This window comes from Neofelis nebulosa, chromosome 14 (genome assembly GCF_028018385.1).
Source record: "Neofelis nebulosa isolate mNeoNeb1 chromosome 14, mNeoNeb1.pri, whole genome shotgun sequence".
In the NCBI taxonomy this organism is placed as follows: domain Eukaryota; kingdom Metazoa; phylum Chordata; class Mammalia; order Carnivora; family Felidae; genus Neofelis; species Neofelis nebulosa.
Genome location: NC_080795.1, coordinates 17,054,857 through 17,160,702, shown reverse-complemented (window position 1 = coordinate 17,160,702; position 105,846 = coordinate 17,054,857). Strand labels below are relative to the sequence as shown.

The window sequence follows — 105,846 nt, the reverse complement described above, 5'->3', positions numbered from 1 at the left end:
ATGCACAAGTGGGGTAGGGGCAGAGAGAAAATTCCAAGCAGGCTCCGCACTGTCAGTGCAGAGTCCAGTGCGGAACTCGAACTCACAAATTGTGAGATCATGACCTGAGCAGAAATCAAGAGCCAGATGCTTAATAGACGGAGCCACCCAGGCACCCCTGTACTTTTTTAAATGAAAGTTTAAAATTTTCAAATCAAAAGTTCTCACAAGATACCCACAAAATTTAAATTGGGGGTGGAGTTATAGTTATAACTCTAGACCTTCCAGACCTGTGAAAAATCTATGATGGTCATCACAAACTGCACAAATGATCTTTTACAAATGAAGTTAAAGTCTGTTTCATTTGCCATTGTGGTTTTAGCAAACTCTCTGACAAGAATGAAACACCTTTGAGCTCCCCAAAAACCCCCATTTGCTAAAGTTGCTGTGAATGGGATCCCTCCTTCCTCTCTTGATCTCCTGTAGTCATTTCTACCTTCTGGCTAGAGTTACATTTAAAATCATAAATCTAGTCACCTCATTCTCTGCTTAAAACCCTTCAATGGATTCCAGTTTCTGGAATAAAATCAAAAACTCTAACGTGGCTCATACAGCCTTATGTGAGCTAGCCTGTGTCTCTCCTAAGACCTCTGGGCTACTCACTGATCCCTCCTCACTGGCTTCTTTCAGCTCTTCACTACCAAGTTCTGTTCTGCCCCACGACCTTCCCAGACCCAGTCACCCCTCTTGGAACATCCTCCCCCAACACATCTTCACAGGACACGCCCCCATCATTTTCTCTCTTCTAGAAACAGTTCTTTTCTCCTTTAGCATTTTTCACAATTTATTTGGTTTTATTTATTTCATGTCTGTTTTCCCACTCTTCATGTGTATTCTGTTTATCATAATACAGCCAACAATATTCAATTTTTAGTGAATCAGTTAACAAACATTTCTTCCCAAGCTTCTAGTCCCAGAACTACAGGAATATGGAAATTTAGTTTTGAAATATTAGCGAGAGGGAATTTGGTGAATATTATCCAAAAAAATTGGCTTAAACTTCAGAGGAATTATGGTTGAGGGACTGGGGGAGGGGATGGGGTAGGGTGGGAATGGTGGTGGGCATTAGAAAGGAGAAATATCAGAGTGTAGCAAGTATCAGAGTGTAGCAAATGATGATCAGGCTGCAGAGCAGCCTTACAAAAGGGAAATGTCAAGGTCACTGTGATTTTTGATGGGTTTGGATTCATAAACTTCCATTTCCCTGTGATGCTTTTTCTGTTCAGTCAGGGCCCTGATTTCCATCCCAGTTCTCTGCGGTGAAACACTAACAAGGGTGGGATTAGAGGTGGGATGAAGACAACTGACCAGGGTCTCACTCCTATGCCAGGGAGCGAAAGTTGGTGGAATACACACAAACATGTACAGATCCACAATCACAAGATTTTAGCAAATTTCTTTAAAAATTGAGAGCTCAAGGGGGTACCTGGGTGGCTCAGTTAAGCATCTTGATTTTGATTTTGACTCTTGATTTTGGCTGAGGTCATGACCTCATGATTTGTGAGTTCCAGCCCCATATCAGGCTCCATGCTGACATTGAGGAGCCTGCTTGGGATTCTCTCTCTCTCCCTCTCTCTGTGCCCCTCCCCCACTCATGCTCACTCTCTCTCTCAAAATAAATAAGTAAAAACAAAATTTTTAAACAAAAATTGAGAGTTCAAGCATACAAAATTTGAATAAGACAGTTAACAAATTTGAGCCAGTGGACTTCTATGATTATTTAAAAAATGTTAACACTATTTAGTGCTGATAATGTGTCAGGCACGATTGCAAGGGGTTTACAGCTATTGGCTCATTTAAAAAGTACATATTCTTTCTCAGGTTCTATGGAAAAGTTGTAAAAGTGATCATGTACTGATCACAAAGCAAGCCTCAACAAATAATGAAAATTCAAGATCTTTACATCTAATCATATGTAGTAAAAGCACAGAAACATGTAAGACAGCAGGTTCCCTGACAAGGGTAAGGAGAGGCAGAGAGGGAGAGAAGGGGATGGGTGAAGCAGGGAAATATTAGCTCTAATGTTTTATTTGAGACGAAGAAAGGAAAGAAGGAAGGAGGGAAAGAAGAAATGATTGAAGGAAGAGGAAGGGAAATTTCTCTTAAGTGGTCCAAAAATAATCTGCATATGTAATACAGAGAGACAAGGATATGCAAGTGTGGCAAAATATTGACATCTGATAAACGGTGAAAGGTGTGTGGGAACACTTTGTAGTATTTTTTCTATTTTTCTAAAAGTCTGAAATTAAGTTATAATTTCAAAGATTTTATAACAATTATAGTAATGTCAATTTATGGGTAAAGGAGTATCACATTATCTTTTTTTAAGTTTATTTATTCATTTTGAGAGTGAGAGAGAGCGAGAGAGCAAGTGGGGAGGGGCAGAGAGAGAAAGAGAATCCTAAGCAGGCTCCGCACTGTCAGCACAGAGTCCTACATGGGGCTCAAGCCCACGAAACCACGAGATCATGACCTGAGCCAAAACCAAGAGTTGGACATTTAACCAACTGAGCCACCCAGGCATCCCCATGGAAAGACATTTTGATTAAATGTGATAGATGTTAGAAAATATTAGGCAGAGGGATGAAGTGGTAAATTGTACTTTTATAGAATCACTCCACTTTGGTTATTCTATGGAGAATAGAAACTAGTGGGGTGCCCGGGTGGCTCAGTTGCTTGGGCGTCTGACTTCGGCTCAGGTCATGATCTCATGGTTCATAGGTTCAGGCCCCACATCAGGCTCTCTGCTACCAGCACAGAGCCTGCTTGGGATCCTGTCACCCTCTCTCTCTCTCTCAAAATAAATAAATAAACTTGAAAAAAAATAGAAAATAGAGAACTAAATAAAAGCAGGAAAACCAATTAGGAGGCTATTGCAGTATTCCAGATAACAAATAATAATAATGGTAATGTGGTGAGAGCATTTGGGATTTTTTTGTTTTTGTTTTTGTTTTTTTTTAGAGAGAGAGTGAGTGGGGAGGGACAGAGAGAGGGAGAGACAGAATCCCAAGAAGACTGTGCACGGTCAGCGCAGAGCCTGACTCAGGGCTTGAACTCACGAACCGTGAGTGACCTGAGCTGAAATCAAGAGTTGGAGGCGTAACCGACTGAGCCACCCAGGTGCCCCACATTATCTTTTTTTACCTTTTAAGTATTTAATAATTAAAAGAGAAAAAGAAAACAATTAAAATCAAGCATAGCAAATTGTCTGTAAGAGGAACCCCTGATGTCAGAAGAGACAAGTCTGTCGTTCCCCCACAGAACACTGCCTTTGAGTGACCTGAAATAAGGAGTTGTCAGGGGGCTCTGCGAGCAGAAGGGGCTGAGGGCTTGGTCCCCACTCTCCTCTGCAGCTGCTGGCCCTATGCAGGGAACGACCTGCCTGACTCTTCAGCCCTGGCTCCACATCCTGTTTATCTACATCTGGCAGTTTTTTTCTATGACAGGATAAATAGATTAATAAACATTAAGACACACCTAAACTTGTTGACCCATCATTCAATTTCTGTGCATGTATGCCAATGATGTTGTTACTATTTATAGGATGCTCACTGTAAACAAAGCACGGCCCTGGATATAGTAGAAAAGTATAAAAATAAATACAAGAAGTAGCCAAATGCTCACTCCAAACCCACAACGTGACAGAGAAAGGAAAGGCATGGGTGCCTACATGTGCCAGAGGTTATACCTTCATTTTTGCTGCCTCATTTAATTTCCATACCAATTCCGTGAAATAGATTTTATTATTCCTATTTTATGCATAAGAAAGTTGAGAGAAGTCATTAAATAGCCCAAATTACACAAGCACTAAGTAACAAAGTTTAGGCCTGTCCGATTCCAAAGTCCATGCTCTTTCCACATCACCATGTTTATAAAAGTCACAGAAACATACATACTGTAAAATTTCACTTACTCAACAGTCTTGGGGATGAGTCATGCTGGACGGATGAGTAAGTAAAAGGCCATTCTCTAGGCAACACTGTTCAAAGCCTTCTAAGGTTAGAGCAGAGAACACTGTAGAAGCCTCTGGGGAAGAGGATTTTCTTCCTTGCATTTCTTTTCTGTCTTGGGCTTCTGGCATTTGAAGCCCAGGACACCTGGTGTCTGACATGTAGCTCCTGCAGAAGATGCCCGAAAATTCTTTTTTCCTTTTTGCTCTCTCAAAGTACAAATGAGACAGACTGGCAATTCAGAAATAATTTTAGTATGTACAACAGGAGAACAAAACAAGAAATATTTACAGAAAATACAACTAGTGTAAAAACAGTTGAATTTCCAAAGCACAGTTTTCTGATACAGATTGGGTTGGGCACCCACTCAGTCCTGAAAATTACAACACTGTCCCTTGGTCCCGAAGGGTGGTGTGGCTCTACAGGTCTGTTTCTCATCTCCTTTCTCAGCGTTTTGCTATCTCCTGGTCAGGCACCTTTCAGTATTTATCTTGTCCTTAGTCCTAGAAATGGGTCTAATAATTCATTCTATTCCTTCCATATATAACCACCCTGAATTTTAAGTTCCTCACCTTTATAATAAAAGGGAATACAAATAAATATCTGAGATCAAATAGAGAGATCATGTAGGTATGTGGTACATAATGAGCACTCCTAAGTTATTTTTCTTCTCTTCCCCATCTCTGCACATGTGCATCATCATCATCATCCTGACAATAATAGCTGATGGTTGAGCATTTACTATGTCACAGGCACTGTTCTAAGCATTTTTCATGTCAATTAGTTTAATCCTCACCACAATCTTTTTTTTTTTTTTTTTTTTTTTAATCCTCACCACAATCTTATGAGGTAGCTACAATGACCACTTCATTTTAATGAAAACACTTTCATTGAAAAGCTGGGACTCAGTCTAACCAGTTGAGTTCCAGAACTAGTGCTTCTAACTACCGCACTACACCACACACACAAGGGACTCCTGTGTTGAAAGTTAGCCATATGGACCTTCAGATCCCTCCCCTCACTTTGCCTACAAGTTGATGCCAGAGCAAGAAGAAATAGAATACAGGGAACATAAAAAAGAGCCTACAAGTGTATCCACTCATATATAGTGATATAATTTACGATTAAAGGTGCAGCAACTTTATAATAAATATATAAATATAATGTTTGAATTCTTAGACCAGGCATTTAGGACTTCCAAAATCAACTTAAAAAACATGTGTAAAGGTAGATTCATTTGGGGAGAAACATTACCAAGCATAAGTAACTTTGGAAAGGAAGGAATTTCATGTAGGAGGAAGTTGTGTTTTTGTTTTTTTTTTTTAAGTTTTTATTTATTTATTTTGAGAGAGACAGAGAAAGAGTGAGTGGAGGAGGGGCAGAGAGAAAAGGAGAGAGAATCCCAAGCAGGCTCTGCCCTGTCAGCCCAGAGCCCAACACAGGGTTTGAATTCACAAACCATGAGATCATGACCCTACCCGAAATCAAGAGTCAAGCGTCCAACCGACTGAGTCATCTAGGCACGCCAGGCGGAAGTTTTCTGCTTGTTGTTTATTTTAATGTCAGTTAAACTACATTAAAACAATTGCTTATCAGTAAATAGTGAATATTTTCCCGTATCATTAGGATAGTGATTAAGAATAAGGGTTAAGAGCAGACATGGGTTGAATTCCAACAATACTTCACTAGCTGTTTGAGCTGTTTTCTCTTCTATGAATGGGAGTGATACCTATCACCTAGGGATATTGTGAGACTTAAGACAATACAATTAAGGTGACTGGTACAGTGCCAGATTTGTAACAAGTACTCAATAAGGTAGTTTTCTTTTTATAACATCACTATAATGGCTAATGAGTATTCCATCTTATGGCTGTGCCAGGGTCCATTTAACCAGTGCCACACTGTTAAAAATCTGGAACATCTTCAATACTATTAATAAACAACAGCAAAACTTTCCCATACATTTCTGGTTATTTCTTTAGGGTTAAATCTTACAAGTGATTTAGTCAATCAAAGAATATCCACATTTTAAACTTGTGACACACATTATCATATTATCAACCAGTATATAGTTTTACCAAGTTATTCAGAAATAATTTTAGTTCAGGGGCGCCTGGGTGGCTCAGTCGGTTAAGCGACCGACTTCAGCTCAGGTCACGATCTCGCGGTCCGTGAGTTCGAGCCCCGCGTCGGGCTCTGGGCTGATGGCTCAGAGCCTGGAGCCTGCTTCCGATTCTGTGTCTCCCTCTCTCTCTGCCCCTCCCTCGTTCATGCTCTGTCTCTCTCTCTCTCAAAAATAAATAAATGTTAAAAAAAAATTTTAAAGAAATAATTTTAGTTCAAATATATATTGAAGGGACTTAATCAACTCTTGCCAACAACAGACATTTAAAAGAAATATCCTAATTTTATGGGTCTCCCCAAATCTCATGTTGTTATTTATTAGATGTTTCAATTTCTTTTGTTAAATTATAAAGGTCCTAGGCTCCATAAATTAAAGTATGAGACTGGCAGAAAAATAACTGAGATAGGCAAACGTTTTAATGTAGCATGTTACAGATGGGGTATTTCAAGCCATTCATGAGGGGGTGAGTTTTTCCAATGGTTTTCAAAGTACACCCTTTGGGGAGGGTGGAAAAGGGGGTAAGTACTGCTGGCAAGTTGGAATAATTCTCATTCATTCCCATTTCAATCACATTGGTCTGTTTTACATATTGAACTTATTGGTAAATTGATCTGGAGGATTCTGGACCTGAAAACAAAACCAAAAACATATTTAATGCAAGGTTTTGGGACAACCGGTATTTTGCAATATAAAATAAGTAAATAAAATCATTTGAATCTTACCCTCACATCCTATGCAAAAATACATGTCAGCTGGATTAAAACACTAAATGGAAAACACCTCCATAATTACCAGAGAATATGGGAGAGCATTAACTCCTTTTTAAGCATACTGATGAAAGTGGAGGCCATAATGAGAGGCACTATTTCTCTGTGTTGGTTTTTCCTAAAAATATGTGCCTCTGACAGATTCAAATGTTTTTGTGGCTAACAAAGTACAGAAATGCTACATATCAATAATACTGCCAGGGTGGCTTAGGGTATTAACATCCCTGTTATCTCTATCAGCACACCCAGATTACCCCAAAATGTACACTGTAAACAAAATAATGTCCAAAATGAAAAATGTAATACATTCTAGTATCTTAAGCTGCTAGCAGACTCTTGCCATTAAACCCTTCCTCTCCCTAGACATTTTGGAGGCATCACTGCTTTTTCTCTGGAGTCACAGTGTCATCAGCATAGAAAGGCTCTGAAAGTCCTCAGTAGAAAAACTAACTTTATTTACTCATTGTTTACTAAACTTACTTCACTGTAGAACCCTCCCCTCAACATGATACCTATTAATATCCATAGAATTTGTGGACACACTTAGCAAATGCCAGGCTGAAAATTAATATATGAATGGGAAAATGCTAGGCAAGAGGGGTCATGAAAGACACTCTGTCCATTTATTGCTATTTTACCAATGTCCAAATTGAGGCACTCTCCAATATTGTGATCTGCTGACACCTAGTGCTGATGCTTTAATTTAGTACATGCATACATAATTTTCAATACTTTCCTGTCCACCTAAATAAAAACCCCTGCTTGCAGACTGCCTTGGATTTATATTCTCGTACATCATAATTATAACACACTTATATATTGGAATATTATGCAAGGATTTATGTAAATAATCTAAAGGACTAAGAAAGTATGTCACCTTGTATTTTTGCTCTTCTCTTACCCATTCACATATGTCTTATGAGACTATACATATAAAAAAATGTAATGCTTATTCTGACTCTTTATTTCATACCCACAAAAGGAACTGAATTAGACTGTGTTTAGGAGATAGAGCCAGAAAGTTCAGACAGAGAGATCAGGCCATTCCACAAAAACTCAAGATTGTTACCGGGATGAGGATAAAGTGTTTCTTTCAGTAAACCCTTCAACTTTACTTTCTTTTACCCCCAAAGTACCCTTTGAGTTCTAAGTAAAGGGAAAATAAAAGGAAGAAGGAAAAGTAATAAAACTGCAGTGATAAGTATTCTCCTGCTCCACAGACATTGGTTATTTGGTCCAGCCATTTAAAATTAATGTTAGTTTGAATTGCAAGCTGTTAGGCTTACGAAGATTAAGATGCAACTTCTGATCTATATTAAATGTGTCTCTGTATGTTTACTTTAATAATGTCAATGCAAATGACACCTGTTTGTACAAATACACTGTATTAATATCTTCCAGGTTTCCTGATGCTAGTTTGAGAAGATTAGATCACATATTTCAATAAAAATTCTAGTGCTACAAAATCCTGGAATGCCAATTTTGAGGATCACCTGATAACTGTAAAGTGGTCACTCATAAGATAGGGTTAGTATTTTTGAGTATTTGACATTCTTTTTTTTAAGTAAGCTCTATACCCAACAAGGGGTGTGAACTCAGGACCTCAAGATCAAGAGTCACATGCTCTACCAGCTGAGCCAATCAGGCATCCCCCCTTTAATATGACATCTTAGTTAAGTAGTATCAAATCTGAGTATTGCTGGAAACCATAAAGCAATTCCTTACTGTGAGAGGGGCGCCTGGGTGGCTCAATTGGTTGGGTGTCCGACTTTGGCTTAGGTCAAGATCTCGCAGTCCATGGGGTTGAGCTCCATGTCATGGAGCTGTTAGCTCAGAGCCTGGAGAGCTGTTAGTCTGAGCTGTTAGCTCAGAGCCTGGAGCCTGCTTCAGATTGTCTCCCTCTCTCTCTGCCCCTCCCCCACTCTCACTCTGTCTCTCTCTCTCTCAAAAATAAAATAAAAACATAAAAAAAATTCCTTACAGTGTATTTACTAGTTCACTTATAACTACTAAGTTCAGAATATATGAGAGTGTGTGTGTTTGTGTGTGCACACATGCATGCATGCTTTGTGCAATTTCTGTTTCTAACTGAATGTAGCACTGGCAGTGAAAGGCCTAGTTTTTTTGAGTTTGGCAAGTCTAGGCTACTGTGTGACATGTGATGACCTAACTCTATCAAAATTACCGTGAAATCTTTATCTATACATTTTGTCATGATGTTCTTTGGTTTTTACCTGATACAAACAAAATCCTAAACTCTACGTGAATTCAGGCATTCAAAACTTCATGTTTTAAGGTGCTCATTTAGGAAATCATAAATACTGTTTTAGATTAGTATCAAAATTACAACACAAAAATTTTAAAAAGTTTTTAGAGAATTTGTGGATTTTCAATGAATGCATGCTTCGATCTCAGGCTGAGAAACACTATCATAGATGACAGCCATTCATTCATTCAACAATATTTATTGAGGCTACTGTGTGCCTGGCACAGGGAATCTAACAATCAACAAACTGCCTGCCCTTATGAACAGCCTTACAGTCTAATGGGGAAGAAGGACAATAGACAAGTAATTATATAATTTCAGATAGTGATAAGTGCTATAAAGTGAGCAGGATAAGGAAATGGAGAGTGAAAAGGACAGAGGTTGGCAGGAATGGCATCTTGCTGGAGCTGACATTTGAGCAGACACCTAAAATGATTACCTGGGAAAAATTTTCCAATCAGACGAAGAGCAAGTGCAAAGGCCCTGAGACAGGAATGTATTGGAGTGTTTGAGGACTAACAAGGTGGTCAGTGTGCCAAAGCATCCAGCCAAGGAAATGTCTGAAGTAGCCAGGCGCCAGATCACAAAGGGTCCTATGATGTTGTAGTAATGACTTTGGTGGTTCCTAAGGAAAAAATGGGATTGCAGAAGGCATGCTTTAGATAGACTAGAGGTGGAACTTCTGTCCCTGGAACTCAGCCCTTTTTTTTTCTTTTACTTTTTAAAATCAACTTTATTGAGGTATAATTTACACATACAAATGCACCCTTTTTAAGAATTCAGTTGGATGAGTTTTGGCAAATGTATATACCCATATCCTCATCACCATAATCAAAATAAAGAATATTTCCATCATCCTAAAAAAGCTCCCTTGTTCCCTTTTTCAGTCTGCATCCCTTGACCCAGCACCAGAACCAGGAACTCCCTGGAATCTGGGGAATCATTATTTTTAATGAAGACTTAGAGCTGTAAGGACCTAGATCTGTGCTGACAATTGACAGCCACTGGCCACATGTGGCTACTTAAATTTAATTAAAATTAAATAAAGTTAACAATTCAGTTTCTGGGCGCCTGGGTGGCTCAGTCATTAAGCATCTGACTTCAGCTCAGGTCATCATCTCATGGTTCGTGAGCACAAGCCCCACATCTGGTGAGCATGTGCCCACGCTGCAGGTGAGCTTGAGCCCTACTTTGGGTGAGCCCAAGTTCTCTCTCTCTCTCTCTCTCTCTCTCTCTCTCTCTCTCCCCCCCCCCCCCCCGGGATTTTCTCTTTCTCTGCCCCTTGCTCACTTGTGCACGCTCTCTCTCTCAAAAACAAAACAAAACAACAACAACAACAAAAACCCAATTCAGTTCCCAAGTTGTACTAGCCACATTTCAAGGGCTATGCTAGTGGCTGCCATATTGGACAGGACAGGCATAGGACTTTTCCATCACTGCAGATAGTTCTATTTGGCAACGCACAGTTGTTACCCAGGTGGAATTTGACCTTTGCCACATGAAAGTAGGCTAAGCAGCCTGAAAACTGAGTAAACATACAAGTCACATTACCTAGTTTTATGTTACTATCTGTGTTTAATACCTTTATCACCAAATAATTTTAAAAGCCCATGTATGGGCCAGAGTGTTGAAGGAGGAGTGTTCACTGGGATGGCATGATAACAACAGTAATTACGGGGTTGTTTACTACATAGAAATTCTTCCTCCTTTATAAGTTTAAAGGATGTCCTATTTTTTTTTTTACGTTTATTTATTTATTTTGAGAGAGAGAGAGCAAGCGAGGTAGGGCAGAGAGAGAGGGGAGAGAAAGAATCTAAACCAGGCTCTGAGCCATCACCACAGATCCATGGGCTCAGATCATGGCCCGAGCTGAAACCAAGCGTCAGACACTTAACCGACTGAGCTACCCAGGCACCCCAGGATCCTATTTTTATTAAGGGAAAGGGTGATTTCTTTTATAACTCATAAGGCACCATTTTAAGTAAAATTAAATCTTAAAATCATGGTCTTACTAAATTACATATTTTTTTTTCTTTTTTGAAAGGGGGGGGTTCAAAGCAAATATGCTGAAATATTAACATATGTTCAACCTGGTAGTCGGTGCATGAGTATTTTTATATAATGTTTCTGTACACTTAAAATGTTTGAAATATTTTAAAAGAAAAAAATGTAGGCTTTCATTTTAAATGTTGGACAAGAATATTTAATGTTATCAAAATTGTTCATGATTTAACAATTCAGGTTAAAAGTAGTTTAGCACACTAGTACAACATAATGGTCAGTATGACAGAAGACTCATTATAGTAAACATAATGATTAAGCATACAGGCTCTGGAGCCAGACTGCTTGGGTTTTAATCCTAAGTATGCCACTTACTAGCAATGAAACACTGAACAAATTAAATAACCCCTCTGTGCCTCAGTCCTCATCTGTAAAATAAAAATAATAATAATAGTACCTGACTCAAAAAATATTATAAGGATTAAATAAATATATGTAAAGACCATGGCACATAATAGATTCCTAATTAGTGTTAATTTAATAGCTACTATTATGGTGATGATAATGATGATACAATTTTGGTTTCCTAATACTTTTAGAAAAAAGGAAATTGAACAGTCCATTAAAAATGGTAATTGTAACCTTCTAATTGATAAGACTAATTTTAATTTTTTTACTTATTTTCTGAACATTCTATGTAAATTCCTGTTGTACTTAAAACAACAGAAACCAAAGTCTGGGTTTTAAGTCCTTCCCCAGATATGACCCACAGTCTGATAAACACTAATTTCCCATGTGTGATCCTTGGACCAGCAGTATCAGCAATACCAAAGAACTTGGTAGAAATGCAAATTCTCAGGCTCCATCCCAAATGCACTCATTCTGGGGTGGAGCCCAGCAACCCACTGTTACATTCGATTCTGATGATCACTAAAGTTTGAAAACTATGGTGCTAAGGCATAACCTATAACTCTACTTGACCTCTTTCACCTTTAAATAATAAGAAATACTGCCAATCATTCTTCTTCAAATACTCTCTGCAACTCTTGTTCACAAAGTCCTTCTTCCACCCTTTGAAATACCTTTCATGAGCCTTTTGAGAATATCTCCTCTCTGTCGCCAGTTACTGCCTGACACAGAAAACGCAAATGCTTTCTGGAGCCAAGCAGGTAATATGTCTCAAGGGACCTGGTATATGACCTTAGAGAGAGAACTGCTGGCCACTGCACAAAGATGTTCACATTAAAAAAAAAAAAAAAAAAAAAAGTTAAACTGCTGCTGGCCAAACAAAAACACATGTAAGCCAAGTTTGGCCACTGGCCACCAGTTTGCACTCACTTCTTGGCTAATTCTCTCTCAAATCACTAAGCAGCTGTGATGTAGTGGAAAGAGTGAGTACTAAACATGGAAGAAAACCTTGATTTGAAGCCCAGCTCTGCTACTTGCTAGCTGGGTGGTAATAATGATGATGATAATGTTAACCTTCCAGAGTTAAACCTATCTCACAGGACTGTTTTAAAGACTAGGGGCGCCTGGGTGGCTTGGTCGGTTAAGCGTCCGACTTCGGCTCAGGTCATGATCTCACGGTCCGTGAGTTCGAGCCCCGCGTCGGGCTCTGTGCTGACAGCTCAGAGCCTGGAGCCTGTTTCAGATTCTGTGTCTCCCTTTCTCTGTGACCCTCCCCCATTCATGCTCTGTCTCTCTCTGTCTCAAAAATAAATAAACGTTAAAAAAAAATTAAAAAAAAAAAAAGACTAAGATAATATTCTGAAAAACACTCCCCCTACAACAAGCCCTCAATTTTTCATAGCATTTGTGATATTTATTTTCTTATACTGTTTTGATTGATTACATACTTTATTCTACCTATATTTAGGAACAATTTAGTTTAGCCTATTTCTACTATTAGACTTGGAGTTCCTCGGCATCAGGGATGGCATTCTGCATCCTTTCAAGTTCTCACGATACCTACTTCAGTAATTAAGTCCCTCACATATCCACCCTCAGCTTCAACAAAAGCTGATGACTCAAAGTCTGATTATCTGGAGTAGAGATCTGGAGGAACACAGTCAACTCTTAGTACAGGTGTATATTTCATATAAGAAAGTATGTGGCTGACTTATAACAATCCCCAAAGTTATGATTCCCTTCCTTTTCCGATATAAAAGAAAAACAATAATGGTTATGCTCTTGTTAAGTGGATGCCTCTTGCTTTTACATTTACTAGGTTTATTAAAAGCAATATAGGAATTTTAGGGGCGCCTGGGTGGCTCAGTTGGTTAAGTGTCCAACGTTGGCTCAGGTCACGATCTCACGGTTTGTGAGTTCAAGCCCCGCATCAGGCTCTCTTGTCAGTGCAGGGCCCACTTTGAATCCTGTCTTCCTCTCTCTCCACCTCTCCTTCTCAAAAATAAATACACATTGAAAAAAAAAAAAAAGCAAGACAGGAATTTTAGAAGTGCCATACTAGAAATTTATGGGGAAAAAGAGGGTTTCAGTTTTAACTGCATTTTGTCAATTCAGATAGAGGTGATGCTGGGGTAATGGTGATAGAAGAGGTATATATCAGAGCAGCTAACATTAGGGGCTCAGCTCATTTTCCCATAGGGAATACTGAGATGAGAATAAGAACTATTAGTGGGGCTCCTGGGTGGCTCAGTCGGTTAAGCATCTGACTTTGGCTCAGGTCATGATCTCACGGTGTATGAGTTTGAGCCCTGCATCAGGCTCTCTGCTGTCTGCTTCAGATTTTGTCTCCCTCTCCCTCTGCCCCTCCCCTGCCACATTCTCTCTCTATCAAAAATAAATAAACTTTAAAAAAAGAAAAACTATTAGAAATCTCATCAAGATCTTTTAAAAGTTATTAGGCAATTAAGATCATGGATTTGGGGAAGAAGAGGAAGGAAGCATGTATATCTCACATAAGCAAGTTAGAAGCTTTCTGCACTCCTATGGCCTTATAAGAAACAGCATGTCATATTTTGTCCTAACAAAACGTTCTTACTTTACAGGTACCCATGCCTTCTAAATGCCTGTAAAAAAATAATACACATATTGAACGTGGCATGGTTAATGCCCCTTTGTTAGCCTTCTTACTTTCTGAACTTTGCATCTACAGACTCATTAAGTGACTTGAAGGTTAAATGACCCAATTTAATTCTAGAATTGATCGAAAACTTAACTCCTTTCCCTCCTCCTATGAACTGTGCTTTATATCAGGGTATTTTATTTTTTTTCCTTTGAAAAGTATCAGTCTTAAAATTAGAACTATAGTAACAAATGGGTTTAAATGTCAGATTTAGTTTTGGAGGAGTATTTCTAACTAATCAAAGTTCCACATGGGGAAATGAACATTGGATGAGTCAAATGGATTGTGCTTGACAAACCAGCAAAAGGCTACCCATTTTTTCAGTAAGGTGGGAAGTGGTTATTTTGTCAAGTGTGATTTAGAATGACATATTCAAATGCGATTTAAAAAATCTATTTCACTATTCATATGTATTATCAGTAAAGAAAATTTAGCTTGGTGATGTCAAAACATAAAAGTGCATGCCCATGTGCACACTGCTGTCATTTTTCATGTGTTTTGAGGCTTCCATAATTCAATTCTTTGGATTCTGTATGATGAAAATAAAATTTCACTGAAGGTGTAACTTCTCAGTAACAGTAGACAACAATTTCCACCTACTAGGCATATTCAATTTCTCAACTTAAAAACACTCAATTAAAAACCAGTTCCAAGACCATGTATGTAGTTACCACCAAATTATTGTCAGAATAGAAATAAACAACTTTTCCTGCATGAATTAAGAAAAACTTTATTTAAAAAAATTATTTTTTCAATGTTTATTTAATTTTGAGAGACAGAGAGTGACAGAGTGTGAGTAGGGAAAGGGCAGAGAGAGAGGGAGACACAGAATATCTTGTATTACGGTAACATCATTTGTGCCGTGGGCCAGGAGAATTGGATAAGAGAATAACGTTTAAATAATTTCTCTTTCAAACATGTCATTTCTTTTGAAGAAAACTGTAGACAATAATTAAGGTGGAAGTCAGTACTAATACCTTTTAGGAGTGTCTCACAGATGGTTCATTTCAAAGCATCAAATTCTATTTACCCAAAAAACCTAGTAAGGTAAACAATTCCCTTGGCAGCTACAGAAGACTCAAATGGCCTCATGGACTGCACTGATGTATCTATTTTGTCCCAAACGTTTCAGAAATTTTGAGATAGTTCACTTATCTAAGGTTTCAGAAAGCAAGAATTTCCAGAATAAGTGAAAGGGGCTCACTGTACAATAATAATTAAAACAATACTAGCTTTCAATTAACATATCAATGTGTTGTGCATGAAGAGGCAATTTCCAAGCACACAATAAAATAAAGCTCTGTTGCCTCCTTAAGGGTAAACATCCTTATCACTCCTTCCCCCTAAGAGATCCAGAGACCTAACAAAAGGTGTGAACTTAACAGCTCTTTTCTTTTGTAGAAAATAGTATAAAAAACACTCTCTGGGTCTGAGATACACTGGTGGTTTGACCTTGGACAAGTCACTTAATTCCTAGTCTGTTTCCATAACTGTAAATGGAGTCGACAATACCTGGTATCGTATTACAGGATTGGTGCCAGAATGAAATGATATATGTGAACGTATTATGTAAACTATAAAGCAACAGTAACCGGAAGTTAGTTATTATTTTATGTAATACTGGCCTAAACTTTCCTGCTATGTCCCGTCTGCAATATGGGTACATATCTAGATCTGAATGCCTAACCGTCGCTTGCTGGCTGTGTGAACCTAAGGAAGTCACTTCCTTTTGGGCATGTTTTCTAACAAGGTTTTTATGAAGAGCAAATGATAATGTGTACGTAAAGATTGAGGCAGAAATATATTAAGAACTTAATAAATGATAGCTATTATTAGTTTTGAAGAGAGGATCGTAAGTAAATTATATCTAGTTAAAAGCCTTTGCATGTATATACAACTCTACACGCATCCAAAGTACTGTTATTTGTACTGTAAACTGCAAAGACGTACAGGGAACTAGGAAACAAATGGCGCCTCAGTGACCCTCAATACAGAAGGGGAATAGGGCAGAGAAGGGGACTTAGGCGCCTCAGTAGCTTGGAATAGCGGTAGGAATGAGAGGAGAAGTATGGCAGAAAAAAAGACCTTAAGAAATACTCCGAGAATCAATTCATTGTTTACCCCCCGCCCCCTCCCTTCTCTCTTACGACCTCCGGCCTAGATTAGGCCATTTCATTCAACTTCCCAGCCCGCTATGCCGCTGGACATTTTATTTACTGTACCTTCTTCACTGAGAGCCTTTCAATTCCCCTCCCCTTCTATGAGTCGTGAACTTCAGACCCTCGGCTTCCGACACCCATTCCCTTTAATTCTGTTTTTTACCAAGCTTCCCTGTATCCTTCTCTCCGCCTAAGGGGGATGTGAGGCTGAACGCACCGCAGGGCATCCTAGGAAATGTGGTCTCTCATTCTCTTTTGCTTGAGCCCCAGAGTGAGGAAGACGACAAAGAAGATCCAGTTAAAACTACAACTCCCGGCAAGCAACACGAATGACGATCTCCTTTCTGCCCCCCCTTCCTATTGCCTTCCTCTTCCTCCTCTCCGCGGGTGCTGAACCGCATGGCCTCACGGTATTGTAGTTCTTTGCGGATCCAAAATCCTAGCATTCAATGGCCCGGAGAGAGGCTGCAAGACTCTAATTCCCAGAGGGCAGAGCGGTAGCTGCGCCTGCGCACTCCCAGTGAGGGCGTGTATGTCTGTGTGTCTGAGGGAGAGAGAGAGCGAGAGTGAGTGAGTGTGAGTGCTGGGTAGGGTGGTGGCCGTTACGTTCGGGGCAACGGCTACGGCAGTGGAGAAGTAAGAAGAGAAACAACGTCCGGCGCTTCCGCCTTCGCTTAGGAGGAGGAGGAGCTGGTAGGGAAAGGAAAGTGATTCGTCCTGGGCCTGGACTAGACAGAGTCGGGCCGGTGGGTGTCTGGGCTATGAGCCTTTGAGGGTCGCTTGGGACGCGGAGCGAGACACGAGAGCCGAGAGGTATGTCTCAGCCGCCGCCGCCGCCTCCGCTGCCGCCGCCGCCTCCTCCCCCTGAGGCTCCGCAGACTCCGCCGTCCCTGGCGGCGGCGGCGGCGGCGGCTCCTCCGGGGGGGCTCTCGAAACGGAGAGACCGGAGAATCCTCTCTGGGAGCTGCCCGGATCCGAAGTGCCAGGCGCGTCTGTTCTTCCCGGCCTCCGGTTCTGTCAGCATCGAGTGTACCGAGTGCGGACAGCGGCACGAGCAGCAACAGCTGCTGGGGGTGGAGGAGGTGACCGACCCGGACGTAGTGCTACACAACCTGCTGCGGAACGCGCTGCTCGGGGTGACAGGGGCACCCAAGAAGAACACGGAACTGGTAAAGGTGATGGGCCTTTCTAACTACCACTGCAAATTGTTGTCGCCCATATTAGCTCGCTATGGAATGGATAAACAGACAGGCAGGGCTAAGCTTCTCCGGGACATGAACCAGGGCGAACTGTTCGATTGCGCTTTGCTAGGTGACCGCGCCTTCCTCATCGAACCAGAGCATGTTAACACAGTGGGCTATGGCAAGGACCGCTCCGGAAGCCTCCTGTATTTGCATGACACACTTGAGGACATCAAGCGGGCCAATAAAAGCCAGGAATGCCTCATTCCAGTTCATGTGGACGGGGATGGACACTGCTTGGTGCATGCTGTGTCCCGTGCTCTAGTAGGCCGGGAGCTCTTCTGGCATGCCTTGAGAGAGAATCTTAAACAGCACTTTCAGCAGCACCTGGCCCAGTATCAAGCCCTGTTCCATGACTTCATTGATGCCGCTGAATGGGAGGATATTATCAATGAGTGTGACCCTCTGTTTGTACCACCTGAGGGTGTTCCCTTGGGCCTGAGGAACATCCACATATTTGGCCTTGCCAATGTATTACATCGCCCTATTATTCTGCTAGATTCTCTCAGTGGCATGAGAAGCTCTGGTGATTATTCAGCCACCTTTCTGCCTGGGCTCATCCCTGCAGAGAAGTGCACAGGGAGAGATGGTCATTTGAACAAACCAATCTGTATTGCATGGAGTAGCTCTGGTAGAAACCATTATATCCCCTTGGTAGGCATAAAAGGGGCTGCTTTGCCCAAATTGCCTATGAATTTGTTGCCTAAAGCATGGGGTGTGCCTCAGGACCTTATTAAAAAGTACATTAAACTTGAGGAGGATGGTGGTTGTGTTATTGGAGGAGACAGAAGTTTGCAGGATAAATACTTACTGAGGCTTGTGGCTGCTATGGAAGAAGTCTTTATGGACAAACACGGTATCCATCCAAGTTTGGTTGCTGATGTCCATCAGTATTTCTACAGGAGGACTGGGGTGATAGGAGTTCAGCCTGAAGAAGTTACAGCAGCTGCTAAAAAAGCAGTAATGGATAATCGCCTTCACAAATGTTTGCTCTGTGGTGCCCTTTCTGAACTTCATGTTCCTCCAGAGTGGTTGGCTCCAGGAGGGAAACTGTATAACCTGGCAAAAAGTACTCATGGACAGCTGAGGCCTGACAAAAATTATAGCTTTCCCTTGAACAATTTAGTTTGCTCATATGATTCAGTGAAAGATGTTCTGGTACCAGACTATGGATTGAGTAACCTGACAGCCTGTAATTGGTGCCATGGCACATCTGTGCGAAGGGTCAGAGGAGATGGGTCTATTGTGTATTTGGATGGGGACAGAACTAATTCTAGGTCCACTGGTGGCAAATGTGGTTGTGGATTCAAACATTTTTGGGATGGTAAAGAGTATGACAATCTACCAGAAGCTTTTCCTATTACTTTGGAATGGGGTGGAAGAGTGGTCAGAGAAACAGTATATTGGTTCCAGTATGAAAGTGATTCATCTTTGAATAGTAATGTTTATGATGTTGCAATGAAACTTGTTACCAAGCACTTCCCAGGTGAATTTGGGAGTGAAATCCTAGTTCAGAAAGTTGTCCATACTATACTGCATCAGACTGCCAAAAAGAATCCCGATGATTATACTCCTGTAAATATAGATGGTGCTCACGCCCAAAGAGTTGGAGATGTACAAGGACAAGAGTCAGAGTCTCAGCTCCCAACTAAAATTATTCTTACTGGACAGAAAACAAAAACTTTGCACAAGGAGGAGTTAAACATGAGTAAAACTGAAAGAACTATTCAACAGAATATTACGGAACAGGCTGCTGTAATGCAGAAACGGAAAACAGAGAAGTTAAAACAAGAACAAAAAGGGCAACCCAGGACTGTTTCTCCTAGTACCATTCGTGATGGTCCGTCCTCTGCACCTGCTACCCCTACCAAGGCTCCATATTCACCAACAACTTCAAAGGAAAAGAAGATCCGAATAACAACTAATGATGGACGACAGTCCATGGTTACACTTAAATCTTCAACAACCTTTTTTGAACTTCAGGAAAGCATAGCCAGAGAATTTAACATTCCTCCATATTTACAGTGTATTCGATATGGCTTTCCTCCTAAAGAGTTAATGCCACCCCAGGCAGGAATGGAAAAGGAGCCGGTTCCTTTACAGCATGGTGACAGAATTACAATAGAGATTCTAAAAAGTAAAGCGGAAGGTGGTCAGTCTGCTGCAGCACACTCTGCCCACACTGTGAAACAAGAAGAGATTGCTGTTACTGGTAAACTATCCAAGGAACCTCAGGAGCAAGCTGACAAAGAAATGTACTCCTTGTGTCTTTTAGCAACATTAATGGGTAAGATCATTTTAACTCAGATGGTATTTCTTAATTGTGAATATTTTTCTGTTGTCTTCATGAAAAACAATCTGTGATCATTATAAAAACGATTTGATTATATAAATATTTTAGGAAGAGATTATTTTCTTCCTCCTAAATAGATGGATGTTAGCATGATTCTCCATTGAGTAAACATTAGGACAACTAAGAAAGTGAAAGTAGTCCATTAACTGTAACCAGATTATTTAAATATAACTTATTCTCATATTTTTTTAATAGCTTATAATGTATCTATTTAAAGTCTTTTAAAATATTTTCCCCCCAGGGCTGTATTGAGCCTGGTCACTTTGTCCCTTTTCATTTATTTTAAAATTTTCTTTTCCTGCATGTCATGTGATTTCAGGACTTCCTGTTTGATGAATTGCAGTTTCTGGTGTTTATATTCTCACTGCACTCCCACCTAATAGTCTCTGTCCTCCATTTCCTGTTCTTCCTTTCCTAGTTCATCACATTTTTATTTGTACATAAGGATTTGTGTTTAAGTAATTTCCTTGCTCAGTGACTCTTTGCTTTCAAACATATTGTACTATTATCACTCATGAGAAATACAAGAAACAGAGGTGGATGTTAATGTGTTTCTTAAGAAGCATTTCTTTTTAATAATTCAGCATAAATTAAAAATATCAACCAAATATGTAAACTAAAGCTTTAGATGATTTGGGATATGATCCAATGGTGCACTTTTTACATTATTTTTATTTGCTTACTCTTTGTTTTTAAATCACTGTTAATATGCTTTACTAAGGCTGAAAGTAGAGTTAAAATTTATATTACATATTAGAAGAGCCTTATTTTTGCTGAGATTAGAGTTTTTAACTAGAAAAGTGATATGGGTTTTGATTCTGTTTTCTAAGAGTACTAAGTATCAGTGAGTTGGGCTTTGACCTACCAAAATAAAGATTATTCCTGGCTTGTTAAATTTGGGGGCCTAGAAGTTAATAGGAGATCTAAAAGCCCTGTACACATTAATAACTTGATATTGATATTGTAGATTTTATTTTGGCAGACATAGCCATCAAATCGGGGGATATGTCAAGAAATGTACTAGGCACTTTGTGTATTTCTATCTCTTAGAGTTTTTAGTTTCTTAGAGACTGCATGAAATATAGGAAAGATTGTGTGATCTTTGGAGTCAGAAAGACCTAGAATTTGAATCTTGGCTCCACTACTTATTAGTGATTCAGGCAAGCTGCTTAACTCCCCGATACTTCAGTTGCCTCTTTACAAAATGCCTTTTGTGGTTGATACACAGGGCAACAGTAAAATCCTCCTAGAACTGTGAAAATCAAATAACATCAGCAAAGAATGGATAAAATTAGATACATGCAGAAGGTAGTTTAAAAACTGGCAATCTCCCAGGTCAAAAACAGGAAAAGAAAAGGTCTTCCTCAGTAGAAGATGAACTCTTGAGGATGTGGCTCATTTCTTATCTAACCTTGGATGCTCAGTACCTAGTATAGTGCCCAGCAGGTTGTAGGCACTCTGAATGTTTTTGATTGGATTAAATAGATGACATTAACATGTCTAAAGAAAGGCTATGTCAGCAGAAATGGAATGGATGGTCAGCATTGAACATTGAAAAAGAGTTGAAAAGCAGAATTTGGCACTGTTTATACACTACTGTACAAAGGGAAAAGATACATCATCTGGGGTTCATGAAAATTCTGGTAACTAGAAAGATAATCTCTAGGGGCTGGAATATTTGATCAGTCCTCACCATGGCCTGGCTGAAAGAACTGTATCCGTTTAGGGATTCTGTATTCATCAAGTATTCTGATCATTCATTTAACTTCCTAAGTAGTGATGTACAGGTGAGAGCATACCTGTAGTCTTCACTTAGAAGACTGTGTTCTCCATTGTAGATAAATAAATTGGCAAGGGTGAGATTATGATCAGTACTGTAAAAGTCTGATTAGCATAATAATATATTTTATAATGCAAATTAGTAAAATGTAGTTCTGGTTTATAATTGGTCACTTTTTGAGTTTAGTTTGAGGTTTCTCAACCTGAATATCTCAGTACTAGACTGTTGACTGCAATGAGTTCAGTAAGGTAGTGTCTTCTTGTTATGATCCCTTTCCTCTTTACCTCCAACATTTATGTTGCTTCCCTTCTCAATACACAAATCTCTTTAAATCTTCTATTCCCAACATAAAATTTGAGCATAAAAAGAGTGTTTTGCTAATTTCATAGTGTAGCACTTGAGAGACTTTCTGCTGTAGTGTACTAAGACACTGCGTGGCCTGTATTAGTCCCTGTATTAAACATTAGTTTTTTTACCTCTAATTTTCTTATAACTGTATTTGAATTATGCAGAAGACATTCTTAATAAAAACTGATGTGTTGGTAAAAATGTCAGTTTGGGGATAGTTATATATACACACAACCTTATGTAAAGAGTGCTGGAGAACTATTGATGTTTACTTTGGAGAGGACTGGAAAATGGAAAATGACAGGGCTTATTTATAAAATTGCAAATTTCAAAATGCAGAAATTACTTTGTGAATTACCAGATGTGAACTGAGCTGTTATGAAAATAGTTCATCAAGCATTATGCTGTTTGAATTGTTGGCTTCTTCTCATTTAGGTGTAGGCTTAAATACCACCTTAGAGAGGCTTTCTCCTGACTACCTTTTCTAAGGGTTTGAGAGACCTTTGCTAACCACTCTAAGTAGGCCCCCTCTCTCATGGTACCCAGTTCATTTCTCTTATAGCACCTATTACAGGTTTCCATTATCTTATTTGTTGGTTTACTTATTCATTTGCTTACCCCACCGTATTTATTATAAACTACTCAAAGGCAGAGATAGTAGTCTATACATGAATTTATACTGTCATACTTTGAAGATTAAGTTAAACATTGATTCTCTTCCTTTCTGTGCTTAGCTACTTTGATATTTTTTATTTTCCTTCATATTTTTCAGTTATAAGATAATATTTTTAAAAATTCAAAGAATTTAAGTGTGTGTAAAGTAAAATATGATAGTTGCCTGTAACATTTTTACTCCCCAGAGACTGTGTGTGTGTGTGTGTGTGTGTGTGTGATAAATACATTATTTAATGCTAATGATGCTGCTAAAAGTTGTATGGGCTGGATATACTTTAGGGATTCAGTATAAGGAGAAAAACAGGCATCCCTTTCTTAGAAATGGTTTTGACTACTGATAAAGTAGATACATTTTTAGATGGGAGGATCTGCAAGAAGGGTGGAGTGATGGCAATGGTTCTTTCAGCTAATGAATACCCTTAGGAGTATTTCTAGTAGAAACAGTCCCATGTTCCTAGTTTAAATTTACATTTTGGCCAGTTTATTTTATGGTCATAGATATTGGAGTTCAGAGTTAATGTTTAGTACCTTTGGGCATCTTTAAAAATATAAAGGGGGGGCATTTAAAAATATATTTCATTTCATTACTCAGCCATAAAAAAAGAACGAGATCTTGCCATTTGCAACAATATGGATGGACCTAGAGGGTATTATGCTAAGTAAAATAAGACAGAGTAAGACAAATACCATATGATTTTACATGTATGCGGAATCTAAAAAACAAAACAAAAAAGCAAAAACAGACCCATAAATACAGAAAACAAACTGATGGTCGTGGGGATGGGAGGTGGGCCAAATGGGTGAAGGGGCATGGGAGGTACAGTCTTCCAGTTGCAGAATGAAAAAGTCATGGGGATGAAAGTTAAAGCCTAGGGACTATAGTCAGCGGTATTGTAATAGTGTATGGTGGTAGCTACACTTATGGTGAGTGTAGCATAACCTATAGAGTTGTCAAATCACCGTGTTATACACCTGAAACTAATGTAACATTGTGTGTCAATTATGCCTCAATAAAAACACATAAATAAATTTAATATAGGTGTTAGATTTTAAAATTTGCTCACTTTATAAATTGCAAAGTAGAAACTTCAAATTGCCTTTTTAAAAATCTAGTTAGAAAATTAGAATGACGGGGGTGCCTGTGTGGCTCAGTCTGTTGAGCGTCTGACTCTTTATTTCAACTCAGGTCATGATCCTGGGGTTGTAGGATTGAACCCCACATTGTTTAGTGTGGAGCCTGCTTGGGGTTCTCTCTCTCTGTCCCTCTGCCCCTCCTCCCCAAATAAAAAAAAGATTGGAATGATGAGCTTAAAGCCCACTTTTAACCCCATGATTTTATTAGTAGTAAAAGTTAGAAAAATGAAAATTTTAAAAATGTTTCATTTTAACATGCTTTTTAAAAATTAAATATTGCTTCTTAAAGAGGAAAAAATCAGATAAACCAAAAGAAAAACCATCTGTAATATCACTGCCATATATAACTTAGATAGGAGAACTGAAGATTTTTAGGAGGAAGGATTTGAGGAAGACAAAGTTTGGACAGAGATTATTGATGGTGATACAGACTTTTTTCTACATTTATACATACACACAATATGTTGAATATAAATATTTTACTGTTCACTGTGGAGAAACAAATGAATTATAAAGTAAAATTGGGGCACCTGGGTGGCTCAGTTGGTTAAGCATCCGGCTCTTTGGACTTCAGCTAAAGTCATGATCTCACAGTTTGTGAGTTCGAGCCCCACATTGGGCTCTGCACTGACAGCATGGAGCCTGCTTGGGATTCTCTCTCTGTCCCTCTTTCTCTGCCCCTCCCTTGCTTGTGTGCTCTGTTTCTCTTTCTCTCAAAATAAATACATTTAAAAAAAAAATTTAATAAAATAAAAGTAAAATTAATTGAGGACTAACAAGAATATGAATTAATACAATATTTGTTCAATGTTTTACCAAGCTTTTCCTATTCTCCAAGAGTTTGCTTTCTAATGAAATGGTAGAAAAATAATTCTTTCCCTTTTTTGTAAGATTACTCTTAGTAACTTTCAAATAGACAATACAGTATTAACTATAGTCACCATGCTGTACTTTACATTCCCATGACTTATTTATTTGATAACTGGAAGTTTATACCTAAAAGTCTTTTCCTTTGTTTTTGCTGTGATTTTTTTTTATTAGATTCATTAAGAGGTATAGATGGTTCCACTAGTTATATTTTATCGGTATTGACACTGAGGAACAGTTATCATGGTGCTGCTTCAGTTAAATTTTTCTGAACTTATTTGAGGCACTGTTAAAAGGAAAAACGTCATTTATACTGTTCATTCATGTACATTCATTCAATGAATGTTAAGAATGATACTGTCTACCTAGCACTGTGCCAGGCCCTGGAAATAGAAAGTCAGATAGACCAGTGACCTTTTCCTGACTTTGAAAGGCTAGTTTAGAAGGGGAAACAGAAAAATACACTAAATTACCCTGTAGTGTGATGAGGGCTGTGGTACTCATATGCATAGGAGTAGCAAGGAAGGTACCTACCTATCCACCACTCTGAAGAATGCTAGAGAAAGTGACACCTAAATTGAGTTTTAAAGAATATATAGCAATTATTGGCCATTGGGAACCAGAGAGCATTTTGGTGGTGTTGCTTTGTAAAACTCAAGTTAGAGTATGATGTGAGATGTGGGATAGGAGAGAATGCAAGGATTACTCTTATCTGCCATGAAAAAGGAGCTTGGACTTCACCTTATGTTTTTTGGGGAACCATTAAAGGTGCAACTCTGAAGGTATTATGGAGGAGGGATTTGAGAACAAGATTGGAGGGAAAACCAGTTAAGGAGATGGTGGCAGTAATTCGAATAGGAGACAGGCCTGAACCAGGGCAACTGTAGAATTGATGGAGACAAATGCAGTGGAGAGCCATATGATGCTAATGGGGCTCTTGTGCAGAATGTCACAATCCATTTTTCCTGACCTCTAATTTATTTTTTTGGTTCTATTGCCAACAAATGGAAGTATCTGTATACCAAAGGAAATAATTTGCCTACTTTTTCCTCCTAACCAGCTGTTGATGCCATGGATTTCTGTAAGAAAAGACTGCGGATAGTTCTGTCAAATTTGTAGTAACACAATTTGACCTCTGGTAGAGGTTTAATATCAATGGAAAGGGTAGGTCTAAGCTTTGGAATGATACACAGGATTCAAATCCTGGCTCTGCCACTTACTAGCTGTTTGATCTTGGGAGAATTGCTTAAATTCTGAGCTTGTTTCTTGTTCTGTAAAATAGGACTTAGTTGTGATGAGAAAATGAAACTGTAAAGTTCCAGCTCAAAGCTGGGTAGATAATAGAGGTTTTGATTTATTTATCCTTCCCTTAAGCAACAGAGCATGCATACTCAGTGGGGCCACATATTGCTCTCAAAGGGGGTGAATTTGGTTCTTGGGAGATGGAGAGAGTAAAAAAAAAACTTTAATGAATAAAATTCTGATGTAGTACATAGACAAACAGTATATCTGTATATCTGTAGTATTCAAATGTAATGAAGGAGGCAGCATAGGAATATAGTGTCTTAAAAGGGTCCTTAGGAACAATTTAAAAAAAGAAGGATCCTTAGAGGGACAGAATGAAAACAAGATTAATAACCACGACAATAGAGTTCTAATTGGTTAGAGTTCTGGAATAGTTAAGGAATAGGAATAGTTAAGTTATGTAAAGCACTAAGAAATGTCATTTTTTTTTTTTTTTACTAGTATTTAGTGGTGGTCAATTCTGAAGATTTCCCTAATTTGAGAACTGTTCAGACTTTTACCAAAAAAACTTAAGTGCTACCATTATAATTTTTTATGTTTTCCAAATAAATTGTATTCTGATATTTTATAAAATAGTACAAAGTAATATTGATAAGTAAATGAAAGGTTATCATAGAAATAATTCATCCAAATGAAGTCTAATGATAAATTCAGCAACCAGAACTTCTACTAGAAGTTATTAACATTCTGTATTTGGGGATTTTATTAATATTAAAATTTTAAATTTGTATGCCCACCCTTAAATTTAGCCATTTTCTGGTAATACTGTATCATTAATGAATGAAGTGTTTGTGTGTAAGTAAATGTTCTATTCAACTGAAACTTTAAGTGCCTGACCTTTTAAAATTTGCATACTTTAAACTGATGTACTGAATAACTTTTGCCAACTGCCATGCAAATTCCTATTCTTGTTTATAAATGTGGGAAGGGGTTAGAGCTCTGAGAGATTGCATGTACATAGTGATTAAGCCTCATCATCAGTAACCTCCATTCAAAACTCAGACACAGTATAATTTTCTAGTAGGAAAAATAAAAACCTTTCTTTGTTAAGATTAACTTAAAAAATTCTGATCGTACATGTACATTATCAGATGAGAAAATAGTGAAAGTATAAGGAAACAAAAACAACCATTCCTGTAGTTACCAGAAGTAACTATTACGTTCTTTCCATTCTTTATTACCTTTTTGAACAGTGATTATCATTCTTAACTTTTTATTTGAAACTTCTTATTGAATAGTCACTGTCAAAGGATGTTCTTGAAAAAATATTTTTGTGAAATGGTGATTTGCTTGGGGACATTTTGTGGACTTCTAAAGGTTATTCTAAATCTCTTCAACAAGTCATTTCCCCTCTAAATTTCTATTTAAAAAAGTCAACTTTGGAACAACACAATACAACATCAATTACTTATCTTCAGTCTACCTATAGACTTTTCTCCCTAGCCTCTTCCATCTATTTTTGTTTAGTTTTAACATAAATATAGAATGTTCTGTATTCTACTTGTTAAAAATAAATATCTTCCTATCACTCTCTCTGTTGGTTTAGTTCAGTGTTGAGAAATACTTTCCTTTGAGTTGGATTGAGTCTTCAGGTATATTTTGTTTCATATGCCCAGTATTGACTCATGCAATTTTAAAGACATTTTTGAATTAGTTTCTACATTTAAAAATAGGGAGAATTCACATGAAAAACCTAGCTTTCTGGCTTCTAAAAAGCCAGATGGTCTTAAAACATTGGGCTTACACTCTGCTATGATAGCACTTGGCAGTCAGTGGCTGCCACCTTTAGATAGGTCATGGGTTTTCTAGTTTACCGCAGTCCCATCACTCCATATCATCTCCTTATGTTATACCAAGCTGCATCACTTATTTAGGAGATCTACCTTGCAATCTCTGTTCAAGGTTAATCATTAAGCAACCCTGGGTGGAATTCTTTTGTTTGTTGCTAATACTGTTTGTTTTTATTTTACAGGAGAAGATGTATGGTCTTATGCAAAGGGGCTTCCTCACATGTTCCAGCAGGGTGGAGTGTTCTACAATATTATGAAGAAAACCATGGGTATAGTTAATATATGATTTTATTCTTAGATAATATCTCCATTTAAGCTATTATAAGATTAAGAAAGATCAGATAGTATTCTTCTAAAAGCTATTTCCAGGGCACCTGGGTGGCTCAGTTGGTTGAGCATCCGACTCTTGATTTTGGCTCAGGTCATGATCCCAGGGTCATGGGATCAAGCCTTTTGTTGAGCTATGTGACAGACGCTGAGCCTACTTAAGATTCTCTCTCTTTCTCTCTTCTCTGCCCCTCTCCCCTGCTCATGCTTGCTTTCTCTCTGAAACAAAAAAATTAAATAAAAATAAGGCTATTTCCAACATTTATTTTAGGTATATATTCTTCAGCAGTCTGCCTAATTAAAGTGGATTATTCTCTTGATATGGTCAGCTATATTTTCTGCTATAATATTACAAAAAGTCTCCTATCACTTTCTTGCTCCTATTTTCTCATTAAATTATGTATATGATTCTAAGGACAAATTGTGAAATTAGAAGCAGAATTGATTGTAATGCTAGTGACTTGGAGAACCAGATAATAATACAGTATTTTTGTTGTTGTTGTTGTTGTTGTTGTTGTTGTTGTTGTTGTTGTGTTTTGGCTATTCTTATTATATACCTCAGTGTTTTCTGGATTTTAAGAAATAGTTCATTTTATATATTTAACTTCTCATATTGTGTATGCATTGTTTGTAAAGATATATGCAAGTATGCAACTTCAGAGTTTTAAGGTCTTAAGAGAAATGTTGGCAACGTGTGTGTGTGTGTGTTTGGATCTCACATGTTTTTTCAAAGATTTGATGTGAATAATTTTGGCCCCAGACTTTATCACTCTGGCTTTTCTCATTTTTTCACCTACCGGACCTCTGTAGACATTAAGTGCACAGTCACTATTTATGGATTTTATCTCTTACACACTTTTTTTCCTTCTTACAAAAACATCCCAACTTGGCTGTTGTAGAAATGTTCAAACATATGTAAAAGTAGCAAGAATAATATAATGAACCCCTGTTAACCCACCACTTGTCTTCAGCAATTCTCAGTACATTTCTATTTACATCAACTGGACTATTTTAAAATAAATCCAGACATAATATAATTTCATCTGTAAGAACTTTAGTATGTATCTCTAAAAGTAAGAACTTTCCTTAAAAAAATACAATACCATTATCACATATTAAAAATATGAAAAATAATTTTTAAAACATCACCAAATATCCAGTGAGTGTTTAAATTTCCTTGATTTTTGATTGTCTCCATTTTTTTTTTTCTTTTTTCTTTTATTTTATTTGAATCAGAGACCAAAGAATGGCTGGCTTCCTTCCTTTCTCCCTTGATCTTACTTCTTTCATTCCTTTCTTTCTAAGACAGGATTGTTGAAGCATATTTGCATATAGTAAAATTCACCCTTTGTAGGTATTCAGTGTAATATGAATTTTGACAAACATACACAGTCCAGTAGCCACCACCACAGTCAAGATACAGAACATTTCCATCATTCCAAAAAGTTGTCTTGTGCTCCGTTCTAATGAATCCCTTACCCCTACCCCTAGGCCCTGACAACCACTGATTTTATTTCTGTCTCTTTATGTTTGCTTTTTTCATTATTGCCATATAAATGGATTAATATAATACAACCCTTTGTGTCTGGCTTCTTTGATTTAGCACAGGGGTTGGCAAACTACTGCTTGTGGGCCATATCAGGCCTGCTGCCCGTTGTGTATAAAGTTTTATCAGAACACAGCCAAAAAGAACACAGCCATACTCACATTGTCTAAGGCTGCTTTCGCACTACAATGGCAGAGTTGAATAGTTGTAACAGAGACTATATAGTCTGAAAACATAAAGTATTTTCTGTGTTGTTCCATTACAGGAAAAATTTGCCAATTTCTGTTTTAGCTTAATGCTTTTGAGATTCATCTATCTGGTTGCATATATTAGTAGTTCATTGTTTTTTATGCTGAGTAATACTCCATTGGACATGGATATGTCACATTTTTAAAAATCCATAACCAATTGAAGGACATTTGGATTATTTTCAGTTTTGGTCTACTATGGATAAGGCCACCATAAACATTTGTGAACAGGTCTTTGTGTGTGGACATATGTTTCACTTCCCTTTTGTAAATACCTATGAATGGGATTGCTGAGTCATATGGTAAGTGTATGTTTATCTTTATAAGAAGCTTCCAAACCATTTTCCAAAGTAGCGGGATCATTTTTTATTCCTACTAGCACTGCATTGGAGTTCCAGTTGCTCTGTATCTTTCTTTACCAACACTTGGTAGTATCAGTTTTTGTTTTTAAAACGATTTTAATAGGTTTATAGTACTATCTCATAGTGGTTTTATTTTTTTAATTTTTTTTTTTAACGTTTATTTATTTTTGAGACAGAGAGACACAGAGCATGAACAGGGGGAGGGGCAGAGAGAGAGGGAGACACAGAATCTGAAACTGGCTCCAGGCTCTGAGCGGTCAGCACAGAGCCCGATGCGGGGCTCGAACTCACGGACCGCGAGATCATGACCTGAGCCTAAGTCGGACGCTCAACCGACTGAGCCACCCAGGCGCCCCTCTCATAGTGGTTTTAATTTGCATTTCCCTAATACCCAATGATGTTGACCATCTTCTCATATGCTTATATGCTTCCTACTTCTTCCTTTGCTCATTTGTTTAAAATGTTTTATTTATTTTTGAGAGATTGTGATTAGGGTAGGGGCAGAGAGAGTGGGACAGAGGATCGGAAGTGAGCTCTGCGCTGACACCAGTGGGCCCTATGTGGGGCTCAAACTCATGAAATGTGAGATCATGACCTGAACCAAAGCCGGACGCTCAACTGACAGCCATCCAGGCACCCCATCCTTTGCTCATCTTTAAATTGGCTTGAATCTTTTTTTTAAGTTGAGTTTTGAGAGTTCTTTATATATTCTGGGCACACATCATTTATCAGGTAAGTGTTCTGCAAATATTTTCTCCCAGTTTGTAATTGGTGTTTTCATTCTGTTAACAGTATCTTTTGAAGATCAGAGATTTCAATTTTGATAACCAATTTAACAATTTTTTTTCTTTCATGATTTATACTTTTTGTGCCCTATCCAAACAATCCTTACCTAATCAAAGGTCACAAAATTTTTCTTCTATGTTTTCTTCTAGGGGTTTTTATAGTTTTAGGTTTTATATTTAGGTTTATGATCTATTTCAAGTTGATTTTTTTATGTCACAAGGTATGAGTTGAGGTTCATTTTTTTATGTATGGACATCCAATTGTGCCAGCACTTGTTTGTTGAAAACAGTATGCCTTGTCCATTGAATTACTTTGGTAGCTTCATCAAAAATCAACTGACCATGGGTTATACACTTGAAAAGTGTATATGCAAAATATAGCATCAGTAAAATTATTTTTAAAAATCAATTGACCATGTATATGTGGGTCTGTTTTTAGATACTATTTTCTGATTTGTTGATCTATATGTCTCTCCTTTAACAAATACTGTAGTCTTGATTACAGTATCATTATAGTAATTCTTGAAATCAGTTGGTATGAGTCTTCCATTTTTATTCTTTTTTTTTCTATTTTCTAAAAGTTTTAATTTAAATTCCAGTTGACATACAGTGTAATAATTAGTTTCAGGTATACAATATAGTGATTCAACACTTCCATACAACACTTAGTGCTCATCACAACAAGTGCACTCCTTAATGCCCAAACCTATTTAACTCATCCCCCACCCACCTCCCCTCTGGTAACCATTAGTTTGTTCTCTGTAGTTAAGAGTCTGTTTCTTGATTTGCCTCTCCCTCACCCCCCTTTTTTTCCCTTTGCTCATTTGTTTCTTAAATTCCACATGAATGAAATCACATGGTATTTGTCTTTCTCTGACTTATTTTACTTAGCATAATACTTTTTAGCTCTGTCTATGTCATTGCAAACATCTTTATTCTTTACCAAAAAATTTTTTGGGTATTTTAGGTGCTTTGCTTATCCATATAAATTTTAGAATCAACCTGTCAGTTTCTATAAAAAAAATCTGGGATTTTTACTGTGATTTGTTGACTATATAGATCAAATTGAGGATAATTGATATTTTTACATCGATTCTTCTGATTTCATGAAAACTTTGTATTTCTCCATTTATTTAAGCGTTCTTTAATTTCTGTCATCAAAATTTTGTAATTTTCAGTATACAATTCTTGGAAATCCTAAATATTTCATGTTTTGGGAATGCTTGTAAAAGATGCTTTTTAAAAATTCCAATTTCCTTTTGTTCTTTGCTAGTGCATAGAAAATTGATTTTTATGCATTGACTTTGTATCCTGTGACTTGCTAAATTCACATATTCTAGTAGCTTTTGATCAGATTCTATGGGATTGTCTATGTAGGTTATCATATCTTTTGCAAGTAAAAAAGTTATTTTTTTCCTTTTCAGTTAGTATGCCTTGTATTTCTTTCTCTTGCCTTATTGCACTGGCTATAAGTTCATTGTGGAATAAGAGTGGTGACAGCAGACATCCTTGCCTTGTTCCTGATCTTTGGGGGCAGGCATTAGCATTCAGCCTCTAGGTTTTTCAGGTTGAAGACATTCCTTTCAATTGGTAGTTTACTGAGAATTTATATTTTGAATGGATGTTGAATTTTATTAGGTGCTCTCTTCCTGCATCTATTGAGATGATCTTATGGTTTTTCTCTTTAGTTTATCGATAGGATGAATTATATTGATTTTTGGATGTTGAGTCAACTTTGCGGCTGGATTCAAATCACTTATTTTGTTGAGTGTTTTGTGACTTATGTGGGTATGATGGCATGTAATTTTTTTTAATGTTTATTTATTTTGAGAGAGAGAGAGAAAGAGACAGAGAGAGCATAAGTTGGGGAGAGGCAGAGAGAATGGGAGAGAGATTCCCAAGCAGGCTTCACACTATCAGAGCAGAGCCCAACACAGGGCTTGATCCCATAAACCGAGAGATCGTGACCTGAGCCAAAATCAAGAGAGACATTTGACCAACTGAGCCACCCAGATACCCCAGAATGTAGTTGTCTTATAATGACTGTTTAATAAGGGTAATATTGGCTTCATAAAGTAGAGTTGAGAAGTGTTTGTTTCTCTTTTATTTTCAGGTAGATTTTGTAATAACTGATATTATTTCTTTTTTTTTCCCCTTCAAATTTTTATTTAAATTCTAGTCAGTTTACGTACAGTGCAGTATTGCTTTCAGGAGTAGAATTCGGTGACTTACCACTTATGTACAACACCCAGTGCTTATCATAACAAGTGCCCTCCTTAATACCCATCACCCATCTCTTTCATTCCTCCCCCACCTTCCTCCATCAGCCCTCAGTTCTTTATCATTAGGAGTCTCTTACAGTTTGTTTCCCTCTCTCTTTTTTTCTCTCCCTCCCATCCTTTCATCTCTTTTGTTCCTTAAATTCCATGTATGAGTTAAATCATAATGGTATTTGTCTTTCTCTCCCTGACTTACTTCACACTCTGGCTCCATCCATGTCATTGCAAATGGCAAGATTTCATTCTTTTTTATGACTGGATAATATTCCAGTGTGTGCGTGCGTGTGTGTGTGTGTGTGTGTGTGTGTGTGTGTGTGTTCACCACATTTTCTTCATCCATTCATCAGTTGATGGACATTTGGGCTCTTTCCATAGTTTGGCTGTTGTTGATAATGCTGGTATAAACATTGGGGTGCCTCTACCCCTTTGAGTCTGTTTTTTTGTATCCTATAGATAAATACCTAGTAGTGCAATTACTGGATTGTAGGGTAGTTCTGTTTTTAACTTTTTGAGGAACCTCCATACTGTTTTCTAGAGGATATTATTTCTTTCTTAACTATTTGGTAGAATCCATCCAATGAAGCCATCTGTGCTTGGAGTTTTCTTTGCTGGACATTTTAAACTATGAATTTAATTTCTTTAATAGAGTCCTCTTAAGGTTATGTCTTTTTTCTTGAGTAAGCTTTGTTAGTTTTATTTTTCAATAAATCTATCCATTTCATCCAAGTTATCAATTTTATTGGCATAAAATTATTTATAATCTTCCCTTACTATCTATTTAATATCTGTAAAGTCTCTAGCTCTTTCATTTTGATAAAGGTAAATCTGTGCCTCTCTTGTTTTGCTGGCCAATCCAGCTAATGGTTTATCAGTTTTATTGATCTTTTCAAAGAAACAGGTTTTGGTTTCACAGGTTTTCTCTATTTTTATTTTCTAATAAAGGTAGAATTATTTAAATTTAAAGCTATAAATTTCTCTCTTAACATCCTCCCCTCTTTTTTTAATCCTTTTCTTTTTAACTTTCCATTTTCACTTTATTCTACATCCTGAACTATATTGATACCAGCTAATAGTTTTTTTAAAAGTTAGTATTTAATTAGGATTGATTATGGTGTTTTCAGTAATTAGGGTAAGTATGCAGTGTCTTTCATGCAACTGAAAGTAACTTCCCTCAGTTTTTTGTGTGTGGGAGGGAGGAGGTGGGTGATTGTGGGGATGACTCTTGATTATTTTCTGAATACTTATATGTTTCTGGTTTGAAATTATTTTTAAACTGTTAGCTGTAATGCTAAGACAATTTAATGAAGAAAGAATAATTTTTTCAACGAATGGTGCTGGGATAACTGGATAGTTACACACAAAAGAATGAAATTTGACCTCTACCTCACACCAAATGTATCCACCACCAGAGTATAGGAAGTAAAACTAGAAAACTCTTAGAAAAAAACATAGGCTTAAAACTTTCTGACTTTGGATTTGGCAAAACCTTAGATATGACACCAAAAGTACAAGCAACGAAAGAAAAAAGTAGGAAAATAAAAAGCAAACTTTTGTGCTACAAAGGACACCATCAAGAAAGTGAAAAGACAGCCCACAGAATGGGAGAACATTTTTGCAAATTATGTACCTGATAATAGATTTGCATCTAGAATATAAAGAACTCATCAGTAAAAAAGCAAATAACTCAATTAAAAGATGGGCAAAATCTGAATAGATGTTTCTCCAAAGAAAATATATAAACAGCCAGTAAGTACATGAACTGATGTTCGGGTGCTCAGCATCATTAACCAGAGAAATGCAAATCAAAACCACAACGAGGTAGTACTTCACACTCACTAGTATGGCTATAATTAAAGAGGCAGATAATAAGAACTATTGGCAAGGAGATGTAGAGAAACTGGAACCCTCGTACTGCTGGTAGGAATGTAAAATGGTACAGTGAGTTGGGAAAACAGTCTGACAGTTCCTCAAAAGATTTAACATGGTTACAACCCAGCAATTCTACTCTTAGGTGTATAACCAAGAGAAATGAAACTTGTCCACACAAAACTTGTACACAGATGGTCATAATAGCACTATTCATAACTGTCAAAAGTGGAAACAACCCAGTATTTCCATCAACTGTTGAATGGATAAGTGAGATTTAGTATATTCATACAATGGAATATTATTTAGAAATAAAAAGGAATGAAGTACTGGTATGTACTATATCATGGATGAACCTTGAGAATATTATGTTACATGAAACAAGCCAGTCACAGTAGACCACACATTCTATTATTCCATTTATATGAAATGTCAAGAATAGGCACACCTAGAGAGACAGGAATCAGTGTTGCCTAGGGCTGGGAGTTAGGGAAAGGGGAGAAAATGAGAATGATTGCTAATGGGTTTGGGTTTCTTTTTAGTGTGATGAAAATGTTCTAAAAGTGATTGTGGTAACAGTTGCACAACTCTGTGAATATACAAAAAACCAATTGTACACTTAAAACGGGTGAATTGTATGTGAATTATTTCTCAATAGAGCCGTTATAGTTTTTTAAATGTTACCGGTGTTACTTATCCTTATTAGGAAGTAGTTGAGAGCTCTGAAGTAAGAACATCTGATATCAAATTTTGGTTCTACCATTTACTCCCATTACTACTATTTTAAAAACGTTTTTTTAAACTTTTTTTCTTAACTTTATTTATTAAGAGAGACAGGGAGGGATGGGGGGGAGAGAGAGAGAGAGAGAGAGAGAGAGAGAGAGAGAGAGAGAGAAAGAAAGAAAGAAAGAAAGAAAGAGAAAGAGAGAAAGAGAAAGAGAAAGAGAAAGAGAATGAGAATATCAATCCCAAGCAGGCTTCGCGCTGTCAGTGCATAGGGCTGGAACTCACAAACCGTGAGATCATGATCGGAGCTGAAATCAAGAGTCTGAAACTTAATCTGCCGAGCCACCCAGGTGCCCCTACCTGTGTGACTTCTAAGTCTCAGTTTCTTCATTTGTAAGTGGATATTATAATCTAGAGATTGTTAGGATCAAATGAGATCTTGCACATGAAACAGTTAACAAAGGGCCTGGCACCTAATAAATAATTAGCTAATGTTTGTTATTGTTATTAGAATTTCAGCTGGCATTTGCAGAATAATTAAAATTCTTTTGACTACAACAGCCATTTGAAATGGGTCATTGTCAGAAAATTATTTTACTGTTCAAAATACAATTCTAATATTTGTGGCAAAGTTTTACCTCTTTTTTTTAAAAATTAATTTATTTAAGTTATCTCTACACCCCACATGGGGTTTGAACTCATGATCCTGAGATCAAGAGTCGCATGCTCCTCCAACCAAGCCAGCTAGGTGCCCCTGATCTCTCCTTTTTTTAGGACAGATTTATGTGGCAAATCATTGTTATTATCTGGTGGTCAAAGAATCAAAGTATATCAAGCCCTCCTCACCCCGAAATTTACAATCATATCCTCCAAAGATTGGAACATACTTCTCTTACTTTTTTCAAATTCACTCTAACAAATAGATGGTTATATCTACATTTGAACAGGAATATTTCCCAATTTAATTAACCAGACTGTTAATGTTCCTAGTCTTTATATTTGGATAGATATTTTAAAATTCATTTGTTTAAGGGGTGCCTGGATGGCTCAGTCGGTTGAACATCTGACTCTTGGTTTAAGTTCAGGTCATGATCTCATGGTTCGTGGGTTTGAACTCTCCATTGGGCTCCATGCTGACAGTGAGGAGACTACTTGGGATTCTTCTCTGCCTCTCTCAGCCCCTCCCTCTCTCTCTTTCTCCCTCTCTCAAAATAAATGAATTAAAAAAAAAATTAAAGTTAATTTGCTTAAAGTATAGTAATTTTCCATGCAGGTCTTTATATAGAGATAAATGCAGACATGAACGAAAAATTTAGTTTTAAAACTTGTACAGGTATCTTTATAATGTGTTTGAACTTTGTGAAAATGGACATTGAAAATTGTGCTGTATACATTCTCTGTGATTTGCTTCTTTTATGCAACACTTTTTCAGATTCATTCATGTTGATGGGTTCAACTACATTCATTTTCACTGCCACATAGTATTCTATTGTATCATTTTAATATTATTCATCTACTGTTCTGATGCATTTTGGGTTTTTTGATATAAGGAAGAATGTAGCTATAAACATTAGTATACACATTTTTTGGTGTATCCAGTGTGATGGAATTGTTGATATGTGATATAGGAACTTTAATACACTTTGATTCTTAAAATTCAAAGGACTATATAAGTTATATAAAATGTAAATGATTATGCTTAAAGGAGTCACAACCCTTAACATATTTGCAGTGATTTTTTAATACAATTTAAATTTTTTTAATAATATAAAGGTTTAGAAAATATAGAAATGGGAAACATCACCTATAATTTTTAAATATTTATCTTATACATATATGTTTTGGCCAGATTGTAATTATAGTACTTAGATGTGTTTCCTGCTATTCATGCACATTTAACTATATATATGAAACGTCATAGGTTTCTTATTTATGTCAGTTATTAATAGCTGGATATTACTTCCATTAGGGAGATAGACCATAATTTTCTTAGCCATTCTCTTCTTGTTGAAAGCTTATTTAGATTGTTTCTGGTATTTTGTTATAAAAAATACTGTGATGAACATGTGTGGGACTATGATTCTTTCCAGGGAGGGTCAAGGAAAAGCATCACAATAGCAGCCTGGAAACAATTACAAAACCTTTTTCGATCTAACAGAGGAATTAAAACTATTGACTGACTGATTATTAGGCAGTCTGTGGTATATGCTTTACATGTTTTTTCATTTAATCCTCAAATCAGTGAAATGAGTAGTATGCCCATCATATATTTACCTGATTGTATTATAATGATCTGTTTGTATCTGTCTCCTAAGAATTACATTTTATTTGAATCTTCAGGGTCTGTTTTAGTTCCTGACACATAGTGAGACTCAATAGATGTCATCTACTGAAATGAATGTTTGAAAAGTTTTGCCTAGGGTCATCCCTGGACTTAACCATTCAAAATTCTCTTCTCTGCTACCTTTGTTTCTTGTGCCAAGTTTTACAGATCTTTGAGGGAGGGGATTGGTAATAAACTGACTCCAGGGTTGTGGCCTGAAAGGCACTTTTTAGACCACATCTCTGATTTTAAACTTTGTCTCTTTTTGTCAGTTATCTCTGCCAAAAATGTTCTGTCAAGAGGAAATTCTAGTTGGATTTGTATTAATGGATACTTTACTTCTGCTGAAATGAGTGTTTAAAATTACTATATGTTATTTATTCATTTGCAGTTTCGTTCTTTTCTCTGGTTATTTGGAATATTCAGTGAGATACATTAGAACCACTCTGTAGTTTTTTTTCAGTGGAGGGAGGAAGAACTATATATTTTTTTTAAACAACTTTTTTTTTTTTTTAATGTTTATTGATTTTTGACAGAGAGAGAGAGAGAGAGAGAGAGAGCATGAGCTGGGGAGGGGCAGAGAGAGAGGGAGACACAGAATCCGAAGCAGCTCTAGGCTCCGAGCTGTCAGCACACAGAGCCTGACGCTGGGCTCAAACTCACGGACTGTGAGATCATGACCTGAGCCGAAGTCGGACGCTCAACCGACTGAGCCACCCAGGCGCCCCAGGAAGAACTATTCTTAACAACCTACAAAACTGGAGACTACCTAAATGCCCACTAAGCATTCTTGAATTCATTTACCCTACACCTTTGTGTTTCTACAGCACTTACTAATAGTTTCATTCATTTTAAACTAGTTTGCTTTTGCCTTTATATTTTGCCATAAACATACCATTTTCATCACATGTTGTTGAGAGTTCTGTACTTCATCTTTCTTTTGTTGTTGCTAACATGGAAAATCTTTGGTTTTATACCCCTATTTTTGTATACTTGGAGTATACTCTGAGTAACAAATTTAAAATGTAGGAATATTGGATAGTTTAAAACACACACATATTTCTTACACGTACGCTGGAAAGAATATACAGTTTTGGAATGCCATATAGTGAGGTCAAGATCCTCAACTAGAAAAGAAAGAGAAGCTGCTTTCAAGTTCTTCTGTTGCTGTATTAGTTGACGATCAGAAGTAAATCGCAGGAGCATCTATAAGTCAGGCTTATTTTGGTGATTGTGACTTACCAGAGAAGAATAAGAGAAGTAACATGAAATATAATTCCTTTTTAAAGGAATTGAATTAAGATCTTTTAGCTCTTTTTTAGCTTTCCTGAATGTGCTCTCATAATTACTACTTTAACTAGGGGATATCTTATTTTGAAAGTACATATTTTTTTATATTTGTGAGAAGTATGTACCTTAGGTACCATACTCTCTTAGCTGAGAAAACCACTTTTATTCTGGTATTCTGTAATTCAGTAGAATTACTTACGATTTTTTAATTGTAATTCACAATGTGCAGCTTATTTGTGCAACACTTTGCCCTTGTAAGTATTTTTGCTAAGTTTTAAATTTGAGTTTTAGTAAATAAAAATATATTTTCTAACTGCTTTACTGTAAGCAGTTGTTTTACTAATTTTGCTAGTATTTTCCCATAACTCAGTTGTTTGTTGAAGCCCTTTTCCTAACTTTGTAATAGGTTAATGATGGTCTTTAAAAAAAAGAAAAAAAAAAAAGTCCCCTGGGGAACTACAGTAAGGTCTGTTATATTTCTTTTTGTTTAGTAGTATTAAATTCTATTAATAAATATAATGAGTTATTTTTAAATTAGTTTTGTTTTTCAAAACTGATCTGGCTATTATTGTTGCAGATTCACTATTTCAACTATAATGGTCTTTACTACACTTTTAAAGTAAGATTTTAATATGTTAAACACCTTTTTCCCCCCCTTCTTTAGGTATGGCTGATGGCAAGCATTGTACTTTTCCACATCTGCCTGGCAAAACCTTTGTCTATAATGCTTCTGAAGATAGACTGGAGTTGTGTGTGGATGCTGCAGGACATTTCCCCATCGGTCCTGATGTTGAAGATTTAGTTAAAGAGGCTGTAAGTCAGGTTCGAGCAGAGGCTACTACAAGAAGTAGAGAATCCAGTCCCTCACATGGGCTATTAAAACTAGGTAGTGGTGGAGTAGTGAAAAAGAAATCTGAGCAGCTTCATAACGTAACTGCCTTTCAGGGAAAAGGGCATTCTCTAGGAACTGCATCCAGTAACCCACACCTTGATTCAAGAGCTAGGGAAGCCCCAGTTGTACGGAAGCATAACACAGGGACAGACTTTAGTACTAGTTCCATTAAAATAGAGCCTTCTGTATTCACAGCTGCTCCTAGTAATAGTGAGCTTATTCGAATAGCTCCTGGAGTAGTTACAATGAGAGACAGCAGGCAGCTTGATCCTGATTTGGTTGAGGCCCAGCGAAAAAAATTGCAGGAAATGGTTTCTTCTATCCAGGCTTCAATGGACAAGCACTTGCGGGATCAAAGTACAGAGCAGCCACCATCTGATCTTCCTCAAAGGAAAGCAGAAGTTGTGAGTTCTTCTGTGAAGTCTGGGAGTCTTCAGACTGGCTTACCTGAATCTTTTTCCTTAACTGGTGGCACTGAAAATTTGAATATAGAAACAACTGATAGCTGTGTGGCAGAGGCACTGGGAGCAGCATTTGCCACAAGGTCAAAAGCACAAAAGGGAAATTCAGTGGAGGAACCTGAAGAGATGGATAGCCAAGATGCTGAAATGACAAACACAACTGAGCCAATGGATCACTCTTGATTTATTTAGAGGCTAATAATAAAGGCAGAATGTTTATTGTGAATATGTAACATTTGTTGGCTGGGCCACATAACTCAATTAGTCATAAAAAATCTTGTACGTATATAATTCAAAGATTATATCTTGTTATTCAGTGCATGACAGCAAGTGTGTGATTGGCAATAGCTTTTAATATACTGCTGCCCAGGCTGGCTCTGAATTCCTATAAATTAGTTATTAGATCTGCTGAGATGAGTTTCTTCCATACATGTGGTTCATTGGAAGTTTTTGTAACTTTAATTCCATGAAAGTCTTAATGTTTCAAACATGAAAATTCTCTTGCTAATGTTTGATTTCTGAAAAGGATAGAACTAGGGGAAAATGAGATTTTGCTAATGTTGATGTCATCAAGGTAACCATTCCACATATTTATTAGAGTGTCAAAAGATTTATGTAAACTTGAAGGTTATCTGAACTAAATTGTATCTTAAAATTCATAGAAGGATTTATTAGATACTGGGATCCTGACATTTCCATGAACGTAAACACATTCATAGAGATATGTATTCTTGGTGAAAAATATCTTGAGAATAGAGTGTAATGATATAACATTTTGCTGATTTAAGCAAGGCTGGGGGAAAATATCTATTCTAGAATGATAAAGTCAATGTGATTCAGTAATGTTGCTGTCTGAGCCAACACAGCCAATTGTGTGCTCTGTTGTTGATAATATGTTACCATTATTTTTTTAATCCTGGCCTGGTCAAGTACCACTGAATTTTTTTCTTTAATCTTGCAGAAAAGTTGATTGCAAAGTGTGGTAGAAAATATGAAAATAATGGTAGCAGTAGTTAATCTCTAATTTTCAGAGTTTGTCAGATTCACAAAGAATTTATATATAAGAATTTATCTTTATGAATGAGTTACATTGTTCTACAATTTTGATCAATGGTATTTAAGCTTGTATATGCTAAATGTCTTTGAGCCCCTTTGAACCAAAAATGTTTCCTTTTTTCCCTTAGCATCCATAAAATTTTCTTTATTTGTTGGCTTCACTTGGATTTGGATGCAAATTTTACTGCATCATACCCTGATCAACTGGGCATTTGCTTAAATAGTATATTCATCAAATCTTTAGTGCCAGTTTCCTCAAGAAGCAGCTTTCATGCTTATTATACCTTAAAGACAAAGAATGTTTATCCTGAGATTGGTATTGCACTATTTTATCCTATTCTGCAAAGCTGTATTCTGAAATGTACATTTCAATCCATCTTTTTCCTTTGTTCACTGAAATTAAGTTGAATTTGAATGGATGAAAGACAAAATGTATGTTAATACAATCTCTTATCTAGAGCATTCAAAGCCTGGCTGTCTCTGTTTGCACATGTAACAGATACAGAACTGTGTTTTCAGTCTAAGAAAATGTTCATCAGAAAGTATATTATCAGGTGTTTCAAAATTTCAACCTGTTGATTCATTAAGGAATATATATACAGTACTTTGACTTGTGTTTCCAAAGAAGGGAGGTTTTAGATTTCTTTCTATGAAAGTATTTCTGACTGAATCCACTTACTAAATGAACTACTCCATTTTGAATCAGGAAAGAATGGAGAATCTAGACATTTTGCAAGTGATATCTGAGCAAGATATATATTTGGGTTTTATCACATCACATTTTAAACCATATTTTACCTCTTTTCTTCTAAATTTAGTTTCAATTATCTTAATACCTAAAGAGCAGGAAAATTTAGGACTTTTATATTGTGCACTCGTTTTGCATAAAGAACTGCAGCTACCAAATAATTATTTAGTTAGTATAGGTGGCTTCTGGGTATAAAACTAAAAATTAGAACTACCACTAACCACTATAATTATTTTGGGCTCTTTCACCCACCGAAACTTGCTTTTTCTTATTAGTTTAAATACAGGAAAACTGTTTAGCAAGCAGATGCACTGCTTCCAGGTAAATGATATAATCACCTTTTCTTTAACAAATATTTTCTTCACCTGTGGCTTGGCATGTTTATTAATAACTGAGAAATACACTCTCATAGCATAAAGTAAAAGTGTCAGGAATAAATTTTATCTTCCTATTATATTAAATATTTGCATTTAGTCAAATTAGAATGCACCTGTGAACATTAGAAGAAGGGCTTTAAACTCTGATAACACTATTAATTTCTCTTGCCACAGCAATGCTATTTAGAAGCCACTTAAGTATGAATATTATAATAGTTTGGGTTCTCCCTTGATAAAGAATAAAAGGCTTGATTTTGAGAGTGGTCAGATTTTCTGAAATTATTTTAAATTTGCTGAAATTTGGGTGGAGTAACTAGTAGGTTTTGAGAAGTGGGCCAGGTATCATCTTCACAAGTTTTAGAAAGAATTTAAGTGCTTAATTTTCATCCTTTGTCCTTTCACATGGTTATCATAATCAAATACATGACCACAGACTTCTTATTTTTTAGTACTGCCATTTGTGGTCACCACAACTTTGAGTTCAAGCTAGAGATCATAAATCGTTAAAATATTTTTTTTAGCCCTAGATGTAACATAACCATAACTCAATCTTAAATTCTATTTGCGATGTTTCACTGAAACTTAAAGTAAAATTGTAAATTTTTCTCTTCAGTAATACATTTTATAAGTAGTCATACCAAGTTTGAATTGATGACCAAAAGTCCAAGTAGAGTTGAAGATGGTGTATGTTTAGAATAGTGGTAATGACAAACTGGTTGAAATTGAAGAAAACAAGACACTGCCATATATTATAAGCTAGAATATAATGAACTCCAAGAGAATGTTTACTCAGGAACTGGTTAAAAAGTAAGCCTAAGTTTCCCCTTTCACTATGTTTCAAGTATTTTATTGGAAAATGTTAGAATGAAGACCTGAGAGAAATTTAGCAAATGCTATTGACTGTGAAATTTGCTTTATATCTTCTGATGATTTTTAGTTTGGTTTTCACAATCAAGCCTACTGCTTGCAATTAAGACATCAATCTGAAATGCATCTGTGAATCCCAGCCACAGGTCCCTATTGCCATTCTTTTTAAGTATCTAACTTGATTTGAAATGAACAGACTTTTGTGTATGGTCTCTTACCTCAGGGAAGATCACTTGCTAGCAATTCATATATTACTAATGACAGGTTTTTGAGAATTGTACTGACATCACATGTTAGCTACTAAATGCACAATTTATAACTATTACTTTATGGAGCTGCCTACTAATACTGCTAGTGAACATTTTCTTAAAAATTTAGAACTCGCTAATTACTAATCTTTAGCTATGAAGTAAACTCGTAACTTCTGTCATTAATTATGCTTTGATCAATATAGTGACAATATCTAATACTGTGTTTATTTCAGAATATCAGTACAATTTTGTCTTCATTTTTCAATAGGAATTTCAGTTGGCCCACACTTAAAATACTGCAGAGTAGATATTGAGAGTTTCATGGTTCCCAAAACAAGATCTCCATATTAAGATTTTCCTAGAAGCCTTTGCAAAATTGAATTAAGCTGCATTTGATACGAATTTAAAATGACCTTTATCATAGCAGTAGTGAGATACATACTCTACATAAGTTGGGTAGATATATCCTACAGTTCAAGATTATATAATTTAACAAAATTGTACATTCTCAAGGCTCTTCACAATATAAGAAATTAATTTGCAAAAGAGAACTATTCACTTGAAAACATACCACAGTAGAATGTTTACTTAAGGAATAAAATAACAAAGCGGAGCTATTGTAAGATTTATAGTTAACTGTAAGTTCTGCCATTCTTAATAATTCTTTGAGATACTATGTTTCAATTCATATTTAATGATAATTAAATTGTGGGAATTTTAACGTTTGTTCCAAAATAGCAGAAATTGTAAAAAATTGTGAATTATTGGAGAAAATGCCATTACTTGTATATCTGACATTTAATTTTTTAAATTATGGAGTCTACATGCTTTTGTAGTATAATATTAATACAATGATTATTCTCTTGTAAAAGAAAAGGAAAATTAGTAAAAAAAAAAGTTTTAGTTGATATTATCTGCTTGTGAGTATCAATTACTTAGTATTTAAAATTTGAAGGTATTGCATATTTTTCTTTAGAATGCACAAGTCCCTGAGCCTTTTATGCCTATGATAGGGCAATAAAAGAGTGAAAAGGTTATCAATATTTCAGGTTTATTTGACTTTAAGAATTAGTGCCAAGAGCTGGAGAGTCTACTTTTTGGAGAGAAATACTGTTTAGAATATGTAAAAATAAGTGGTAATGTAAATATTTAGAAAAATCACATAGCTAGTGCTTTAATTGCTCAATTAAATAGTATAAATGTTCTATCATCCCTAAGGCACTGGCTGTTACCCATTATTTTCTGATTTTGTGGTTGCTGTATATATTATATTTGAGTAATAAATAATGGTAATAGTGTATTATAACTATATAGTGTTCTACAGCACACCTCACACTGTACAGTATTTGAAGTTTTCTTTTATATTAATAAAACTATAAGTTAATACATACTGATTTTCCCCTCGACTTCTCCACAGTAGCTTTTTAAAATAATTTTTTATTCTTTAGTTTCCTGGAATTATACTTTAATAATATAATGCATGAAAATATAGTTCAGTTTTATAAAGGAATTCTTACTATAATAAAGTCTTTTCTAAACTTTTAGTGGTACATCATATAGGGACAGAAGTTTCCCCCTTAATGTGATCTCAATGGAAATGAAGTGGACTCAATTAGAAAAGAATGAGCAAAATTTCTTTAGGCATTTTACATAATTGGGTTATGGAACGCTTACTGAATATTTAAAGACAAAACAGACATGTTCCAATAAAGACAGAACTTAGTTTTGTGCTGTTTTTTTAAAAAATACTTGTTAGACATAATGAAGGGAAATAAAGAAAATAGTAACATTTGTATAGCTTAGCAATCAACATGACATATTTACTTTGAAGTTTTAATATGTATGTTTAATATCCAATTTGTTAGACCTGTTTAACTTAGAGCAGAGTCTCAGACACTAGACTTCTAGAACTCAGTCTGGGCACGCTGCTTATGGTATGATCGCTCTATGCTTCATTTTCCTCTCTAGGAGGATGATGAGGATATCTACTCCTGGGGTGGTTGTGAGGATTAAAAGTTAATACTTATCAGATGATTGGAATAGTGCCTGACATAAAGTAAACACTCAAATGTTTACTATTACTGTTATTTACATATCACAGTAATTCAGTAGAGTTCAGTTGCCATTTAAAAGGGATAAATCCTCATATACAGGACACATTATTTAAATAGTTCGTTTTGTTAGGTTAAAACCTGCTTTATTTGTGATATATGGTTAATGGGCTAAAAACTGAATGGTTTGTATGTTCAAATATTTATGCAAGAGCTTTATGACCACATGCAATACTGAAAATCTGGAGAACTGACAGTCTTGTGCTTCTCACTAACTTGTTCTGTGACCTAAGGCAAGTCATGGAGCCTCTCAAGGCCTCCATTTCTACTATAATCTTTTGGTTCTACAGTTGTTACCTTCTTGTTCTGCTGACCATGTCATCATGGGCTCACTTGCTGATGATCTAGTGCTTATGGGACAAGTGACATTGGTGTGGGCTCCAAGTAAACTAAACAATTAGCTTTGCTTTATGCTTTGGCTGGCTACACTTGTCCCAAACTTGGACTTGAGGTCTTGTACATGCATCCCACTGGTCACATACCGTATAGTTTGAAGCTCTCAAAAACTTCAGTGAATAAAATGAGATAAACATCCTACTCATGACAGTTCAATATGGATTTTATTTTTATTGACTGGCTTTTTCAGACCCCAGTAACTGCAATTATGACTGCATAGTTGATTGTTTCTAATCATTAAAAATGTATACAGAAAAATGAAGTAAGTCTTTAATTGATTTCCTAAACTGTATATGGTATATTGAGATGAAAAACTTACAGGTTCTTTAAACCTGTACTCTTTCCTGGGGCACATGGGTGGCTGAGTCGGTTAAGCATCTGACTTCAGCTAAGGTCATGATCTCGTGTTCTGGGAGTTTGAGCCCTGCATCCAGCTCTGTGCTGACAGCTCAGAGCCTGGAGCCTGCTTCAGATTGTGTCTTCTCTCTGTCCCTCCCCTGTTCTCTCTCTCTCTCTCTCTCTCTCAAAATAATAGACATTAAATTTTTTTTTAAACCTGTACTCTTCCCTTGTTGGAACTAAACCTGTTTTTGGTCCATTTGTCAGACCACATAAATCTTCCATCTAAAAACAAACTGTGTGGGAATCTGGGGGGATTATTCCTGTTTGTCAGTTCCATGTATAGAAAGAAACACGTATAGTATGAGGTCTCCCTGTAAAATAATGACTTATTTTTATATTTGATTTATGGAATCAACATTATACTTGAAGCATTCATTCATTTAATCTGTTTAATAAGCACTGATCAAAAGCCAAGCTTCTGTTCTAGGAACTGGGGAAACAATTCTAAATGAGACAAAGCCCATGTAGAAGCTTACATCCCAATGATGGAGACAAGCAATAAACACATTCATAACTATCATTTAGTGACCATTTCCCTATATCCAGACAATAGGTGAACCACAACATGTAAAATTAGTTAAACCCTCAAAACAACTCTTTGTGGTTGGGTAACGCCATTGTCTTCATCTTTCAGGACACAGACTCAAGTAGGTTAGGTAGTTAACCCAAGGTCCTGGACTTAATAGGTGGCCAAGTAAAATTTGGTGGTCACATAGGTCTATAAAAACGTCTATTGTTAAATCTAGCTCGTTTTCAGGTATGCCAACCTGGTTGGAAATTATTTCAATGTGTGTACCACCTGGCTTTAATTTCACTTCCTACAATTTCCCTTCCTGAACCTCAATCCTCTACCCCAAGTTCTTGGATTTTCCTTCTCCAAATTGGGAGGTGCTTTAGAGAAGGATTTCCACATTTCTTAGATAATTGATCTGGGTAAATTTGAGAATCATTGGTTAGATGAAAGTCCAGTTCCCTCATTGTTACTTGCATTTCCCCTAGAAAACATTTCTATGAAATCTATTATGTGCCAGGTACTTTGCTACACATAAGAAATAATAAAATGGTAAGAAAGACCTACTTCCTGCCATCATAATCTTTAGTGAAGGAGTCATTTAAACAAGCTCACTTGTCATCATGGGCATCCCTTGGTGGTGAGGGTTACACTACAGGAGGAACTAACCTGACCTACTAGTGGTTTAGAGAAGGCTTCCTTAGAAGTGATGTCATTCGAGATCAAAATAATTTTAATATGATGTTTAAAAATCAAATTGGCAAGATTCAGTACTACCAAAAATATTTTTTAGGGCAGTGAATCAAACAAAATTAAGTGTCATGTTTATGTTTGCCACCCTTTAGACCCCAAATCCTTCCTGTAAGAGGGTGGTGATCCAGTTGAATGGATAGGGACGAAAAAGTTTGAGAAAGCTCGTGCAAATAGGGTTGCTAAGGAAAAGGAAACACACTGTAACAGAATGAGATTCTAAATTCAGTGCATAAAACCAACTTGAGAATATGAGCCTATCCTTTGAGACTAAAAGGTATCTTTGCTACTGAATATGACCAGTATAAATAAGATGCATGGATGTATAACAAAAATTTTAGCAAAATAGTAAAGAAAGAATCAAATTAGGAGCTAGAAACCCTCAATTATTTGCTTTTTTCTCCAGCATTACCAGGATTATAGGAAGATTAGTTCCATTTCTTCCTCTAGCTTCTCATGGCCCTGTCAATGGTATTTGTCATTTCCTCTGTTTCCATGTAGCAGTAGGACTGCCTAAGTGACTAGTAACCAATGTAAAAGTTGCACTTGGAATATTTTTTTTTTTTTAAGATTTTTAAAAGTGTTTTTTATTTATTTTGAGGGAGAGAGAGAGAGTTGGGGGAAGGGGCAGATAGGGAAGAGCCTGACGCAGGGCTCGAACTCACAAACTGTGAAATCATGACCTGGGCCAAAATCAAGAGTCTGATGCTTAACCAACTTAGCCACCAGGTGCCCCCAAGCTTGCTTTTCAAATTAAGACTATTTCATTTTGTGATCTTATGGCAAGTGATTTGGCTATGTCTTTAGTATAATAAATTTTACAATGTTATTAACTTTATTTTTTGGTACAGTGAAGTAATTAGAGAAATTAAATCAATAGCTGAAAAAGTATTCTGTAAAAGTTTTCATTGAAATGGGCCTTAATTGTATTCCTTTTTAAAAAGTTATTCTCAAAGCAATGAATGTATTTGGCTAAAAAAAAATTCAAAACTAGATAGAAAGACACCCAGTTCCTTCATCTCAATTGCTAAATCAACTATTTCTATTTTGGTGGTTACCTCCATAACAGGTCTAATCTCTTGATTTATCAACATTAGACAGTATTTGATTCTTCCATTATGAAAGATGAATTCCCTTGCCATTTTTAGGTCATCTTCTAACTTCATATAATATACTTAAGTCTTATTGAGCCATCAGTTTTATTTTCATTTTTATTTTATTTTTTTAAAGTTTATTTTGAGAGGAGAAAGAAAGTGGGGGGAGGGGCAGAGAGAGAGAGAGAGAGAGAGAGAGGGAGAGAGAATCTCAGCAGGCTCCACACCATCAGCACAGAACCCCATGCAGAACTCGAACTCATAACTCGTGAGTTCCTCCCATGCTACTTCCTAACTTTTATGAGCTATACTATTACTGTTATGTTGCCAACTCCTAATGTTATTCAAAGTATGTTTTGTAGCCATAATTGCTTTAAAAGTAAATATAGTTTGAAAATAGGCAAGGTGATCCCAAATATCAAAATGAGAAGGGTTTTTTGAGACTCCAGCTAGAAGTTGAAACTTTCCCAAGGCAGATATTAGAAGTTAAATAGATTTGTGTTTTAGGGGCACCTGGGTGGCTCAGTTGGTTAAGTATCTGACTTTGGCTCAGGTCATGATCTCATGGTTCGTGGGTTCTGGCCCTGAGTCTGGCTCTGTGCTGACAGCTCAGAGCCTGGAGCCTGCTTGGATTCTGTGTCTCCCTCTCCCTCCGCCCCTCCCCTGCTCATGCTCATGCTCATGCTCTGTCTTTCCCAAAAATAAATAAACATTAGAAAAAATTTTTTTAACAGATTTGTGTTTTAAAAAATCCCTCAGGTGGCCAAGTAGAGAGGATACAGTGAATTGGACAAGCCTAGAGGATGAGAGATCAGTTAAAAGACTTGCTGTAATTGGGGTGCCTGGGTTAGTTAAGTGTCCAACTTCAACTCAGGTCATGATCTCGGGACTCATGAATGTAAGCCCTGAATTGGGCTCTGAGGTCTTAAAGTGCAGAGCTGGCTTCAGATCCTCTGTCTCCCTCTCTCTCTGCCCCTTCCCAGCTCACATTCTCTCCCTCAAAAATAAATAAACATTAAAAAAAAAAAAAAGTCTTGCTATAATTGGTGAGAGATGGAAGCCTGAACTGACCCACTGGAAGTGGGCATGTAAAGGAGAGGATATTGCAGAGACAGTAAAAAGTGAATCCAGACTCTCAGGTTATGAGTTGAGAGGCTGGATGGTAGTCCTACTAATTTGGAATAGGATACTGGAGTAATTCCAGATTGGTAGAAAGGGAGTGAATTCCATTTGGGGCAGTGTGAATTTGGGGTGTTTAGTGCTTCCAGAGGGAGATGGAGTTCAGGAGAAGGGTTGGGATTGAAAGTGCAGACCTATAAATCATAGGATATGACTGAAGTCATAGAAGTGGATGAGATAGTCTAGGAAGAGAGTGTACAGTGAGAAGACAGCTAAATGCAATTTGGGGGAATGCCAACATTTAAGGAGCTGGCAGAAGGGAGACTTCCAAAACAGTCTGAGGTAAGGAAATCATGGAGGTGAGGTCACGGAAAACAAGGGTGAAAGTTTCAAATAAAAGGAAGTAATAAAGTCAAATGCTATAGTAAGTTCAAGTAAAATGAAATTGAATTTCTTTCTTCAAGTGTCCATTGGATTTAACAGGGTTTGGTGACTTTTACAGACACAATTCCACTGCATGGTGGTAAAGGTTAGATTACACTAGGACTGAAGACTGATGGGATAGCCACGTCAAGACACCTTTGAAGTTTGCCTGAAAGGGAAGAAGGGAAGATAGCAGACACCGGGTTATGGGAGGGAGGGACAGATGGATGGATGAATCGATTTAGATCAATATTTTCAAAACTACCAGAGCCTGTGTCCCCTTTTTATAACCATATACTCTACTCCTTATACCCTACAAAAGTGATATTCATAGATAACTTACAAATTTTTAAAAAATCAATTTAATGTTCTCCCTATAATACGGAGGAGAAACAGAAGAGATTTATAATAAAATCCAGCTGATATATATGTAGAATCGCTATGAAAATAGCTAGAAACATAGATATTCGTGGGCTCCATTTCTGTCTTAAACCCTTAAGCTGAGTTACTTTCAGTGATGTGATTTTCTAAAATGGAGAAACAACTCTTTTAAGTCTGAACAAAATAAAACACAACCTTCCTCTGGCTTACATAGTAGTTGTACTTCTGGAAATATTCAGTGTATTTTAAAACTGCAAAAAGACCCAAACACGTGTGCACTTGTGTTTATAAGTAAAAACAGTTGATTCTGGGCTTAAATATAATCAGGTTTATCATTTAGTGTGGATTGAATGTTGAATGGAAGTCAGGATAATTCTTCCTTGTGCAGAACTGTTTCAAACATGACAAGAGTTTTCTGTTAGTAGAACTGGCACACTAAATGCCAGTAATGATCTTCAATAACCACAAATTCCCTCCAAATCTTCCAAATTCATTGTTCCATTTGGGAGTTCCTGGATGTCCTAAGCCAGGAGAGTAGGGGAAGCTGAAAACAAAAACAAAAACAAAAACAAAAGAAAAACAAGATATTGTCCCTGATAAAGTGGAAGTTAATAAAATTAAAAAGGTAGAAATCTTAGAATTAAAGAGAAGCACATAACCTTCGTATCTTGGCACATGTCATGTTTCCTATAGATAAGCAATAGTCCTGCTTTAAGGATTTTGGGGTATCTGGTAAATTATTTCTCTTGTTTAATGCTCTGAGTACTCTCTTAATTTGGAGTTCCTATTCTTCATTTTGAACCCTCAGTTATTAGGCTCACTTGTAAATAAGTGCTAAATTTTGAATGCCATGAAAGATTACCTTTTGAAAAGAAAGCACTACTTTTATTACCACAGGCTAAAAATGTTGAAAATTTCAGAGGTGTAGTTTCCTATTGTTGCTATAACTAATTACCACAAACTCAGTGGCTTAAAACAGTAAAAACTTAATATCCTAAAATTCTGGAAGCCAGAAGTTCCAAAAGAATCTGCCTGGGCTAAAATCAAGGTGTCAGCATGGTTGTGTTCCTTTCTGGAGGCTCTAGAGGAGAATCCATTTCCTTGATTTATTTAATAGCTCCTACAGGCTGCTTACATTCCTTGGTTCATGACCCTGTTCTCCATTTTCAAAGCTAACACATAACATCTCCAAATCTCTTTCTCCTGCTTCTTTCTTCCTTTTTTTTTTTTTTTTTTTTTTTTAACGTTTATTTTTGAGAGAGAGCAAGCAGGGGAGGGGCAGAGAGAGAGGGAGACAAAGAATCTGAAGCAGGCTCCATGCTGTCAGCACAAAGCTGGACATGGCACTGGGCCACGAATTGTGAGGTCATCACCTGAGCTGAAGTCAGATGCTCAACTGACTGAGCCACCCAGGTGTCCCTCCTTCTTCTACTCTTAAGGACCCTTGTGATTACACTGGATCCACCTGGATAATCCAAACTGAATTCCCCAGGTCAAGACTCTTATTTTAATCACACCTGCAAAGTCCCTTTTGCCATGAAGGTATTATATTCACAGGTTCTAGGAATTAGGACATGGATACTTTGGGTGGCCATTTACCACAAAAGAGTAGAGCAAAGGATATTGGTTTGAAATAGGGACACTTATTTTTTTTTTAATTTTTGTTTAAATTCCAGTTAGTTAACATACAGTGTAATATTAGTTTCAGGAATACAATATGGTGATTCAACACTTCATACAACACCCGGTGCTCATCACAAATGCACTCCTTAATCTCCATCACCTATTTAATCCATCCCCCCTACCCATCTCCTGAAATAAGGACACTTTAAAACATTTTTTCTCTTAGTTTTTTTTTCTTGCAGATCAACAACTTTTATTTTTACCTTTAAAAGCCAAACTAAGAATTCTATAGCTGGTTATAACAGTATGATTTCTACTTATAATTGCCATCAAACTTAAAATAGCATCCTAAATGTAAAGTACAGATTACCAAAATATATTGGTAGTGGGGAGAGAGAGGTTGGAGCAGACAATTATATATTCAAGATGTATGGTTTTTTTGTTTTGTTTTGTTTTGTTTTTTAGAGAGAGAGCATGTGAACAGGAGAGAGGGGCAAAGGGAGAGAGAGAGAATCTCAAGCAGGCTCCATGTTCAGTGCACAGCCCAATGCAAGGCTCAATCCCACAACCCTGGGATCATGACCTGAGCAGAAATCAAGAGTCCAACACTTAACTGACTGAACCACCCAGGTGTCCCTACAAGATATCTGAATCTGAGTTTTGTTTTCAGATGGAGCACATAATATTTTGTTTCATCATTTCTACCAAAGCATACTTATTTAGCATTATCAATATTGTTTTATATACCATAGTTACACTATTTCCTTCCATTGGCAGCTCATTTTTTAAAATTAAAAAATAAACAAGAATTTATGCTTTAAAAAGTCAGATAATATAAAAGTACATTTACTTTACATATAAAATGAAAAAGTTAAAGCCCATCCTGCTCCTATCTCATCCTTTTCTCTAAAGTGATACACTGTTGGGGCGCCTGGGTGGCTCAGTCGGTTAAGCGTCCGACTTCAGCTCAGGTCACGATCTCGCGGTCCGCGAGTTCGAGCCCCGCGTCGGGCTCTGGGCTGATGGCTCAGAGCCTGGATCCTGCTTCTGATTCTGTGTTTCCCTCTCTCTCTGCCCCTCCCCCGTTCATGCTGTGTCTCTCTCTGTTTCAAAAATAAATAAATAAACGTTAAAAAAAATTAAAAAAAATAAAATAAAGTGATACACTGTTAAACAGTTTGTGGTGTGTAGTCCATAGACCATTTTCTATAATTAGACACATACCCACATACACACATACCCTGAGTTCTTATGTATACGAATAACATATTAATCATACAGTTCTGCTACTAGCTCTTTGCTCTACAGCATACTATGTCTATAGTATATACTATACTGATAGTTGGAATGCTCATGGATAGTAGGGTAGTAGAGTGACTGGAAGCTTGGTTTCTAATTCCAATCTTGGTTCTGCCATTATATGCCCTTGGACAAGTTAATCTTTTGGTGCACTATTTTTCCCATTTATAAAGTGGATGAAAATAATAGTACCTACCTCAGAGGATTGTTACAATTATACAAGTTGTGAATATTGCCTAAGATGAATGTATGCTCAACACCTAGAAGGGCCCAGTAATGTAACAGTCATTTAATTGCATTGCCTTAATATTATACTATTTCTACTAGCTGTATAATTGTTCTTCTCTGATGATGAACCATTTAAACTAGTCTTAAAATCTGGGGCACTTGGGTGGCTCAGTCAGTTAAGTGTCTGACTTCAGCTCAGGTCATGATCTCACAGTTTGCGGGTTCAAGCCCCGTGTAGGGCTCTGTGCTGACAGCTCAGAGCCTGGAGCAAGCTTTGGATTCTGTGTCTCCCTCTCTCTTTACCCCTCGCTTGCTCATGCTCTCAAAAATAAATAAACATTAGACAAATGTCCCTTGCTGTCTCTCTCAAAAATAAATAAACATTAGACAAATTTTTAAAAATTAGTCTCAAAATGTGAAGACTTCCAAAGTGGGGTTTTAATGTAATATAATACTATAAGCACTAAATGACAACTTTTTTGCTTACATTGAATTACAGTATATTAAGATAAAATGTCTGTCATAGGCTATGCACATCTTTATGGCTTTTACTCAGTATTGCTTTCCAAAAGGATTATACCAGCTTCAGTACTAATATCAAGGAAGTATTCAAATTTCGTTGGCAGGATTTAGAAATATTTTGCAACCTTAGCACTCATGAAATGGTATTTCAAACTTAATTTGTACTTTTTATATTTATCCATGTGCTTATTATTTGCCTTTGTTTTGTTCATTGTATAGTGATTGTATTTGAGCATATTAACATATTACTATTCTAGGGACTGGGACTCTAGCAATAAATAAAACAGACAAAACTCTATGAGAATCACAGATACAACTCTATTAAAAGTATAGCCTCTCAGATATTAAGCTAGCAAAAACTTTTCAAACTAACATAAGCAAAGCTTGGGAGTATTTGGCCTTTGTGGGAGGATAAGAAGTTGGTATAACCATGGGAAGGATGCGTATGGTGCATCATACTGCTGATTTAATATTAATGAAGCAATTTAGCAATGTATTTAAAGACTTGGAGTAAGAAAGTAAATTAGTACATGCTTGAAAAATCATTTTTATAATTGAAAACAGGAATATATTTGTCATGGAGTAGAAAGAAAACTTCATGTGAGGTTTTTTGTTTTTTGTTTTTTTTTGAGAGAAAGAGGGAGGCAGAGGGAGAGGGAGAATCTTAAGCAGGCTCCAGGCCCAGCATGGAGCAGATGTGGGGCTCAATCTCATCACCATGAGATCATGACCTGAGGGGAAATCAAGAGTTGGACACTTAACTGACTGAGCCACCCAGGCACCCTTATATGAGTTTTAAAAGATAAAATAGTTTTCAAAGAAATTTCCAACACTTGTTCCCAATCTATCTTCCCTTGGTATACAATTCCCTATATCTTAGTGGAACAACTTGAGAAGCTTTAACAGACTATTCAAAGCCAACTCTTGGTATTGAGAAGTGTGACAATGAGAAGATCCCTTTGAGTGTTTGCAGTTTTTGGTGATTACAAATAAAGCCACTGTAAACATTTGTTTTCCAAAGTGGCTTTTCCATTTGCATTTCTACCAGCAATGCATGAAAGCTGTATTTGCTCAGCATCTTCACCTTCACCAACAACTTGCACAGTCCTTTCCCTCCCTCATTCTAGCTATGTGGTAGTATCTCACTGAGGTTTTAATTTGCATTTCTCTAATGATTAATGATGTGAAGCATCTTTCAAGTGGTGTATTTCCCTTTCGTATATCTTTTTTGGTGAAGGGTCGGTTCTACTATTTTGCCCATTTTTCATTGCTTTTTCCCCTCCTAATTGTTTTGAAAATTCCTTATATACTCTGAATAAGAACACTTTTAAAATGTTTCGCTAAAAAACAAAACCAATTCTCAATTACATTTGAGTATATGTATTCAAATGACTGTGAACCACTTTAACTGTACACTTTGTCCTTCTCTAAGTGATTTAAATGAATTTGCAATGTGATCTTTCTGAGGAATTACCTTTTTCTCTATCTCTAAAATGAGCGGTATTTAGTTTATTGTCAAAATCTAAAATACCTGCCATCAAACTCTAAAAATGTATTCTGTATAAAAAACCTAAAATATAACAGAAATTCTGCTTCCTGTTAGAATATAAATAAACCGAGTAATGTATGACTCAGGAGTAAATCAGAAAGCAGTTTTCAAATGACATTACTTTCTAAACTAAGTTTTTAAAAAAGTGAAAGAACAACACAATAAGGAATGATTTAAAAGGTGTTTTACCTTCCCCAAATCCGTACCTTGAGAAAAAGGAGCTAATACATAAAAAGACGTTTTAAATTTTGAAAGTAGTGCATGCAGGCTCTTCTTCAATTCACATTTGCACCTGCATCTCTGATTTGCAAAAATTGATGCGTAAAATTTCAAAATAGCAAAATGTAAGTTTGTTATAATATTAACATGTGGTTTAGTGCTCTATGCAGTAGAGCATGGTACCTTGCAAATCTGGATCTTTTACCAGTTGTAGTGGTTACTGTAATCTACTTTAATGTTATTTGAACTATTTGAACCGAGCAGCTCCTAGTTTTCATACTTGAATCCTTTAGAATAGCTACAACTGCTGAAGCTCCTTCGGTGCAGTTCTACCCTCTTCCGTCTCTCCTGGAAAGACCGTCACTTTCCACAGTTGACTACCATACTCATTTATCCGGGCAAAACTCCCAGTCCGCTCCTGTCTTCCTGCATTATTCTCCTGGATCAGGGCTTCTTCATCGCGCATCAATTACTTCCCGGAGAACGAGCTAAGGGCAGGCACTGCCAAGACCAGACGCAGACCTGGATTATTTCCTTTTTCTGTGCCACGCAGCTTTCCAGCTAAAACCTTTTTTCACCTGTCACTCCTGCTTATTCTTGATATTCAGTTTTCTGCCACAGCCTTCGCTACTCGAGTAGCTATGATGTCTGGGCAAAAATAGCTCACATTTTTGCTTAAGCAATAACGGCCGCGCAAATTTTATGGTTAAATTTGTCTCAAGTCCGAAGACCGCGCCTCCAAACTAATGAGGCGGGATACACCCGGAGGAGTTCGGAGTGGAGGAGCTGTGGCTGAGAGAAGGCTGTGGGGACTTGCCTAGGCGGGGCCACCCAACCCCCAGAGACCCTGACAGCACACTCCGGGAAGTTTGGACTCTTACCGCAGCTTCCGGACCCGCCTCTCTGCGAGCACCGGAACTCGCTTTCCCAGAAGGCCCCGCGCGGTGCGGCGCTGGGCGCGCTCCGGGTCCTGTCAAAGCAGGACCGGAGAGCCCGGTCTGCGGCCCCACCCCCTGATCCCCAGCTCCTTCCCCGACTCCCGCGAGTTCCAGTCCCGACTTCCAGCTCCCCAGCCCCGCCCTCAGCCGCGCGCGCTCTCCCCACCACGCCCTCGTCCCCCCGCGTGCGGCCGCTACAGCCAATGAGGTTCGGGGCCGCGTGCGCAGATTCAAACGGCGGCTCTTGAGGGAGGCTGGGCGCGAGATTCGGCGGTGCGGACAAAACCTTGCAGGAGGCTGCGAGCCCTGCAGAGCTGCTCGCTGCGGGGTGAGGGTGGGGGTCGGCGCCAGCCGCGGAGCTGAGCTCGGACCGCAGCTAGGAGGCTGAGAGGCGGCGGGAGGGGTCGAGGGAGGGCGAGAGCGCGCCTGCTGACATGTTGGGGGCATCCCTGACCGGGCCGGGCCGGGGCTAGGAGTGGCGCTGCGGGCCGGGGGCGGGTCGCGGTCCGCCCCTCCGTCCTGCCCTGCCGGGGACGTGCGTTCCACTCTCGGTCGCCTCGGAGAGGGAGCGAGGGAAGCGGCTGGAGGGTCGGGGACAAGGAACATTCGCTTGAGGCTGGAGGAGGCTGAACTGCGTCCCCGCCCAGCCCGCGCCTATGCGGTACTTGAAGGATGGCGAAGAGGTCGCGCAGGTGGGTGACATCCCTTTTACGCAGGCCTGTTGGCACAGTCTCGGCTCAGATTCTCTTCCTTTACCCAGTGCGTCCCTATCAGGCCCTCCCCAGCTGGGGCAGAGGTTTTGCTTCCCGCTGCTCCGCAGCCGCTTCGGCCCGGCTGGCTGGATCCCAGCCGTGACTTGTGGAGTGTTGGGGACCACTATGTTTAAGGCGCAGAAAGTGAGTAACAAATGGTCAGGTTGCTCTTTTGAGTTGATTCTCCCCACAGCGCACGTCCAGACTCCAATCTCGCACAGCCGCATCTTGGTCGGAGTTTCTTGCCAGGTAAGTCTGTGCGCTTTTAGGGAGTACCCTGCGCACGTAGAAGTGCTAGTGTACAGCCCGGACTTGAAAATGGTATTCGGAGAGACTTTTTTCTGAACTACTGTACCAATTAAAATAGGAACTGTGTGATAAGCCTGTGCTGGGACGACTCTGCCATCTTTGCTGCCTTGACAGGTATGGAAAATCCCCTTAGGAATAGCTGATGAGAGAGGACCGTTTTGACGTGTTCTGTAGTTACCATTACCGTGTCTCAACTTTATGTTTATCTTTTTAATATCTTCTGTTGGGAAGATGTCACACTGTTACCACCAGTAGCTTCATCTTAAAACAATGTTTGATTCACTGAATATTTTTAGTGCCCGTGTTTGGCTCTGACTGTAACTAAGTGTTGCCCAGAGGTAGGGCATATTTTTTTGTTGGAAACTTGCTAGGAGGAGTTTACTCATCTAATTTTTATTTATATGTTGCTATAGTAGCTACACCTAAACTGTGTGTAGTAACCACTTAGATGGCACAAAACTAGGGTGTCTTTTGTCACTATTATTAAATAAACCTTAAAAGATGTTTGGTAGGGTTTACAAATGGCTTTGTTTATCTAGGTCCACAACCTTAAAGTCTTAACGAGAGATGTATTTCCAAACTTGGAATTTAGTACTAGGATTCACTCATTGCAGATTTCTGTTAAAAACTGGCAATAGCGACACAATATTTGCTGCCTTGTTCATTTATTAAGTATCTGCTGTATGTAGGGTATTTTCGCAGAAATCAACATGAAATATATGATTAAGTCCTTGTTAGACTGTTATTTTGTGGCAAGTACAGTATAGGTCAAACTCTTGAGGTGGAACAAATATACTCATACACATGCATAAACCCACCTCTAGAATAGGATTTTCAGCCTTGTCACTATTGATATATTGGATTAGATGATTCTTTGGGGGTGGGGGTGGGGGCTGTCCTGTGCTTTGTAGTATGTTTAACAGCATCCCTGGCCTCTACCCAGTAGATGCCAATAACACCCTGTTTCCCCCAGTTGTGACAATCATATGTCTCCAGAGATTATCAAATGCGTTTTGAAGGCTGGGGGGTGAAATCACCCAGGTGAGAATTGCTGCTCTAATTAACTTCCTAATCTTCAAAAACAATCAATATTAAAAGCTATAATTATAATTACTGAGGAACTCGTTTAGGCCTTTTCTTTTGGATTTTTAAATATACAGAATTTTAAAAATAAAGTAACTTCATTAAGCAAGGTGACACTTGACTATGTCAACTCAGTAATGGAAGTTTGTTTATATTTATTGTGTGGCATTATCTACCTATCACTATTGGTGTTAATCTTATTTGAAAGAATGTCTTAGCTAATGCTATCATCAGCATTTAGTTATGGTTAGACAGGGATGCTTGAATGTCAGAACCCTGCCCTCTCTTGTTGATTTTGTCTGTTCTTTTCATAGTTTTTATATGCTTAATAATAATAGACTAAGAAAGGAGAAGTGATTTAATGACTAATTTGCCTGTGTAGGTTATTTTCTTTTATTGGCGGTACTGTGAGCCCTGAAATCTAAACATTAATTGTACTGTTGACTTTTGTTCCTTGTCAGCTGTATGAATTGAAATGTATTGTAGAATGAGTTAAAAAGTCATAAGGCTGGAGTAACTAAATGTGGTGGGGTGAAGCTGTGTTCCCTATGGGAGTGTAGAGGTAGAGGATGTGGTGAGAAATTATCATCTCTGTGTGGTGTATTTCTTAGGATCTTCATACTTGAATGTTTCATGCTCTAAATTATATTGCTTATTTATGAAAATATGTCTTATTTATCTTAGAAGAGAATAGAATGTGAAATGTTTTGAAGGAGAAATTATTTGTTGAGCAAAGTGTAGTCTCATGTCTCTTGGCTAAATATCTCAATAATAAATATGAACTTAATTTATAGTTGAATGAGAAAGGAAATAATTTAGTCAATTTAAGATCTCCACTATACAACTATTTAAGTATTTGAGCAAAAACTGTACTTTGCTGTATAAATGATTTACATAAGACTATGGGCATAAATTCTGTAGTATACTTTTTCTGTATGATATGGGGAAAAAAAGAGTAAAAAAACTGTTACCTCAGGTTGAAACAACTGAAGGATATTGGCTCTTTTGCTTTTTGTTTAAGATTGCTGTAGTGTCTCTGAACTAGATTTACATAAAGGAAAAGGCTCATTTAATGTGACTTTAAATAGTTTTAGATCCCACTGGGGGGTTTAATGATATATTTTACAGGCAATACCAATTGGCATATCTGTTACTAACATGTATTTGATTAAAAAAATTGTTTTTAATGTTTATTTATTTTTGAGAGACAGAGACAGAGACAGAGTGTGAGTGGGGTAGGGGAGAGAAAGAGGGAGACACAGAATCCGAAGCAGGCTCCAGGATCTGAGCTGTCCGCACAGAGCCCTACAGGGGCTCAAACCCACTAACTGTGAGATCATGACCCGAACCGAAGTCGAAGCTCAACAAACTGAGCCCCCACGCGCCTCAACACGTGTTTGATTTTTAAGCATCATTATGTATTAAGTAATTAATTTTAGTTTTTAAAAGCCAGGGCTACCCTTAAATAAACTTTAAAAAATGTCATTTAGAACCTAGAAGACCTATTTAAGTAGTAACAGATTCAGATGTATACACTTGATAAAGGTAAAAGCCAGATTTTGCATTGGAAAATGTTTTTCAGTGGTTATGTATGTGTGTGAGGGGAAGCAATTTTACTATGTTGTTTCCAGCAAAATGAGTATTATGGGTGAAAAGAATACTGAAGTATGAGAACTGATTTTTTAATCAGCTTTGTCATTAACTAGCAAATTGTTTTAGGAAAGCAAGTAAACTCTATATCCAGGTTTTTAAATCTGTTTTATAGGGGGTTGGATTTTATGGTCTGTATGGTAATTTCTAGATTTAATATATATCCTGTTTTGAACCCTTTTGTAATCATCCTTGCTCATTTAAAAATATATACACTAATGGAACAAAATATAAAAATTCTCTCATTATTTTCATTTATGAATAGCTAGGTAAAATTCCCTTCAGTATTTATTTCAGTATTGCTATTAGTAATGGTCAAATGAAGTCAATTTTGTCTTACTATAATGATGCTAGCTTGCAGCCTATGTTTGGAAATAAAATATTCATGTATGCAGTACATAATATTAACCACTGGGTGGCCTGATTTCACTTTATTAAATCAACCTGGTAAATTTTCATACCTTGAATTCAATTAGACTTTAAAAAATACAGAATTACCTTGTTAAGACAGTATAATAAAGATATAATTTTGGGTTTTGATAAAAATTTCATATTTGATGCAGTTTATGACTTAAAATATGATCAAGTTGAAGTGATTTTATTAGAGCCAATTTTAAAGAACTTGATATATCTCTAATTTCAAACCAGTAGTTTCTTTTCATATAAAAGTAAATTTTAAAAAATTCTCAAGTTCTTCCTTTCAATACCTTATATTACTCTTTTTAGGTGAGATAATTAATGTCCTTTAAAATTGAACTTCTCCCTAATGTTTTATCTTAATATTGTCAAGTATTTTGTGTTAATATTGTCAAGAATAGTTTGTGTATTATTTCACAGGGTAAGTTATGACTGTAATATCCTATTAGCTCATGCCTAGTGTAGAGTTATTCTTAGCCATTTTCCTGGCCTAATGAGTCATAGTATTTATGTGTGTATGTGTGCATGCATTTCATTTTGCTGTTTAATACTCATCCTAATCACTGTTCATTCATAATTAAAAAAAAAACCTTTTCATTTTAATGTAGTGCTTAGCTTATGTATTAGACAGTTATAGAATAAATATTTTCTTTGCCTTAAAAAATAGAACTGGAGGAGTAAGTTTGGAAACCAAGTCCTGGATGAAGATTCAGAAACCAAATTCCTCTTCTATTTTTGCTTTGTGATGGGACCAATAATTTCACCCATTTTGCTGTCTTCTAGATCAGTCACTCTAGATTAAAAATGGCTTATTTGTTTATAAGGTAGGGAGTTGATTTTATTTAGTTATCATTATCGATTGCTATAATATAGAAATGCTAAAGGAAGACACTGAAAAGCAGAAAAATAGAACGGATTTGTTTTGATGGTATCTAACCATTATTAAGCAATGGAACCATTTTTACTGTTAAATGGTGAAAGTGGGATGTTGGTGAGATTATTTGTGGAGTTTTATCCCTTCTCTTTTTTCTTGGCAAATTGTAGGCATTCTCAGGCATCATTCTGTTGTAGCTAGTGATATTGATAATTTTCTAGGATCTTATTCTGTCACACTTATTTAAAAGTTACATCATCCTTTAACAATTACTTAACTAATATGGAAATAACTTTATGCTAAAACTAAGAAGTAGCTGGGTGGATAGACTCTAGGAAAGTCCCAGTGGTAGAGAGATGATTCTAAGAATTCTACTTTAATCCTCCCTCACACTAACCCACTCAAAAAACCCAGCTTCCTGAACATTGGGCTGTATAACTCTGTCTGAAACTGATGACCATGCTGATGCAAAACAGAGAATGAAACCGCATGTAGAAATAGAAATTTCTCACAAATCAAGTATATGGTTAAAAAATAAGGCAGAATCTTAAAGTTGAACAAGTTTTTAGGAAAACTGCTGCTTGCACACTAGTCTTTTGACCCAAGTAACATCTTTAGACTCATATCCTTAACTTAAAATATTTTGATAAGAACCCATGGTGAATTTTGTACAGATGTGATGTAGATATTTTTTTGAATACTCAAGATTTATATAGGCAGGTCCCCAAATTAAATATTGTTTTGATCCAGAAATAACCCAATTAAAAAAAAATTTTTTTAACATTTATTTATTTTTGAGACAGGGAGAGACAGAGCATGAACAGGGGAGGGTCAGAGAGAGGGAGACCCAGAATATGAAGCAGGCTCTAGTCTCTGAGCTGTCAGCACAGAGCCCGACGCGGGGCTAGAACTCACGGACCGCAAGATCATGACCTGAGCCGAAGTCGGACGCTTAACTGACTGAGCCACCCAGGCGCCTCCAGAAATAACCCAATTTTAAAAAGCAGTCTCAAATATGCTATTGTGGAAGTTGTTGGGATCCGAGGGGAGAGAAGAAAGAGGGGAAGCTGTGAAAAGCATGACTGAGGGCTCTTTGGGATGGCAGGAAGTGTCAGTGTTGGTAGGGACAGTTTTAGGAAAGGTTAGGCAATATTGGTAGATACCCTAAAGAACCCATTGTGTACTGAATATTTTGTTTCAGCAAACAAACAATTAAAATTCTACCACTTGGAGGTGCATTTGGATTTTGAAAGTCCTTTTTAATAAATGGGAATGCCTTTCACCTTCTCCTAAAGATATTTTCATTTGTTAAAAAAAGAAAAAAGTTCTTTCTCATATCCACTTGAGGTCAGTTGTACTGAGAGAGGTGGAAATTTTGATTGGATTGGAAGGGAGTGAGCTAATTTTGGGATACAGAGTACTTGGAGGAGGTAAAAGTAAGGAAGATCATTCAATAGTCATTAATTTTACAAATATTATAAGTACTGTGTTTGTGCAGAGAGGTCAATGTATCAGATATGGTCTTTGCACTCCTGAACTTATTATTTGGTTGGGAAGGTTGGCATATGTGATGAGCATTAAAAAGGAAGGGTAGATGCCATGAATATATACAAATGGGACAGAAAGCCTCAATATGGTGTTTATCTGATTTGGTAGCCTTAGAAATTTATGAAGTCGTTGGATCCTGAACCATCTACATTGTAACAATTTCATCTTGGCTAATCAGGTGATATTTCTGATAGCTTTAGATGGCAGCAAATAACAGGTATTTATTTTTTTAAACTTTTATTTTCAGATTAGTTCAACAAAACAAGCATATATGAAAGTGGGACTGGCAGATTAATGTTACAAATAGACACTGGCCTTAGTGAGAGAGCATTGGAATGTTGAAATGTATTGAACTGAAGCAGAGATAGATAGCTGTATAGGTAGGGGACTTGGGGTTCTTGGAGTCTTGCTTGGTCAGATACGAAGAATTTTGGTCCTATAGAAGTGGCAAATCAAGGGAAATCAAGTTCCTGCAAAGGATCTGTAGACAGTATATGTTAAATCTAGGCCTCCATTTTTCAGTTTTGTAAGAACTAAACTATGTGTAGATAATTAGGAACTGCCCACATGTTCTTAAATATATTACATTGAGATTAAACAAATCATCAAACATTAACTGTTTGAAATCTGAGTGAATTTTTGGAAAAGAGTTGAAATAGCAGAAATAATCATGGATATTGCTGGTCATTCAGCCTATGCACATAATACTAATGTTGAACTACCTCTCTGTGCCACAATCCTATATGAGGTATTTTATGTGTTTTTTCATTTAATTTTATCCTTAAAGAAGCACTATCAGGTAGGTGCTCATTTCACAAACAGGTAAACTAAAGCCCTAAGAGGTTAGTATGTCCAAGGATGCAAAATAAGTAAAGTTGTAACTAGAACCTGGTTCTTCTGGTGTCTTTGGTGTCTTCCAGCTTCTTCCCTGTTTTTCTAGTATGTGGTAGTATAGTGGTTAAGTAGTGGATTTTGGAGTTCAGTCATGCTGTGTTTGGCATAACTATGGGCAAGAAGTTAATTTTCTAAGTTAAGGCTCCCTATTATGTAAAATGGGAATAATAATATTTTCTTCTTGGGGTTGTTGTAGGGTTTTAAGAGAGAAATTTCATAGACGACCAAATGTCTGGTACTTAGAAAGTTTAAACAAATATTAGCTCTTGTTATTATCAGATGCTCATGACTGTATTCAGTCCTCTAGCTACTCAAAGTCTTCTGATTCAGTTTATCATAAAGACCTGCCCTCTCTTCTGGGGATTTGTGCTCTCATGGCTTTAATTGTTCTCTGTATGCTGGTGACTGTCAAAACTATGTGTCTACCCTAGGCCTCCTACCTGAGCTGAAGATATTGGGCCTAGTTGCCTTCTAGATTTGCTCTGCCCATAGGATAGCCACTTCCCACATGTGGCTATTGAGCTGTTGACATGTGGTTAGTCTGAATTGCAATGTACTCTAAGTATAAAATACACACTAGATATTCTTTAGTAAGAAAAAAGGAATGTAAAGTAGCGCATGATTATGTTGATTATGTGATAATTTTTAATGTATTAAATAACATAATTAACATTATTTTGACATGTTTTTATTTTTAAAATGTGGCTATTAGGAAATTACATATATGGCTGCATTATATTTCTATTGGACTGTGCTATTCTAGATATCTCCTCTTATATATTTCTCAAGTGCCTTGAAATTAGCTAGTCCAAAACTGCCTGAGACTCTCCCCATTCTCTTCTCCCTCCCAAAGTTCTGTTTTTCCTTCTATTCTTTATCTTGGTGGATAGCTCTGTTTATGCTCCCAAAGCCAGAAATTTTGGAGTCATTGATTCCTTGCAAAATCTTTTTCTACTTTTTTCATATTTGTCATTTTCATGCACTTATTGTTGCCACTATTACTACCTTCGTTGGTTTATTCTTTTATGGTTTCTTGATTTTGTTATATTTAGATCCGTTCTACTCAAGGATATAAAAAGATGGAATTCTACCCTATTTTTTTTTAAGTTTATTTATTTATTTTGGGAGAGAGAATGTATGTGTGCATTAGTGTACGTGTTCACACAGGGGAGGGAGAGGGGCAGAAAGCAAGGGAGAAAGAATCCCAAGCAGGCTTTGTGGTGTCAGCACAGAGCTCTGTGTGGAGCTCAATCCCACAAAATGAAATGAGATCATGACCTGAGCTGAAATCGAGTCCAATGCTTAACCAACGGAGTCACCCAGCCTCCCCTACCCTTTTTTTTTTTTAATTTTATTTATTGAGGTAATCTTTACACTCAACATGGGACTAAAACTCATGACCCTGAGGTCAAGAGTCACACTCTTCTCTGACTGAGCCAGCCAGGTGCCCAGGCCTACCCTATTTTTTTTTAAATAGTATTGTTACAGTTTCGTTTTTTTAAAAATATATTTGCTTCATCTAAAGTTTTTTATTTTAAAGTAGGACTCAAAGTTTGTTTATAAATTTTTTTTTATTTTTTAATTTTATTTTTTTAATTAATTAATTAATTAATTAATTTATTTATTTTTTGAGAGAGAGACAGAGCATGAGCTGGGAAGGGTCAGAGAGAGGGAGACACAGAATCCGAAGCAGGCTCCAGGCTCCAAGCTGTCAGCACAGAGCCTGATGCAGGGCTTGAACTCATGAACCATGAGATCATGACCTGAGCCGAAGTCGGATGCTCAACCAACTGAGCCACCCAGGCGCCCCTCAAAGTTTGTTTTTAAAATTTGTTACCCTCTGTCTTACCATTTATTGAAAAATCCATCTTCACACCACTGATTTGATATGTTACTGTTAAAATTTACCAAATTCCCATTTGGATTTTGTTTTTTTCTGAATGTTCTAGTCTCTTCCGTTGATCTGTGTATCTGTGTGCCGGTAGTATTCTGTTTTATTTATTGTTTCTCTGCAGTATGTCTTCATTGGGTAGTGCTATTTGTTTACTTTTCCATATGAACTATAGAATCAGCATGTTTAAGTTCCTCTGAAAATATAATGGTATTTTAATTTAATTTAAATTTATGAATTATTTTAGGGAGAATGGACATCTGTAATTTTGTTCCTATCCAGGAATGTGGTCTGAATGTTTTTCCATTTGTTCACATCTAATGTGTATTACAATAGTGTTTTGTTGTTTACTATATTTTGATCTTGTATATTCATATTATTTCTACATGTTTTAATGTTTTTGTTGTTTTTGTAACGTTAATGGATCATTTCTTCCATTGTTTCTTTTAACTGGATGTGACTGTGTTTTGTATTTTACCTTTACCAGTGTCAGGCCCTAATGATTTTTTTTTTTTTTTAATTTTTTTTTTCCAACTTTTTTTTTTTTTTTTTTTTAATTTATTTTTGGGACAGAGAGAGACAGAGCATGAACGGGGGAGGGGCAGAGAGAGAGGGAGACACAGAATCGGAAACAGGCTCCAGGCTCCGAGCCATCAGCCCAGAGCCTGACGCGGGGCTCGAACTCACGGACCGCGAGATCGTGACCTGGCTGAAGTCGGACGCTTAACCGACTGCGCCACCCAGGCGCCCCCCTAATGATTTTTTACTTGGATTATTATAAAAAATTACTAATTGGTCTTTCTCCATTTCTCTACATCCTGCCAGTGATTTTTCTGAAACATGAGATATTTGTGTTTTACTCCCTTACTTAAAGTCCTTTGACCCTTTAGGATAAAGGTTAAATAAAGAATGGAAGTCAAACTCCTTAGCATGACATAAACTCTTTCCTTGTCTACAATTGACCTTGATGGCATATCAACTCCTGGTGTCAGTAAGAACTATAGCTACTCTACATTGTATAACTCTTACTTTTTTATATCTTGAATAATCTGTTGGGATGTATGTTTTTAGTCTGGGTGGCTTCTTCAGTCATACCTGTATACACAGATTCAATGATTGAATTTACAAAGTTGCATAAAATTCTTGATTTCACAATTTTTTTTTAAGTTTGTTTATTTATTTAGAGAGAGAGACACACATACACAGTGGAGAGAGAGGGAGACGGAGAATCCCAAGCAGGCTCCATGCTGTCAGTGTGGATCCCAACAAGGGGCTTTATTTCATGAACCATGAGATCATGACCTGAGCCGAAATCAAGAGTCAAATGCTCAACCGACTAAGCCACCCAGGCGCCCCAACAATTGTGTGTGTTTTTTTGTTTTTGTTTTTGTTTTAGTGAGGATGAGGATGATGACCTCCAGTATGCTGATCATGATTATGAAGTACCACAACAAAAAGGATTGAAGAAACTCTGGAACAGGGTAAAATGGACAAGAGATGAGGTAATTACATGATAAGGTTTAGTAATTTCATACTTGTACTTATTGGTTAATAATATTTAATAAAGGAATTAAAGATCTTGAAAAGCAAAACATGAGAAAAGCTATTCATCAACTGATATGCACATATTTTTCTTCCACCAGAGGTGTGAATAGTGGTATGATGTTAAGACTGACAGAAACACTGTAGTGAATGGGAGAGCTTGTATTACAGTGGCTTATCCTTCTACAAATGGTCATCAGATATGACATGAAAGAATTAGACAGTTATCTATATTTAGCGATAGAGGAATAGGCAAAGGAAAGAAAGCTTTCTAATTTTCACACCTGTTTTAATAGGATGATAAGTTAAAGAAGTTGGTTGAACAACACGGAACTGATGATTGGACTCTAATTGCTAGTCATCTTCAAGTGAGTGAAATATTTTCTTCTATTTATAACATGGATAACATAAGCTATTGGGTTAAATTTGCTGTTTTTCAAAAATGTGTCTTCATTATTTTAGACTTAGGTTTCCTTTCTAAAAACATCTCTGTTTTTCTGATCTTCCTATAGTGGCCAAAGGCTTAAAAAGTCCGATTTTTCTAGTAATTAGTTTATATAGGGGCCTAAAAAGATTACTAATCTAAAATGAAAATACTAGGTTTGGGTAGGGCTTTATAAATATTTGCTGATAAATGTTAAAACATTCTGACAGAAGTTAAATGTATGGAAATCTTTTGGCAGCTAATCAATAAAATCAGAAAAAGCTCTGTTGAAAGTTTGTCAACCTTTATTTGGATTTTAAGGGGTTATTGATCTTTAAAAGAATTCTACTTATTGTTCATTCATCATACTATTCACAGGCTATTTATTAGTATGTATGTATGTAATTTTATATTACATACATATGTATGTAATTTTATAATTTACATACTATTCACATGCTATTCATTAGTATGTAAGTTTATAATTTACAAAATTTATAAATTTATAATTTACATATATTCCTTTTGTTCCTTACTACATTAAAGGTAGGGAGGCAAAATAGTCACATTTGAATTTGTTTTGACTACTGTGGATATCAGAAATCAGATTACCTATGTTCTTTCTAAATTGTTATGATGCTTTCCAACATAACCTGAAAATTGAGACCAGATAATGGAAAGTGCGTAAGTTTTGGAGTCAGTCTGATCTATATTCAAGTGCCAGCTCTCCTAGCTGTTTGCTCTTAGAAAAATTACTAACTTCTTTGATGTTCAGCTTCCTTGTCTATAATATGTAAATAATAGTACTCGTTTTTGTAGTATTGTTGTGAGAATTAGAAATGACATATAGGATGTTGGGCATATTTCCTGACATTTAGCAGGTGTTAGATAAATGGAAACTAAATTAGAAAAGTTATTTATATTAGGTTTACCAGTTTAACTTGAGGGTATAGCAGCAAATGAAGTGAACAAAGAAATGCTACAAGCACATACAGGAGCAGTCTGATTATTTTGAAGAAAATGATAGCCTTAAAAATGGATCAGCATTGATGTTTTGAAGCCATAAATGAAGAAACTCAGTTTAAATAAAAATAACTTGAGACCCACTAGACACAAAGGCAGTGACTGGTAAACAAAGTATTTGTATTTATCCCTTTATATACTTCTAATATTTTTGTCATTCATGAAGTTAACTGTTTTATTATTATTATTATTATTATTATTTATTATACATAGGAGTTAATGTTTATTTTTGAGAGAGAGAGAGACACACACACACAGTGTGAGCAGGGAGGGGCAGAGAAAGGGAGACATAGAATCCAAAGCAGGCTCTAGGCTCTGAGCTGTCAGCACAGAACTCGATGTGGGGCTTGAACTCATGGACTGCGAGATCATGACCTGAGCCGAAGTCAGATGCCCCACCGACTGAATAACCCAGGTGCCTCTAGTTTTTTCTTGATAACTTGGAGGTCATCATGTATAAAAATCCTTTAAATACCATGCAGTGGCCTAGTAATGCCTTTGGGGGTTTTTAAATTGTATAGAGTTAAGTACTGCTGTACTGTATGAATCCAGACTGCTGTGCTATTTGAGTTCATTTGTCTATTTTGTATAGTTTTCTGTTTACTCTCTTTTATTTCTCAATCTTAGATACATTTTTTTTAATGTTTATTTATTTTTGAGAGAGAGAGACAGAATGCAGATGGGGAAGGGGCAGAGAGAGGGAGACACAGAATCCAAAGCAAGCTCCAGGCTCTGAGCTCTCAGCACAGAGCCCTACATGGGGCTCAAACCCACAAACTGTGATATCATGACCTGAGCTGAAGTCAGACACTTAACCGACTGAGCCACCCAAGTGCTCAGATACATTTCTTCATGGCAGTATCTGTGTTATAAGGCACAGTGTAGAGATATATACTTAAAAATATATAGTCTAAGCCCTTCCAGAGACTTTAATTTAAAAATGAGACACAGGCATATAAGATAAATATTACAGTTTAAAGAATGTTATTGAATGCATTATTCTTGAAGACTTTCTTCTTGAGTTTAGGTTGACTTGCTTTCTGGAAGACATTGTTCAATAACAAAATTATCAATTCTTTCAGAATCGTTCAGATTTTCAGTGCCAGCATCGATGGCAGAAAGTTTTAAATCCAGAATTGATAAAGGGTCCCTGGACTAAAGAAGAAGATCAGAGGGTAACATGTTCATATATTTTATTCTCACTGTGTAGGTGGATTGGCTTTTTTTTTCTTCCTAATATATTGTTTTGTCACAAAGGTTATGTTTAAATCACTTTGATTTGGTTGCTGCTTGTAGAAGAATTGAAAGTTGAATGTCTTGAAATATAGTTTTTCTGAATTGAGTCAAACCAAGTATAATATATATAGCTTTTCTTTGTGAGTTTAGTTTACAGAAGGAAAAATGTTATTAGCTTATTTATCTTATTTAGAGCTTAGGTTAGTAACATTTAGGGTATAGCTTGTTGAAAATTGAGTTAACATTTTAAAAAACAGAATTTAATTTTAATTTTAATTTTATCTGATAACATGATATGTGAAGAAGTCATTCTTAACTTTCCCTCTTGACCTATAATGTGCCCCAAAATAAGATAGATACCAGAGCACTGTATTTCTAAAAGGTTTGGTGATTTTGATATTAAGGTAATTGTTTGTTTTATAAAAGACTGAGAAGAATGGGAAAGTTGCTGCCCTCCACTAGGAATTGGCTTTAGTTCATGCTCTTTATGGCAGAAATGTTGTTAATAGGGTTGAGGAATTAGAGCATTTTTTCCTGCCACTCAAGGGGAAAAAAAAAGTTCACTAGGCTCAGAACTGGTAAGATTTACTTGATGGTCAGTGATAGGTTTTATAATGTGTGTTCTGTATCCTTTTAGTATGAGAAAGGAAGAAATGAGAAGACATTAACTTTGTAGATCCTTCTTGCTTCCAAACTGATTTATTTGGCCTCCAACTGAAGCTTTTTTTAAAGAAAGAGTAGAAAATCTATAAGTCTCAACATTTTTACCGTTAAATTGATTTTCAGTGATAACATTTTAACTTACAAGTCACTTTAATTAGCACATTGTATTCTAGATAAGTTTGAGGTAAACTTTTGTACTTGGCCAATGCTGAATTAGTATTTATTAGTATTTATTAGTTAACTTATTAGTAACTTAACTTAAATAAACTTAACAATTAGTAGTTGTGGTTTGGATTTAATGCATTTAAAAGAAATAGTATTCTTGAGTTATGTTTTAAAATTCTATCAAGGTAATGCTTTTTCAAATTGAGATGTATTCTCACTGTGTCATGTTAAATTGACATGTAACACTATAGTAGTTTCAAGTGTACCACATAATGATTTGCTCTTGGTTTGTATTGCTAAATAATCACAATAAGGATTCTAGTTAACATCTGTCATCATATATAGTTAAAAATTTTTTTTTCTTGTGATGAGAGTTTTTAAGATCTAACAACTTTCAGATGTGCATTACAGTATAGTTTTTATTTATTTTTAATTTTTTTTTAATGTTTATTTATTTTTGAGAGAGACACATAGCATGAGCAGGGGAGGGACAGAGGGAGAGGGAGACACAGAATCTGAAGCAGGCTCCAGGCTCTGAGCTGTCAGTGAAGAGCCTGATGTGGGGCTTGAACTCACGAACTGTGAGATCATGACCTAAGCTGAAGTCAGATGCTTAACCCCCTGAGCCACCCAGGCGCCCCTGCATTACGGTATTAACTATAGTCACTGTGCTGTACATTGCATCCCCATGAATAAACTTTTAAAAAGGTATTTCTTTTTTAAACTTTGTTTTTTCTGTTTCTTAGGTTATTGAATTAGTTCAGAAATATGGGCCAAAAAGATGGTCTTTAATTGCAAAACATTTGAAAGGAAGAATAGGCAAGCAGTGTAGAGAAAGATGGCATAATCATCTGAATCCTGAGGTAAAGAAATCTTCCTGGACAGAAGAGGAGGACAGAATCATCTATGAAGCACATAAGCGGCTGGGAAATCGTTGGGCAGAAATTGCCAAACTGCTTCCTGGAAGGTGCTTATATAAATGTATATACATTTTCCTGTACTTAAACTTGGTCTTTATTATGTTATTATTAAATATATTGGCAAGTACCCCATGACTTTTATTTTTTTTTTTAGACAAGCAATTTTCGGGGGCCTATTTGTAATAAATTCTGTGTAAGGGATAGAATTACTTTTATAATTGAAATTTAGACAAGCATCCTTTTGGGCCTATTTGTAATAAATTTAGACAAGCAACTTTTTTGGGCCTATTTGTAATAAATTCTGTATGAGGGATAGAATTACTTTTATAATTGAAATTTAGACAAGCAACGTTTTGGGCCTATTTGTAATAAATTCTGTGTAAGCAATAGAATTACTTTATTAATGAAATATTTTATAGCAGTAATTTGTGCAGTAAAATGATAGACCTTCAGATTATGTGAACATTTAATAACTTCCTAGATTGTTTACTTATCAGTGCCAGTCAGACAGACCTTTTGTGTACAAGCCTGGTTGGAATAGAATGTAAATTGAAGAGATTTCTTTCATACTAGATTCTATGCACAAGACCAGGGAATAGCAAATACATTGCCTAAAATAAACTATGAAAGTTCATTAGACAAAATTTAATTCTTAATTAATTATGGTATGATTCAAATCACGAGAGTAGTGTATATATCCCTGTGGCTAAAATACAGAATTTCCTTCTGGGAGAGTGATATACCGCTGTATACTATACATTGTAAGTATTACTATACATTGCACTGGTTGAAATTTTTCCCTATTGTAGTACAGTAAACCATCAACCTTGGGAAAATCCATACCTCACTCAGAAGGTATGCATGTTTTGTTTTTTTTTTTTTTAATTGCTGTATGTAGTCTCTATATTATGCTTCATAGTTTATAAAATGCTTTTACCTATATTTTTAATTAATCTTTATATGTAAGTGAAATATGCAGAGCAAACAATGCTGTCCTTTTTTTTTTTTAATAGATAAGGAAATTAAAGCATAGTGTTAAGTGTTTTATTCAGGTTACTCAACTTGGTTTAGAAAATTCTGATGTTTTCAGTCTTACATATATTTTTACTCAGCTAGCTTAGTGCTTTAACATAAAGTAGGTTCTCAGTAAATGTATATTTTATGAAGGATAGAATTATTAAGTGATCACCATCTAAATCTAGCTACTATCTGCCACCATCACAAAATTGTTACCTATTATTAACTGTATTCCCTATGCTATACATTGTATCCCCATGTCTTGTTTATTTTATAAGTGGAAGTTTGTACTTTTAATCTCCTTCCCCTATTTTGCCCACCCCCTCTGGCAACCATCACATAGTTCTTTGTTTCAATGAGTCTGTTTCTGTTCTGTTTTGTCTGTTTGCTTTGTTTTTTAGATTCCATAGATAAGTGAAATTGTATGGTATTTATCTTTACCTGACTGTTTTCACTTAGCATAATACCCTCTTGCTCCATCTATGTTGTAGCAAATGACAAGATTTCGTTCTTTTTTATGACTGAGTGATATTCCATTGTATGTATATGCCATATCTTTTTCCATTCATCTGTCAGTGGCCACTTGGGTTAATTCCATATCTTGGCTGTATATAATGCTGCAATGATCATGGGGTGTGTATATCTTTTTGAATTAGTGTTTTTGCTTTTTTCAGATAGATTTCCAGAAGTGGAACTACTGGATCTTATGGTAGTTTTGCTTTTAATTTTTTTGAGGAAACTTCATACTATTTTCCATAGTGACTGCACCTTTTTGCATTCCCAACAGTGCAGGAGGATTCTTTTTTCTCCACATCCCTGCCAACACTTGTTATTTCTTGTCTTTTTTTTTTTTTTTTTTTTTAGTTAGAGAGAGAGAGAAAGAAAGAATGTCTTAAGCAGGCTCCATGCTTAGCACAGAGGCTGATGTGGGAGCTCGATCATATGACCCTGGGATCATGACCTGAGCAACAGTCAGATGCTCAGCCAACTGAGCTACCCAGGTGCCCTGTTGTCTTTTTGATAGTAGCCATTCTGATCTGTGTGAAGTGATATCTCATTGTGGTTTTGACTTGCATTTCCCTGATGATTAGTGATGTTGAGCATCTTTTCATGTGTCTATTAGCCATCTGCATATCTTCTTTTTTTTTTTCAATTAAAAAAAATTTTTTTTTCTTTTAAGTAGGCTCCACATCCAGCGTGGGGCTCGAACTTAGGACCCTGACTGAGATCAAGAGTCGCATCATCCACTGAGCCAGCCAGGTGCCCCCATCTGCATATCTTCTTTGGAGAAATGTTCATATTCTCTCCTCATTTTTTAATTGGTTTTTTTTTTTTCAACGTTTTTTATTTATTTTTGGGACAGAGAGAGACAGAGCATGAACAGGGAGGGGCAGAGAGAGAGGGAGACACAGAATCGGAAACAGGCTCCAGGCTCCGAGCTATCAGCCCAGAGCCTGACGCGGGGCTCGAACTCACGGACCGCGAGATCGTGACCTGGCTGAAGTCGGACGCTTAACCGACTGGGCCACCCAGGCGCCCCTATTGGGTTGTTTTTTGATACTGAGTTGTGTGAGTTCTTTATATATTTTGGATATTAATCCTTACTGATTATATCATTTGTAAATATCTCCTCCCATTCAGTAGGCTTTTTGTTTTGTTGATGGTCTCCTTCACTGTGCAAAAGCTTTTTAGTTTGATGTAGTCCCATTTGTTTGTTTTTGTTGTCCTTGCCTGAGGAGACAAATGAAAAAAATACTGCTTAGGCCAATGTCCAAGGGCTAACAGCCTGTTTCCTTCGAGTAGTTTTATGGTTTCTGATCTTACATTTAGGTCTTTGATCTATTTTGAGTTTATTTTTGTATATGGTATAAGAAAGTGGTCCATTTTCATTCTTTTGCATGTACTTGTCCAGTTTTCCCAGCACAATTTATCGATAAGACTGTCTTTTTCCCATTTGGATGTTCTTGCCTCATTTGTTGAAAATTAATTGACTGTGGGTTTATTTCTGGACTATTTGGTTCCTTTGATCTGTGTTTCTGTTTTTTGTCATTACCATACTGTTTTGATTACTGTCATTTTGTAGTATAGTTTGAAACCAGGGAGAATGATACTTCTAGCTTTGTTCTCTCTCAAGATTGCTTTGGCTATTGGGGGTGTTTTGTGGCTCTATACATGTTTTAGGATTATTTGTTCCAGCTCTATGAAAAATGCCATTGGTATTTTGGTAGGGATTGCATTGAATCTGTGGATTGCTTTTTGTAGTATGTGCATTTTAATGATCCTTCCAGTCCATGAGCATAGTATATCTTTCCATTTATCTGTGCCATTTTTGGTTTCTTTTATCAGTGTCTTAACAGTTTTCAGAGTACAGGTCTTTTACCTACTTGGTAAAATTTATTCCTAAGTATTCTGTTTGATATAGTTGTGAATGGTATTATTTTCTTAATTTCTTTTTGATAGTTTGTTATTACTGCGCTAGAAACAACAGATTTCTATATACTAATTTAGTATATTGCAATTCTACTGAATTCACTTATTAGTACTAATTTTTTTTTTTTTTTTTTTTTGGTTGACTCTTTAGGGTTTTCTGTATACAGTCATCCATCTGAAATGGTGACAGTTTTAGTTTTTTTCAAATTTGGATGCCTTTTATTTCTTTTTCTTGCTATGGCTAGGGCTTCCAAAACTACGTTGAATAAAAGTGACAAGAGCGAGCATTCTTGTCTTAGAGGAAGAGCTTTCCTTTTTTTACTATTGACTATGATGTTAGTTGTGGATTTGTCATATAGGGCCTTTATTATGGTGAGGTATGTTTCCTCTGTACCTACTTTGTTGAGAGTTTTTATCATAAATGGATGTGGAATTTTATCAAATACTTTTTCTGCATGCATTAAGATAATCACATGGTTTTTATCCTTTATTTTGTTACTGTGGTGTTGATTGGTTTTGCAGATATTGAATCATCTTTGCATCTTTAGAATAAATCCCACCTGATCATGGTATATGATCTTTTTTTTGTTAAATGTTTATTCATTTTTGAGAGAGTGCGTGAGCAGGGGTGGGTAGGGCTGGGACAGAGGATCCAAAGCAGGCTTTGTGCTGACTGCCGTGAGCCTGATGTGGTACTTGAATTCACAAACTGTGAGATCATGATCTGAGCTGAAGTTTGACACTTAACTAGCTGAGCCACCCAGGCACCCCTGATCTTTTTATATATAGCTGAATATAGTTTGCATTGATGGTTTCCTTCTTATTTTTTTGTTTTTCTATTCTTCCCTCCTTCCATGCTGCCACACTTTCAATGAGAATATAAGCCCCATGAAAGCAGGGACTTTCTTTCTTTTTTTTTTTTTTAAGTGGTTTAAAACAACTAATTTATTTAGTTCATGATTCTTTGGATGGCAGGTGATTGTTCTAGTCTGGGCTGACTGCTGATTTCCACAGAGTTTTTCGTGCATACATGGGCAGCTAGTGAGTTGTCTGATGGCTGTAATTCAGGATGGCCTCATTCCCATGTCCATTGATTTTACACTGTCAGCCAAAGTTTTCCTCCATCATGCTAGCTCAGTCTCATTTAACACGGTGAGCTCAAGGTTCCCACTGCAACAAGAGTGGACAAGCCCTAATGCAAAACCACTTTTCAAGTCTCTGCTTGAGTTATGTTTGCCGTTGTCCCATTGGTCAAGTCTAGTCACAAGACAAACTGGAGAAATAGATGACACATTTTGACTGAAGGAATTACAGATTCACTTTGCAAAGCAGTATTCATGTTAGGATGGGGAAAGTCTATGGCCTCTTTTTCAATATACCACAGTATATATAGCATTTAACAAAGATGTAACTTCAGTGGAGTAGAGTTAATGTTAAAAAGAAGTGAAGAAACATAGTTGTTTGCCCTTGAATGAGCCACTGCAGGGCTATTGCCAGGAGAAAGAAAAGATGACTAAGTTAACATTTTATGAATATTAATCTGAAAGTTGGGTAGAGGATAGTCTGGAAGAGAGAGAATTTAAGGATTCAATGTTTATGAAAGCAGCTAGCAGTATCTGGCACCTGTCAGTTGCTTACTACATGATCCCTACATCTTAATTTGAATCCAGATGTGAAGTAATAAGGACATGGACTCTGGTAATGGTATGAATGTAATGAAAGTGCCAGATGTGAGAAGCAATTTTGAATGAATTCTTAGCATGCCTTGATTACTAGTGGATTTGGAGGTTAGGGGAGAGAAGTAGAAGGAAATTAAAAAGAAAAAGATAGCTTCAAAGCTTCAATCCTTGATGAGAGAAAGATTGATTATATATTAACAGGTACAGGGAAGGAAAGGAGAACTCACTGGAGTAAATTTTTGTTCAGATACATTATATGTTAGTATAGGGTAGCATCTCCCACTGATCATGTTCAGTGGGGCGTTGGAAATATGAGTGCAAAGCTTGAGGAAGGGTCAGGAATATAGGAATAAATAGATATTATTGTCCATTTTCCACATAGGGATGATTAGAAAATGTAAAAATTGGATGAAGTGCCCGAGACAGAATACAGAGAGAAAAACAGTGTGGAGATGATCACTGGAGGAGAAAAACAGAAAAGAAATCAGAAAAGGATTATTAAAAAAAAAAAAAAAAAGCAAGAGGGAGGGGTGGTCAAAGGTTTAGGGAATAGGGGTGGAGAAAAATGTCATAAAATGTCAGAACTGCCAAAATAGGAAAGAGTTCAAAACAATTTCCTGAGTTCTTATCAGGAGTATTAGAAAAGAAAAATTTTGTTGCTTCAATAGGAACAACAACAAGTTGGGATGAGGTTGTCAGCAATACAAAGGAGCAGTCTAGAAAGATAGCTGATGGCAGATTCCCACTTGCAAGATACCTCTTTTGGATCAAGGGGAAGATCAAATCACTAAACTGTGTTTTAGCTCATCAACTTAGATTACAACTGTACCGTTGGAAACAAAGAAGTTTGACAGGATAAGAAAAATTTCTGACCTGGGCAGATGCATGGGCAGAGTGAATATTTTCTTCATTCATTTTGTTCTCATTTCTAACTTTTTAAAATGATTCCAGTGTGTTATTTCCTAGTTTTGCATGCATGTCCATTGTTTGCTTAGCCACTTTTTTTTTTTTTTTTAGTTTTATTTTTTTAAATTTACATCCAAATTAGTTAGCATATAGGGCAACAATGATTTCAGGAGTAGATTCCTTAATGCCCCTTCCCCATTTAGCTCATCCCCCCTCCCACAACCCCTCCAGTAACCCTCTGTTTGTTCTCCATATTTAAAAGTCTCTTACGTTTTGTCCCCCTCCCTGTTTTTGTATTATTTTTGTTTCCCTTCCCTTTACGTTCATCTGTTTTGTCTCTTCAAGTCCTCATGAGTGGTCATATGATATTTGTCTTTCTCTAACTGACTAATTTCACTTAGCATAATACCCTCCAGTTCCATCCATGTAGTTGCAAATGGCAAGATTTCATTGTTTTTTGACTGCCAAGCAATACTCCATTGTATATATATACCACATCTTCTTTATCCATTCATCCACTGATGGACATTTGGGCTCTTTCCATACTTTGGCTATTGTTGCTAGTGCTGCTATAAACATGGGGGTGCATGTGTCCCTTCAAAACAGCACACCTGTATCCCTTGGATAAATACCTAGTAGTGCAATTGCTGGGTCGTATGGTAGTTCTATTTTTAGTTTTTTGAGGAACCTCCATACTGTTTTCCAGAGTGGCTGCACCAGCTTGCATTCCCAAAAGCAGGGACTTTCTTATTCACTGCTATATCTCCACTATTTAGAACTGTGCCTGATCTATAGATGGACAGTTTATCTTTTGAATTAAAAAAGTATTGGGGCTCCTGGGTGGCTCAGCCAGTTGAGCATCCGACTCTTGATTTCAGCTCAGGTCATGGTTTATGGGATCGAGCCCTGTGGAGAGTCTTGGGATTCTCTTTCTCCCTCTCCAGCTGCCCCTCTCCCTCTCTCTCTCTCTCTCTCTCTCTCTCTCTCTCTCTCTCTCAAAATAAGTAAACATGAAAAAATGTATCTAGTTTCATTGTTTGTAAAAATTTTTTTTAAGCACTTACATTTTATACAGTGTTAAAATTTGTGGAATCCCTTTTTTCTTTTTAAATTATACACTTTCATTTCTTAGGACTGATAATTCTATCAAAAATCATTGGAATTCTACCATGCGAAGAAAAGTGGAACAGGAGGGCTACTTACAAGATGGAATAAAATCAGAACGATCTTCATCCAAACTTCAACACAAACCTTGTGCGACTATGGACCATTTGCAAACCCAGAATCAGTTTTACATACCTGTTCAGGCACATATTTTTAATACCTTTATTATTTAAAAAAATTTCTTTAGTTGCTGTATGGGAGGATATTTGGTTTCTTAATAAAACAAATACAACATATATTAAGGGGAATAGATATTTAAATTTCCAGACTGAAAAAAAATTGCCTTATCTAGCTGTTAAACCATTAGTGGTGGTTTATCCTACTTGTTTGATTGATAAATATTTTGGAAACAAACTCATTAAAATGTTTCCTTTTATATGTAATTTTTATATTATCTAATTAAGAACCTTAGTATGTACACTTACTAATGCTATCATTCTTTGAATCTTCATTTATGATTCAGTGCTTATAGTCATCTGTGCTTTAACATCCATTGCAGTTTCCTTTTTAAAAATATTTTATGTAATTGTAGTATTACTTATCTCTAAGAGATAAGTGTGTATAAAATGATCTTAAGAAGAAAATAGTCAAAATTCATTCATCATTTTGGGAGGTGTGGTAAATAATTAATTGGTTCTTTGATGACACTCAACTTTGCCTTTCTCCCTAGTAACCAGTCAACTAAGTGATGTCATTCTTTGTTTAGACAGGTTTATTAGAGTAGAGATTGCCCAAGTTCATAATAGGGCAAGCTCTATTTTCTTTACAGTGCATTTTCTTATCTGCAAGACATTAGTTTAGAAGTTTTCATAAGGTTTGTTTTACATTTCTCTGCCTGTCTGTCATACAATTTTTTATGTTGAACAATTCTTGGTTTTCGTCACATAAAAGGTAAAGATTAAATCAGGACTTAATAGTGTCTACCAAAAGATAAAATTTTGGTGTTAAAAGTCTGCTTAGTATGCACAGATTTCATTTGAATGTACTTCATTAAATGTGCATGCTTTTGGACATAATTTTAAAAGAATTAATTGAAAAAAGTATCACATCTTAATTTACCAATAGGAAAACATATGAAGACAGTACAGTTATCTGCTGATATTCACAGTACCTTAAGGTTTTTATTGTTTGTTTCTTTACATTTTTCTTTAGAGTCCTAGATTTCAGCAGCATAAACTGAAACATTCTGCTCTGTCTTAGAAAGGTTATCATTTACATTTATTGCTTTAACTCATAGAAACAGTTTTAAAAATTATCTGGGGCCAGGAGAGTATTTAACAGTCTCCATCAAAATATATTGGAAAATAAGAGTATTTCTTGTGCTTTAAGAATGGCTTATTGTACTTTTAATAATTCTTAAAGATTTATGTATTCATAATTCAACTCAAACTACTAAAAAGATGATTCTAATTTGGATTTGAAAGAAAAAAATGGATTGGTTTGTAATGCTGTTACAGATTTAAATGAAAAGTTTGAGAAAGATAAGTTTCTAATTCATTGGAAGTTTAGTGATAACTGATACAAACCAGGTATTGTGAAAATTAAATTCCTTGTTAGAAGTTATTTTTGTGATTTTGCAGCAGATAGTGATTTAGGTAGGCCATTATAGAAGATGAACAATTTTATGTTTATATTCATTACATATTTAGGTTTTTAAAAATACCTTCTCTTATATTTCATTCCACCATTGCACACTAAATTTGCATGAAACTTCGAAATTCTTATTACAGATGCTTTAGAAAAGAAAAAATAATTCTTAGTCTGTTGTCAGAGTATTAAAAAGCACATGAGTGATTATGACGTTCTCTGAGACAAGTAGTAGAAGCAGCTTCATATCTTTCACACAGAGATTGGCATGGGGAGTAGGAGTAGGAGATAAGAATATTGAAAAACCTGCTTTAATGTCTGTTCTTGTGAGTGCTTTGTATGGACTAACCCCTTCCTCTGAAAGATAAGAAAGAACGCGATTACTTTGTTTTCTCCAGGAGATAGAGCAATCCTTCTAAGAGGAGATTAAAAAAAATAATAATTTGGAGGATAGTGTAGATAATAGATGGACTGATTGGCTGATAAATACAGGCCAAGTAATTCTCATATTTCATCCAGGAGAAGATACAGCTTTCCTAAGAGTTACGACTTTTCGTTAGTAGATTCTAAGAACAAAAATGTAGCTGTTAGAAACTATTATGTGAATGAATATTCAAAGTTAACAGAGATACTTCATGAGTTTCTATTGTCGATATTTGTCAAGAGTTTTTATGCTCTGCCTCAGATTTAAAAAATTTATATGGTATTCTATGTATGATACTAATGTTTTAATTCCATTTTAGATCCCAGGCTATCAGTATGTGTCACCTGAAGGCAATTGCGTAGAACATGTTCAGACTTCTTCTGCCTTTATTCAGGTAATTTTTTATTTGTAACAAAAAAAAAAAAAGAGAAAGGAAAAAAAAACCCCACACTTTCAAACATATATTTGAAAGTTCTGGGGCGCCTGGGTGGCTCAGTTGGTTAAGTTTCCAACTTTGGCTCAGGTCATGATCTCACGGTTTGTGGGTTCGAGCCCCGTGTTGGGTTCTGTGCTGACAGCTCAGAGCCTGGAGCCTGCTTTGGATTCTGTGTCTCATCCTCTCTCTGACCCTCCCCCACTTGGGCTCTGTCTCTCTCTGTCTCTCAAAAATAAATAAATGTAAAAAAAAAAAAATTTTGTTTTTAAAGTTCTAATAGTGCCTATTTCCTCATCCATAAAATTAGGATGAAAACAATACTATCTGTTCTATTTACTTTGAGTATTATTACACTAGAGGAGAAACTTTTGTGAGTTTGAAAAATATAAGCTGTACAAATGTAAGGTGGTTGACAGCACCAGTAAGGTATTCCTTTCATTCTTCCAACGTAAAGCATTAGGTTGTGAATGGACATATTTTTTGTTTGTTTCTTTTGTTTTTCAAATTTTGTTTGTTTTTTTTTTAATTTACATCCAAATTAGTTAACATATAGGGCAACAATGATTTCAGGAGTAGATTCCTTAAGCCCCTTACCCATTTAGCCCATCCCCCTTCCCACAACCCCTCCAGCAACCCTGTTTGTTCTCCATATTTATGAGTCTCTTCTATTTTGTCCCCCTCCCTGTTTTTATATTATTTTTGTTTCCCTTCCCTTATGTTCATCTGTTTTGTCTCTTAAAGTCCTCATATGAGTGAAGTCATATGATTTTTGTCTTTCTCCAACTGACTAATTTCACTTAGCATAATACCCTCCAGTTCCATCCACGTAGTGGCAAATGGCAAGATTTCATTCTTTTTGATTGCCGAGTAATACTCCATATGCTCCATGGTGTGTGTGTGTGTGTGTGTGTGTGTGTGTGTGTGTGTGTGTGTTATGACTATCAGGATGACAGTTATGATGAATTTATGAGTAAATGGTAACACACACACACACACACACACACACACACACCATATCTTCTTTATCCATTCATCCATCAATAGACATTTGGGCTCTTTCCATACTTTGGCCATTGTTGATAGTGCTGCTATAAATTTGGGGGTGCATGTGTCCCTTCGAAACAGCACACCTGTATCCTTTGGATAAATGCCTAGTAGTGCAATTGCTGGGTCATAGGGTAGTTCTATTTTTCGTTTTTTGAGGAACCTCCATACTGTTTTCCAGAGTGGCTGCACCAGCTTACATTCCCATGGATATATGTTTTGATAAACTGGGTAGAATATAGATGATATAATATAAGTTTTTTAATGACCTTTTTTTTTTTTTTTAATTTCCCAATTCTGGGGGCTCCTGGCTGGCTCAGTCAGTAAAGCATGTGACTCATGATCCCAGGGTAGAGATTACTTAAAATAAAATAATAAATTTCCCAAATCATTTCTGTTAAATTGAAAATATTTGCTAGCATTTCTGATTTTTTATTTCTTATTGTATTATTTTTTAATATGAAATTTATTGTCAAATTGGTTTCCATGCAACATCCAGTGCCTATCCCAACAGATTCCCTCCTCAATACCCCTCACCCACCCTCCCCTCCCTCCCACCCCCATCAACCCTCAGTTTGTTCTCAGTTTTTAAGAGTCTCTTATGTTTTGGCTCCCTCCCTATCGGACAAAGGGCCAGTATCCAAAATCTGTAAAGAACTCACCAAACTCCACACCCGAAAAACAAATAATCCAGTGAAGAAATGGGCAGAAAACATGAATAGACACTGCTCTAAAGAAGACATCCGATGGCCAATAGGCACATGAAAAGATGTTCAATGTCACTCCTCATCAGGGAAATACAAATCAAAACCACACTCAGATATACCTCACGCCAGTCAGAGTGGCCAAAATGAACAAATCAGGAGACTATAGATGCTGGTGAGGATGTGGAGAAACGGGAACCCTCTTGCACTGTTGGTGGGAAGGCAAACTGGTGCAGCCACTCTGGAAAACAGTGTGGAGGTTCCTCAAAAAATTAAAAATAGACCTACCCTATAACCCAGCAATAGCACTGCTAGGAATTTACCCAAGGGACACAGGAGTGCTGATGCATAGGGGCACTTGTACCCCAATGTATAGCAGCACTTTCAACAATAGCCAAATTATGGAAAGAGCCTCAGTGTCCATCAACTGATGAATGGATAAAGAAATTGTGGTTTATATACACAATGGAATACTATGTGGCAATGAGAAAGAATGAAATATGGCCTTTTGTAGCAACGTGGGTGAAACTGGAGAGTGTTATGCTAAGTGAAATGAGTCATACAGAGAAAGATACCATATGTTTTCACTCATGTGTGGATCTTGAGAAACTTAACAGAAGACCATGGGGGAGGGGAAGGAAAAAAAAAGCATCTCTTTAGATACCAGAGGGATTGTGATATTGAGCATTTGGGATTTACTTGAATTAAGCTTTATTAGAGAAAATAGATTTTATGTTGCATAAAAGAAAATAAAAATTAGAACAATAATAATAAAGGCATTATTTAAAAAATAGTCTTTCTATTTTACTTATTTTAGCCACCCTTCATTGATGAAGATCCAGATAAGGAAAAAAAAATAAAGGAACTTGAGTTGCTTCTTATGTCAGCTGAGAATGAAGTTAGAAGAAAGCGAGTTTCATCGGTAAGAAATAAGCTTAAGTGTTTAGACCTTGTTAGAAGTCTTTTTGTGCTCTTGTAGTTTTCATCAGCATTGACTTTCGTATACTAACACAGAAAGCCTATTCAGTATGACTTCAGATTTTAATACAGACTAAAAGTAGTTTTTCTAATTTGCAACTTTGAGGTTGCCTGACTTTGATATACAGCTCTTTGAACGTATTTTACAGTGTTCTGTACTAAGATGCTTTTTGAGTCATAAATGTCAAGCAGACTTAAGGTATGATTATATATCTATACATATGTGTATATGTATATATATAAAAATATATGTCTCTATATATTTGTAAAATGTGTGGTTTAGATTAGTCTTTGCTTTTATTTTAGACATTCCTTGTAATGATGGCTTTAATAGAAAAAAGTTTAAAAAATAAAGAACTTAATAGACATGTAGAGATTTATGTGCTCAAAATTACTTTTATTCTGTCCTTGAACATTTTTTCCTATTTACTATATTAAGAATACAAATTCGGTAATTTGGAAAAAAAATAATAACTTAAAAAATATTGGGAAAGGGAATATTTATATTTTATGTTCTTTAAAGAAATTTTTATATGGCTGTTGGGTTTTGGTTACTACATGTGCAAACTCTTGTCTGGGATTTGGTTGGTGAGAACAATTAGGAGTATTAAATTAGGATAAATGGTAATCATCCTAGCTAAACTAGGCTATGCTTGATGGACTAAAAGAAAAAAAAAGTTTATACTTAAATGACAGTTTTAAAAGTTTAATATCCTGAGACTTTTTACATTTAGGAAAAGGTTATTCTTGGTTTGGGGCTTAATGAGGGAACTATCCATTTAATGTGACTAGGAACTAATACAAAACTTCTAAATAGAATTACCTGAGATCTTGAAATAGTGTTAGGAGGCACCTGGTGATGTCTTTATACCATTTAAAACAGTATTAATAAAAATGACACTTGTTAACTAATGGACAAGATATATGCCATAGGAAGCATAGTTTTTGTTTTGAAACTGCAAAAACCATGGGCAAATAGGAAGACCTAAAGTGCACTTATTTTAAAGTTAATTTTGTTTTTTTTTTAAGAGAGTCCACGTTTCTAGATAATTATATCATGTTTAAACCATTTTTTATTTTTTTTGAGTCTACCATTATTACTATTATTATTATTTTTTTTTATTTTATTTTATTTTTTTGAGAGAGAGAGAAAGAAAGCATGTGGGTGGGAAAGGGGCAAAGGGAGAGGAGAGAGAGAATCTCAAACAAGTTCCACTCTCAGCGTGGAGCTGGACACAGGCTTGATCCCACGACTGTGAGATCATTAACCTGAGCTGAAATCAAAAGTCGGATGTTCAACCAACTAAGCCACCCAGGCACGCCCATTTTAAATTTAACAGGAAGATATAACTAGCTAAAAGAAATGGCATTTAAAATGAAGAAAGATATTAATTTTTTAGAATTTGTTTATTTAAATATCACTCTTATAAAGATCTGGTTGGAGATTCTAGGTTCTAGAGGGAAGTTGTTACACCCAGTGAATTAGTCTATACACATAAAGTATGTGTGTAAAAGTATTTATTATTAAAAATTATGTGATAGTAATTATTGTCATTTACTGGGTATCCATTATGTTGGAGCATTGTTAAATATGTTTTATGTATTCTTGGTAATCCTTATTATTAACTCTGAAGTTTGTGGTTTGTTGTTAGAAATTCATTGTTCAGGTGTGTCTGAAGGTAGCCCTGTGGTTTTTCCACTGGGCCTAGTCACCTTTGGAATCTTTTTCCCACCTCCAAACTTAATTGAAATGCTTATGGTTTGGAAGCTATCTCCAGAAAGTGACCATAAACTCAGAAGTTGGCTGTGCTAATAAAATAAGATTGCTTTAATTTCTTTTATTTTGGAGAAACTTTAAAACAGGTGGAACTTACTTTGTAACAATGTTGAAAACTTTTTTCACCTTACTTAACTTGAAACTTAACATTTTGTTATTATGAATATCTAGCACAGTCTAGTAATTTTTTTTTTAAAGTAATAGGTACCATTTTTTTAGTACTTCCTATGGACAGGGCAATGTACTCTCTAAAATATGGTAGCTACTAGCCCCATTTAATTTTAAATAAAATTTAATAATTGAGTTCCTCAGTTGCACTAGTCACATTTGATTCCTCATATGGCTAGTGGCTCTCATATTGAGCAGTTTCAGATGCAAAAACATTGTCATCACCTCTGAGAGTTCTGTTGGACAGAGCTATTATTTTACATATTTTTTCCCTAGTTTTGTTAAGATATAATTGACATACAACACTGTATGTCTAAGATGTGCAGCATAATGATTTGATGTATATTGTGAAAGGATTACCACAATAAGTGTAGTTAACATCTGTCATCCGATACAGGTACAAAACTATATTGAAAAAGAAAAAGGGAAAAATATTTTTTTCTTGTAATGAGAACTCTTAGGATCCACTCTTTTTGTTTGTTTGTTTGTTTATATATTTTGAGAGAGAAAGACAGCATGCATAGGGGAGAGGCAGAGAGAGGGGGAGATAGAGAATCCCAATGCGGGCCTCGATCCCATGAACCATGGGATCATGACCTGAGCCAAAATCAAGAGTCAGACACTTAACCAACTGAGCCACCAGGTGCCCCTTAGGATCCACTCTTAACAACTTTCAAATTACATATTGTTTCTTAACCATGACTCTTCAAGGTCTCTTTTCGTTTTTTATTATGAGATACTAGGAAACTAAGCTCAAAAGATTGCCCAGTGTACCTCTTTAGAGAGATAAATAGGACACAGTCTCTGACTTCAAAAGATTTACTCCGCAATGAGGACACAGACAAGAAATAGGATATAGTGTGATAAGTCACAAAGTTTTATGGGAACACATAAGAGAGGTATCTAAGGATTGGGTAGTCAGAGAAGGGTTCCTAGAAGAAATTCTATTTGAGTGCAGTGTTGAAAGACAATGATTATATTCTAGCAAAGTAGGTGAACTGGAACATTATTATAAGTGAAACAGGTAAAAGTGGATGATCAGATGGAGTGCTTTCCAGTATTTGAGGTGTATCTTAAATGAAGAATACAAGTTTTCCTTGGTCTGTGTTGGAGAGCATTCTAGATAAAGGGAGCAGCAGTATGTGCAAAGACACTCTAGGGTAAAAGACTAACTCATGAGGGTATTGCAACAACTGTAGTTGGGTATTTGATATTTCATAAAAGGAGGGCTTGTGAGTGGAAATGTTGGGAGATGAAGTGTGAAAGGTAGAGAGAGGACAGGTTCTGGGAGTTTGAACTTTATGTTGTATACACATGCTAATTTTATCTTACCATGACATTATACATTTAAAAAAATAGAGAAAAGAAATAGAGTCAAGAGGTTTAATGAAAAAAATGTTTACATCCATTTTGAGGAAAGACAGTATATTTGCTGCTATATTTTTAGCTGAAATGTTGTGAAGTGTGTTATTCTAGAAAAAACTCATACTTAAAATCCAAATTTATGCTTAGGTTGAGAATGACAAATAATATTCACATTTCTTTTGTACTTTTAGCAACCTGGAAGCTTTTCTAGCTGGTCTGGTAGTTTCCTCATGGATGATAGCATGTCTAATACTCTAAATAGCCTCGAGGAGCACACTAGTGAGTTTTACAGTATGGATGAAAATCAAACTCTGTCTGCTCAGCAGAATTCACCCACAAAGTTCCTGGCCGTAGAGGCAAATGCTGTGCTGTCCTCTCTACAGACCATCCCAGAATTTGCAGAGACTCTAGAACTTATTGAATCTGTAAGTTTGAAATTGTGAGATTATAAAAAGCTCAATTTTAGCTACATGGTTTCATGTTCAGAAACTTAGTTTAAGGGACACTGACCAGTTTCATTTTAAGCATTCCTTTATATGTCATGCTTAATTTTGTTTTGATTTTTTGCAGTGGCTTTTGGCATAAAAAATTGTATCTATATCTCAAGTATGTAGTTTGTCTAAAATTTTTAGAAGTTTTTTGTTTTTTATTGTACAAGTTGTACAAGTATATTAGAGTTGGAAACTAGAGGAAACTGTAAAGAAGAAAAATCCTCATAAGCCCAGAGTTAATAATTTCAAGTATTTTCTTTCAGGCTGTGTTCTATACATATAAAACATACATATATGCATATATTTTTAAACTGAAATGTACTCTTACGTATTATGTTTGTGGATTTTTTTGACATTATATCATGAGCATGTCTTTGTTTTCTTAACTGTTTTCTAAACTTCAATTTTATCCTTTCAATTGAATGTAACAAAATTTATTTACTCAGTGTACTGTTACTGAACATTTAGGTGGTATCCAATTTTTTAGTATTGAAAATTGCAGAGCATCTTACGTAAATTTTTGTATAAAATCATGATTATTTCCTTAGGTTAGATTGAATTTCTGGATCAAAGTGTATGGCCATTTTGAAGATGTTCTATACACATTTCCAAATGACTTTATAGAATTTGATAGTATTTTTCTGATACAGAGTAGAGTGCACAGTTTTATGAAGAATTGTACTCTTTGATAGTAACTTAAAATAATTTATTCTTTTTATTTAAAATACTTTGGCAGTATTCCTCAGCTACTGAATTGGATGAAATATTATTTTAGGATGTTCCAAACTGGAGTGTAGTGAAACCATAATCTGTTCCTTTCAAATGGTCTTAAAAAAAAAAAAAAAAAAAAAAAAAAAGAACAAGGAAAGCCTGTTTCTCCTAATACAAATAAATAACTTTGTGAAAGTCATCTTTCTGTGTTCAATGTCAGATTTAACTAGTTTATAACATTAACTTAAGGATTTATTTTATTGCAGGATCCTGTAGCATGGAGTGATGTTACCAGTTTTGATCTTTCTGATGCTGCTGCTTCTCCTGTCAAGTCTACCCCCGTCAAACTAATGCGAATTCAACACAATGAAGGAGCCATGGGATGTCAGTTTAATGTCAGTCTTGTACTTGAAGGGAAAAAAAACAGTTGTAACAGTACAGACAGTGAGGCTGTTCCTGTAACATCCCCAAATGTGGCCAAGTTTAGCACTCCACCAACCATCCTCAGAAAGAAGAGAAGAATGCGAGTGGGTCAGTCCCCAGGCAGCGAACATAGCGATGGCTCCTTCAGTGATGGTGGTAATACAGCACTAAAACACACACCGGTGAAAACACTACCATTTTCTCCTTCACAGGTAGTAGTGTTGTGTTTGTTTATGTTTCCAAATGTTGATGAGCTCGATTACATTAGATGTTTAATATTCTTACTAGCAGTTTGTTGCTTTGATAAAAATGGATAAGGTATTTAAATGTATATATGAGAGTGCTGAGCTCTGGTACATCAGAATGTATCTCATAAAGTATAGTAGTTACATTACAGTATCTTAAAATTTTTAGAGCTAAAAGGGATGTTTTAGGTAAGTAGTTGCACATCTTTATAGGATTCATCAGGAAGTAGGCCCAGAAAGGTAAAATGGTTTGCCCAAAGTTATCTGATGGCAGAGCTGAGACTGAGATTTTTTCCTGATTAACTGTTCAACAGGTATCAAGTGTATATTCATAGATGACTGCTCCCTGGAAGAATTTCATGTGTCTGAAGGTTTTCTAGGCATGTCAGGAACTATCTGCTTTCTCCTGTAGTTACATCCCTGGGCAGCAGCTATTTATAAGAGATACAGGGCAAACTGTATCTCTTTTTTATAATACTATCTTTCTTAATGAATACTGTGTTCGAGGCTGTGTGCTAAACACTTTTCTTACAGCATCTCAGTTAATCCTCTTGCAAAAAACCTTAGAAGGGAGGTGGAATGAAATTCAGAAGTTAAGCAGTTTGTCCACAGTCAGTTAGAGGATGGAGCTGATGTTTGCTGAAAGTGTCTTGATAGAGGTTAAAAAGTTTTACAGGAAAAGAAGGAAGTTTAATGGTCAAATAAACTTGGAGGATGCTGAGATATTGAAAGTGTATTTTGATGTTGGGAAGATTAGGAGGATCTGGCTGTATACAAGCACTGTGTTCTCTGAAAATTAAACCCCCTGTGCTTCAGGGGATGCAATTGACATGGACTACAGTTTGAAGAGTTGCATTTCCCAACATCACCCCAGCTCTTAGAGTCACAAAGCATCCTGAGGAAGGTGAAATGGGGTTGGGCACACCAGCAATTTTCTATTTTTGGAGTTTTGAACACTAGCAATTTTTGTTGAAGTATAAATTCTAAGGTGCAAAGTAGCGGAGAAGGTTGAGTAATGATAAGAAAGACCTAGTATCCCATACGAAAGAGCTTGAATTTTATTCCATAACTCATGGGCATCATTGCAGGGTTTTGAGAGGGTTTGACTGCTAATCTCAGGGTTAAGTATTATAAATATTAGGAGCCAGAAGTGATAGAGCTAGAATTCATTTCAGTTATAAGTAGCCTTAATTTCCACTTCTTCCTACCACTGCTTCTATTCTGTTGGCTACAAAAATAGTATTTCATGGTTGTATGTAAGTTAAGATTCAGTGAGTAAATTGTGTCATTTGGAAAATGAATTCTTGATACCAATTCTGGCTACTCCAAAGTTCTGAGAGCTGTATTTTAGGTAAGAAAATTTTTTAGACAGCTGTATAATCAGCAGAGCATGATTATTATTTTCTGAATTCAAAGTATTCTCATGGAAAAGGACACTTAAGATTAATAAAGACACTTATTAATACAATAATAAAATTTTTCCAGTTACACTGTTGTATGAATCTGTTTTACTTAACAGTTTCTGTAGATTCCTATTTAATAATACACTGTTTTTAAATTGTTATGGTGTTTTGTAACTTTTGAATATTTTTTAAACAACTATTTTGAATGCCTATTATGTGCTAAACACTTAAAAGAGCTGAGGAGGCAGTGATGAACAAAATAAAAATTCCTGCCCTCATGGAGCTTAATTTTCATGGAGTGGAATGTAGATGAAATATTATTGATAATTCTATTCTAAAAGGAATGGAGAAATATCTTACATTTGAAAATATCTTTGAAAATCCTATCAGTGTAATATTTGTGTAGGGAAATTAATGTTCTAGAAATTGTCTTTAAACTCTCTTCCTTTTTTTAGTTTTTCAACACATGCCCTGGAAATGAACAAATTAATATAGAAAATCCTTCATTTACTTCAACCCCTATTTGTGGGCAGAAAGTTCTCATTACTACTCCTCTTCATAAAGAAACAACCCCCAAAGATCAAAAGGAAAATGTAGGGTAAGTAGTATTAAATAATTGTGTTAAAGAAAATGGGAAGCACAATTTTAAGAGTAGATTAGTGGGGTTTCTGGCTGGATCAATTGGTGAAGCATGTGACTCTTGATCTTGGAGTCATCAGTTCAAACCCTATGTTGGGCACAGAGCTTACTTAAAAATGTGTAATAAAAATGATCCTGTTTTTAAAAAAATAGGTTAACTTTTTGTCCACTTATACAAATATCCTAATCCCTATTCATATAGGACTTAGAATTGAAAAAAAAAGATCATAACCTCATATTTTATCCCTAGTGAAACAAGGTAAACATAGTGGAAAACTTTGATATGAAACAAACAACATTTTTAGTACTTTTTTTACATTTGTTCTTTTTCTATTTTAAGATGGTTGATTGCAGTAAGAATTAGTTTAGGCAAGCATACTTTAGAATACTCCTGGAATGTTTAAATAAAGCATGTGTATATGCAAGAAAAATTTAGTGTAATGCTTTTATCATGGCTTTGCCTTCCTTAACTCTTCTAAAATCAAATTTTGACTATAATACAAATATCTAAATGATTGGCTAGGTTTAGAACACCTACTATTAGAAGATCTATATTGGGTACCACACCAAGAACTCCTACTCCTTTTAAGAATGCGCTTGCTGCTCAAGAGAAAAAATATGGACCTCTTAAAATTGTGGTATGTATACTCTTTTTAATCTTAAGAATTTTCCTAATTTTAATAAAACACAAATTTTGGTATTTATCTTTGAATCTTTACATTTTAAAAAAGATGTGCACAGAAATTGATAAAATGCGATTTCTTGATTTATAAGTTAGAATTTGTTGCGTTAATCTTTTTCCTTAACTTGTAACTAAACCTTTGCTTGGCTTGTTTTGAATTTATACTTTTTTTTTTTTTTTTTACTATTATATCATCTAGAGAAAGCAAATCAAGTGTCGGTTGAACCCTTAATATTAAAACCCACATTTTAGTAGTTTCTGTGGTGGTTACCTGCAGTAGAATAAAATAATTTTAATATTTTGATATACATAAGCACTTTGCTGATAATACTTATGACTCTGATAAGGCTCAGTTTTCTATTCAACCCACATCTCAGAGGTTATTTCTGAAGATAAAAAAGATAGTAGAAATAAAGAGGTTGGTGCTAAGTTTCAAGTAGTATTTACTTAGTTGCTATTATTATTTTAATAATAGTGGTAACAATAGTAGTTCATAAATGGAGGTGGGAAGTATAATCTGTGCTTTTGCATATATATTATCAACTGGAAAGTATGTTAGATGCGTTATGGGCATTTTAATTCCAGACAGATAACAGATTTCTGACAAATTAGGTTCATTAGAAATAAACTATTTTTAAAGTATTGGTCACTTCTAGGAAACTTTAGTTATGTTTTTCTATTTATTTTTTTAAATTTTTTTTTAACGTTTATTTATTTTTGAGACAGAGAGAGACAGAGCATGAACGGGGGAGGGTCAGAGAGAGAGGGAGACACAGAATCTGAGACAGGCTCCAGGCTCTGAGCTGTCAGCACAGAGCCCGACGTGGGGCTTGAACTCACGAACCGCGAGATCATGACCTGAGCCGAAGTCAGCCGCTTAACTGACTGAGCCACCCAGGCACCCCTATTCATTTTAAAATTCATCATTAATTCAACAAATAATTGAGTCCCTAATAAATAGGTGCCAGGCACTGGACTAGGCTCTGGGGATGTAATGTTGAACCTGTCAGGTATGGTGTCTGCCTTCATAGGAGTGTGTAGCCTAATTGGAAGTTAGACAAATAAATAATGATCTGAAGGCATAAGAATTCTACAGTGCTTCAGGGCCATTTGGTCAACATATAAATTGAATAAAATTGTTATTTTAGTAATAGTACATGAGAGAGTGCCTGGATGGCCCAGTTGGTTAAATGTCAGGCTCTTGATTTCAGCTCAGATCATGATCTTAGTTTCCCGGGTTTGAGCCCCGCATTGGGCTCTGCGCTGACAGTATGGACCTGCTTGGATTTCTTTCTCTCCTCTCTCTCTGCCCCTCTCCCGCTTGCGTGTGTGCTGTCTGTCTCTCTCTCTTTCTCAAAATAAATAAATAAACATTAAAAAAAGTAATAGTGCATGAGTAATTAGGTTTTAAGTGACCTAAAGTCCCTGTCAGTTTGTTCTCGTTTGGGAAGAATTTATCCATTGGCAAAACAGATGATTTTTGTCAACAATTTAAGATGAAAAGAAAGTAATGATTTAGTAATTACAATTTCTAAAATATCCATATGCTCATACATTTGTTTACAGCAAGTTGACTTTTCATTCTTCCTCCTCCTTCTCCAGTTGTTATTTACTGAGTACCTACTATATGCTAACCATTTATTTTTCTAATGTATCTTATGAGTCATATGCACTTCTTCGAGATGGCTCTGGAATTTTAATCAGGTACACCTTAAGTATCTGTTGCTTTCTTAATAAACATTGATTCTTCTAGTGTTCATTGAAAATCACTCAAAATGGGGCGCCTCGGTGGCGCAGTCGGTTAAGCGTCCGACTTCAGCCAGGTCACGATCTCGCGGTCTGTGAGTTCGAGCCCCGCATCAGGCTCTGGGCTGATGGCTCGGAGCCTGGAGCCTGTTTCTGATTCTGTGTCTCCCTCTCTCTCTGCCCCTCCCCCGTTCATGCTCTGTCTCTCTCTGTCCCAAAAATAAATAAAAAACGTTGAAAAAAAAAATTAAAAAAAAAAAAGAAAATCACTCAAAAGACTAAAAACTCTGGAAGTCCTTTAAATATAAATCTAAATTTTGGTAGTATCAAACCTAGGAAATATTAAATACAGTAATTCTTTTCTTTGTCACATTAGGACAATTAAGAGAATAATTCATGGTAGCGAATGAATTCACCTGTGTCTTAGTCACATCTCTAGGACATTTGTATTCTTATGAGGGAAAAAGAAATTATAGATTTTTTTTAAGAGCACCTAATCTATATTATTTGTGAAATGTAATCCTTAAAACAAAAACTCGTAGAGCAATGCATAGGAACACTGACATAATTCTTTCCTATCTCAGGGTGTAGGTGAGAGCACTTTAAAAATTCTATTTCTGGGGGCGCCTGGGTGGCTCAGCTGGTTAAGCGGTTAAGCATCTGACTTTGGCTCAGGTCATGATCTCTTGGTTTGAGTTTAAGCCCCACCTCAGGCTCTGTGCTGACAGCTCAAAATCTGGAGCGTGCTTCGGATCCTGTGTCTCCCTCTCTCTCTGCCCCTCCTCTGCTCTCGCTGTGTGTGTGTGTCTCTCTCTCAAAAATAAAATAAACATTAAAAAAAATTCTATTTCCATTTTTAAAGTTTTTGTAAGTGCTTTGAAATATCGTTTATATATGAATGTTATTCTCCCTAGCTTTGTTGACTGCTGGTCATTCTGTGCTGTCAGTTCTTTATTTGGTGGCACTTTGATTACTTATTTTTTTTAAAGCAGATCTTGGTTATGGAAGGTGTTTGATATAATTAAACAAATTTTTGCTTAGCTATTTGATAGAAAGCTAGATAAATAATATTTTGAGACTATTTCACTATTCAGCCCACACTCGGGTTTCTTTCCAATATACACATAGACATACATACCCACACTGCTTCTTGAACACCGTCTCAGCTCTAAGCCTAAGGCTAGGGGTACAAAAGTATATACAAAGATGAAAAAGATGTGCTCACTGCTCTTAAGCAGCTTACACATTTAGTGGTAAGAAAAATGTGTTAACTAGTAATTACATGCTGTATAATAATTACAACGAAAGTAGAGTAAGAGCTAGTGTGGTCCCTCCCAATTTGTTCTGTATTTCTTATTTTTATATAAAAATATTCGGGAAATTATCTCTCATCAGTTTAATTCTGAGGATCCTGACTGAAGCAGGAGCTACAGTAGATTGCCCAAGAAGATTTTTGTTTAGTAGCCTGGAATAAAGAAAGTGCCACACTTCATTCGTTTTGCCATAAAACTGATTAGTTAAATTCATTCAGCTTATGTATCTATAGGGACTGGGTGAAAATAATGCCAATAATTAAAAAGCATAAAAGATTTGTTTCTATATATGGGGAAAAAAGGGAATTGCTATAAAAGACTTTTTAACCCTTTTAAAAACAATTTAGTCACAGCCACTTGCCTTCTTGGAAGAAGATATTCGGGAAGTTTTAAAAGAAGAAACTGGAACAGACATATTCCTCAAAGAGGAAGATGAACCTGCTTACAAAAGCTGCAAACAGGAGGTAATCTTTTAGTACTATTGTTAATAAAAGTCTCGATTATAAAAACAAAAGTGACTTTACCATAATGTTTCTATTGTAAATTATTCATTCTAGCATACAGCTTCTGTAAAGAAAGTCAGAAAATCACTGGTCTTAGATAATTGGGAAAAAGAAGAACCAGGGACTCAACTATTGACTGAAGACATTTCAGACATGCAGGTTTGTAAAGAATTTTTTTTTGTTAAGATGGTGGCTTGAAGTCCTAGTGGTTCTTGTTTCTTAGAGATTCATAGAGAGTTTCTTTTAGTATTTATTATTTTGCTTAATTCAGAGAGAAACTATTAACTATAGAGAATATTTTATTTACTTCCTTGTCTTTTATATTTGTTTTGAGAAGAGTTCGCTCACTTATGTATAATGTCAAAAAATGGTAGTTCTGAAAACTTTAAATTTCAGTATTTTTCTTGGGCTAATTTCTGAAATATTTAATTTTACTACATTACTAGAAATTTTATTGGAGCCAAAAGCTTTCTTGGAGGGAAATGAGCAGGGCTTCCACTACCACTTACTCAGTAGTCCCTCTATTTGTCTCCATTTTTGAATTATTTTCCTTTTTCTTTTTTCTCTCTTAGTCAGAAAATATATTTACAACATCTTTATTAATGATACCATTATTGGAAATACATGACAATAGGTGCAACTTGACTCCTGAAAAACAAGATCTAAATTCAACCAACAAAACATATACACTTAATAAAAAGAAACCAAACCCTAACACTTCTAAAGTTGTCACATTGGAAAAGAATCTTCAGGTATGAATTTATAAGTTTCTCTTAGTGATTTTTGTTGTTGTTTATTCAATTATCACTTTGGACTTGTCACAAATTATACTTTTTCTTTTTAAATTCAAAATTTACTATAGTAGTAACTAAACATTCACCATTATTTTGTCACTCAAACTAGACTTGCGTTTTTGAGAGACTCCTTCATCAGGACACATATAAACTAAACAATTGGAGTTGTAGCCAGAGTCTCTCCTGTTGATTTCTTAAGTACTATTTAATTTTAATTTTAATTTATTAAAAAAAATTTTTTTAATGTCTATTCATTTTTTGAGAAGGAGAGACAGAGCGTGAGTGGGGGAGGAGCAGAGAGAGAGGGAGACACAGAATCTGAAGTAGGCTCCAGGCTCTGAGCTGTCAGCACAGAGCCCGACGCAGGGCTTGAACTCACGAACCATGAGATCATGACCTGGCCGAAACTGGACGCTTAACCAACTGAGCCACCCACGCACCCCAGCACTATTAATTTTTAAAATAAAGATATCTAAGTTTCCTTCTGGCATTTCTTCTTCTGTAACAAATATGTATATCCCTAATTGTTATCTCGAAAGGGTAAGTGGTTGGAAGCAGTTTCAGCTTGATTTTGTTGGTATAATTGTTTCCAGTCAACTTTTTGGCTCAGAAGTTGTAAAACAAAATTCTTTTTTCTATTGCTGTGCAGCCATTATGTTGCTGTAAATGAAGCCTGGAAAGTTTTTTTACTACGTTATCTTAAGAATTCAACCCAGATAATTTGAGAGTTCGTTGAGGAGGAAGTTCTCTTCTTTATACCACAGTGACTGCAGCCCTAGCATTCTGACATTTAAGCAGTCCTTGAAAACATATTTGGCAATCAAATGTGGCCACCTCGTCTCAGTCCTTAGCTGCCACTCTTCAAAGAGCCATGAAGCACATTCTCTCAATCCATTTAAAATGATTTGATTTCCCAGTGTGTAACGTAGAACTTTTCAGGAAAAAATATATATAGCAGGCCATACCTATAACGTAGTAATTTTTATAATAGAAGAAAACCAATGAAACAAACACAAACTTGATCTTCTGTTATGAATATATTCCCTAATTTGCAAAACAAAGCGTTCTCAGCTCATTTTTTGACATTGCATCCTCTCTTTGAATCTTTTGCAAAATTTTGAAGCAATAAAGACTGACATTTCTTTCCATGTTAAGACTGATTTGATTTGGGGGGAGTTGTGGGTAGAAACCTTTCAAACTGCCTCCACAGATCTATAAACAATATAGATAGCTAAAAAACATGGACTTAAAAAAATAAAAATATGGACTTAAAAAAATTGGCCATAATATTTCGGTATGTATTTTTAAAACATTGTTTAATAAAAAGAATCACAATGCCATTGTCAAAACATGTTTACAGTGATTACTTATCATTAAATCCAGTCAGTTGAAATAATTGACTTTTAAAAGTGTAATTGTGAAGTGGAATAGTTATTTTAGTAATTTTCACATCGCTATTAATATTTCCTTCACAGTCAAATTGTGAATGGGAAACAGTGGTTTATGGGAAGACAGAAGACCAACTTATCATGACTGAACAAGCAAGAAGATATTTGAGTACTTATACAGCTGCCAGCAGCACTTCAAGAGCTCTCATACTGTAATTGTTATTAAAATTGATGAAATGCCCCACTCTCTTACTATATTCTTTACTAAATTAGGTTGCAATGAAACTTTTGTCAAGTAATTGTTTTTAAAGTTTTAATACAGCACTAAAACGGTTTACATCATTTTTCATATTGGGCAGGCAGAAAGCCCAGCCACTTAAGTAAGGGGTAGGTAATTTCATAGTTTATTTTTTAAGAGATGAGATTTTTAAAAATTGTTTTTAAAGAACAAGATGGGTAAACCATATTAGAATGTTACAGATATCCTAAAATTCTCACATATTTTCTTCACAAGATACATGTTGTTACTCTCTTGATGCTGCAGTTTTTTACAGATAGGTTTATGAGTATGTATGACTTCTGCATTAGTCTGTGTATGAGAAGCACACATGGTTTTATGAAGTACTTTTGCCTATGTGCCAATTTCCTTAGGCTATCATTTACAAAGAAATACAATGGAAAAAAAAATTGAAAAGGAGAGAAAGTTGCACTACTAATTTTTGGTATTTTTCAAAAACAATAAAATTAACTACAGTGTTAAATGTATTTATTTGAGCATAGTACTAAAAACAAAAAGCATTGAAAAGGGTTTTTTTCCTTATTAGTAAAGAGTCAGTATTTTCTTCATAAATCTCAGAAGAGTTTTGTTGAATGTATTGTACAGTATGTAGGCGCAAGAAGACTTTGTAAATTGGAAAGAAGTCTTTTTATAATTTATTTTCATTTTTAAAGCTTAAATGTAGATATTTATACCTATACAGGGTGTCTAGAAGCCAATGTTGTTTCCTGTTATTTACAGCTAACATAGTAAAAAACAATTTTGACTTTTAAGTATGAAATAGTAGTAAGTTATAGCTGCAAAGAATGCAGTATCTTTACTGTATGTCACATCTACCTAAATATTGCACTATGCCCTTTAAATCATGTTGGTTATAAAATAGTTCTAAAAATTTACTAAGTAATAATTTAATATTTTCTTTTTAAATTATATGGGGGGGTCATATAAATTAATCTGGTGATTTGTATATGTGTTTGAAAATTTTGCATTTTGTTTAAACAAATAATATGGTACTTTGGTCCCTAAAAACAGTCTGCACTTAGAAGTTTATTATATTTACTCAGTGTTTCAGAAGTAGAGAACATTACCTTTTATTTATAAAAATATTTTGTCCTTTTATAAATGTTTTGTGTTTCTCTACAGGTTACAACAGTTGCTTCAGTTGCCTGTTTTAGGTGTTTGCACTTATTTCTTTTTTGAAAGAATGTCTTTATTTGCTTTTGTGTAGAGATTTTATGTACTTTTTTTGAGACATATAATGGTGTGCTGTCAACTTAAACACTGACAGGCAAATAGAATTGTACACTGTAGTTGTAATTATTTATAATTGACACACTCTCTCCCTCTCCACTCCTGAAGTATGCTGCTATAGAAAATAGCAGAATCGGCTTGCTGCTATGAGAGAAGGAAAGAGCCACCACCACTTGCACTGTGTGAAAAGGTAAAAAGCAAATGATGGCAAGTTCTCAAGTTAACTTAGTGGAATCAACCATTACCAGGCAAATTCTTGCAAATGCCAAAATACTATGCCTTAAAACAAAGACAGCTTAAGATTTTCTGATGTTTTTATGTTAATAGAAATGGTAATACTAAGTATTTGAATTCCTAGCTCTTGAACAGTAGACCTAAAAGGGTTTTAAGCTATTTAAATCCACTTGCTCATTTTTGCATATTATATGTAGTGAGAAGTGAAGAAAATGTATGGTACTAAGATTATGCCTTGTTGATAACAAATAGATGAACCAATTTGAATCTTCTTAGTGTGTTTGTTAAGTATGTTGATTGCTTCCTAATTAGTGAACTTCTCACAGAAATATCACTTTATAAAAACCAATGATTGTAGCAAAATCATACTGGATCATTTCTATTTCAGTTACTTTGAACTAATAGCACATAATGGTTTTTGTTTGTTTGTTTGTTTTAATGTAGCCCATAGCCCTTAGCTGGTTTGGATGTACATAGTCTCCAATCACCAAAGTATAATATCTTGGAAGAGCTATATTTTTTTAAAGCATAATTTTTCTTGAGCATTAAAGTATCCCAAGTGTAATATATTGCAGATAAGCCTGGGCTTATTGGACGGACATAGAACATATTTGGGTTGGTATTGGTTGAATCCTTTAGTTAACTGCTTTGTTGCTTTTTGCAAGAAGATTTTTAATCTTAAACGTGTCAGGCATCTTACATCACCTTATACTGTTGTGTTCATTTGAATTTCTTTCAGTATTTATAAAAATGCCAGACATACATGTAGCAGCCATACTTGCATGGAAACTGACTACACATATATAATATTGCATTTTGTTGTAAGGTTTTCACATTAATACAGCAATTACCCTGACTAAATTGAGTTTTTTGATGTATGGGAAAACTTTCCATTGTAAGAGAATCTTGCATACAATATTGACTATTAACATCCATAATAAAGCATCTGTGTACAAGCTGACTTGGCATTCCTCATTTCACTTTGGTTTTGTTTTATGATGTTCATTGCATCCTTAAGGAGTTGACCCAACATTCTGTTCTTAGACTTTTTCCCCCTCCTTTAGAACTACCTATACAGGTGATTTTATCTGTTAACACAACTTGACCTCTTTACTCAGGAAGTGGAAATACTTACACAGTCTCTTGCAGAGCCATATTTTCATCTGCTTTTAGGTATTTCCATAGGACTCTTCTGTCAGTACCTTAAATGCATCTTCTCGTTTTCCGAACTTGGACCTACCTTTCAATTTTTTTTTTTTTTTCCTTAGTGGTGTTGCCTTTTCTTCCATCACCCAGTGAAAAATCTCCTGCCTCCCTCACTCCCCGCATTGAAATCTGCAGTAAATTTCTCAGCCTGCATAAGGCTGTTGCTCTAATTCCATTCCTTCATCTCTTACTTGGATTATTTCCATTCTATAGAAATATCAAGAAATTGTGCTAGTGACATCAGGGTGTCACCTGCAAGGCCAAATGGTCACCCAGTCAGGTCTGCGGAGTATTACATTGCTTCAGTGTATTCATCACCATTTAGATTTTACCTTTAGCTTTCTAGGCTTAGAAATCTGATGGATTAACCCACCAAAAATGAGTTTACCCTTCAGTAGAATGCTGATCTCAAATGTTCAAGACTGACACATGAAAGTAGAATGCCAATCTATTAATTTACAGTGTGAAATACAACTGCTAAGAGGATGAAGCACATTCTCTTCTTCTGTGTAAGCATAAAGAAACAAATACAAAAATCACAAAGAGGGGCACCTGGGTGGCTCAGTCAGTTAAGCACCTGACTCGATTTCAGCTCAGGTCATGATCTCACAGTTTGTGAGTGTTAGCCCGGCATCAGGATTCTTGGGATTTTCTATCTCCCTCTCTCTCTGTCCCTACCCCCCTTCAAATAAACTTAAAAATCACATAGATCTGATCACATATCTTCTGTTCAAAGACCTTCCATGATTCTCTATTGTCTCCTGCACTTCCTAACATAGGCCTGGTGACTTGGATCTTCCAAGAACATGTATGTGCATGCCTCTGCTTCCATGCCTGTGTTTGTAATGTTTTCTCTGTATGATTGCTTTGCTTTGTCTCCTTAGCCTGTTAAAATTTTACTCATCCTTGAAGACACAGATCTGTGAATCATTTCCTGATTATCCTAGTGCTTCCATAAAACTTTCCCACTAGACTTTGTTTTCAAGAGTGGGGACTGCTATTTATAGCTCCTTGTCTAGCATGGTGCTTAGAAAAATCTCAGTAAGTGTTAAATTGAAAGAATTTTTAAAAATTAGTCATGACTATCAGGGAATATTAACCATACTTTATACAACAGAATATAAATGGCTTTGGTTTCTTAGTTATCTACATGGAACTAGTTTTACTTTATAGTCAATAAGCTGTCATTTTGTTAGAATCTTTTAGCTCATTTTATAACCATGTCATTTCCTACTTAGTTTATGCAGCTATAGAGTGATAGGCTTGCCAGCTAATCAGACCTTTAATTATAATGTAAAACAGATGGTAGTTTTCTCAGAGGTACTTCCCACTCTGCGAAAAGTGAAAATTTATTTTTAATTAAGTAGTGGAGGGTAAAGTGAGCCAAGTGAAATTCCATCATAACTTTACATTTTCCCCTTCCCTGGCATTTTTTTTTTTAATGAATAGATATGGTCAAGAATCTGTGAAATATATCAGTAGAAAACCAAAATAAAGTATATCAGAAAAAATTATTCATGGCTGACATGTATCAAAAAGAGAATGTTTTGAAAACTTTTTAGTGTCTTGGCATTAGTACATTAAAAGCTGTTGCATTTGAGCAAACTCAGTATTGAAAACTGTACTCTAATGCCCTTATTTCTGCAGGTCTCAGATCTGGTGTGCTTTTTCAAGTTCCAAGTACAGAATGTGCTAGGTTTGAGTGGATTTTCCTGGCCAGCACAGGGAAAGAGGGAAGGAGATTGACTTTGCTGTGATTTTACTACTGTAATTTTGTAACCATAGCTCAAAAGATTGGATCAAATTCTGACACAATTTGCTAAGCCCCAATACAGTTAGCACTTATTTATTCGTTCAATTAGCAACCACTACTTAACCAAGTGCTTGCAGTACCTGGTACTAGGTATTGGGGATACTAAGGTAAACAGGACATGACCCTTCCCTTAAGGAAGCTGATACTCTAGAAGGGGGTGTGAATAAGGGTGTAACAGAAATGGCATCTCTTCCTTAGGCTGAAAAATGAGGTGGATCAAGTAGCCAAGTTTCCTCTTATATTTGTAGATGCTCATTTGAGAATTCGGTTACTGCCTAGATAGTGTGGATTTCTTTTCCCCGTATACTATGGACAATGGGTAGGCTCGCACCACCCAGGGATCTTGCACCACCCAGAAGTTCACAGCCTGAAAATTTGAGTACAGTGTAGCAGATGGGGCCATGTGCCAGTCACACAAGTTATGTCATTTAATCCTCCCCAAAACTCTATTAGGTAAACATTGTTATAATCCACTTTTATGGATATGGAAACAGGCTTAAGAAACTTGTCCAAACACACAGTACAATGTTGAGCTGGTATGCATTCAATCATCTGAGATTTGGGCTGATTCTTTAAAATTAAGCATAGGTTGGGCGCCTGGATGGCTCAGTCGGTTAAGCATCCGACTTCAGCTCAGGTCATGATCTCACTGTACATGAGTTCGAGCCCTGTGTCAGGCTCGGAGGCTGGAGCCTGCTTCGGATTCTGTGTCTGCCTCTCTCTGTTCCTCCCCTGCTTGAACTATCTCTCTCTCTCTCTCAAAAATAAATAAAGATTTAAAAATTAAAATTAAGCATAGGATGGGGCGCCTGAGTAGCTTAGTCGGTTAAGCGTCCGACTTCATGACTTAAGATTTGAGGTCATGATCTCATAGTTTGTGGGTTCAAGGCCTGCATCAGGCTCTGTGCTGACAGCTCAGAGCCTGGAGGCTGCTGCAGATCCTGTGTCTCCATCCCCCGCTCATACTCTGTCTCTCAAAAAATAAACATACAAAATTTGTTTTTAAAATTAAGCATAGTATACAGAAGAGTACATAGTGTATGATTTTCTTTTTCTATGAAAGTACAAAAACAGATGAAACTAATGTATGCTATTAGACGTCAGGGTAGTGGTTATCCTGGGTAGGAGAATTGTTGAAAGGCTTGAGGAAGGGGGCTTCTGGAGTGCTTCTCACTGCTCTTCTTTAGCATATCTTGAGCCCATTTCTTCTGGTAAAGTAAATTTATGCAAAATGTTTACATGAAATAAGTGAATATTTCCATGGGCTATAAATGCCAAACATACAAATTTTGTTTGTAAGAGCTTACAATCTGCGGGGCGCCTGGGTGGCGCAGTCGGTTAAGCGTCCGACTTCAGCCAGGTCACGATCTCCCGGTCTGTGAGTTCGAGCCCCGCGTCAGGCTCTGGGCTGATGGCTCGGAGCCTGGAGCCTGTTTCCGATTCTGTGTCTCCCTCTCTCTCTGCCCCTCCCCCGTTCATGCTCTGTCTCTGTCTGTCCCAAAAATAAATAAAAAACATTAAAAAAAAAAAAAAAAAAGAGCTTACAATCTGATTAACCCACCATTCCCAAGTTCCCTGTCACCCAGGGCTAGTACACTAGTAGACCTTCACTAATTAATTGAACACTTTTTGCTCAACAAGGAGTACAAATAGTGATAGATGAGAGGGCCTGTACATTTTTTAAAGTTTAACTTACTTTACCCAATTATAACTTTTAATAGACATTTTAAAATAAGGTATTTTACATTCTTTCCACCCCTGCCCCCACATTCTTTGAAATCCAAAATGCATTTTATACTT

General features: G+C 36.2%; 2 protein-coding genes and 1 long non-coding RNA gene across 4 annotated transcripts; 2 read left to right on the top strand and 1 right to left on the bottom strand.

Moving 5' to 3' along the window:
- Positions 1-6,512: 6,512 nt before the first annotated feature.
- LOC131494989 (uncharacterized) lies at positions 6,513-16,606 on the bottom strand. Its single transcript, XR_009253702.1, has 2 exons — positions 16,459-16,606; positions 6,513-6,741 (listed from the first exon to the last, which is right to left on the bottom strand). It is a non-coding gene; the product is annotated as an uncharacterized LOC131494989 (long non-coding RNA).
- A 35-nt stretch (positions 16,607-16,641) lies between these two features.
- VCPIP1 (valosin containing protein interacting protein 1) lies at positions 16,642-47,061 on the top strand. The gene is made up of 3 exons (XM_058699727.1): positions 16,642-19,923; positions 28,071-28,157; positions 40,305-47,061. The coding sequence occupies exons 1-3, from the start codon at positions 17,211-17,213 to the stop codon at positions 41,174-41,176; spliced, it is 3,672 nt and encodes a 1,223-aa protein (XP_058555710.1). The 5' UTR covers positions 16,642-17,210; the 3' UTR covers positions 41,177-47,061.
- Positions 47,062-58,090: 11,029 nt separating this feature from the next.
- On the top strand, positions 58,091-101,988 carry MYBL1 (MYB proto-oncogene like 1). Of its 2 annotated transcripts, XM_058699725.1 has the most exons (16): positions 58,095-58,549; positions 68,672-68,777; positions 69,114-69,185; positions 71,347-71,439; positions 73,075-73,295; positions 80,413-80,587; positions 82,775-82,849; positions 85,457-85,561; positions 89,119-89,352; positions 90,396-90,764; positions 92,656-92,798; positions 93,363-93,477; positions 96,928-97,044; positions 97,138-97,242; positions 97,656-97,835; positions 99,353-101,988. In XM_058699725.1, exons 1-16 carry the CDS (start codon positions 58,530-58,532, stop codon positions 99,479-99,481), a joined length of 2,259 nt encoding a protein of 752 aa, XP_058555708.1. In that variant the 5' UTR covers positions 58,095-58,529; the 3' UTR covers positions 99,482-101,988. The 2 variants fall into 2 exon arrangements, with proteins under 2 accessions (XP_058555709.1, XP_058555708.1); XM_058699726.1 differs by lacking the exon at positions 97,656-97,835 and having other exon boundaries at positions 58,091-58,549.
- Positions 101,989-105,846: the final 3,858 nt, after the last annotated feature.

Bases quoted from the DNA above. Each gene is read 5' to 3' on its own strand.
- MYBL1 (XM_058699725.1), top strand. From the start codon at position 58,530: ATGGCGAAGAGGTCGCGCAG. The intron at 89,353-90,395 runs GTAAGTTTGAAA...ATTTTATTGCAG, and splicing joins CTCTAGAACTTATTGAATCT to GATCCTGTAGCATGGAGTGA. The intron at 97,243-97,655 runs GTTTGTAAAGAA...TTTCTCTCTTAG, and splicing joins AAGACATTTCAGACATGCAG to TCAGAAAATATATTTACAAC.
- VCPIP1 (XM_058699727.1), top strand. From the start codon at position 17,211: ATGTCTCAGCCGCCGCCGCCGCCTCCGCTGCCGCCGCCGCCTCCTCCC. The intron at 19,924-28,070 runs GTAAGATCATTT...TTTATTTTACAG, and splicing joins TCTTTTAGCAACATTAATGG to GAGAAGATGTATGGTCTTAT. The intron at 28,158-40,304 runs GTATAGTTAATA...CCCCTTCTTTAG, and splicing joins TATTATGAAGAAAACCATGG to GTATGGCTGATGGCAAGCAT.